This window comes from Acomys russatus, chromosome 5, assembly GCF_903995435.1.
Source record: "Acomys russatus chromosome 5, mAcoRus1.1, whole genome shotgun sequence".
Classification (NCBI taxonomy): Eukaryota; Metazoa; Chordata; class Mammalia; order Rodentia; family Muridae; genus Acomys; species Acomys russatus.
Window position 1 is genome coordinate 51,638,143 of NC_067141.1, and position 112,884 is coordinate 51,751,026.

The 112,884-nt window shown below is 40.0% G+C and overlaps 2 protein-coding genes across 5 annotated transcripts; both read left to right on the plus strand.

Moving 5' to 3' along the window:
- The first annotated feature begins 453 nt into the window (after positions 1 to 453).
- Positions 454 to 72,770, plus strand: A1cf (APOBEC1 complementation factor). 4 transcript variants are annotated; one of them, XM_051146335.1, is made up of 12 exons: positions 454 to 566; positions 26,431 to 26,574; positions 40,217 to 40,351; positions 42,336 to 42,466; positions 50,494 to 50,732; positions 53,838 to 54,002; positions 59,074 to 59,171; positions 63,125 to 63,398; positions 65,310 to 65,515; positions 68,805 to 68,941; positions 69,614 to 69,765; positions 72,368 to 72,770. In XM_051146335.1, exons 2-12 carry the CDS (start codon positions 26,476 to 26,478, stop codon positions 72,517 to 72,519), a joined length of 1,788 nt encoding a protein of 595 aa, XP_051002292.1. In that variant the 5' UTR covers positions 454 to 566; positions 26,431 to 26,475; the 3' UTR covers positions 72,520 to 72,770. The 4 variants fall into 4 exon arrangements, with proteins under 4 accessions (XP_051002292.1, XP_051002294.1, XP_051002295.1 ...); XM_051146337.1 differs by having other exon boundaries at positions 65,334 to 65,515; XM_051146336.1 differs by lacking the exon at positions 454 to 566 and adding an exon at positions 24,377 to 24,524.
- Positions 72,771 to 75,473: 2,703 nt separating this feature from the next.
- Positions 75,474 to 76,218, plus strand: LOC127190081 (60S ribosomal protein L23a-like). The gene has a single exon (XM_051147124.1). It carries the CDS (start codon positions 75,712 to 75,714, stop codon positions 76,180 to 76,182), a length of 471 nt encoding a protein of 156 aa, XP_051003081.1. The 5' UTR covers positions 75,474 to 75,711; the 3' UTR covers positions 76,183 to 76,218.
- The last annotated feature ends 36,666 nt before the right edge of the window (positions 76,219 to 112,884 follow it).

Genomic DNA, 112,884 nt, shown 5'->3' on the forward strand with positions numbered 1-112,884 from the left:
CCTGGTCTGGCCTGAATTCAGCTACTTGGTTATATAAATGCTTTTGTATTTTCCATTTGAAAGCCAGCATTTATCTGCATACTTGACCTAAAACTCGACACTTACATCCATGTAAAACAGTAATAGAAAGAATACGACACAATGAAATATCCCCCTAAATTACCTTGCCCGTTATATCACTTTGACATAGCTAAATAGATAAAGTAACCTTAGTTACCTAAAACAGAATGAATTCAACATTTAAATTTATATCCATAAACTAGGTTCAAAATAGCATTGACCCCAATGGTTGTAACGTGAAATACATTTTCATTTTGTAAACAAGACAGGAAAGTAGTTTTGTAGCTTCTGTTTAGGCCATAGTGACCCAGTTACCTGGTCAAAGGGCTGCATGGAAGCAAGAGACAGGGTGAGTTAAAGTTTAACTCCAGGGAATTGTAAACCAAACCTAAAGCCACTGAACCTTTGGAGTTTGATACGATGATTAGACTATAGCCAAAGTGGCATGCTGGATTCGCCATAATCAAGGAACCTTTCCCGGGTGGGGAACCTCAGAAATTGCCCAGGTATGGCCCATGCTTTTTGTATTTTCCTTCAATTCTGTGTTGTTGTATCTGTTAGAATGCATGAAAACAGCTTGTGCACTTTACTAGCCCTGAGCCTAACCCAGAGAATTGTCGTTTGTTTTCTATACTGATGAAACCAGCTGAAAAGCAAAATGGGATGAGCTTGTAATCGCAAGCTGAGATGAATGCCATGATGTGCCCCTTGATTCGGTGTGTTTCCAAAACCTGTGGAAAGTGGAGGCATGTCAGTCCGCAAGTGGGGCTCTGGGGCTCGTGTGCTGCTGCAAACCCTATCTCCAGCTAGGCAGCAGGAAAAACTGCATTTCCCTGTCTGTCCTGGGTCCTAGGACCTGGAAACAGAAACGTAATTAACAAAAGACACAGTTTAACATCTCCAGCACATGAGTTCTGTGTATCAGTTCTATAGTTAAATTATCCAGTGATAACTGTGGATCAGTTCTAATTCCTATACACTTTAAATAGCACTTACTCAGTTAGTTTCTGTGTGCTACCACCCTAAAAAAGACATCAGGACGAATTCTTGCTATTTCTTCTGCCATTTGCCTGCTAACCAAAATAATGCCCTAAGCTATTTGTTTTTGAATCTACCAAGAAAAGAAAACAATTTTTAAAGAAATGTGACTGGTTTTAAGTGTGTTAAATCCCAACCTTGAGTTGTTTATTCATTAGATTGCTGTCACAGACTGAGCAAACAGCACAGTGCACATATTTTCACATTACCATTTTTCTCACCCCTAAAAGATAGTTAAAAACCAAAACATGATGGTTCTAAAGGGGGAACTAGATCAGGGAATTTTCTGTTCTATCACAAACCTAAACTCTCTGGCTGAAGTGCTGTTGCTTCATTACCAGCAGAGCAATGGCCAGTGAGCGTCCCCGTTAAACATGGTTCTGTACTAGTGCAAGTTAGAGATGCGGGTCTCCAAGGAGATGAAAACTGAGAAATCATTTGTACATTCGAGGAGACTGTCTTTTTATAAGCCAAATATTAGTAAATTTTCAACCCGGTTGTAATTAGGAGAATCAACATGAGTTGGTCTAGCTTGAAACACTAAAGTGCTGGTCAGCATGCAGACAGAAGAAAAGGGATCTTGAAATAAAAGTGAAATCTCTTACTTCCTCCCAAACAATTAGGGGTCCTCCAGCTAAGGCAGGGAAGTTGACACTTCTCGTTTACTTTTAAGGCCATGTTTTCTGGAATAATATTAGCACTTGCCAGCTTAAGAAATGCATACATCTCACTGTTCCAATTTACTATGCATTAAATATAAGGGAAAGAGACATAACAGTTGGCTAGAAATAAGTTGTTTGAAGTGACATTCATAGAATGGAACAATGGACACAAAATCATGAGTAGCCATTTTTAACTAGACAAGTTAATCTGTGATGTTTCAAGTATCAATATTACCTGCTCCGCACTTAGGGAATGTGAGGGGTCAAAAACTCGTGTCTCCATAGTCAATCAAACGAACTGAGTAAGGGAATGAAAAGCAGGTCTTCTTACCATTTGGGTGCTCTTCAGTATAACAATAGCATTTGTTAAGTATTAGATTACCAAGTGCATTTCTAAGCACGCGCTATAAATTTAATCTCAAGTTATTCTTAGAGCATCCACACGAAGCCAAAACTATTATAATACTGTACTACTATATATCAGGATGTTATCAGATTGAGGTGCAGACCAACTGTTTAACAGGCTCAAGGTTAAAAGCAAGTGGCAGAGCCGGGTTGCCCAGCCAGATGGTCTAATTGCAGAGCGCATGTGTGCACTGTTCTCAGCCACTGAGATTTACTGTATGTACATGAGCATATATCGTTGTGACTGGCCACAGAAGGTAGCGCAGCTTCCTCATCTTACTTTATAAAAGGACTTCTTCTCCCAGGAGCATTTGTCTATCAACACCCCTCCAAATTTATACTCCTTAGGCTGTAGGCTAAGAGTAAATCACTTCCATAGCCCATGTCTGGTATCTCTGATGACCAGATCAACCGAAGTCATTGCACTTGGGTTGATCTCAGTCAAACCCTCTAAGAAATCACTTACTTTGATCATCTTTCACCAGACAAAGCCATGCCCAGGTTAGAGGCTTTCAAATGAATCATAGCAAGAGTGCCAGGCTCTGCTACAGACACAATCAGGCTGGAACACGGACTCTAAGCCTCCCTGGTTTATGAAACTGTACACATTATTTGACTTCCCGAGATCTCAGAGTCCTCAGCTGGGAAATGGGTAGGTGATCCACCAGAAGAACGTTATAAAGACGGCTAAGCAGAGCTCTGGGGTTTAGCAGTCAGTTGCCCGCCCCCCCCCCCCCACCATTTCCCCACTTACAACAATCTTTTCAGGAAAAAAAAAAATCATCCAAACTTAGCCACCTACGAGCGTTCTCAAAACAATTCCATCAAAATAGAAAATTATATAGATAAAGAAACCCATTATTTACAAAAACCATCGCACTTCTTCAGAACACACACACACACACACACACACACACACACACACACACACAACTACAAACAGCATCACTTTTATTTTAGAGACTATTTTTCAAAACTACTACTGAAAACTCAAGCTGTTTTTATTGACAACCCACAGTTTCAGGCTCTGACACTGTGTATGTTAGTTTCATTACACAGACAGCTGGTTTAAAACTTTTTTCAGTAACCATCTGAAAACACTGGCACCCATCACGATGCTGGGTAATACATTGGGTGCTATTGCCCAATGGCTTCCATTACCACATGTGCCTGTACACGACTCAGTAAGTTCAAACAAGAAAGTATTGATTGACAGAGGATCAACATCGCTTTATCTTATCCACAGACACAGTAACTAGGTTTCACTCAAGTGCAACTCTAACAGTCCAAACTCCCCCCAGGAAGGCCGTTGGGAAAGAATCCTCAGCCCGGCAGTGATAGTGCATACTCAACATCGAAATCCCATCTGCTCCTTAGCTTAAAACTGCAAATCTAGTCAGTTATCATTAACAAATATTTACTGCCAAGTGGATCAGGAAAGTTGATTTATCATTTTAAGCCATCAACCCTATTCCAACCAGTCTACGAGCTTTTGACATTATTTAGAATTGTATTTATCTTATTTTTTACTATGCTTCTTTTTTAACATATACATTTATATTATCACACATGAATAAAGTACACTACATACAGCAGGAAGAACCACGAGACAATCAGGAATTATATAAATGTTACATTCGTAGTGATTTGGCTATTTGTATTTGGCAATCTTGAAGTAAACATCTTGCCTATCTTGTTGGGTCTAATTTCTGAATGAAAATCAATATCTTCCATATCTCATCTCTATTGAGTTAAAACATCTATCTTGTTCTAAAAATATCTTAACCACTAACCAGCTAAGCTTAATTGTAAGATTAAACTCTCTGGTCTTCAACCCCATCAGACTTGAGAAGTAATAAAACTTAATTACCTGAGTGAACTGGAAGTGCAGCTTAGCAGCTTCCAAAATTTAAAAAATGTCAGAGACAATTTACTGACTGAAGAGTCACCCAACACTCTCTACAGCATTGGAGCTTCATCTTCGGCCTTCTGGCCCAATATATCTGACAGACATATTTGGGAGGCAGGAACAATTGAGGACTTGCTTACCCTGTCTTGGTAGAGTTTGGCCATCGACTCTGTCTGCATCTAAGTTTGCCCATTTTTAGACAGAATTCTGTCTGTGGCAGAAATGAGGACATTTTTCCCAGTGGCTTGTTTGCCATATTTGAAGCCAACTCCATAAAGAGGTTCTTTGATGCTCACCATCCTCTTTGAAGCAGGCTGGGTGTTGCCAGGAGTTAACTTGTCTTTTTGTCAAAGAATCTTAAGAATAATAAAAAAAAATCTTTAAATGGCATATTCTGTAGGTCTCTGGGGCTTTTGAAGACTTTAGTTAACTATTTTACCTTATATATCTATAGAATTATATCTGTCAGACCTAGGATATATATTCTTGTGATAAAATTAGAATAGTATTTGACATGGCCATGATTTGCATCAATATAAAAAATTCTATACCAATGAAATAAAAATAACCTTATTTGTGACTTTTTAAAAATCACACCATTTTCCCCTTCTCTTTCCTCCTCCCAGCCCTTTTCAAAAACCTCACACTGCTCTTTCTCAAATACATGGCCTCTAAATCTTTAGGTGGTGGTGGTGGTGGTGGTGGTGGTAGTGTGTGCGTTTGTGTGTGTGTGTGTGTGTGTGTGTGTGTGTGTGTGTGTGTGGAGAGAGAGAGAGAGAGAGAGAGAGAGAGAGAGAGAGAGAGAGAGAGAGAGAGAGAGGAGGCAGATGGAGATAAGACAATTGATAGCTTAGATGGACAGATGATAGATAGATAGATAGATAGATAGATAGATAGATAGATAGATAATAGATTGATGATAGATAAAAGATAAATATTCCTAAATATATAAATACAATCTACTCACACCATATGATATTTATATAAATAAATTCAGGACTGACCATTTTAAGTTAATACACCAAAGTTTTGTGTTGATGAATTCAAATAAAAGGCTAATATATAGTCACAACCTGATAAATAGTATGAGGGGATTGTCTCAGGACTTTTGTGGTACTCAAATCCTCATATACTCGAGTCCTCATTGTAAAAACAGTGCAGTGTGCATGTAATGTCCACACATCCTTTCACACACACTAAGCCATGTCTGGGCTACTTCCTGTCCCTTGCACATTGTAAACACTATTAACATAGTTTCATGCTGTGTTGTTTATATATTATTCAAGATAAATGTCTGTTTATGTTCAATACAGATAAGTTCCTGTCCAATATTTTTAATCTGTGGTTGGCTGATCTATGGATAGAGAAGCCACAAGATCAGAGGTCCACATATGTTTGCTTTTGTAAAAATCATTGTTTTCATTAAAGTATGCTTACATTCTCAGCCCTCTAATTTGACATTTTGAAAGACATCTAAGCTAAGCTTTTTCTCTGTGGACTTATGGATGAAATTTTATGTGTTTCAATACTCACAATCATGTGACATGTTCCAGGCTTGCTTGTTCCAATAGCAATATTGAGGGGAAAGAGTCATAAAGATATGATAACTCCCTGTACTTACAGAGTGTCCTGCCCGAGTAAATAATATGTCTAATGAAAATTAGCACATGGTACTCTAACAAGACTGAATGTCTAAATAAGAAAATACCATTAAAATTCTATATGATCCCATTTTCAATTTGGTAGTAATGATTCACTTCCTCCAACAATTAGGAAATAAGTATTGGTTGGGATGCTCAATTGATTTTAAGAATGCTAGGACTGAGTATGGGAATTGCATACCCTAGTGCCTCATGATCATAGCATATTCTAGTTTATAAGTGTATCTCAAGGCCACAAAGATACTTCAGCGGGTAAAAGTACTAACTGTGTAAGCTGAATCCCAAGTTCAGTTCCCAAAACACATGATGAAAAGCAAGTACTAACTCTCCAAATTTCTCCTCTGGCATGCACATACCCATGTATCACACACATGCATGCATACAACAATAAGAATAATAGCATTATTAATGATGATAATAAATAATTTTTATTGATTAAACTGTTCTTTGACAATTTAATATGTAAATATACATAAGGTTGCTTTCAATTCACCCTCTCTTTTGAAAAATATTTATGTTAATTCTTTGAAATTTTTATACACTATATTTTGATCAGATTTACCCCCAGCTTCCCCAAGATCCACTCCCACTTTTTCATGACCCTCACCTTCATGCCCTTCTCTTTAGTTTAATAAATAATAACCCATCAAATCAAATGTGTGCTGTCCATACATATCTGGGTATGTATGAGGCACAGGACCATGGTTGACCTATCAGAAGCCATACTCCTTTTCTATATTTTTATTTATGTGTTTATTCATATATATTTGAGAATTTCACAAAGACTGTATTTACAACATTTCTCTTCTCTATCCTTTTTTTTCCACTCATTCCCATATCCTTCTAACTTCCTGTCAAAGTCATGACTTCCTACTCCATAATTAATATGGTTACACACACACACACACACACAACACACACACAAACACACATACACACACACACACACACAAGCTGCTGAGCCCCTTTATTGTTGCTCATATATACATGTGTTTAATCACTTTGAATTGGATGACCTACCAGGAATTTGATCCATAGAGAAGATTGATTCTATCTCTCTCATTTTCCATTAATTGCCTGTAGCTCATCATCTAGAGATGAGGCCTTCTGAGACTTCCTATCCCACATAGGGATGTCAATTGGTGTTGTTATTTTCTGGTCTTGTTAGACACCCATATTGCTGTTATTTCATGGGTTCAGCTTTCCTGTCATACATAGAAGATACTATCTTTCAGGAGATGCCCTGCTTTCTAAGAAGCCACATTCTTTTTAAATTTTATTTATTTATTTATTTACTTTACATCCTGGTTGTAGCCCCCATTTCCTCCCAGCCCCACCCTCCGTTCTCCATCCCCTCTCCCCTATTCCTCAGAAAAGGGGAGCTCCCCTACCCACACACCTCAGCTCATCAACTCGCATCGGGACTGAGCTTGTCCTCTTTCCCTGTGGCCTGGGAAGGCAGTCCTGACAGGGAGAAAGTGATAAAAAATCAGGCAACAGTGTCCATGTCAGAGACAGTCTACATGAAGCCTGACCCATAGGCTACATCTATGTGGAGGACCATGTCCAGTCCATATATGGTGCTTGGTTGGTGCTTCAGACCCCACAGACCCTGGCTACTTGTCTTTGTTGGTCTTCTTGTGGAGCTTTTGTCACCTCTAAGTCCTTTTATTCTTCCTCCCCACTTTTCCACTAGACTCCCTATGCTTTGCTCAATGTTTGGCTGTGAATCTCGGCATCTGTTTCAAACCACTGCTGGGTGGAGCCTCTCAGAGGACAACTCTGATAGGCTCCTGTCTGCAAGTAGAGTAGAGTATCATTACTAGTGTCAGGGGTTGCCTCTTTCTCATGGGGTGGGTCTTGAGATGGGCCAGGCATTGGTTGGACATTCCCTCAATCTCTGCTCTATCTGTTCTATCTTTACCCCTGTACTTCTTGTAGGCAAGGTAAGTTTGGGATAGAAGTTTTTGCTGGTGGGTTGGTGTTCTCTTCCCTCTACTAGGAGTCTTGTCTACTTAGAGGGTATCCTCTTCAGTTTCCACAGCCACTGCTACTAGAAGACTTAGCTAGAAGCCCCCTCATATCCCCCACAAAAAGCCTATTCTGACTTAGGTCTCAGAGTTGTTTTGATTTGCATTTCTCTGATGACTAAGGATGTTGAGAATTTCTTTAAATGCTTTTCGGCCATTTGAGATTCCTCTGTTGAGAATTCTGTTTAGCTTTGGGCCCCATTTTTAAATTTGGTTATTTTGTTTGTTGCTGTTTAATTTTTGAGTTCTTTTTATATATTTGGATAGCCCTTTGTCAGATTGGTGAAGACCTTTTCCCAAACAATAGACTGCCACTTCATTCTATTAACAATGTCTTTTGCTTTGCAGAAGCTTTTCAGTTTCATGAGGTCCTATTTATTAATGGTTGATCTTAGGGTCTGAGATATTGGTGTCCTGTTCCAGAAGTTTTCTCCTGTGCCAACAAGTCCAAGGCTCTTCCCCTTTCTCTTCTAATAGGTTTAGTATATCTGGTTTTATGTTGAGGCCTTTGATCCACTTGGACTTGGGTTTTCTCTAGGGTAGATCTATTTGCATTGTTCTACATGTAGACATCCAATTAGACTAGCACCATTTGTTGAAGATGCTGTCTTTTTCCCATTGTTTTGGCTGCTTTGTCAAAAAGCAAGTGTCCATAAGTGTGTGGGTTTACTTCTGTGTCTTCATTTAGAATCCATTGATAGACCCGTCTACTTCTATACCAGTATCATGTAGTTTTTATTACTACTGCTTTGTAATATAGCTTGAATTTCTATTATTATATAGGATTGCTTTATCTATTCTGGGTTTTTTGTTTTTCCATATGAAGTTTAGAATTATTCTTTCAAGGTCTATAAAAACTTGTGTTGGTATTTTGATGGGCATTACATTGAATCTGTCGGTTGCTTTTGGTAAGATGGCCACTGTTAGACACTCATATTGCTGATCTTTCAGTTTACTTTTCTGTCATACATTGAAGATTCCATCTTTGAGGAGATACCCCACCCTCTGAAAAGCCACATTCTTTAAAAACAAAAACAAAAAACCTGATTCTCAAAAAAAGCCATCAACTGTCCATAGTTTCTTTATTAAGGGTGGGAGGCTCATGAACCCTTTCCCACTCCATATTAGAGCATTGCTTGGCTTGATCTTTTGCAGGTCTTCTGCATGTTTTATACAGGCAGCCTCAAGTGTTATGAGTTCAGGAGTTCAGCAGTCTATTATATCAGTGTTTCATTCCAGTCCATTTTAACTTTCTACTCTTAGAATTTTCTGTCCCCTCTTCTAGAATGGCCCCCAAATTACAAGGGATTATTGTGATATAAATGTCTCAGTTGTAGATGCAACTGTATGATTGCATATTCTCTGTATTTTGACCAGATGTGAGTTTCTATGTTAACTATTGTCCACTCACTACAAAACAATGAGGTTTTTCTGGTGAAGTTTGAGAACTGCACTAATCAATGGATAGAAAGATACAAATTTAGAGGTAAGTTTGATACTCTGTCAGTTTAGCAAAATAACAGTATCGGATTTAACTCTGAGGTCTATGAGTTTTCTAATCATGGGTTCTTGGCCAGCTATGTAGTACTAACCATGAGTTTCATTCTGTGGGACAAGCCTTAACTCCAATCAGAAAGTGACTGGTTACACCCATAACATTTGTGCCACTATTGCACCATGCCTTACCATGCCAGACATTAATGTAGTTCACAGGATTCCCAGCTTGCATGGATGATTTTTTCCTCTAGTATACTGTATAGCATCTTCTAGTACTATGAAAGCATTTTAGATGGGAGGGAGCATCCTGGTCAGTATTGGCGTGATTTCTCCATGATTTGTGAATAATGTGTGTGATGTCTTCAGCAGAAAAGCCTTCCTATCCATTTGTGATGGGTAACCAAGAGCAACGTTAATGGCCTATATTGTTTGTGAAGTCTCTGGGATACCTCTAACAACTCAGTGGAGGGTATATTACCAAGCACTAAACAGTTTTGCTTGTTTGTTTGTTTGTTTGTTTGTTTGTTTCTTTTTAAAGTCTGTGGCTTCTAGAAGAGCATCATCCTCTATGTAGAGTAACTCCAACTTGACTATTTTATATGAATATATGTATATGTTTGTATATATGAAGCTTGTAAAATAGGTTCTGCTATTTTTTCCCCAAATATCTCTTGCATTAACTATCATTTATCCAACACCCTCATGGTCCCTACCTGCCTCTTGTCTCTCTCACCATTGTCCTGATAATCTTTTTGTCACACTCAAGTCACTTTGTTTTATTTGTGACCCACTGAGCTTGACCCGGGCTGTTTTTATGACAGTGAGTTTGGAATTAACTATTGGAACCTAGTGGGCTCAGTAATGGGTACACAACTGAAAACAATGGTTCCCACTTTCCTAGAATATATCAGTTCAGAAGTAAGGAGTAGGGCCCTGTGTGAGCCTCTTCCCCATCTATTAGTGGTTATTTGTAGGGCCTGCCTTATGAAGGCCCAGTACAAGTGACTGTAGCTCCTGTGAATTCATGATTTCAATGGCCATGTCATTTCTAGAAAATGGCATTTTGCAGTTCTTCTCCCTATCTTCTGGCTCCTACATTCTTCCTGTGCTTTCTTCCACAATGGCCCCTGAGCCATAGAGGGAGGGATATAAACGTATTGTCTAGGGATGGGCCTTCAACCTGTTAGTCATGAGTCTCTTATTTCATTGCTACTCAAAGAGAGGCTTCTCCCTGTAGGACCAAGAATATTATTTGTCTATGTGTATAGACATACATGTACAGAACACAGTTTGGTACTGTGTCTATTTAGCTAAAGATCACTAGTAAGTTGGCCCCTAGAATCTACAACCTTTCTAGACATGACAGTGTTGGTTTTGTTTTTAACCAATTTTACAGTACCAAGCCTGAGTTCTGTCTGGTAGAGCAGGCCTCCAATACATCTTGGAAGTGCTTGGTTACCCCTACAAGAGTCATGTCACTATTATATATGTGAGCATATTTTTCTTTATAGATTGGTATAATAGTTCATTAAATAGACAGTTGAGTAAGACCATTGCTGTATTTTCTTCACTAGTAGTCTAAGTAGGGGCGTCTGGCACCTTCAAGCTAAATACCAGAAGTGAAGCATCTAGGTAGTTCCAGCTTGATCATTCTATAGCTTATGATCAAGGTGCATGGTGTCACCAGCAACAGTCTTATTGCCTAGTTCTGGTGGGCAACCAAGATGAAAGACAGGAGCCTGGTCTGTTTGAAGAGATTTAGGGGGCGGGGGGCTTCCTAACCAGCAATTCCTGTAAGAAAGTATCCCTGAAAGAGAGTATTCCTGAAAGAGAGTATCCCACATGGGACAGCACTGTTGTTGAATATCAGTGCAAGCACCAGTAACAAGTAAATATTTTAAAATATTTCAAATAGAAGAGTTTAATGGTAAATTTCTTCATGTTCACTTTAGTATGTTTGGGCTTAAGGCAAAGAAGTTATAATTTATCATTTCATGGGTTCAAGGTAGTTAAATGAAATTTCACTTCTCTATTTATGCAGAATAGTACTGATTCATAGGTCTTAAGCTATTCTAGTAGTTATCAACTAAAATATCAATCGGTTTAGAGGCTAAATAAAACAATAGAGCAAAGGCACGTTGAGGTGAATGAAAAGCCAGGACCACAGAGGCCCCAGAAGAAAGTGGTCCCAAAACAAACTGAACAGTTCAGTTACTGTAGAATAATGCAAAGGGGAAAACGAAGGCATAGACAATCATAAAAGCTTCTAGCAGACTGTTGGGCGACCGCAAAGCATCACAGGCAGATGAACTGTTTTCTGTGTCTAGTAGTGTTAGTAATCTTCCCTTTTGCTGTTTTATTGAGTTTCTGCATAGCACTATCTACTCAGCTGGGGCTGTTAGCATGAAGCAAACAGGCTTATTAGATGTACTAAAACCCTATTGCTTCTGATTATTTGTTCCGGAAGTTGAGAATTTAAATCTGATACCACAGGGAATGAACAGTGTTGGCAGAAGAATCTTCTAATCCTCTTATCTGGAGCCATTTACCAGCACCCACCATGTACACACTCCCCACAGGATGCAGACATTTAACTCCTAACTAACTAGAAGTGGCAAGCTGTAATTATGAGAATAGTGGTATTAATAATAACTTAACCTTAACATTCTCCCATGGCTCTCCCACATGCAAGCACTTCAGTGCACCAGATTAATCCTCTGTAAAATGGATATTATTACTCTATCAGTTTTCCAGTAGAGAGACTAAGGCTTAGGCACATGAAGAAACGAGAACACATCACATGCAGCAGCTTGCAAACCAAGAGCAGATGGACGGTTCTGAGAAGTATTGCAGCTTGGAATGGGAAAGAAATTGAGCTCTTTTGACAAGAGAAAAGCTAAGTGAATCTCTCAAGAATAGAAAATGTCTTTTTAAAAACAGTAAGGATCAAAATACAAAACACCAGCCTTCTAGAGGGCCGTTGCTTTGTGTTGCCTCCCTCTATACACATCTCTGATTCAGCCTGATTCTCTGCAAATTCTAGGAGGCAGGCTCACATGTCCTCCAGTGTTAACAGGGCTCATCTCATCACTGTCTCATCTTCCTCTCTAAGAACAGGTTGATAGACAGAAACGATTAAAGGAGACTCACCTGTAACGTAGGGGCTATGAGGTTCAGCTCACAGAAGAAAGGTGTGTGTGTGTGTGTGTGTGTGTGTGTGTGTGTGTGTGTGTGTGTGTGTGTGTGTGTGTCACTGTTATCACAGTGGCAGGACCAGCCACAGAGGCATCACTGAAAACATGAAGCAGTGTTCATAAAGGACTTGGCTCCCTCACATCCAAATGTTGGTAGTGTCTGGAAGAAGGACATAGTATCTACCTCCTAGGAAACACATCCTTCTCCCAGAAGGAAGAATAACTGGGTCATGTGTACCAGGGGGTCCTGGATGAGACCACCTTCCTCTGGGACTTTAAATGGAGACTGAAATGCTCCCAGGTAGGAGCTTCAAACAACCTGAATAGAAAATGACGCACTTAGCATAAGAATGAATTTTCTTCCTAATGTTTTCTAGAGAGACAAATTAGTTGGGAGGCAGAGTATATGTTCTCGCATTTAAAACCCAAACAGAAGCATGCCAGAAGAATGCTAATTAGGAAAAAGAAAGTTGGATAGGAGAGAAGAAAAGGTGGGGATAGTGAAACAACAAGCTTGAAGCATGTGTCTATGTGAAGAATTAACTTATTAAACAATTATGACTTAGTATCAGTCACATATGCTAGACAGTGACCCCAGTGTGTCCCTCACTCCTTCACTGTAACAAACACATGTTGCATGTGCAGTGGCCTCTTCTGGAGTCACCCTGAGAATGCTATTATGTAGTCCTTTAAGATAGCCTAGAGGGAAAACTCTATAATGGGGCTGGTAAGAGTATTTCTGGGCTGGACTGATCACCTGAATTTGATGTCCACACCCATCAAGGTAGCAGGACAAAACAGACTCCTGATAATCATCCTCTGACTCCACACATATGCCATAACATATGCCCACCTTGTACACACACTAATATGAACACATACACAATATATGTATATATATATATTAAAATTCAAAATGCTATAATGGGGCTAGAAAACTGGCTGTTCTTCCTAAGAACCCAGGTTCAATTTCCAACACCAGCACAGCTGCTCACAATAACCTGTAACATTGGTTCTAGGAGATCCAACACCCTCTTCTGGCCTATGTGGGTACCAAGCACTCACATGCAAATATACATGCAGGCAAGTACCTATAAACACATAGCTTAGCTTGAAATTTAAAAACCTATAATGTCTACAAACTCATTTTTATTTGCCTTTCAGAAATAATACATAAAATTAAACATGTTTTATAATATTAATAATTCATTATCTCAGAATTCTAAAGGATTAGTTATAGTCCAATAATACATGGTATTGACACGGCAGAGGGAAATATTATGGTAAAACAGAAAATTCTAGAGTGAGAATGCCTGGATTCATACCCTGGTCCAAACAACTGACTTTGGGCCAATTATTTAACTTCTACTACGATCAAGGTTGTTTTGTAAAGGAGAACAGAATTTATGTGTGAACTGCTTAAGACAATACTAGCAAGTGTGAGCCAATCTTACATAGTAGAGCTGTAATTCTTATCCCATTTCCATGCTGAGAACACAATGCTTTGGTGGAAGAAAATGGTTTAGAGAGAGACAAGCCATGAGATGAAAGATTGATAGTGGTTTTTAGGCTGAGAAATTTACAGAATCCTTATCCCCAGTTTACAAATGTGAGCTTGCCACCACCTCCCTCCAGTTCTGAGGCAGTTCTCTCAAGAGATAAATAGTCTCTACCGCTGACATGACTTCCTTATTTTTTGGCAGAGAATGACATGAAGGATTTTGGGTAACCATTAAAGCAAGACAAATCTTTACACCAGAGCACAATCTCTCAGGCTTTGCTGTTGACATAGTCACAACCAAGAAAAAAAAAAATGAAAAGTGCTCAGCAGTCAAAGCCACTTATAAAACTTTAGGTGATTGTTTAAGAAGACTATTGGTCATCTAATATAATGCTGATCAAAAAATATAGGCATTAAATACCTTACCCTGCCCCCATCAGCACGAGCATAGACACTCCATGAAGAGCATGGCCCAGAAGAGAAAATGAAATGTAGAAGATAGGGAGCAGGGATGAGGGTGTGTAAGTGGAGCATCAGGACTGCACAGAAAGAATTACAGGCCAGCATTCACTAAAGGACAGCAAGGAAATGCTTCCTTCTATGGGGGACAAAATGCTGCCATTCTGTTATGAGAATTCCAGCAGTTTGCCTTGTTCCAATAGTCCTAAACACTGTTTGAGAAATCTTCACTCCGTTCCTAGCTCTGAATGATATAGCAGCTGACCATTCTTGCAAACAAATACCCAAGGCTGATTCTCCTCTTGCACATGATATGTGGATGTCAACTTCCCTGTTGGATCTGGATGCTTCACTCACCCTTGAAGAAGCTGGGGTTATTTTAACAACTCACACATTGAGAATTTATCTGATGGCATGTGGCACCACCTCCTCATATAAAGCTCATGTTTTTCTAAGTGCAGTGTTGTATGCAAAGATGACTTTATTGCTAAAAATCAAAGAAGTTATGAACCTATCTCAAAGTTTTCAAACAGCGATTAAATAATCACTCCTTTCCCCAAAGTCTCTTATTTTCCTAAAAACTGTATCCCTATTAACTATGTATGGCAACCTGGTGGTTTCCTAAAGGCAGAAAAATTATTCTATTCTCTCTCTCTTTTTTTCTCACACCTAGTACATTGCTAAGTAAATTATACAGTTACAATATTACTGTTTTTTAGGGTGAAAGAGCCCCCTCACTAGAAAGATAAAGGGGGAAAGTCAAGTACACACTGAGTGTCCTTTGCCAAGCTCCATGCTGTATATTCTCCCTAGCCTGGTAAACTACTACTGTACCTCTATGAAGAAGGCATCTATGATCCAAACTCACAACTTGACCCAAGTATGCCAAGTGTCAAGTGGCAGAACTCTAGCCTGCAAGTATAAGTCAATCAAGAATGACGTCATGATAATAATGAATAATAAAGCAATGTTGGATGAGACACTCTGGATTCTAATATCATGTACCAGAAGTGTAAAATTACATAAAAACAGAAAAAGTGTGTCTGGGATATGCAAAACTGATTATTACTTCGCTGTGGAAATAATGAAATTGTGATCATTACAGGAAAATAGATAAGTAACATAAACACATAAAGAAAATGCATGTTTTTACTTAAGCGTGAATCATATGGTGCTGTGAATTCTAACCCGTAAGAACACCATTAATAACTCCCTGTTACCGCCTTACTGTCAGCAACAAGCAGTCAAGGATGATTAATTACTTCACCCCTCATCCATTTTCAAAAGGCTGAAATGGCGTGCTCCAGACCCAGGTTCTCCCAGCACTCCTCAGTCCCTATCTGCTGGAGGACGTGGCCGACATAGCCTGCCCTCTACCCTAAACTTTTCAGGACAGAGCTTTTCCTCGCCTTCACTATATAATCTGGCCATTTTATTGCTCTTGCTTCCCCCCCCCCCTTCTCTCTCTCTCTTCCCCCTTGCATGACAGCCAAAAGCTGCTTCCAATGAACCTACATTTCTATACCTTAACTTGCCTTACCTACAATAAACTCTAGGTTGACAGCTTCAGTGGTTCCCCCTCCCCCGATATAGCTATTTTTCTCTGTAGATATTTTATTACTGTGCAGTTTCTCAGTATCTTAGTTTTGCTAGCTCAAGTTACTGTAGGTAAGATACCAAATGATCCCAAATCAGATGGTGTATGTAATTTTAAGCATTAGCAAGCAATAATCAAAATATTAATGGTCAAAACATCTTTGCAAAACTAAGTCTCTTTAGAAACTTATGCCTATCAGCATTGCTCTCCAAAAACCTTGGATAACGTCAGCAACTTCTTAGCCCTGACAATCAGCAGAGGAGCTGGGTCAAGAATAAGAGCAACAGGCAGGGTAAGGAAGAGGAACTACAACTGACAGGAGAGGACAAGACCCCACTCCCCAAGCAGTCATGGTGGGTGTCATTCAAAGCTCCTGTGGTTTCAGTGACCCAACATCACACTACCACATCAAAGCATTTGGTCCATAGCTGACTCCCATCTGTCTGACTTTCTATAATCTAGCAGAGCTAAAGATCCATGGAAGGAAATTAATGCTTTAATTCAAATTAAATAATAAAAAATATACACAAACCATATTTCATCCTGTCAAATGTTATGCCCTGGGCCAAGTCGTGAAAGTGCTGCCCCCTGCTGGAGAGTTTGGATGAGAACTGACCAGGGTATAACAGAAGGCTGACAATGACCATGTGTTCACATTGGACCATAGGCAAAGGAAGTCAGGACCTGGTCCATGTGCACCATCACACAATCTACTAGGCCTACTCGACAGAATTAGTGCAATAGTATATCTCCAGCCCAGACCAGACACTGAACTGTATGATACTCTAGTTGAATGAGCCCACGTGTCCCTGGGGAGGAGGAGGCCGACTGACAGCATCACCCTTTCTGGCTTGCTACTGTATCCTGTGCTCTTCACCACAGTACTCTGAAGAAAGCCAGGTAGATCTACAGTCTCTTCAACCTTCACCCATGTGTTTTAGAACCAGGTTATTTGTCAGAAGTTATTTGGCATCTTGGGCATATCAACTAACTTCTCCCTTCCTGGGCTTTCTCCTTTCTACACCAATCAAAAATGCTAACAGCTGCTTGACAGAATTCTTATGAGGATAAAGTAAATCTTGTTTGAATGTGAAACTTAGCATGTAGTACATGTTGACCTTGTTTACTATTCTTACGAGTACCATGTGTAAGCCTTTTGCGGTGGTGCACATCTTAATCCCAGCGCTAGGGAGGCTGAGGCAGGCGAATCTCTGTAAGTTCCAGGTCAGCCTCGTCTGCAGAGTGAGTTCCAGGATAGCCTGAACTATACAGAGAAACCCTGTCTCAAAAGAACCAAAAAAAAAAAAAATCTTTATTTCTTTTGACCCATTTTGCCCTTTGTTCATCTGTCCACTGGTTTGTGAGTTTCTCTGTTAATGATTTAAAAGTAATCTTTGTATTTTACAGATACCATTCTCATCTATTATTTATATGTCAATCATTTTGTTTTAGTCTCTGCTAAGGTTACATTGCAATTACATGCACCTGTGATTTTTATGTAGTTGGATCTGCCAGTCTTTTTATTGTGGATTTTTACACTTACTTTGAAAGACCTTCCGCGCCACAAGAGTATGGGAATGTTCCCCTGTGCTCTAGTAGTTATGTAATGCTTTGAAAGGTTATCTCTTTAATCCTCTTAGAACTTGGACATAGGTTATTAGGTGATAGTCCAACCATATTACTTTCTCAAATTAGCCATGACCTCTCTGTGATCTAAAATAATATCTATTGGCAAATACTAATCTCAACCCAGCTATGAATATAGAATTTTGATTCTGTGACATCCGTTTCCTGTTCTTAGGATTGTTTAATTTCTTACTATTGGTTAGGCTGGCCCCAGATCACTCCATGTCTTCACTACATTATGTGCCCTTCATCACATTTGCTTTGGTTTTCTTTTATTCCCAGAAGAATTATGGGAAAGATTTCTCAAATTTCAAAATAATGGAATCTCAATTGGAATAACAATACACTTAAAATGTGGAAGGACAATTTCATTCAGTAATAAACTTTTTACTTAAACAGTCCTAATTTTCTGCTGAATTTTATCATTTTTTTTTCCATATGATCTCAGTCATTTCTTCTCATGTTTATTCTTATTATTTCCCTTTACTGGTCTGGTTTTTCTCCTTGCGTCTTGTTCATTCTCTTAGAGAACATTTATGCTTACTCATGCAGTATTCTTTGATTAGGTGTAAAATAGTTTCCTTGCACTGAATTACTTATTCTGAGTAGGAATGAACAGCGGCACAGCTCCAGTGTGACACATTCGCTGTGTCTTCGTCGGTACAAGGATATTGGGTTCTATTCCTAACTCGTGAACAGCTTCATTTTCTTTAAACTAATGTAGTTAAACAGGTGTCATTGTTTACTCACTATGAAAATCATGGATGTTTTCATTACTGAAGAGAGCTAAATTCACAGAATCCCTAATGCTTAGTAATCTTTGTATTTTATAATGATGCTGTCTTGTAATCTCAGTGCTGTGCTGTCAGTTCACACCTAAACTCATATACAATTTTTTCTATTAATTTTCTGTTTTATTATATATTTTATGGTTTATATCAGAGATGCAATATATCCACAGATAATTTTATAAATTTCCACACTTTTCCATTCTTTGGCTTTCTATAATAAAAAGTTATTTTTTTCTCTTTTTCTACATTCACATTTATATATTTATTTATTTATTTATTTATGTGTGTGTGTGTGTGTGTGTATACACTCACACCCACAGAAGGGCATTGGGTCTTGCTAGAGTTGTGAGCATTGTGACATGAATGACAGGGACTTACTATGATCTTTTCATGAGAGTGGCAAACATTCTTAACCACTGATCCATCTCTCCAGGGCCAATTTCTTTAATAGTGTATGGAATATGCCTAATTAAACTACCTGATTCTGGCTACTTGGAGGAAAAACATTGAATATTTTTCAGTGCAAGTAAACAATTATTAGGTTATATAAAACCTTAATTTACCCTTGGAACAATTTTTTCAAAAAAATCATACTTTTCTAAGTAAATGCCCATTGCATCTATATTTTTCAGATTAATTTCAGATAGATTCTCATTTGTGAGAAGTCTCTGGCTTGTGACTACGGATTCTCTCTCATTTTAAGAATTCATTTCTCTTACCTGGTGATGACGGCCAGCAGTCCTCAAGTAGACTCATCTTTCCTATCATCTCTTACCCTTAGTGTCTAACCTGTAGAATGTTGCTTTATTAATTCTACTTTTATCTTTTTCCCTGTTTGACCACCATGATTCTTCCTTAGCTTCTTCCATTGAGTGCTTATTTTCAGTGATTTCTGTTTTTCGTGCATTTTTTTTTCAAGTTAGGATTTTGACCTACTATTATAATGAAAATTCTCTTTCTCCAAGTATTTATATGGTAACATAGTTTGAATTTTTATATTTTAAGTTTTAGAATTCATATATCATAGAAATCAAAAAAGGCAAATAAGCAGAAGTGAATGAAATAAAAAGTAATCATTTATCTACCACCCAGTTTAACCAGTTAGCCTTTTATAAGCAAAAACCTATAAGTATAAAATTAACATAAATGATATTTGGCCACACACTGTTTTTTATAGGCTATCTTTCAATTATATTCTAAAATAAATCTACCTCAGTAGTGACTTCTTTTTCTAGACTATCAACCTGTATTTTACCACTGTTCATTTAAATATCTCCTGCCACCAGGCAATGCCTAAGCTTCCTCACAAGCTCCGTGAGAGTTGAAAAGCACATTCACATGACCTCACAGACATTCCTGGAACAAAGACAAATCATAGTGCACTAGTTGTTGAAGGAACTCAGCATTACGCATTCAGGGTTGCATCTCTCTGACACTGGACAACGGCTGGCATGGACACTATTCAATGAAAGTATCCCAAAATGTGGCTGAGTCAACCAAAGCAGAATTTAGAGAACATAAAAAGAACGTCAAATGAGCATCTCTCAAAATGCCAACCATTACCCTAACTGTTCAATCATTTTGTTGTTGCTGTTATTTTGCTTTTATGCTTTTCAATTAGGTACCAATAATCTTATACTATATTGTTAAAAAGAAAAACCAGTATTCAGAAAGTTAAAATTATGGTGGAAGATCAGGCATTGAAGTGCCATTGCGTTCTTCTCAAACAATCGTGAATTCACTACTGAGAAGGTTTTGTTAGTTACAAGTACAGTTAACACAGTCACTAAAAAACATCTTTAATGTCTTTATTTCAAAATTATCTAGGTCCAAATTAATGCATCATATTTTAACTGGCGCCTTAAAAACAGGAAGATGGTTCTGATTAATTTAATTATTGACATACTTTTAAATAAAAAGGTGACACATAAGGACTTTTTCAATGGCTTTTAGGGTTTTTAAATTAAAATACTAATAGCATCATTTTTCTCCTTCTCTTTCCTTCCCCAGCACCCCATTTACTCTCACTCTCTCTCTCTAAATGCATGGCCTTTATTTCTTTACTCCATATAATCACTACAGCAACCTTTTGCAATGTGCGATTATGTGTATTCTCTATTAATTGTCTTGTGTTTCATGATGAATGCTCAAATGAACTATTGCTTTCATTTGTAATTTTTTTTTTTTTGAGACAGGGTCTCTCTGTATAGCCTTGGCTATCCTGAATTCGCTTTATAGATCAGGCTGGCCTCGAACTCACAGCAATCCACTTGCCTCCGCCTCTCAAGTGCTGGGATTAAAGGCATGCGCCACCATGCCCAGCAGGTAAGCATTTTTCTAAGCTGAATTTTGGAACTAATTTATATTTCTTTTATGAGCAGTGCAAGATGATATTTACTTTGCATCACCGAGAGCATGCACAGACTTTTATCACAAACCCTTCATTTCTCCACACTCTGGAACTCTGAAATTCCCAGGAGATACCTTAAAGGGCAGAATTTCTTGTTAAAACCATCTGGATGTGTTGCCTAAGGGTAATGTACGCCTCACTTATATCGTGCAAGTTTGGGTCACAATACAACATTAGAGAAAGGCAGGTATGGCTTAGAGACATCCAAAGAGCAAGTGAAGCTTTCAACAACTTCAAATGCGCATGGGGTCTGGTGTCACCACTGCCCCGAGCTTCCTACTCAAAGAGAAGGACTCTTCTCCACCACTGACCAAGTCTAACAGTCTTTTCCCCCCATTCAGCTTTCTTGTCCAACCTCTTCCAAAGCATCAAATAAGTAGGTGACATGTAATTATAATGACAGAACTACTCTTTTCAAATTCTAAATTGCCAAAGATGGGAATGTATAGAAAAAAATCAGTATTTATTGAACTCTTCATTAATATTGAGGATACCTGTCTCATTTACCTCTTAATCAAGCTGCCCACTGACTTCTACTGTCTGCACCTCCTCTTCGTTCTCTGCCTGTAATTTCTGCTTTTACTTTCTAAGTTCTTGTTTCTTTGCTTTTAAACACGATTTCCTCTCATGTATTTTTCTAACTTTTGTTTCATATCTTGCCCAATTTACATTTTGAGAGACTTTAGCCACAAAAGTAAAGTTTGCTCCCGCATTTCTTCTGCCTCCCTGGCCTACACTGGTGAGTGTAGGTTCTACCAGGACAATAAAATGCAAGGAAAGATCCCCATTTTTAAGCCCATTCTGATTTTCCTTTATAACTTATAACTCTTTGTGGAACCAAATATTTATCATCAAGTAAATGTATTTTCTCTTTTTTGTGATAGGTAGAGGTACAACTACAAAGCATCGTGTGTCTCTATACCTGATGGGTTAGATTTGGAAAAGTCATAATTTTCTCCACTGTACCTTTGCTTCTCTTTCTCCTCTTCCCTTCCACCTTCCCTGACCCAAGGCCCACTGACACCAGAGACCTCAGGGTCAGCAAATAGACCTGACCCCTCCCAGCAGTGAACTCTGGCTGAACTGTATTAAGCATACCAGCTAGGTGATAAGAGGCATAGTCCAATACTCCCCCAATTTTGAGGAAAGCAGAAATCTTGAACCACAACTTCTAGGTCCTACCAGCTCAAATGAAAATGGATATTGCCAAAGTAAAATCATAAATGCATGGAAGAGAAAATATGCCCATACAAGCTCTAGTTTTAATAATGTTTCACTTGAGAAAGCTTTGTTTGTCTGTCTCATAAATATAACATGTGCAGAAAGCATCAAAGATCAATTTCTCGCATAAAACAAGTTTATTCTAGGGTAGGACTACAGAAAGCTACTGGAAATAATTAGAAATAATGAGTACTAGGACATTTGATTTATATGTTCATTTTACTTCTGATTGAGTACAAGTCACAGTAATCTATAAAATTGTTGACCTGGAATCTTCTGTTTATTCCGTATGCATCTGCTGAGAACTTGGCATAACATCAATTCTTTGGGGCCAACTACCAGTACAAGATAGGCTTTCCATTTAGCAAGCTTACAGTTCGGTGAGAATGAGAGTCAGGGGAACATTACAGCACTGTGTTTGGCTGTATAGAGCTGTACATGCTCTCCTGAGAACACTGAGGAGATGGCATCTAATGTTGCCCAGGGAGGTTGTCAAAGGAAGCATCATAGAGCAAACAGCTCTTGTCCAAATCTCGATGGAATCAATGAAGCCTAACAGTGAACTTAGAAGACACAGCTTGGGACTGTGTAAACACTGAGCTTGGAGACCTACGGAAGCATTCAGTGTTAAGTGAAGGGCATTTGAAGGATGGGGAAAGGGGACCCAGGATGTGGTACCAAACAGTATGTGTCATACTGATGACACAGGACAGTATCTACCACGTGGAGTTGTGTGGAGATATAATAACCAACACTGAGCAGGTATTAATGCCAGGGACCATTTTGAATACTTGATGTTTACTTTAATGTCTAATCCTCAGAACTATAAAATAAGATATACTATTACCCTAATTTTTATATAGAAAGACATTGAGGCACAAAGACCTTCTGTTGGTATGGAAGCAGAGGAATAAAAGGGGGCACTTTCTTTTTCTTTTAACATGGGCTCTCCTTACATAACCCAAGCTAGCCTTGGACTCACTATTCTCCTGCTGCACCTTCCCAGATAGTCTTGAGTCACAGATATGGCCACCACACTTGGCTCAAAGAGTCCATTGTTATATAGTTAAGTTCAGTGGACAGTATTCATTTGAGCTAAGAGTTTCATTATGAAGGACAAAATAGGGGACATAGAGACATTGATCAGAGACTGTTAAGTGGGAGCTAGGCAGTGCTAGTGAAAGTCTTTGACATTTTATATCATGATCTCTCTTCACCATATTTTTCAAATGGATATTGTCAAGGGAGTCTGTCTAGTTTAGTTTTTACTGTACCTTGACCCAACCTAGAACCCCGAGAAGAGGGAACCTCATTGGAAGACTTGCCTCCATCAGCTCAAATCGTTCTATGGGTGTGTATATGCAGTGCTTTCTTGTCTGCTCACTGATACAAGAGGGACCAGTCCACTATGGGCAGTACCATCCCTAAGCAAGTGGACAACAGCTACCTAAGCAGGACGCAGTGGGCAAGCCAGGAAACAACATTCTCCCATTGTTTCTACTTGAGTTCTTGCCCTGAATTCACTAAGCAATGGACCTGTAAGTTGAGTTTCTCTCCTAAATTGTTTTTCGTCATGGTGTTTATCACAGCAACTTTGAAAGTCAACTAAGATAAGGCCTTTCTGGAATTATTCTCTTGGCTCAGGATGTCGTAGCTGCCCTCCATTATGACTTATTAGCAGAAATATTAAATTACATAAGCTAGACCTAAACAAAACACATTAGAAGTGTTTTCTTATTCATCTCCACTATAGCAGCTTGTCCACAGGCTGTTTCTTAACTACAGTTCACAGATTAAAAAGCCTCATGTTCACAGTGAACACGTAAATGTATGATCCTTCCCTGTAGTGCTGTCTGTGACCCTCTTCCATCAACTTCTATTTCTTCCTCACTCTTCTCTTTGCCCACACAGGTTCCACATGAGTTTTCAAAGCAGAACCTGGGAATTGAAAATACAGGTGCCTGTTGATTCCATGGCCTCTTCTGCCTCCTCTGATGGATGCTATGAAGCTATGCCTAAAGATAGTCTAGTTGGCATGACAAGCCAGGAGCGTTTCCAAAGTCGTGTCAGTATGTTACTCTCATAACACCCAGAGAGTACCCAGAGAGAACACCATTGCTTCAGTTGAGATACAGTTAAAGAGATAAGCAGAGAAAGAAAAAAGGAAAAAACTATAAAGACTTTTCCCTGTCTGTGTTCTGGCTTGGGCCTCTGCCAGCTTAGTGGGATCTTGGGCAGCTGATCTCCCCCATTCCCAGAACTCTTAGTTTCTGAACAACCTCAGCTCCTGGTTCTTTTATCTCTCCGCTGTTCCATCCAGGCCTACTTTGCTGGATCTTCCTTATCTCTTGGCTCCTAGAAGTTGGGGTTACCTGGAGATCCACCTTAGATCCATACCCTACCCAGTCTTTACAGGAGCTCATGGAACCTCAAGACTGAACATCTGTCATACATTGGCTCCAGGTTGGTGTCTTCCAGTGGGAGCTCTCCCTTGGAGTTCAGACTTGGATATCTGTCTAACTGCCATTCAGTTTATCTCCTAGAATAGCTAAAGTCACTGTGAAAATCAGTACTGCATAACTGTGCCTCTGCGTCTTCTTCCACAAATTTCCTCAGCTCTATTCTTCTTTTGTCTTTCTTTTTTGTTTTGTTTTATTTTAGATTGGGTTGAGGGTTTTTTTTTGGGGGGGGGGGAGTTCTGGTGCTTAAATCTAGGACTTCATACATGTTAATCAAGTGCTATGCCACTGGAAAACACACCAAATCTCTGAAGTGCCTTTAGTTGCAAATTATAGGTTTCATTTTGATGTACTGATTGACAGTGATTTAAGATTCAGATATTGTAAAGGACTTTTCAAAACTTCACAGTGTATGTGAATAGAGCTGAAAGGCCTTTCCAATGTCAAAATTTCTTTAATAACCTTTACTAATTATTAACCTGAACTCAAAGTAGGTTTTGCAAAAGACGAACTCATCATGTAGCCATGAACTGTTACCTTTTTGATGGAAATGATGAAGTTCAGCAAAGAACAAACTACAGGTTGGCCAACAGACTGTAGACTTTGCCTTCAAAGATATTAAGGGACATAAAAATAACCTTATCAGATCCCTGATATCCTTGCTTGCCCTCCAGGAGAAGCTGGCCACATTGGGAGAACCTGAGAGCTTTCTGATTAAACAGCAACTTTAATGACTTTTAGTAAATTTAATAACATTTGCAAACAAACAAAAAACACTAGCATTAGACAAATGTAGCTCTTGCAATAGTTTCTTTGTAAGTCTTTAAAAATGGTTCTTACAGTTTTATCTATGTTTAAAATTACTTCATAGCAATTTCTACAGCTGTATCCACAAACTGATAAATATTGTAAACTGAGCATGGGCATCAATTTACCTGTGCTTTAGTATCCATAGAAACAGTAGTTCTTCAACTATGGCAGTAAAGCTACATTACCTAACCTGAGTTGCCATATTATTCAAACCATCACTATCATGTAAAAGACTCTTATTTTCTACCTAAGATAGAAAATAAAGATTAAAAACAAGAGCAAAACATTTGGATTGATGAGATGGCTCAATGGGTAAAGGCACTTGTTGCCAAGGCTAGCTTCCTCAGCTCAATCCCCAGGACCCACATGGTAGAAGGAGAGAACTGTCTTCTCCAACTGTCCTCTGACTTCTGTGAGCATCATGAATGTATGTGTACACACACACACACACACACACACACACACACACACACACATATACACCAAATTTAATTAGTTTAAGTATTTTTTTAAAATAACACTTTTGAAAACTGAAACATTTGCTCTAAATTTTTATATACATGACTCTATATATGTAAAGATGTGAGAAATGTGTGTGTGCACATATGAGTTTTAAAATCCTTTAACCAGTCTTGTTTGTGCGTAGAATAAATAGACAAGTCTGAGGAAACACAGAATAGATGAATGGAGGTCAATCTCAGACTTTTTCCTTCCTACCTCAGGTCTTCGTGCTTGAGCACCAAGCACTGCTACCTGCTAAGCCATCTCCTGCCACCTCCTTTTAATTGACATGAGCTAATTTGTTTGTATATTTAGTGACATCTTAAGGTAACTGAACTGAGAAGAGTGGGCTTTGTTCTAATTAGAGAATGGATACTATTCAATTTTCATTTCTAAAGCTTTAACATTGAAAAATTATATATAATTATTAAAACACGATTAAAAACAAGCAATTGGCCAGCCTTGTTTGAACGTGGCAGTTAGCAGCTATGACTTTCATGATTCCTTTACAGGCCTCTCCTATGGATGCTCTTCACATGAAGGGCAAATGTGGACTTGGCTATAGTAATTTACTTAATTTATCTTAAATTTGGTTTCAGTGAGCAACCCTAATTAACCTGATTTTTTGCTGATAATCACTCTCAATGGAATCAAATCAGAAATCCGGGGATGGATTGAGCGGCACCCAGAAGGAGGCGGCACTCCGCGCACTGGTCCAGCGCACAGGATATAGCTTGGTCCAGGTAGGAACTTCTTGTGATGTCTGCTGAGACTCAGTGAGGAATCCGGAGTCTTGAAATCACCGAGTCCTTTGAGGCAAAAAGCCAGCATCCCCTGTATAGCTCTTATAAAGATGGCTTTCACAGAAAAGAAGAGAATACTTCAGCTCTGAAGGTGACCTTGTAGGTACAGTTCTTTCTACCTAGAGTATCCACTCACCTTTACTTTATGTCTTGAAAATAGAACCATTATCCACAGTCATAGAGACTATTACAGTTTTGAAAGAACACTTTAGAATATGTAAAAGCAGCTAGGATCCCCAGTTCTTAGTGAAGGTGAACTTATCTAATGTTTTAGGATTTGGTAGAGGAAAAAACCTCAGGAATAACAACCTTGGTTTCTAGAGAGATCCCTGCAGATGAGGGAGACTTCAAGATGTTGCTTCCTAGAAGGTAACATTTTGTCAGCCTAGCTATTCCAGCTTGTCCAGTCTGAGGTATATAACAATACCTTCTATCCATGTTGGCTCTTTGGGGAAAAACAAACACAAGGGCCACAAAAAAAAAAAAAAAAAGCCTAATTATTAGGAATTATTTGCATATGATCACTGTCATTGGGATAACTTCTCTTAGTTAATATATGCTATATTAAGGAACAAGCTAGTGTTAGATACATAAAAATCCCATTTTGTAGTAGACAATGTATTTAGATCACCAACAATTGGTTTTCATGCACGCACATTTCCAGTGACCTCAAATCTACCTACCATTACAACTACAAATGTTACGTGTGAGTAATGACACAATTTGTCACATCTTGCTCTTATAAGCTGACCTACTGTTAGATTGTGGAAATGTCCTATGTTATGTTAATCCCAGCAGGAAAGAATAAGACAACTACAATTTTGAGCCAAAGCTGAAACAAGCTTTAATTAAATACTGGCCAAGATAATGGACTCATGGCAGGTCGACTCTTGGGTTCCCAGAAAATGGCCATTGGTCATGTTTTGCAGAGGCTTAAGAAGAGGCAAACCCATGAGGAGAGGCCAAATTTCCAATCAGGGGCAAGCATACATCCTGATGTATTTTCTGCTTATGTACCTCCCGCCTGCATCCAATCAAGCCCATCCAATGCAGTGAGTCAAATAAACTTGTGAAAAAAAAGCATGACTTGTTACCTGCCACAAACACCATCCTCCAGCATTCTAGGACTTATCTGTCCTTGGGCAAGGGGCTTACAGGTTAGAGGCCTTTTTGTTTCATGGATCTCTTAAGAACAGTAATTAAAACTTAAAACATAACTTTGGTTCTCATATACTAATTCTATAAATAATAAATGTATTATTATACATGATATGATGCCTCAAGTTTTGATACTTTTCATCCCAATGAAGAATGCTAGTCATTTTTAAAAATATTTCATAAGTTTCATAGTTGATTTTTTAAAGTTTCATTAAGTGAAGGGAGACACCTGAGATATCCGCTTCAGTACTTACTAAAAGCTGGGTTATTTTAGAATCATTAAACAGTAAATGTTTTTAACCTCTAAAATTAATGAATAATTTAAATATTTAAATATCTAAATTTTACTACACTAAAATAATCACAGAAAATTCTAAAGAATTTAGTCTACAAAACAAATATATTTAATGTAACTAGGTTTTTCACATGTCTTCAGACATAGTTAGCTGTAAAGATGGTCTTTATTAAGAAAAAATATTTTTCTTACTTTTTAAACAAATACTTCCATAGATATTATGAAATCAAAGGTGATTTTATATCAGTTCTTTTTATTTTTATCTCTCCTCAGGCCTGAAACATTTATTCAGGGGAAGTGGCAATGGAAAAGCATTTAACCCTTCTCAAATCTGTTAGTCAACCTTAAGGCACAAAAGGGACGTCCACCTCACTAATAGTATATACTAAAATAGAGGTGTGTAAAAGTCTATCTAAAACAGCATTGAGTGCCTTGTTATCACAAACCTAAGTAGAGGAAAGTAAGAAAATGATTAAATAAACTATGAGTTCATAGCCATTGCATTCAGCAAGCAAAACTAATTGTTGAAGACCTTAAATTCCCCTGAGGTCAGTAAAGTCCACCCGACACCATTAACCTGGACTTTGTGATTGGTATCAGCTCAGTGTACGTGTGGACACCTAATTGGACTGTTTAGGAGTAGACCTGTGCATTAAGACAAAGCCTCAGGTCCTATGATTCAGGGAAGTCTCCTAAGTCTTGCTAATACTTCTGCATTCCTATGCTGGAGTCAAGGAGTGACTGATACAGAAAAGACAAAAGACAGCATCAGTTAAAAAAGTAATCATCTCTGGACAAAAATTAAGATGTTAGTTAAGTTCTGATTTGAAGGATTTGCCTTTCTGTGTCTTTCCAGGGTGGAATCAAATTCAAACCATGGAGGTGACAGATCTGTGCTTTCTTATCACCAGCAGGACAAACACAGCTTTCAAAAATAGAATTTCCAAAGTTACTTAATAACATAAGCTAGGCTTTAATGTGGCAACTGATGCAACAGCATGTGCTTATGAGAATTAAAAGCATAAGTTGTTACATCTTTTTTATATAACTGAATATACTTGCATATTTGTGCCTGAACATTCTTATCAAAGTAATTTGGAGAAAGAGACTCAATGCAACATCCTTAGAACAGAAAGATTTAAATAAATATTACTTCTAAAAAATTATATAAAGCTAATGAGTTCAACTTTAAGCTGCATAGCAGTGCTATGTGATGTGGAAATATTTGGAAATTGTGCTACAGTATTAAGATGTAAACTGCCTTTGCCTCTGCGTGGTGAGGTTATTGAGTGGTTATCTTTTTCTTTTTTTCTTTTTTTTTTTTTTTTCTACTCCTAATTACTCTTCCTAGATTTCTAAAGCCAGCAAATATTGGTTTGAGAGTCAAAGGAAAAAAATCATATGACATGAAAAAAGTGTCTACACTGCACCACAGTTTTAAAACATGAATTTTTCAAATAACATGTTAAGAAACTATATATGATTTTAAAACTGGAAAATAAAATAGTCTCTCTAATTAAGTATACTTTTTCATGCCTTTTAAAAAATAATATTTCTACAGTAACTGTAGATTATTTGAGTGGAAAATATCATAAAGTAGGAAAAAAACCTACAATAATTGCTCAATTAGGAAAGTTGGGCAATTTTCATAGAGGAAATTTCACTAACTCATCTGGCTAATGGGCACATAGAGTCACTGGGCAAGTCTTTGTGTTTAATATTTGTCTTATATTGATAGAGTCCAACACTTCTCTTCCCAATTAGACAACTGCCCCAGATATATCTGCCAAGTATGGCTATAGCCTGTACAGAGAATCAATATTGGGTGCAAACAGGTTTTACACTTCAAAGGGTTAAAATTTTGTTACAACACCTAAACTGTCAGCTATCTGTCCTTTAACAGAAACTGATCTCAAATGCCAATCTTAATCTGGAAGCCTGTTCCAGAAGCTAATCCATACGTCTTAAGGAAGTTTCCAACATAGGAAGTTATGTTCCCAAAGATTGTAGTGAATGAAAAAGAAAGGAGGACATGAAGACTCCTAGAGTATGGAGAATTTTATTGTGGATATAAGGGAGAAAGCAGGCAGAGAGAAGAGTGCAGGCTGAACATGGCTGGCAGACTAAACCAGACCATAAGGGAGCTGGGGAGCAAGAGAAGAGCCAGGGACCTACCAAGAGAGGTGGTCCAGGGCCAAGAGGCTAAAACAGTAAAAGGGTAAAAGACTGGCATATCCAAAATGGCCAGACTACATAGGAAAGAGCCACTGGGGGAAAGGCATCCCAGTCACTGGGCTGGTGACAATTAAGGTGGGGGGCAGGGTAAGCCAGCCATACCTTGTAACTGGTAGGGACTGAGGGATGTTGGGAGAACCTGGTGGCCGGGTCTGCTTTGATATGTTAAATAGACACCCAGCAAGCCATTTGTCCTGGAAAGCAGATGTAATCTTTTTTATTTCCTCCATTCATACAAGGAGCCTTTATCCTTCCATTTAATAATGTGTTGATTGACAAAGAGAAGTGTAATTTCTACCTTTGTGAAGATTATTCTCCTTGGAAAGCAAAATCCAAAACAAGACAACAAACAAACAACAACAACAAAAAGCAGTGACAAAAGCTAATCCTAAGTGCCTTGGGTTTGGTTCATAAACCAGGCTGCATGACAGAATGGCAGGTGACCTTCTTCAGACAACATGCCACTGAAGCTGAGATTTAGAAGACGGGAGCAAGAGAGCCTCTCAAGAAGATACCAGCATCCCTGAAAAAGGAGCCACACCTTAAGCAAAACACTTGTCAAATGTCTAACACCACTTAGGAGGTAAAGACCTTTCTTCCAAAGATAGCCATGTTTAAAATGATGTGAGCCCAGTCTAACCTCCTGTAAACCAGGCCTGAGCCTGGTTACTATAACAATTGTCTTTAATTCTCACCCTTAAACTTTACATGCAGGCTGCCTGATTAAGAGGGTTTCAATGGAATTATTTGCTTTTATTCTAGTTTGCAAATAATATTAAGAATACACACACACACACACACACACACACACACACACACACACATGCTTGCACGCACTCGTATGAGCTGGCTCTCAGGCTCAGCTGCTTTTTTCTATACAGACAGTTCCCCATACCTAGGGTTAGTACCACTCACAGTGAGCTGGACCCTCCTGCAGTCAGTGAGCAGTCAAGAGAATGCCCCACAGACACGTCCACAGGCCCATTTGATAGAAGAAATTCTCCGTCAGTACTCCCCCTTCCCAACTCTGTCACATGACATAGAAGATTTGGGCATCACAGTAAATCCCTTATATCTTCAGTGTGAAGAATAAAAGATGAAATTATTTCAAAATATAACAACAGGAACACACAAGAAGCTCAGGATTCTACCCCAGCTCTACAAAATAATAATAGTCCTACTGATAGTAATTAGAGCCCTAATGTGATCAATGAGAGATGTGTTGCACAAAGGTGTGACTTGTAACATCAACAATTACTTTTAAAAAACATGATCATAGTTACTGGTTTAAAATAATCTGTTAAATCTATAAAATTATTGTTATGAGCCTCTTGCTAAACACAAAAAAACTCATTACAGGGAGCTGGAGAAGTGATGACTCAGTGGTTAAGAGTACTAGGGCTTGGTTCCTAGCACCCAAATGGTAGATAATAAGCATCTGTAACAATAGTTTAGGAGGATCCAGTGCCCATTTCTGGCCTTGGATACCAGGCACAAACATGATCCATAGACATGCATACAGTAGAAGACCCATATATAGACATAAGGTATTTGAGGAGCACACATAAAATTAAAATTAGTCTCTTTTTAAAGCCCTCATTACAGATATATTTAAAAACAGAGATGAAAATACACTACCAGAGAAAAATCACTTAACCAGGCAGAGGACAGTAAAAGAAGGAAGGAATAAGTAATTTACAGAGCAACTAAATGGAGGTAATAAGTCTTTAAAAACCAATAATTACTTGGATATAAGTGGACTGAAATCTTGAGTTAAAAGACAGACTGGATGGAACACCCCAAGACCCAGCACTATGCTCCTTACCAGCAATCTTGTCACCTGAGGGCTGTTTATGAGCTGAAAGCAATGCAGCAGGAAGATAGTCATGCAGATATGACAAAGAAGATGCAAGAAGTTGCATAGGCACTGGATTACACACATGAAGTCACAACTGTAAAAGAAGACAAAGGTCATCAAATAATGACAAAGAGTCCAATCTGACAAAAGGCTGCAAATAGTGCGGTAATAGCTGTGGACAGCGCGGGGACCACAGAGGTCACTAGCTGCCTTCACCTACCCTGGCTCAGAAAGAGGCAGGTGGCAAAATCAGACTTTTCCATCACTATACATAAATCCTAAAGGCAGAGAGAGAGAGTGGACTCCGTGGTGACAGAGAGCTTCTGGACCTTGTTCTGTTACTGCCTGTTCTTACCGGTTCCTCCTTTCCTGGGCTCTCTAAGAACTGAGATCATGTGTGTTAGTTATATTAGTGCAGAGCAGGATGAGTCAAAGTTTTAGAGACATGAGCTTCTGCATGCTTCTCCTTCCAGGCACTCAAAGGCTGATTTTAGTTTAAAGCGTAGACAGAGGCTTGCTTCTTCTAGATAGAGATGCCATGATGGGGTGTGGAACCCTCCAGATGAAGGAACAATTCTGTGAGCACCTCTGTGAGTGGGTCCAACATCTGAGGGAACTTCATCATACCTGGAAATGCACATGTTCCTGCAACTGTTTTCAAACAGCGATGAAATGTTCCTCAAACACTCTAATGGAAACTTAGCCCAAGAGATCACAAGCAGAAAGACCAACATCATCACAAGTTATGCACTGCAGTACCTTCCCTTAGACGGGACAGAACAGAGGTGTTGTGTTTCATCAGCTTATTAGTGTGAACTTCATGATCCAAATGTGCAGAGGTACAGACAGGGGTTTTAACTTTGGACTCTGCTTTCATGCAATTTCATTCATTTTCTAAAAGCTGTCTATTTGTTAGTTTTTGTTACAAATGGGTGACTCTTCATCTTTAGAATCTTTAGCCAGACAGAGATTTTAAAAACAACTGTGGGATACCTGCTAGTGGAGAAAATTAGTGACTTCAGCAGCTGTGTGAGGTTGGTGTTCCATGAAATACCGTCACAGTATGAGGTAAAATTATTCCATTTTCAACTCACTCAGCTTTTTGATAAGGAAGGTTGTGGTTGTGTCTTAATCCTTTGGCCCTGCTAATCTTTCAGAGAGATTTGAGCTTTCTTTAGGTAGATAGTGGTGTCAACCAATAAGGCGACCATGATTTTTGTTTTGTAAATGCCTTTATAATTATCTTGATTTACAGTGAATCTGTGTGTGTGTATCTACGTGCATAGTTTTCTTTAAGTATCAAAAATGGGACAATTCAAAGAAAGTCATTTTGTAATTAACACAATAGATATGTATGTGAAACTGGAAATGCACTGATTTCTGTTAGACCATAAGAATCGTGCACATAAGGTTTCCATTGACTAACTTACACTCATTCTGTGAGCATTTTTCACACATTCCAATATGGTGTTAAAACTCAGGATCCTTTTCAAAAGCATCCTGACACTCCCACAAGATCACTGCAATCACCTAGTAAAGGCCACTCCTTAGTAAATGAAGATATTAAAGTCAAGAAAGACAGAGCACAGCCTCCTCAAATCCCTCAGCTTTTCGAGAATTGAATTCACAAGGGTGTGATAAAAAGAATAAAGACTCTATGGAAGTCTTGAACAACTAATGCTAGCTGCGTTAAATGAGACAGCCCTTGGCATGGGTTGAACTAGGGACAGACAGAAGACCAATTATCTAATCCCAGTCTCCCTTACCATGCTTATCTGCACATGAGCAGTTCATGTCATCTAACTAGATCTTCAGCTGCTGTTACAGTAGTTGATTTTAAAAGTTATACCTACTTAAGAGTCTTTAAATATTTTTCTTTTCACAACCCCTTTTTGCCTAGTAAGTTTTTATGAATTCCTGGGTATGTGGGTTTATAAAAATAGGTATATGAACCAAATATGTATTGGCAATAAGTCAAAAACAAATTGATTTCAAAAAATATCCTTTGATATACACATAGCTTTAACACTGATCAAAAAACGAAAGCAAACTTGACACTCTGGGCTCATGTGCTTGCTTTGCATAAAGAATTAAGTTTTGACTGCACATTTGGTACTGAAATGCACAGAACATCATTAACAGTTTTCAAAACTGACTGATATTATGATGTTGTAATCACCAGTGTTGAGAATACCTCATCATATACACACATAGTACAAAAATAGCAGAGGTCAGCCCATTTCAAGAATTGTTGGAAATTGTGTCCCAAAAGCAAGCCAAAATTCATCTAATGAGTATTTTATGAAACTCAAGTCAGTAACTCAAACAAAAACTTTGGAAGTCAAACACTCTAACAATATAAAATCCAAAGATATACTAATTTAACACATATGTGTTAGCCAGATGTGGTGGCACACGACTGTAATCCCAACACTCAGGGAGGCAGAAGCAGGCAGATCTCTGCGAAACCCTGCTTGAAAAACAAACAAACAAACAAACAAAAAGCCTACATCCTAAGAGATGAGGGTAAGAAACCTAAAGAAAATATTGTTATTTCCCACAATTAAGCCATTATGTTTCTATCAAACCAGAAACTGTCCCATGTAAGTAAAAACCACTATAACTTGTGACATATGACAGTTCTGAATTTGAGCCCTGGTGCACTAGGCAGCACTCACTGGCTGGCAATGGGCAGTGTGATGGCGTGCACATGGGGACAATGCGCACGCTGTGTATTTACAACCAAGGCTGCAGCGAAATTTCGGGGTGCAGCACAAGTGCGCGCTCCCAGAAACACCTACAACTCATCATGCATTTGATTTTGGATTAATTTTCGATTGTTGAATGTTGAGACATTTTTCATTGATACAAAAATTTTCAGGACTCCTTGTCTATTGACACAATCCCACATGAAAATCACTACCTGCCGTTTAACAAGCTGAGGCTCCTGGCTAAATACCACAATGTAAAAGGCCAAAACACATTCCAACTGTATTGGCAAAGTCCTTCACCAATTCATATCTAAAATCCAAGAAGCGTTCAGATGTTGGAGCAATAGAGCAAGACACATGTCCAGACCACAGACAGCAAACCCCGGACTCAAGCGAGAAACACAAGATTCGCTGCCCATCATTATGCAAATTGCTTTACAAGACACAAGCAGCTCTCAGAAACCAGTTGGCATTTTACATGTTCTCTTAGGCAGAAACAAACATACACTGTCAGAAGATGTTTTCTGGTTTCTGAATTTATTCTTGAATTTAGTATCCTTGTAGATTGACAAAAATTTTATAAGGTACAGGTGTTTTGTTTTGTTTTTTAAAGAAAGATTGCTTTTGAATGCTTCAAATATTGAGATATTAATCACCTGAGAAATTGGCAACATATGCTCCTGAAAGGTAAAAAAGTATCAAGAGATTTTGTTAAAAGTGTCAATTTGATTTTTAAAAAACTGTCTTCCTCCTTATGATACTACCAATAACTTAAAATGAAGATGGGACTATTTACCAAGCAGTGGACCTCCAATAGTCCTCAGGCAGATAATATTTCACATAAGTATAGCATACACCTTGCATGGATTATAAGAAAATAACTAATAAGGGTAGCACCAACATTGAGAGTATATACAAAAAGTTTCTGAATGCTGTTTTTTCCCTATAAAATGAATTCATATGGGTTAATGATGTTTGAACCATGGAAAATAACGCTGTGATTAAAAGCATGGCCCTAGGATGCACTTGTGTCTCTGCCACTAATATTATGCACATGAGTACAGGTGCATTCTGTGCCTTGGATCCCCCATCTTCTCACGTGGGGAGGCTTACGTGAGCTAATCCTTCTGAAGCACTCACATAGTGCCCAACTCAATTACAGTGAACCAATGCTTTGTTGCCGTTGCTTTATGTACAAGGTAATTTGGGCTAGTTAAACAGAAAAAAAAAATCTTGTTTGAAAAGTAACTGTATCTTAAAATTTTTGGATTTTTAATTTAAAATTTTTCAGAATTTCATAAATGTTACTATATTGACATAATTTCTACCCTTTTCTCTCCTTGCTCCAATTTCTCTCATGTCCCTATCCCCAACTCTTTCTCTTAAACTCCTAATGTCTTTTTCATTATTATTATTATCAATGATATATAGAGAAAAAATAATAGATAGATAGATAGATAGATAGATAGATAGATAGATAGATAGATAAGATATTGAGTTCATTTAGTGTTGCTCAAATGCAAGTATATTTACATTTCACAAGGATCCACCCCTAGCTGCTGCTGAATGTTTGGATTTTGATAACCAGGTTGAGGAAAAACTCTTCTGGATAAAACCCAAAAGCACACCACAGACCTATGGTGATAAGCAAATTTACCCGCCATCACCAAGTGTTCAATACAGAAGTTTGAAATGTTATTAAAAGTCATACTATTAAAATTTTGTGCCAGACCTCAATCATTACTATTAAAAATCAGAGCTGTCCTACTTGCAAAGGAAGCTAGAAAAGCAAGTAGCTGACTTTTTTAAAAAACCTCCAGAAGTGTGGTTTTATTTTTTCAAATGTACCAATGATGAGTGGTGGACAAAATAAACAGTTTACTTTCAGCATTAATTCTAAGCCCAGGATGATCTATTACACAAAGTGATCTGGTTTTACCCAAGGTTAAGGGGATAGATGGTAAGCATAATTTCATCATGAAGATCTTGAAATATCTGTGGAGGAGGAAATTCCAAACACTCCTGACATAAACGGAGTTCCTAGGCAGCCTGAACATGCAACACACAAAACAAAAACAGCGTTCGAGCTAGAATTAAATCTTTAGTTTTTAATTAGAGAATTAAAACCTTTCTGCCTGTGTGTGTGTGTGTGTGTGTGTGTGTGTGTGTGTGTGTGTGTGTAGACAGAAAAGATTTCGCAAACCTGATTATAAAGAAAGGCTAAAACTCCCAGAGTTTAGTAAAACATCCTCTCACTTTTTAGTCTGTTTTTCTAAGCTATGAATATGTTTGGGTTGCTGAGGAGAGGGGCCCTGAGGATACCAGCTAGAAGAGAAAAGCTCAGTTCTAGTCTGCCTTTACCTATTTTAAACTCCTCAACTATAAAAATAGGGCCTGAAATATCAGCCCACTGTCCTTTTGGAGTAATGGACAGCTATTCTGACCCTGTGACTAATGCCCAGTGCCTGCTTCAAATTGCTGTGGACCTCTCCTGCTTGTGCATTCCAGGCCTGGTGGGTGGTTCCCAGGGCGTAAACTTCAGGACATCTCTAAACTGGTTGGACTCTGCAATCCCCAAGACTATTATTGGGCATTTTTTTTCATGTGTTTATAGAAACCACAAAAACACAATTAATAAACTTCGGAACCACATAAGCAAATGGAACTCTCATAGCCATAGCATATACATCGCTTATTTTTAGCAACTACAGCTACCAAAACAATAGAAATGAGACTTCAAAAGGTCAGTCTGCTCACTGCCTATTTATTTTTCAAATCAAAGGAAACTCACACACACACACACACACACACACACACACACACAAATCAAACATTCCAGAAGAGCCCCCTTTGTTATTATGGAATGTGGATTTGATTTTCTCAATCAGAGGGGTGATAATATTAGCTGAATTTATGCTGTGTATTCCAATAAGTAGTTGGGTGTTGTAAATGTCTGAAATGCAGAGGAAAGAATGTAAAAGGGAAAGCCATCACCCAAATGGCAGGGTTTGGCCCAGAGAGGGAATGATGACCAGCGTCAGTAATATGCCCTTCTGTATACAAGCAGGGTGAGATATGTTCTCCCCGAAACCTGTGTTATTGAATGACTAAGAGCTGGAAAGAGCTTTAAGTGAAGTGGGGCACCTTCTGCTTAATGGCGGGACATTTTTATATGTTGAGTTTAATGCCTGTGTTGGTTCTAAGTCCCTAGGCTTTCCAGCATCCATGCCATAACACACAGGGCTTAAGCTGACGAGCTCAGGCTGACTTCCTGGGTTCAGACCCTGAAGTCTCTACAAAATAATCTCACTGACCTTGTGTCTTCTGTAAAATTGGACATCGATGACTCCTGGGCCACGACACAGCCCTGAGGCCAGAATACTATGTGGCATGCAGGAGTTGATCTCCAACATGTTAGTTAGAAAAGCAGAAAATAAAACTTTGGCCATGTTCACCAGTGTCAAATTGATACATTTAGAAAACTCTTGGTTGAGATATAAAGATACAGCACTCAGGGCAGCCCTATGCTTTTCTGTTGCTTTACGAGAAAGATGAAATATGTCATTTGTCTAGTTTGTTAGTGATACCCAAGTTTTGCTGCTAGGGAAAGAATTTAGGGTGAGTAATTAGAAGCACTCTGTAGGCAAAGCTTTAAAGGTTTAATAAGATGAAACCTGCCCAATTGCTTGAAGCAAAAAAGTAACCAAGGCAATACATCCTTTTGTCCTATTATTTAAAGCAACATCACATAAATTGCTAAGAATAAAAAGGTGAGCCTGATCACAGGCATCTTTTAATACTGAGATTAGAGTGGTAGAGCAATCTCTGACAGAATAAAGGCTAGAGTTGGTATAGACAGAGACTAAAAGTGACATTACAAACTGCTTTTTTTTAAATAATATATGGCAGCCACCTCAAAAAACAATGTCCTTACCCTAAAACATACCTTTTAAAAGTATAAATAGGAAACACTAGAAAAGGCAGACTAAAGTGTCTGCTAGCAATTACTTTTGAGGATGGGAAGAGTGATACACTGGGGTGTTTTTCTTTCTACTCTGTATATTACGTTTGTTACATGCATCCTGGCACAAAATTGCCTAATGTGTTAATGGTGACATTTGGTCCCTTTAAGAGTCACAATAAAATGTGATGGTCTAGAGTTCTACCTGTGCTAGAGTGCATTGGGCCTTGTGTATCCTCCCCCAGCAAATGAACTGCAGCAGGCAAGTAGCACGGATTGTGTTCAAACATTGGTCTTAACCCCTGGAGGAACCCCTGGCACTGGAGGAAAATGCCAGTGTCACTCCTCTCCAAAAAGAACATCCATTACTTCAAGAGAGACATAGAGAAGTAAGTTCTATTTGGACTGAGGACACCATTGCTCCTCATGTAAGGAGGCACCACTAGCAGACATAGCCTACCATTCTGTCAACTTGGAAAACAGACTTAAGTCCTTCAGCAGCTATCTCCCAAATTAGCCAGTTCACATTTCCAAGTGTTAATCTTGATGTTTTTCTATTTAGAGGGTCTCTACATTGCTTGGCTTGGCTTAGGCAAGGAGGAAAGAAAGGAATTAATAACAGCTGAGCACCGATTATGGGCCAAGAGCCAAGACTTGCCTATTAAATGAAGGTTGCTCTCTGGCCAAAGACTGCTGTTGCCCTCACTTTGCATGTGAGAAAACTAAGGTGCTGAGAGGATGTCATTTACCTAAAGTCCTGCCCTAGTGGGGAATAAACGAAGCCAAAACACTGTACTTCTAAGAGTGTTGTTGCCACTGCACACAACCTTGATATTAAATCAGAGCCCAGACCTCGGTTATTGTCAGATCCTATTTCTACAACAGTAGGACAAACTAATTGCGTAGTTGCTATGAGACCGGGATGCAGTTAGGTGTTCTACTACAGGAAAATGAAATGACAAAAAAATAATAAATTATTAAAACAAAAGAAGAGATCCAGCACCACAGGTTTGGGCTCCCTCCTTAGCCTTGTGGTGGGTTCTGAGTCATTCCTCCGTCTCATGGTGCATGCTCTAACTCTGAGACATTGTAATTGATGAGAAGTCATGGAAGGACATCTTTGAGTAACTTCTTCAGCCCTTCACAAGGGTCAGCCATGTTTGTCTTGAACAAGCCTTTGAAGCAGAAGTGCTGTGACAGGTCTTTACCTTTTGTCTTCTGGGTGGTCAACTATTATTACTTATTATGTCAAATAGTTCCTAAAATAGTCCTTGGCTAAACTTATTTTTCAAAAATAAGAAAATAAACTAAAAGTTTTATAGTTTTCTTCTCTCCCTCATATACCATCCTTCCTGGACACACAGGAAAATGGACAAAGAAAATATGGTGGTCCTCCACCAGGCTGGGATGCTACACCTCCAGAAAGGGGCTGTGAGATTTTTATTGGAAAACTTCCCCGGGACCTTTTTGAGGATGAACTCATACCATTGTGTGAAAAAGTAAGTCGAAATTTAATTTCTTTCAGGGGAAAATTATCATGCTCTTTAGTTTTTTTTTTTTTTTTAATTATTTTTCACCTTTTATTAAACCTCTGCGTACAGTGCATGTGTACAATGTGGGCACATTTATGTTCATGCATGTGAGTGTGGATGAAGGCAACACAGCACCTGTGTGGAGGTAAGAGGACAACATCAGTGTCTGTCTTCACCTTCTATTTAGTTTGAGTCAGGGTCTCTTACTGTTCGCTAGGTACATGCAAGGCCAGCGGGCTCATGAGCTTCCATATCTCCTGTCTCAGTCTCCCAGCTCACCGTAGCGGCCCTGGGATTACAGATGTGTGCTCTGCATCTGGCTTGCACGACAAGTACTTTACTCATCGTGCCATCTCCCCAGTGCCCAGTTGATGATTCTCTTCCAAGTCCAACACATCAAATGTGGATAGTCTTAAGATCTGCTCATCCATTAATAACTGTCCCCTTATTACTATTGCCTTTGCCCAGCTCTTTGTCCTGTTGAACTGACAACTTGAATGACCATTGCTGTCAAATGTCAAATTCATATCTCTTCCTTCAAGCTCTCCACTGGTAACCGCATCACTGCAAATTCAATGTGTCTAACAATGCAGAACAGTGTAGCAATCTGCCAATGAGAGGAGATTGCTCCAATTTGACATCTTAATATTAATTTATATGGCACTTCATGTAAGACACAGTTACTTACCATGTACGGACATGGTTACTCAATGTCCTTATACAATTACTAAGAAACCCAGTTCCCTAGTTCCAAATGGCATGTTGATATTAACTCAAAGTTATAGAAAGGACACAATCTGAAAGTTAATTTGTAATACTTTTCCAGGCATATTTTTCCAGCTAGCACATTTAGTATAAGATTTTGGCTCTTCCCCTAAAAGACAAAATCAAGTGTTACCATGTGCAACCTCTAAATCAGAGCCACTGATTTTATGCATAGAAACCCAGCTGACACACCCAAAACCCTGAGAATGGGAGACACACGGAACAGGTGAAAAACTGTGCTCACTTTTTCACTGAGAAGAAATAGATGCTCCTCAAGGAGTTCTTTGGAGTTGGGTAGAGTATGGCTGAGCAGAAAGCAGCCAAGCACTAAAGTACTGCGCAGGCTCAATGGCCCTTTCTTCCCACCCATTGTACGTATTTGGACCACCCTGCTTACTAGCTTAAGCTAGGGGCAATAAACTGCTTAGTCTGTATGATTCAAGATAGTTGGAGTACAGAAGGAGACTAGGGTCAAACAGGATGGATGAAGACCAAGTGCTCTTTTGCTATGAGGTTCTGGCCCTCTGTGAGTTGTAGTGAGGCCAGCATTCATTTTCAACAGAGAGACTGCTAAAATGAGAGTGCTCCCCATGCCACCTACGAAACACACTCTATTCATTCTGACATAACAGCAGTGGGAAAAAGACAGCCAGGAAGTTAGTTTAGCAAGGTCCCAAATGAGCATCCTTGTTTCCTGTTTTAAATGTCAGTGACAGAGTATAACCAAGTAAAGGTCAAAGCACGGAGACATTAGAAGACAGCTCAGAAGGCATGGACAAATCTATCAGGAAATGCTACTTCTGATGACAAATGCATTTTTGGGTCCCCAAGACATTACATAAATCTCCAGATAGTTGTATGACAAAAGGTCATTTGCCTGGCCAAATGCACATTTTGTTAGCTGAGGCTGAAATGCCATTTGTCTGTATTTTCTGTATTTAACTTGGCTTTTCCCATGAGTTAGATAATTAATCTGAAGCCAGCATAAAAGTATGCAAACCATTCCTCATGGATACAAAGGCCAAACACAGCAGGAGGCAGTTCAGCAAGCATTGTGGTGTGTGTGTGTGTGTGTGTGTGTGTGTGTGTGTGTGTGTGTGCACGCGCGCACGCGCATGCGAGCGCATACGTACATTTTGGGAGTATAAATATGTGAATAGCAATGGTGTGTTTGTATTCATTACAGATTGGTAAAATTTATGAAATGAGGATGATGATGGATTTTAATGGCAACAACAGAGGCTATGCATTTGTAACATTCTCAAACAAGCAGGAAGCCAAGAATGCAATCAAGCAGCTTAATAATTATGAAATCCGGTAAGTTCCTCACCTGCTATATTCAAACGGGATCCACAATGCACCTCTTTTCTATCACAACAAATTATGTGCATAAGCCAAACTAGGAATAAGATGTTAGATCTTTGGTAAAAATGATCAGGTTATACGTTTTTTAAATCTCCTTACTGTATGAGGCACTAAAGTTTACAGAGATAAAAATTTATTTTATTTTTATGTTGTAGAGGAGTTTATTAAATGAGCATGGGGAGAGAAGGAAAGGGGGAGGGGTACCCCAGAGAGAAACAGAGACAGGAAGAAGAAGAAGAAGAAGAAGAAGAAGAAGAAGGAGGAGGAGGAGGAGGAGGAGGAGGAGGAGGAGGAGGAGAAGAAGAGAGTAGAAAGTGATAAAATTTATTAATTAACTAATGTCATTGATATTTCTGAATATTCTTCAAGATATATGAATTATATCAAGTTGTCCTCTGTTCCCACAGAGCACATATATAACAGGTTAGATAACTTGAAAACATAAAGCCAAGGACAGGTCAGGTTGTATGGAGAGAGTGCTACTTGACTGTGGTGGTTTTAAGAAAATACTTTATGAGAAAGTAAAATTTAATCTGACATTTTGGATGACAAATTCAGTCAAGAATGTCAGACCCAAACAATGTTATTCAAAGAAAAGAAAAGGCAACAAAGAGCAAGGACCAAGTTCCGAATGTTTTATGTGTTTGAAAGACAGGGGGAAATCCAGAAGGAAAAAAGAAAATGGACAATAGCATCCTGCCAAAGTTCCGAAACTTACTGTATAAAGACCTAGAATTGGAGGAGATTCTTAATTGGCCTGATGTGCTTTAAAGCATTGTTATGGCTGCTGCACATGGTGAACTATGTAGAGCAGGGGCTGAAAGAGAGAAGACATGTTGGAGGCTGAGGCACAATCTAAATCTACACAAGGAATGACGGTAACTAAATCAGAGATCTCAAGAAAAAGTAACAAAAGAGTTAAGAACTAGACATACATGGAAGGTGGAACAGGGGAAATGCAATGACTAGATATCATGTTTAACATGTGAGTACATCCAGAATTAGGAGAAATAACATGGGATTCGGGTCCAGGTGTCTGTGAGAGGGGCCGTGCCATTGGGCTAAAGAGACTAGGGGAGAGGAGGGAGCATATGAAGTCTTCTATTTGAGGTATTTATTTGGCCTTAGAGGTGAACATCAGACCCCTCAGGCAAGATATAGGGCAACTGTATGAGAGTGGAGGGAGGAGAAGGGTCATAGTTAGAGCATTTCTGTAGCATTTAAAACCATGAGACTCCGGGGGGGGGGGGGGGGCTCCTGGGCCTGAGGATGTATGATCATCAGTCTGTTTTCATAAGATAGCCTTTTTAAAACCATCACTTGGGACAAAATCTGCCATAAATCCTTTCACTAGTCACAACAGTGAAACAGCAACATCTTTAGGTCAACCAAGCTTCACTTGAGGGTCAGCAAGCAGTTGTTTCTTTTTGCCTCAATTTCATTTAAGGTTTACTTTGTTTCTAAATATGCGTGTGTTTGTGCATGCCTATGTATAGGTGTGTGTGTGTGTGTGTGTGTGTGTGTGTGCGCGCGCGCGTGCACGTGCACGCACCTGCATAGTCCAGAGGATGGTATCTGTTCTCCTGTGGCTGGACTTACAGGTAGTTGTGAGCTGACCTACAAGGATCATGGGAATCATATTGGGACATTTGAAAGAACAATACTTGCTTCAAATACTGACCCATCTCTCCAGCCCAGACTTTCAACTATAGACTGGAGATTATATCCATTTCCCAGGCTTAACCGTACAGATAATTCAGAGTCTTGAAAACTTAATGCAGTGTTTAGAACATAGTAGCCAACAGATGACAAAAGTTACCACATTTATCCCTTTTCTGTAATTGACAGAATCTTCACTTGTTGAACACTGACAGAGTTGCCTCCTCTCTAGTATTGTCCCTACTTCTATTTTTTTTTTTTTTTTTTTTAAAATTTTTACTAATTATTCATTTTACCTCCTGGTCATAGCCCCCTCCCTCCTCTCCTCCTAGTCCCTCTGTCCCTCCCTGCTTCCCCTAGCTCCCTTCCCCTACTACTCAGAGGAGAGGAATCCCCACTACCCACCCACCCCAGCATGTCACTTTGCATCAGGACTGAGAACATCCTCTTTTTCCATGGCCTGTCAGAGGTAACATCACTAGGGGAAAGTGATCTAAAAGTAGGCATCAGAGTTCAGGCCCCATACTCCTTAGTAAGGGACTGATATGAGGACCAAGCTACCCTTCATTTACATCTGTGTAGCAGGCCTAGGTCCAGCCCATGCATTGTCCTTTGTTGGAGCTTCAGTCTCCACAGGCTCCCCTGGGCCCTGGTTAGTTGGCTCTGTTGGTCTTCTTGTGGAGTTCCTGTCCACTCTGAGTCTTACTATTCCGCCAACTCTTCCACATGACTCTCTGCACTCCACCCCATGTTGGTGGTGGGTCTCTGCCTCTGTTTCCATTAGCTGCTGGGTGGAGCCACTCATCGGGGGTTGGCTGTCTCCCATGGGGCAGATCTCAGGTTGGGGCAGGCATTGATTGGACATTTCCTCAATCTCTGCTTTATTTTTAGTCCTGAAATATCTTGTAGGAAGGGTAAGTTTTGGGTCAAAGTTTTTGTGGGTGGGTTGGTGTTCCCCTCCTTCCACTAGGAGTCATGTCTAGTTCCATACTACAATTCACAGATCCAAAGAAGGTAACAGGGAGGACTCAAGGGAGGACATTTACATTTTACTCATAATTAAAAATAACCTTGTGAGTGACAATTGAGGCATTAAGTTGAGGAGTAGACTCACTAATCTACTTTTTGTTCTATCTTCCCTATGTATTTCTATATTCCCCCTTCTTTCTTTTCAACCCCTATCTCCAAACCTAAGAATGTAAGATAAGGGAAAAGAGAGACATCACTGAGTCTAATATTGTTTTCTTTCTAACTAGGACCAGTAATAACTTGTAACCGACTCCCATTGATAATAACCCTCTATAGCCCAAGAAAGCAAATAAAAACCTACCCAACCCCCCTTAAGGGAACTGAGGCATCGTTCTCTTAAGGTTTCTTCTGGCTGATTGAAGATGACTAATACTTAGCAGAGGCCCAAATAAAATTGGGGGAATGGTCAGGTAATCAAGTTTATTCCTTCTCAAGTTCCTAATGAAGCTTAAGACCAGGTAGCTTAGTTTTACAATGAAGCTTAGTTGCTTAGGGGTTAAGATGCTTTTAGGTCTAGATAGATGTTTTAAGTTGATAATGACAAAATGTCATGGAGTAATCTACACTCAGAATTTTAGATGCACCAAGATAGGAAGGATGTTTTCTGCAAGGCTGTCAAACACAAATAGCCAAAACACTAAGAATGTAACATTTATACAATTCCTGGTTGTATCATGGTTCTTGTTGCTATAGGTAGTTTATTGTGTATACATGTAATAATATAAATGTATGTGTAAAAAAGATGTTTAATTAATAAAAGAAAGAAAAGAAAAAAATTTCACTCAGAAGTGGAAATAGAACAGACAGTGGAACTGGTTAAAGAGAGTGAACAGGGTAAGAGAGGGAGCACAGAGAGAAATGAAGGTCAGTATCAGGCCTGGGGAGAGCAGGGGCAGGATGACAGAGGGCTTGCACAGAGAAGAGAAACCTTGAGCGGGACCTTCTCTGTGGCAAGCTGGAGACCAACAACAGGGTAGTCTCCAGGGAGGATAGGAGGGTGACTCTAGCTGAGACTCCTAGTAGCAGGGGTCATGGGCACTGAAGAGGTCCCTACTTCTTATAAAGAAGTACATTATGTCACAAAGCATCCTTATAATCCTGTGAAGCAATTAACAACTAGCTCATTTTTCTTAAACTCGTTAGCTACATGAAGAATGACTGGGTGTGGCAACTTTGCTGCCTAAGATGGTCAGTCCCAAGGTTGGGTTCTAGAACAGTCTTGGAGGAAGCACAAACAGGCCTTCTCCTACACACATGCTTCTGTAGACCTAAAAGTATCTGTGTGGTATGCGTAAGACTGGATTCACAATCAGAAAATCTAGGGGCATTTTCCTTTGGTAAAACTTTTGACTTCTTAGAACATAACTTTTATCCTTGCACTTGATCACATCATGCAGAGATGTTGGAAATATCATACAAAAATAATATACACTGGCAAATTTGGAAAGGGCATTGCAAAACTATAATTTACCTTGCTCTGTTAACATTACGGCTATTAAAAATCACTTTATAATAATGAAATCACAAATAAAAACATATACAGGGCTGAAGAGATAGTTCAGAGGTTAAGAACACCTGAAGCTCTTACAGAGGACCTAAATTCAGTTCCCAGCATCCACACTGAGAATAACAGCTGTCTGTCACTCCAGTTCCAAGAACTCTGACCTCATCTTATTACGTCTCAGGCACCAGGTACAGATATGGTACACATACACATGTGCAGGTATTCACACATACACATAAAATTAAATAAATAAATAAATGTTTTTTAAAAAAGAGTAAGTTTTAACAGATGCCGAGACTCACAGCCAAACATTGGACAAAGCATAAGGAATCAAATGGAAAAGTGGAGGGAAGAATAAAAAGGACCTAGAGGTGACAAGAGCTCCACAAGAAGACCAACAGAGACAGCTAACCAGGACCCAGAGGGGCCTGTGGAGTATGAAACATCAACAAAAGACAACGCATGGGCTGGATCTACGCCTTTACAAAGATGTAGCTTATAAGCAGCTCAGGCTTCATGTGGGCCCAGTAGTAAGGGGAGTGGGGGCTGTCTCTGACATAGCTTTTCAATCGCTTCCCCCTGGTGGGACTGCCTTGCTAGGCCACAGGGGAAGAGAATGAACTCAGTTCTGGTGCAACTTGATGAGCTGGGGTAGGTAGGTAGTGGGGGGGCAGGGGGGTATGAGGGGTGGGGGGGTCTCCTTTTCCTAAGGAGGGAGGGGGAGGCAGATAGGACTGGGAGGAGAGGAGGGAAGGGGGTATGACCTGGATGTAAAGTGAATATATTAATTTAAAAATACAATAAATTAAAAATATGTTTTAAAATTATACCATTTTAAAAAGCATTCTGCTAGATTAAGGCAGCAGAATTTATGTACTGTAACTATAGATCCTAGTTATGTGGTTTCAGGAATGGGAAGACTCCCCATCCCCCAGTCTATGAAACATAGACACAGTATCAGTAAGGGCTATCCCCAAGTACTTTTAACTTGAAATGTACATAGAGTAGGCTTTGTAGGAGATTGACAGCTAGCTGTACCTATTCAACCCATCATTAAATACTGGTCCTGCCAATGCGATTGAAAATATAGAAGATATGAAAAATATCATTATGCTACCAGGATGACTTCATTAACAGTCTCCTCAGTAAATCTCACTGTCTTTTCTATAAAACAGATAAAATTACTCCTATCTCATAGAGTGTCATCAAAGTAACAAAGATATGGTACTTAAATCTCTGTGCTTCGAAGGAGCAGGTGCTCTCTCTGAAAGTTGACTGGCACTTGAGGGAATGATGGGGGACAGGGAGGAAAGGAGAAAGTGCGATGCAGAATTTGAAAAGAAAAACTGGCCACGATCACAGGCCAATCTCCTATTGGAAGCCGGAAGCAAGGTAAAAGCACAGGGAACCGTTACAAATTATGGGGTAAGATAAGTTCAACGTGAACTAGTCAGGAAGAGACCGCAGAGCTACCTTCACGACCTCGACTCTGCTTTTGTCAGTCTGCCAGAGAGAAAGCCTTTCTTCCAGAAAGGAACAATAACCTTTACTTTGCTGTCAGCCACCATTTCTCAGGGGATGGATGAGGCTATTACCCAGAAAAGACCCACAGTTACCACATCATCTTCCTCCCCATCAAATATTCACGGAGCATCCTCTAAATGCTTGGCTTCTGGAGACATTAAAGTCATGTCCTTAGCTTGTGAGAAATGGTATTTTGTCTCCAGGCAATTCTGGGAAAGGATGTTGACCAGCCATATGCATTTAGAAACTCTAGACTCTCTCCTGATAGCAACTGATACCAGAGCAGCCCACTAACCATCAAAAATAAAACGATTTCTAAAGAAGTGAGAGAAGTATTTGTGCTTTCCTAAGTAAAATGTAAAATGCATGTAGCTAGGGGCTGGAGGTGGGACTCCTTTGGCAGAGTGCACAAAGCCTCGGTTTTGATCCAGGAATCATATAAGCCAGGATGGCGGTATACAATTGCACTTTCAGCCCTTGAGAAACGGAGGAGGAAGGTTAGGAGTTCAAGGCCATAGCTGGACAAATGGTGAGTTTGGAAGCAGCCTGGGATGCATGAGCTCCTGATGAATTAAAATAGGATGGAATAATCAAACAAACAAACAACAGGAAGATCACCTTCTTGGGGAACATTGCAAGAGTGAGATGAGCTTGCCAATGCCTAATATTTAACATATAGGTAATATTTTTTTAAATGGTACAACAGTTTAAACTATTCATCCATAAGCCTAGTGCCTAAAATACTATGTTGATATTTGATAGTCTTTCCAGATTTTCTACACATTTTAAAAAACACAATGAACTAACATACTGATTCTTATATTCTTAAAAAATGAATAAACCTGAGCAGCGTAATGCAAAGTGCTCCTAATGCTAACTGTTCTTTGCTACTATTGGTAGTGGCTGTAGAGCCTCCTTCAGTGGGAAAGCCCATCTTCCATTTACTAGGTTCTCGGGAAGAACACTGCCCACTCTTAAGCGACATTTAGAAAGGAGAACACATTTTGGATGACCTGACAATTGTTTATTGGCACTAAGTGGTCAAGAACCAGGGGTGTTGGCCTGGAGAGATGGCTCAGAAGTTAAGGGCACATGCCAGTCTTACAGATGACTTGGTTCCCAAACACATGCATACATGTGGGCAAAATACTCATAACCATAAAAATGGAAAAGCACCTTAAAAGAGCCAAGGATAATATACTATGGTTCATAATGAGGTCATGTCCAGGCACAGGCAAATGTCATCTCAGTGAAGATGGGAGACACTACTCATTTCCAGCTTGATGAGATTTTAACTGATACCTACGGTTAGTGCCTCACATCTGTCAGTTAGGCTCTATCTAAGAGGGGCACTGTTTAGTTAACAGTTATGTACACATCCCCATGAGGGCATCCTTCATCTTACTAATAGGCAACTCTGCAACGTACAGTAAACGGAGGTCCCAGGGCCAGTTGCACCCCTCAGAATCAATAAGACCTTAACCGAATCACTTAATTCTTTGGAATCTCAAGTTCATTGCCTATAAAATAGAAATAATATCTGTTTTGCTCATCTTGCAGGCTCTTTTGTATGGGATGAATAAGATAACGTAAGAAAATCTGTTACAGACAGATTTTGTGTGTATACATACCCACCATGAGTGTGGAGGTCAAAGGACAGCCTGTGGGAATTCATTCTAGCCTCCCACCTTGTGAGTCCAGAGACAGAACTCAGATGACCAGGCTTATTAATAAGGGACTTTACAGACTGAGCCATCTTGCTGGCTCTTTGTAATTTTGTTTTTAGGGAGGGGTGCATTTGTAATGGTAATCATATCAGAAGAGCTTCCTGGCTTAGTGATAATCTACACAAATCATGAAAAACAGCAAACTCCAGTGACACAGGGTAAGTAGGTGAAGTGAGGAGCAGGGCCCGGTATAGCTGCCTTGGTGCTGGGACATCCAGAAGTGCAAAGAACGGATGGCAAGGGGTGAACGCACATCTAGCCAAAAGAGCCCAGGTACTAGCCAGCTTTTAAATCTATTTTTCTTTCTTAAGAAGTTCAAAGGTCAGGACTGTGTATATAAGTCAGTAGTGGAATCTCCTCTGTAGCATATGGCAAGGCCCCTGTTACCACAAAAGAAAAAGCGGAGAGGTAGCAGTCTATATCGCAACATCTTCTGACCTCTCTAGAGAAACCACACTGTCTTTGAAAGTGTTACACATTTGCATCGTCTGCTACTGCCCTCCATTGCACATGAAAACTGCTTTTTCCTCTCTTAGGAATGGCCGTCTCTTAGGCGTCTGTGCCAGTGTGGACAACTGCCGGTTGTTTGTGGGAGGAATCCCCAAAACCAAAAAGAGAGAAGAAATCTTATCAGAGATGAAAAAGGTCACAGAAGGAGTTGTTGATGTCATCGTCTACCCAAGCGCTGCAGACAAAACCAAAAACCGGGGCTTTGCCTTTGTGGAATATGAGAGCCATCGCGCAGCCGCGATGGCTAGGAGGAGGCTCCTGCCAGGTAAGCCTAGCTCCTGAGCAGGACTCCACACAGACAGCAGCCCCTGCATACACTGATTGAGCCTCCCTGCTGGGCTGCCTTTAAGCTCTTCATCTTGCTTATTTTTCCTCACAATTGATTCAGTTCCCTAAAGTTTTTACAGATCTGCTTTGGAAAGTTACACATCTGCGCATTAGGAGAGCTTTGATCTACAGCAATCCTACAGAGAAATTAAACAAATCCATCACAGATATACAGTTGCATACAGATTAAGCTCACAAGCTAAACTGGGCTATGTTACCTTTCACAATGTAGACACCATCCCAAGGACATCGGACAGGCACGCTTTCAATGCATTTCTCAGTTTCAAATATTTCCTTCTAATCAGAGATAAGAAACAAACATTCTTCCTCAACAGCTCTGCTTAGGTGCTCCAATAACACATGTGAGCACCAAGCATCAGTACATTAATTTAAAAACCCAACAATGGCGCCTGGATCAGACCAATGTTAGCATCCCTCAAAGTAATTGTAATATACACATTCCTGGTCCTAGGGATGTCTAACTCTTTTAAAAACACTTATTGGCTAATTTTGGTTTTTTTGTTCTTTTGTCTTTTGAGAATTGTCCATTCATTAGCACGTTTGTTGAATGACAATTTGGAAGAGTGTTTAATTTTTGCAGCTTTCTTTACAAATTCAGAGTACTAGGCATCTTGCTGAAGTATAGCTGGTGAAGATTTTGACCATCCTGTGGACTGCTATGTTCACTCTACCAATGGTGTCTTTCACCATGCAGAAACCTCTCAATATCCTGGGGTCCTGTTTGCTGGTTCTTAGGCCAGTTCCCGAGCCACTGGAGCTCTGTTCAGAAAGCTCTTGCCTACACGTGCATTTTGAATGTATTCCCTATATTTTCCACTAGCACTTTCAGCTTTTAAATTAAGGTCTTTGATCCACTTTGAGTTGATTATTTTGGACAAGAAGAAAGACACTGATGTAATTTTATTCATTTAATATCCAGTTTTTCCATTGTCACTTGTTGAACAGGTTTTCTCTCTTTATCCCCTATCCCCCTGAGCCCCCCTGAGTCCCCCTGAGCCCCCAACCCTCAACTCCCCTAACCCCCTCTGCTGCCACCACATGTCTTTGTCACCTTTGTCAACAATTAGGTATCAGTCAGTTTGTCAGTTTATTTCTGGTCCCTGAATTCCTGCATACATTCTTAAGCACAAAACAAAGTGGCAGTAGAGTTAGTCCTCTTAAAAAAAAAAAACAAAACAAAAAAAACAAAAAAAAAACAAAACTTTCGGCATTTAGACAATAGCTTCCAAGCTTGAGAAAGACTGTGTAAGATTCGGAAACTGCTGAATCTATAAAAGTGATGGATGCTTCTCTATGTCGAAGCTTTCCCATATCGTACTAGCTAGTGGCCAAGTCTTCTGAGTCAAAGACAAGGACTATCCTTAGCCTCTCTGTGACCTAGACTTAATATTTTGTCATTGTACTCAGTTGTTTTTCCACTACTGTGCATCAAATGGGTGCCTGTTGCTGGATGAGGGTGCTGGATTTCCCAGAACTGGAGTTAACAGACAGTTGTGAGCCATTCTATAGGCTTTCAGAATTAAAAACAGGTCACTCAGGGGAGCAGCATTTGCTCGTAACTGTTGAGTTGTCTTTGCAGCTGCTGTTTTTATGTGGTTTATGATAAGGCTTTGATTTTTACATGTGGATGAGGAGAGTCACTTTACCCAGTACTTTTTAAAAAATCTTGTTATTTAGCACAACCTGACCTCAAACTTGAGCTCCTCCTGCCTCTGCCTCACAAGTACCGCTATGCCTGATGCCCATGCCCGCCCCACCCCCTGCCCAGTGCTATTTATTAAAGAAACGATGCTTTCTGTTTGTATGCTGTAGGCACCTCTATCAAAGACCATGATTGATTTTTAAGGAATAAAAGGATGGATATTTGTTTTCCCTGTGCAATAATTACCCAAATAATCCTTCCCAACACTAATAACTCCTGGTTTTGTTCCATCGAGGTCTGTGCTCCCTACAAGGTACAGCTTGCTTCCAAACAGTGAATGAAAAAAAAAAAAAAAAAAAAAACCAACCAGATTTTCCATACAGTTTGGAAATTGAGTTTATTTCTCATCTTTATCCCATCACTTCAGCACAGAACCTCCAGGGATGTGGCCGTGGAGTGGCGAAACTCAGAGGGGCAAGAAGTAGGAAAAGGAAATTACTGTTAAGTGATCCACTTTGAAACTGTAAAACTGGGTGTTGGGCCTCTTTCTACAAGGTCACAATAAGAAAGAACTGAGAGGCTCATGGGAAACACTCAGAATAGTGAGGAAAAAAACCAGTTGATTACCACTGTAGGGGTTCAGGAACATGTACTGACTCAGGCAACAACTATTCTTTTAAGACGAGTTAAATTTCTTACCATCAACTTTTCCCTGTCTTCTCTGAACTGGGATTTTTAAAAAGACACTCTCTCTGAGTTCCCACATTGCCTATATTCAGACAGAGGATGTGGAAAGGACACAGTTGGTCTAAACCCTGGATCAAGCATGAGGGACTGAGAACAGAAGAATGCATGGCCACACCCACCCCATTCATTTGAGTATGTCTGGGTGGTGGTGTCTGCCTAAGAGACAACACATTCCAGCTACAGCGGATGCCGTCCAAGCGACCTCTTAATGTTCATGGAGTCAGACTTTGTGTCTAAACCCTAAATCCACTTTTTGCCTTTCTCCCCCTTTCATTATCTCACCTTAAAATCTATCTCCCACCCCCCGCACCCCCCGCCCCCACCGCCCTTGTAAAAAGCTGTCCTGAGAGTCAGATGTGCCCACTGCTTCCTCACTTCTGCTCCATTTCAAACCACATCCTACCTCTCTTTACAGTCAATCATTATCATAAGCCATTGGTCACACACGGAAGTCTCTTCTGTCCAACTCTTGCATCATTTGAATGTCTTATAAATCAATAATAATCTTTTTCAGTGGTCTTAGTCATTTAAGCCCTTAAGGGCCAGTTCCGTTTAAAAGTCCATCAGCCTGAGCTGAGACGCTGTGATGACTTCTAAATAATTAATCATTCTTCTGATCCTCATCGTCAACAGGAAGAATTCAGTTGTGGGGACATCCTATCGCAGTAGACTGGGCAGAGCCTGAGGTCGAAGTTGATGAAGACACTATGTCTTCAGTGAAAATCCTGTATGTAAGGAACCTCATGCTGTCTACCTCAGAGGAGATGATTGAAAAGGAATTCAACAGTATTAAACCAGGTAGGACGCATGCCAGCTATAGCAACTTACCCTGGGGCAACCAAAAGCATTTGCAGTCATTTCCACTCGTATGTCTGAGAATGTACTCAGTCACACCAACTGTGTTTATCATGGAAACATCTTCCCACAAGTGAGAATTTCTGGCAAGTTCTATAGGATGCTGACAAGCATAGGCTACGGTGCTGTCATGTTAAGCCTCCTGATAATATTCACAGTCTTAGACTGTCTGCTTCCAACTGTAAGTGGATACGATGGTACATGAATAACGGGATGATAAGTGTATGGTTTACTCTACAGCTAATTGGTAGGGGTACCATTTTTTTTTCCCTCATGAAGATTACTCAAATATTTATCTTCCTTCAGCTTCAAGAATTCTGCCTTCCCTGACATTTAGTATCATGGTGTGGCTACATACCAACAGCTGTGAATCCATAGCTACTACAGAAACTGAAGAAAAAAAAAAAAAAACTCCGCTAGAATTAGAGTGGGCGTGTTTACATCACATGCCGTTTATTCATCACAATAACTCCATCACAGAGGTTCCTTCTTGGTGTCTATTATTTCCTATAACTCAAAAAACAGAGCGCAGAGCAGTAAGATAGTCACACAGCTAGCAGCTGGCAGACCCCAGATTTAACAGCTCCACGAACCCACGCGTCCATCCCCGTTCCATGCACTCATTCATTCATGCAGCTGCTGCTCCCTCAGCAGCTCCAACATGCCTCCCACTGTAGGAGGAATTAACAGATGTGAGCTGTGTGTGGAAGACGTTTACGGAGAAGTAATAGCTAAATCCTCCTGCTCTTGGAATGCAGAGAAAAGCCGTGTTTAAGAGGGGTCACACGTAGATGACTGCTGAAGATCGATGGGGTTGTGCGTGGATAGGAACTTGTCCGTATGTGTGTATGTTTCATGCGTTCTGGGGTGGGGTTTGTTTTTCCCAGAGTGAATAATACCTATTTTCCCACCCAATTAAAACAGTGCTTTTGTTTTGAAAGAGGTTAGAGTGAGACTGCCAAAAGACTGATTCTTTTTATAGTGAATGATGACCACTCCGGTCTGCATATTTAAGGTAGATATGCCTAGACTTTAGTACACCAGACACTGTAAGTAAATAATGAATGCCAACGTGTCCCTTCTGTCCCTTGCCCTTTCTTCCCCTCCCCCCACTTCCTCCCATGTCTCCAGTCACTACTATATGTTCCTTATTTTCAGCCTAAATCATTTACAGCAATTCCAGGGCACTTCTTGGGCCAGTGGCACAACACTCGGGGCTCTTTGATGAAATGAATGACACATAGATTATCCTGCTTCACCTTCGGCTAAAGAATATAAACAGCTAGCAGCTTATCTGTCCTATGGAGAGAACAAAATTAAAGCCCCAAATTTACTCCAGCACAATGGTCTAGTATATCGAGGCTATATTAGAAAATGTTATGGAAAGAGAAAAATAATATTAAATTTTTCTTTTCAAGGTATTGGGTTTTCTGAAGAAACCTTAGTATTCATTGAAAATCTGACTCTGTATATCATTTGAACCCTGACTGGGTCTTGTTTGGTCTCCAAGTAGGGTTGTACCTAGGTAGTACTTAGACAGGAGAAATTCATTTTGTATTACTCAAACCCCCATTTTCTAATTTACTCTCTATGTTCAGATGTTCACAAACAAAGCTTTCCATGAGCATGTGTGTCTGAATATTACTGCCCAGGAAAGAAAGCAGAACGATTTCAATATAGCAAAAATTTCAGAACACTCAAGTCAATATAAATGCTGCATAACTAATATGAGTGGCAGGGTATATGGGAATTGATAATACGTTGGTACTGTGTGTGTTTACTAGTTCTTGTATCCTTGCCACTAGGTAAGGGGTAAGTGAAGATGCTATTTTGTGCAGCTAAAACAAACATTTTCTCTCGGGAAACTATCGATCAGAAGAGCAGAGTGGAGTGGAGGTATGGAGGGCATCCCAGATGATTCTGTAGTTCTCATTTCCCAAGACAAGGTGTGGAAGGGGGCCATGGTCATCACTCCACCCAGCACTCAAGGAATGGGGACACTGGCCTAAAGGCTCGGCTAATTATATGCCCTCTGCTTCATAGGCTCACATGCCTTTACTTATTTATTTATTTAAGTCTAGCCAGATAATTTTGTTCTGTATAATTATTGTCATAAGAAGCTAAGAGCTAAATACTAAGGGGAGGGAGAAGAAAACTCCTGCAATTAAAATAAAAAATTATCCTTAGATTACATGTTTCCCATTGTTCCAAAGGAAGGTAATTCGCAGTCATTGAACCATGTGGTAGAGTATGAGCTCTAAATGATTTAGTGACCCTGAGTCTGAGAGAACAACCGAAGTCTGATAAGGAAAGGATTTTTTCCACTTCCTAGTCATCCTGAGAATTGTGTTATGTCACATTGACTCTGAGAACTAGGGATAAATGAAGAAAAACCAGCCTCTCAAAAAGATGCCAGGTTAATGAGAGCTGGAAGATAACCAGGGTACTCAGCAGTAGAGAAACAAGTTTCCACTTAACCATCAACTAAAGAAAAGGTTTGCTTAGAAGACTGAGTGAGCAACAGGATATTTAAAAGATAACATTAAGTATCTTTGTGCAACAACTTTTTTTTTTTTTTCCTGATACGATTCATATGTACAACAGTCTTTCTACATAAAAATAAGGTAGGTTGCTTTCTGGATGTTTTTACACAACAAACTAAACTAACTTGGCTAACGTTAGCTGGGCACAGCGGTGCCCACTATAATCCCAGCACTCAGGGAGGCAGAGGCAAGCCAATTACTGTGAGTTTGAGGCCAGCCTGGTCTACAAAGTGAGTCCAGGACAGTCAAAGCTATACAGAGAAACTCTGTCTTGAAAAAGCAAAAACAAAACAAAACAAAACAAAAAAGTTTTCATTCTTGGGGCTGGAGAGATGACTCAGTAGTAAAAGCTTGCACTGTTCTTGCAGAAGACCCCAATTCAGTTGCTGGCATCCATGTGAGCTGCTTCCCACCTGCCTGTAACTGGAGCTCCGTGGGCTCTAACACCATCTGCTGGCCACCACAGGTTTTGCACTCACATGCATACAACCACACCAACACGTACACACGTGACCATGTAATTAAAAATATAGTAAATATATAAAATATTTTTATTCCCCCCAAGATTTCTCTTCCGTCACAAAGTAGCTTTTTATCAGTTCGATATACACCTTTCCACAGTATCTCTGGATAGAGGTACTTGAGTTTGTGTGTACTTATATGTGGGTTGAGATATTTAAAAATAGATACTCATATTTTATGTTGTTATGAATTTTAGAAGCAGACAATAGGGTTTGGATACTTCCATGTGAATGCATAAGTATATTCTGAGCTCTTTAAAGACTCAATGAAGTTTCTATAAATATATCAAAGTTAATAATTTCTAAGAAAATGTGTCTTGTTTTATTTTGTTATTTCTACAGTAGCAAAATACTGATGTATTTATAGAAAATCCTTGTGCATGTGCATAAACTCATCTGTATAAAGAAACACGTTAGAATTAGTAGATATCTAACTTATTTTCAACCTTTCCATACTACAAGCCGAAATTACCTGGGATTTCAGATGGTCTTTCAGAAGCAACATTTTTTAAAATAAAGGAATTAATTAAGGGTATAGGACATGAGATTCTAGACCTTAGCTGTGTCCTGTGTGAAATATAAATCCCCCTCTGGTGGCACTCAGAGGAAGGACAGCAAGTAGCCAAGAAGAGACTTGATACCCTATGAGAATATATAGGGGAACGTAATCCCCCTCAGGAACAGTCATAGGGGAGGGGAATAATGGGAAAATGGGGGGGGGGAGGAATGGGAGGATACAAGGGATGGGATAAACATTGAGATGTAACAAGAATAAATTAATAAAATATATATATATATATATATATATATATATATATATATATATATATATATAAATCCCCCTCTGCCATAGCCTCCTCATATTTACACAAAAGTAAAATCAAATTAATCAAATAGACATTAGCAGACCACATTGCTAAAAATCTCCCCTAATTCCAATTTTCTTATATAGAAAGTGAAATAGAGTAGTTTCAGGGGACTGAGTGCGACATTTCTAATGGTCATGAGTTAGTGTTTACCTCAGGCTTCTACAGTGTGCAGGATCAGACTACACTGACATCATGATCACTTACCAGCAAATGACCTTGAAATGTTGTGCTTTGTGTGATCATAGAGCTAAGAAAAATAGCACTGAACTGTAAAGGATGGGTCTCAGACACTACAGCAGATGACTATGACATTGGCTATCTGTGTGACAAGAGTTTCCTTCCCTTTCCAGCAGACTTGGATGAATATTTCACCACAGGGCATGGGAACAGGCATCCCAAGTAGCTACACTAACCCAGACTGGGGTGGGGTGGGGGGAGGCAGGGGCGTAGCTAACACTCCTGGGATGAAATTTGACCAATGGGGATATGCTGGAAAACTGTGCCTTCTCTCACGCCCATGAATTATTGCACAGCATTGTTTCTTCTCCACAACAGTCCTGGGAAGACTTCAGCAGCCAGTTGATAGATGCTCCTCTCCTGGTTGTGTGTACTAGTCCCCTGTTCCTACCACCTTGCTCTAGCTCCACTTGCATTTTCTTACTCCCATACCTCACTTTGAAACTCCCAGACAGAACAGTATTTTGAAGTAAATGAGTTAAATATATGTTTATAAGGTGACCCTAATTGAGTTCAAGTCAATTTAATAACACTTTATCTTCTATAGAGTATTATTATCTTTTATAGTTCTTATCTTTTATATTTTTATATCTTCTTACTAAGATGCCATTCTTACTCTTAAATTTCTTATAATATAGGAAATAGAAAACATAGTTCATATGTTATGATAACTTATAATAAATTAGATTATAACTATTTTCATGGCAAAGCAAAAGCTTATGTTGACTATACAGAATTCTAAACCTGGACACACAAAAGAGCCTCACCCGATGCTTACACCGTGGAAGCTAGCCCCATCATTGTCTCAAGGTTGCTGATGGTGCTGCTGGCATTATATCTACAGGTGCTGTGGAACGTGTGAAGAAGATCCGAGACTATGCTTTTGTGCATTTCAGCAACAGAGAAGATGCAATTGAAGCCATGAAAGCTTTAAATGGCAAGGTAATATAGAAGAAAAGAAAATATGTACAGAATCCATCCAAGCATGCCACAGGCATGCTGTACCAAAGAGTAATCTCGGGAGTCGGTGTTACCCCCACCTTTCCCCATTGCTGGCACAGAAGCTGCAGTCCTTTGGGGCACACATGACAGAAATAACAGAAAAATATATGGAGAGCAAAGAGGTGGCTAGGTAACAAATCCTAATGCTTTTTTTTTTTTTTTCTGACTTCACCAAATCACTGACCTCAGTTTTCTTGCAAAGGGATTAAAGTTTTTCAAGGTATTTTCCCCATGCCCTTGCTAATATTCTCTAGCTGTGAAAAAGTACCATGACAAAGGCAGCTGTTATATAAGAAAACATTTAGTTGGGGTCTTGTTTACAGTTTTAGAGGCAAGTCCATTATAGCATGACAGAAAACATGCAGCAGGCAGGCAGAGTTCCTGAGAGCTTAACATCCTGATTTGTAGGCATCAGGCAAAGAGAGACACTAGGCCTGGTGAAGGCTTTTAGAACCCCAAAGCCCACCCCCAGTGACACGCCTACTCTAACAAAGCCACACCTTCAATCCTTCTAATCCTTCTAAACAGTTCATCAACTGGGGACTAAGCACAAAATCATGTGAGCCTATGGGGGACACTCTCATTCAAGCTACCACATCCCCCAAGTTCCAGTTACCTCTAATTATTGTAGCTTATAATGCAGTAATTTAAGGATCATTAGTGAGAAAAATGTCAAGATATCTGTCCTTCTGACATCAGTATTTGAGCTTCCCAACACAGACGCTTAGAATTCCTCTCCTTGCCAAGAGTAGAGTCTAAGGAAAAATTAACTTCTGTATTTCTACTGTTTATTTGTTTACAGAAACCCATGTGGTATTTGCACCAATCAAATAAGCACTGAACCTTGTCTATGGGCCACTGATCTGCTGGTAATGTCCATGATGCAAAATTAATCAAAGCAAAGATGCTTGTCAAAGAGCTGAGAGTCTAGAGAACTAAGTCAGTGCCACAAGCACCTTGCAAAGTAGTCAGTTGAGTGGTATTAGAAGACATTTAAAAGTAGAAAGGTCAAATGAAGAAGTGAGTCATCAACATTCAGAAAACATCACAGATAATAAAATTCTATGCAAAAGAACCTGTGAGAATTGGATATACTTTCAAAAGGTAAACTATGGCCTGGAGAGTCTGTCTTAATGGCAGAATGTGAGACTATCAAGAGAGACTCTGAGAACAGCAAGTTGCATTAGAGCACAAGGCACAGGAGACTGCTCTGCCCATTGAGTCTTCTATCAGTCCAGGTTCCAGTAGACAATGGGTAGCAAGGAATTTACTCCAGAAACATGAGTAAGGTAGATTCAAAAGCACAGTGTCGGAGGCTAGAGCTCATAGATTTCTGGCAGTAAATCACAAGAGAAGGAGCTCTGGAGAGCTGATTGAAAACTAAAATGAGACCGAGCTGTGGAGAGCAGGTTCCTTTAGAAGGAACATTGAGCTAGAATCATTCTATCCTAAAGCCTCTGGGTCTTATCTGAAAGGTCTCTGATCAACGAATACACTGGCCCAAGATGACTACTCAGGGAGGGAGCCAGGAAAACATACCCAAAATAACCCTTGTCTCATTCCCTATCCTCATATGCAGGGCTTCTCCTTGGCCAAATCCAATGGCAATGCAGAGGTCCCAGGAGCCCTGATGAGGAACTCTATATGAGTAACCCCCCAGAGTGCGGGCTGGACATTGGTGGGGCCTGGATCTGGAGAACAAGGGAAAGGTTTCCCAGAAGAGATTGCTTCAGACACAGGGAAACCTGGGATATAGGCAGCCTCAGGGACCTTCAGCATTCCTAAGTCCTGTAGGGAAGAAAGTGGTGACTCTGAAGTAGAAAAAGAAAACTAAAGTAAAGTCAATTCATGTTAAAATGGACCCTCTGACCAAAACTTTATTTCTTCATTGATTGTTATGTTAGTATCATACAAATGGTACTACTTCAAAAGCAGTTTTCAAGTTAACTTTCTCATAATAAGCACGCCTAGATGTACAAGTCTCTACTGAGAAAACCCAGCCATCAAACCCAATGCTAAATAACACACTGGAATAATTCTAGTGGAAAAGTGTTCACGTTATTACCAAAATTTATAAGGAAGGGAGACTTTATTTTGGCTCAAAGTTTAAGAAGACATGAGAAAGGCATGGGGATGAGGTAGTCAATTTTTTTTTTTTCTGACTTGCTGACAGAAAGAATGGCATTCCCTGTAACAGTCTCTATGCCAAGACTAACTGTAATTCAAGAGGTCACATTATGTTGGGATATTTTAATAAGCACACACTTAACTTTTGTAAATCTACAGAAAAAATATTAACAAACAAGTACTTAAAAATGCTTCTCCGTGACAAAATTTTAAATTGCTTTTGTGCTTGAATGAACTGCTTTCTTCTAACGTAGCTCAAGGCAGTGACAGAAGGGTGGGGCAGCTAGTCACATTGTATCCAGTCAGGAAGCTGTTATTATTTGTACCTAGACATTTTTATAACAATGTTTACAAATATGTAGCTGAATACGCATTTTATGTTACAAATATATACTATTAACTGCTATGTTTAAGCATAGTATAAAAAAATAAGTTTTCCTAGGCTACTTAGGATACCTATGGGTATTTTTATTTATTAGACAAAGTTAGACTTTGGAGATCTTTTGTAAGATAATGATCATGTTAAAATTTAAGGAGACCAGTGAAACGGCACAGGGTGTTCAGTAAGATGGCTTGACGGTACTTGTACTGAATCTGATGGGCCAATTTTAATCCGCAGGACTCACATGATAGACAGAGAATTATTCTCTAACCTCCACACCCAGGCTTTCCATCCTCATATTGTAATAACTCTTTACTTTTTCTTTCGTGCTTAAAGTTAATCAATTAACTAAGTTAATTACTTTGGATTTTTAAGATAAGGAGAGCATCTTTTTGTAGTCCTGGCTGTCTAGGAACTCACTTTATAGATCAGGCTGGCCTCAAACTCACAGAGATCCTTCTGGCTCCCTCCCTAGAGCTGGGATTAAATGTACATGCCACTTGCCTGGCTACTGCAATAATTTTTAAAGGCATGTTTTAAATGGTACCTGACTTGAGAGCTCTAGGTCTCCCTCACAGCTGTATCTGAATCCCTGCCATCCCTGTTTAGTAGCTCCCACCTTCTCAGCAGAGCAAACATTTGCTTTATGTGGACAGTGCAACTATCTACCAGATTCCTCTTCCTTGAGTAGGGTCTACATACGGTCCTCTCCCTACCCAGGAAATACCTATTGCGTAGCTGTTCTAAGGAGCCATTGGGAGAGGCCCGGCAGAACTTCCTTACCAAGATGTTGATAAATGATAAGGTTTCTCTATTCGTTTCCATCACTTTCATTTTATTGTGCTGGGTAATTCATATTTCACCCATAAAGCTCTCCAACTTTCTTTTTTTCTGTTTTTTTTTTTTTTTTGTTTGGTTTGGTTTGGTTTTTCCTGAGATAGGGTTTCTCTGTATAGCCTTGGCTGTCTTGGACTTGCTTGTAGACCAGGCTGGCCTCGAACTCACAGTTATCTACCTACCATGCTTCCCTGAGTGCTGGCATTACAAGCTGGCACCACCATGCCTGGCTCATCTCCAACTTCTTATACTCATATAATTTTTTAACACATGTACCACACTTAGTAGAAAACACTGCATAATTTCATGTCTCTGTGACTGTCTCTGTACTATAAATTCAGTGGCCAACATGACATTGTTGGCATCTTGTGCAGTTATCAATGAGACCACTCGGAGAACAGTCAGCTGACACAGAAGCATGAACCTGCTAAGAGACCAAAACATTAAGAATTGCAGGTCGGTAGCAAACATAAAGCAAACGGCAGACATGTTGTATGACATGTCAGAACACCTTCTCAGCTTGCCTTTTCCTTGCTCTCTACAACAGATGCTGGACGGCTCCCCAATTGAAGTGACCTTGGCCAAGCCAGTGGACAAGGACAGTTACGTTAGGTACACCCGGGGCACAGGTGGCAGAAACACCATGCTGCAAGGCGAATACGCCTACCCTTTGGGCCACATTTATGACCCTACCACAGCCTACCTTGGAGCTCCTGTCTTCTATACCCCCCAAGCCTATGCAGCCATTCCAAGTCTTTATTTCCCAGCTACCAAGGGACATCTGAGCAACAGGGCTCTCATCCGAGCCCCTTCTGTCAGAGGTAACACTAGTTAGTTCTCTCTCCATAATTCCTAAATTTCAAATCATTGATAAACTGTAGTTCAGTGGCCTTAGACAGATTGGATGGATTCAATGGGAGAAAAAAGACTAGAAAACTTTGTTTAAAATCAAATATATCAGTATCTCTTGTTTTATAGGAATCTATTTTTTTTCACATTACAACTGGTTATTGAAAAATACTTGTCATAACATGGTGTGAATAAGCCCAGTATACAAATTAGATCCATAAAATATGCACAGAATACAACCTAGCTCTATAACCACTGTTTCTTCCTCCTTATTAGACCAGCACATGATATTAATATGTGACTGGTTACACTGTTTATAGAACTTCCCAGGGAGAACAGCCTGACACAAAGGAAATCACCTCAAATGAGGCATTGTCATTTAAATTCTTTCCCAGAATTGTGTGCTATACCTCTGCTGTGCCCATTGTCTGTTTGTATGTTGGTGACAGGGGCTTATCACCAGCCTGATTCCATGCTGGTCAAGAACTCCCAATGTCTGCCTCTACCTCCTGAGTGCCCTAAGGCAGATGTGTATCACCTCTGGCTATGTGTGATTACTTTGAAAAAGCCAAACTACTAATAAAATTAATGGTTTTTTTAGTACACAGGAAACCAAATAAATTAAAGGTAGAAAAACAAATTTGATCTCACTGTCAGACTATATATTATGTTTAAATCCTACACAAATTCTCTGTTTGAGCAGATTTCTGAGCTCAGTAAATTCAATAACATATCTGAAGCTAGTTTGTCTCTGCCTTGTGGTATCTTTTACTGAAGCTTTTCTTGGTTGTCGTTAACATCATCTGGACCCCAATCCTGTTTTCCCCATATGACCACAATCTGGAAAACAATGAAAAATTATGTATTTGAATACACTCTTGAGTATCACTTAGAATAGGCCCACCCAGATTATTTTGGAAACAATTACCTTACTGTATTGCATTATTTTTCAGGGATTAAAGTGAATTGAGCATCTTAAGACCTCTTCAATGGCCTTAAAAGGTCTATGCTCACAATACACCCTCTCCCATGAAAATTGCAATGTAAAAGCAATAATCAAGATTTTATGTCTGTATGTTATAACAAATTATGTAATTGAGATATTATGCAGACATATAAAACACATCATTAATTAATCCATATATCTTACATGTTACCAACCAGTTGTGATGTAGAAAAAAGCAAACTCCATTCCAAGGGAAAATAATAAATAGCATTAACAAAAATGCAATCAATGAATAATATCTATGGGTGAAAAGTGATCAACTTAATGGTTTGTTCCTTTATGTCATCAATAGGAAATCAACACAGCAATACAGCAAAGAAAAAATCAAAAGGAATCTATCTATGAAACTCAACAGAAACTTAAGTCTCATGTCAACAGTGCATAAGAGAGAGTGGTAGACTTAAAAAAAAAAATGTTTTCTCAATGGTTTTCTGATGACTCACCAGGGATATGATAATCAAATTCATTTCTGGCTTACGGGCAGAGTGGCATTCACTGTAACAGTCTCTATCCCAGGCTAACAATAATTCAAATGGTCATATATATTATGTTGGGATGTTTTAATAAGTACAAAGTGAATGTACAAAACATTAACAAAAGGGTAACAAAAAATACTTTTCTCTCTGACAAATTTTTAAGTGCCTGTGCACTTATCCATCTCCATGAAGGCACTACTTCCTTCCAAAGGAGCTTTCAGAAAGAGAGAGTCTACAGTGAGCCTTAGCTGATGTTGAGTTTCATTACATTTGACTCTTAGGTTATCTGTCCTTCCTCAGGGCAGTAATCAATGTGACTTGGGCTAACTTTTCCATTACAGTAAGATTCAGGGTGATTTTCTGGTGGTTTGATTCAGTTTAATGCCTTCTTACATTCCTAGAAATTTACATGAATGTCCCTGTAGGGGCTGCTGGAGTGAGAGGACTGGGCGGCCGTGGGTATTTGGCATACACAGGCCTGGGGCGTGGATACCAAGTCAAAGGAGACAAGCGAGAAGACAAACTCTATGACCTTCTGCCTGGGATGGAGCTCACTCCCATGAATACTGTCTCTTTAAAACCGCAAGGAATTAAACTTGCTCCTCAGGTAGGTAAAATCACACCAGCGGTAATTAAGCTGGGCCAGGAACCATTGCTCGGATGGCTTCAGTTGATCCTTACTTGGGCTACTGTTCTGTGACATCAGCTTAACATATTCAAAGGGGCCGCCATTCTGGCACTATAAAAGGACCTTCATTGTGTTTCCTTACAATCCAGCAAAATGAAAAACAAACAACATCCTGAAAAAGAATGAAAACCAAAAATCGTAGATAAAAATAAAATGAGGCAAAAACCCCAGGTCAGAATAAACTCCTATTAAAATAGGAATAAAGCCTATTCAGTTGGCAACTGAAAAGAAGGAGACTTAGTAGCCAGGAACCTTAAGTAGACAGTTAGGATTTTTCTTAGAAATATGGCATTAAAAGAGCAACACCAATGGAAATGCCAAAATGGATGGACAAAAGTCCTCTAGACTGCAATCTCCACAAAGAACTATAAGCAACTGAATAAAGCTGAGAGCAGGAAAGGTAGCTTTCCCAGCAAAGAGGATGCCAATTAGTTATCCAGTGTCAAGTAGTCAGCACTGAAAACATGCATACATACAAGGAACATGATACAGACAAAAGAGGTTATTTAGAAATATATATTATGCATATTGCATGTACAATATAACAATTAATGAAAAGAGGTCATAAATTTAAAGATGAGTGGGGAGGGGCATGTAGGAGGTTTTGGCAGGAGGAAAAGGAAAGAGAAATATTGTAATTATATTATAGTCTCAAAAAAAAAAAAAGAAGAAGAAGAGAGACAGGGAGAGAAAGAAGGAGAGAGAGAGAGAGAGAGAGAGAGAGAGAGAGAGAGAGAGAGAGAGAGAAACATTCCACCTGGAATCTAGATAAATCCTTCAGTATAAAATGCCATCTGCCATATGAATGCTCTTCATTGGGCAGTGTTATGATGGTAACTGGGTCATGATGGTAACTGCTATTTGCTGCTATTCACTTATAGCCTGTGTTTCTGTGTGGCTTTGGGTTTTTTGTTTGTTTGTTTGTTTCTATTTTGTTTTATTTTTTAGTCAAAGTTGAAAGTTCTAGAGATTGTTCAAGTAGGGAAACTAAATACCATGTTAGAAATAAATTAAATTAAAACGAAACATACTGAGTTCCTGTTAAGCCTAAGTTATCCTATCCCATTAGTATGCGTCACGAGCTGCTCCCTCTGAAGTCATTTTGGCTGAATGGTGCAGGACAGTCTGTAAATTCTAAGGGAAATATCCCTGCCCTCAGGGGGGAGGTAGACCTCTGACTTGAGGGAAAAAAAGTTCCTCAGGATTTCAACCAAAGGGTAAATATGGGAGAATGGGAGCAGGGTATTGTCAGTGTTTTTCTTTTATATATTTTTAAGTAATTTTTCTTCAAATTCTATGCAGGCAATCAGAAAAAAAATTAACTAAAGACTGTCTATTGCAGTGGTAAATAGGAATCATTTGTTTAAAAAGTAACATTTATTGAGCTTCTCTAGGGTAGCCTGTTTGTTAGACACTAGAGATGTAAAATTGAATACAACAAAACTCCTTGCAATCATAAATCAGATGGCAGCCCAGTGGGATAATACTGACACATAAAGAGATAATTACAATGAAGTCAGGTAACTGCCATGGTGAAAGCAGTCATTCTGAGCAAAACTCCTGGTTTACTCATTAAACTCCAGTGAGAGGCTGGTTATAATAAGAAATAGTTAACTAATATGTCTCTGAATTCCTACAATTGTAGTTGAAAATTTGAAGGCCATGCCACTTTAGCCAATGTGGCTGGAAACTAACCCCCACAGTAGAGGTAGGAATCTCCAACCAGTAGACAGGGCTCAAGAAGTGCCCTGATCCAGCAGCGGCTGCAGAGGCCACTCTCCTCAGTGTGTTTGCATAAGTGGGCAGAGAGCCAGTCTTCTATCAAAAGCTAACTTATCTTGCTCAGGAACCTCAAAACTTGCTTTATAAGTGATAGAAGAGGCTACTAAGCACTTTTTTTTTTTAATAAAGTTTTTATTTTATTATGTATATAGTGTTCTGCTTGCATGCACACCTGCACTCCAGAAGAGGGCAGCAGATCTCATGGGTCTAAGCCACGATGTGGTTGCTGAGAATTAGACTCAGGACCTTTGGAAGAGAGCAGCTAGTGCTCTTAATCTCTGAGCCATCTCTTCTGTCCCTAAGCACATTTTAATAATGGAAAAAATAAGCTCAATATTCAAATTAATACATTGGAAAATATCATGAGAGACAGCAGCTGGGCTGACATGAGAGCAGTGAGCTAAGAGGCTCCAGCTGTCTGGAAGGTCTTGCTCTGTTGCATTGTTCTTCTCTTGGCATTAAGCCCTGTTTGACACAGATACTGAATTTGCTGTGTGAATGGAGGGTCAGGACGTCAGCACTAGTAAAGTAGGGCAAAGTAACCATGACTCTTTTCAGAAAAGATTCAGCTTATGGTAATTCAACAGTAAAAAGTAAACACACGGATGGATGATTAAAAACAGATTGTCATGAAAATAGCTAAGCAAAGCACATTGCCAATAAATAAATAAATAAATTAGATCACCACTGTAAATACCTATCAGTGTTTATTACCATATACGGCCCCAAGGGCTAGAAAGATGGCTCAGTGGTTAAGAACACTTGCTGCTCTCTAGGACGACACATGTCAGGTTCCAAACACCTATACCATGGCTCTGGTTCCAGACTGATGCCCTCTGTTAGCCTCTGAGGGCACCATGCACATATGATGCACATACATGCAGGCAAAACCCTCATATGCATAAACTAAAAACATATAAGATGAGGCCCATAAGGCCCCCTGATTTTTAAAAATTGTGTAGTTAAAAAAAAAAAGACCTACGTAAAATGGAAAGAAGCAAAGGTACCTCCTCAGGTTATCTGTGCCTTAAGCCACTATGAACAAGGGCTTGAGTGGAGGTAATAGGCAAATCCACCCACATAGGGCCACAATTTCCTAAAAACTGGAATAAGTACACATAAAAATTATGAAGTTAAGCTCTTAGTTTTATATACATATAATATATTTTATATAATATATATTAATGGACTAAAGTGGAACTACTAGAGTAAATGGTGTGAAACTGATTTCATGGACCATAATAAATGTTCACAGTTTAAATGGAGTTCAGATTGAGTTCAACTTAAATTTTATGAGCCATTAAACCATGTGACATTTTCTCTCTTCTAACCGTTGAAACTGAAGTTCAGAACCCAGAACCTAAAAGCTGAGAAGTAATGCAAATGTGACATTTGAGGGAGAAATCATTTTTTTTTTCTCTTGTAGATATTAGAAGAGATCTGCCAGAAAAATAACTGGGGACAACCAGTGTACCAGCTGCATTCGGCCATTGGACAAGACCAAAGACAGCTATTCCTATACAAAGTAACTATCCCAGCGCTGGCCAGCCAGAATCCTGCAATGTGGGTACCTACTCTGAGCTCCTGGTTACAGAGCTTTTAGATAAGATTAGCCTGTGTTAAGCATATCTGATCATCACTCAAATGACATCCTCAAGTCTGCCACCTGCTCCTCTGCAATTAGATGAAAAGGCAAGGTGCTCAGCTGGTAAACAGACTGGCATCTAAAAGCCCCAATGTTTCATACAGAATGAAGACTTTCTGGGTAACTGACTAATGAATAGGGGAGATGCTTAGAGATCAAAATGGAACAAAGGACTATAACTGGTTCCTTCCTGCAGTGGGACTCACGTGAAACCAACACTTTATTGTATAACCGTCTGTCCTACCTTTTAAATTTTGTACCTAAGAGCTGGTCTTTAGTAGATATCACCTTCCGGATTTTACCTCCACTGCATTTATATATTTTAGGAACCATGTTTACCTTAGAAGAGTCCTGTAGTAAAAATTATACATGTTCCCCAGGAATGTCATCAGCTGCCAAGGTACTAGACCAATTCACAAGTACTTTCGTGTATCCTTACATGCAAGAGCTTTTTACGGCAAATAGAAATAAATACCCCATACAAAATGCCATCGTCCGCTCATCTTTACCAGCTAAAAAATAGCTTTGGGTTTTCACCTGACTGGGTACAAATTTTCTGAATAATTAACATGAGTGACCATTCTTTCCAGTCACCCTTTCACACCTCCAAAGCTAAGTGCCTATGTGGACGAAGCGAAGACGTATGCCGCAGAGCACATTCTACAGACACTAGGCATTCCCACAGAAGGAGGTGACACTGGGACTACAGCGGCCACCACGGCATCTGCCACTGTGTTCCCAGGTACTCGGCCAGGGGGAATCAGCTGTGCCAGAAACTACAGGCTGTCTGGGGATACCCTTCTTTGTAGAACTCTCAAGTACAGTAATTCTGACTTGTGCCCCTGTGAAGAAGGAAAAGAGATGGGGAAACTGAGACAGAGCAGCCTAAGTTACTTGGCAACTGCCTCTGCTTTGAGAAGCTATGAGACCTTGAATAAGCCAACGCTCCTATGTCTATGTTGGTATGGCTTGGTTTCTGCTCTTATTAAGAGACTTTGGTACTATTGTGAGCTGGTATTTCACTGAGCTCTTGCTGTGAGCACTGAGGTGCTCAGCACGCTTTATATTACCCCCCCCCCATGACCCTTTCTGTCTTCCACCCTTTTCTGCCCCTTTACTTGATCCCTTTCAACACCTTAACGCTAGATAGGAGAGAAAATGGGATAGAAGGGAAAAGGAGCATCATTACAGACTACTTCAAACTGATTAGGGATGTCAAGCTCCCTGGGGAAAGTTTGATCTTCGCCATCAGAACACAATCACTTGACTGCAGCCAGCTGCAACCAATAGCATCCGACCACCAACCAGCCACATACGTATGTGTCAGGGCTCTAGCATTTATATATCCTCTGAAAACTTCCCATAATTCCAAATGTCTCACACACTCTATCTGCAGAAACTATCTGCAGTGCGTAAAACCATGGTCCTACTAGAGCAAATCATAGTCAGCTGCTGTGAGACAGCCTCATATCCCCACAACTGGGAGTAAAATGAAAACATATTCCCATAACATTTCTGTGGAGGGGGGGGGTTGTTTTTGTTTTCTGTTTGTTTGTTTGTTTGTTTGTTTTTTTTTTGGTTTTGTTTGGTTGGGGTGTTTTTGTTTGGTTGGTTGGTTGGTTTGGTTTTTTAAGACAAGGTTTCTCTGTATAGCCTTGACTATTCTGGACTTGCTTTGTAGACAGGCTAGCTTTGAACTCACAGCGATCCACCTGTCTCTGCCTCCCAAGTGCTGGGATTAAAGGCATGTGCCACAAATGCCTGTCTCATTTCTGTGCTTTTTAAGGAAACCAAAATTACAAAATTCTCACTACAGACAGACAGATGATAGGTGGATGATAGATAGATAGATAGATAGATAGATAGATAGATAGATAGATAGATAAGCAAGCTGTAAATCTCAACAGCTGCCAAAAGGGAAATGGTGAAGAGGAAGAAAAGTAAGGCAAAACAAGCTGTTTGCAGTGAAGGTCCACAGACAGCCACAGGGCAAAGAGAACTTCAGAGAAAGTGAGAAGGCCCAGAGTGCCATGAACAGAATGCTTAGCTTTTAATTAAAAAGCTATCTTTTTCACTGGCTAAATGGCCTTTGCGGGTCTTCATGTATCCATCAAAGCTATCCCCATTAGTCCCTGAACTTTTAAAACTGGTACTGTAACATTACAACAGGGTTTTTACTTTTACAGTATAATTTATATCTCTTCTTAAAAGCAAACCAAAAGTTTAATTTTCAGGGTCCTACTGCCTTCAGTAGCAGTGTTTGATGAGGAATCTTTCATTGATTTGTAACAGATAAAGAAAATAAACCAGACTGCAGGATTTAACAAAATATATCTTCTTTTTTTTTTTTTTTTTAAATCACTTGTTTTTATAGTGATACATTAAGACTCTCTAAAACAGTACAATCTCACCTCTATTAGAATATCTGTCTCTGTTTATTCTTTCTTATGTGAAAGAACATTTTAATCTTTAGTTATTTTTGAGACAGAATCTCTCTCTCTCTCTCTCTCTCTCTCTCTCTCTCTCTCTCTCTCTCTCTCTCTCTCTCTCTCTCTTTCTCTCTCTCTCTCTGTAGTCCTGGCTGTACTAGAACTCTTTGGCGACCAGACTGCCTCGAACTCAGAAGAACTCACAAAGGTCTTCCTGCTGCTGTCTCCACTTCCCTGCTATGCTGGGATTAAAGCCATGAACCACCCACCATGCCTTGAAACTTTTAATTTTTTTAAGTGTGAGGTTTTAGGCCAACATACTATTTTGTAGAACAATCTATAGACCCCAGCACTACCATGCCCCTCCTCAATAGCCTGCCTCACATCCGCAGTCATGCGTATGCACCTCTGGGGACGTTTTTGTTGCAAGCTGGCAGCAGAAGGTACCTCTCTGTTTGGACCATCTCTGGAGTGTCTCTGTTTGCTGGCATGAAGTAAGTGTGCCTGGTGCAGGGAAGTTGATTGCTTCTGGAGAATGTCATATTCATGCTTCCAGTGCTATTCCAACTCGGTGGTGTGGTGCTTTCCTTTAGTCCCTGCACTCTAGAGGCAGAGGCAGGAGGATCCCTATGAGGCCCAGGCCAGCCCCAGGATAGCTAGCAAGGACCAAAGAGCCCTGTCTCAAAAACCTAAAAAAGAAAAAACCAAAACAGACCAATAAAACAAAACCACCAATGTGACTCAACACAACCAAGTCCACATACTGTCTCCTCAGGGCACACTTTCATCATATATGCTCATTTGTTTTAAAAAATATGCTAATTCTTTGCATTGCTAAAAGAAAACTTTGTATGTGCCAGAAAGGGGAGGACACCTGAATTCCTTTCATGAAATTTTCTCTGCCTCCTCCTCCAGGATATGCTGTCCCCAGTGCCACCGCCCCTGTGTCTGCAGGCCAGCTCAAGCAAGCAGTAACACTTGGACAAGACCTAGCAGCATATACAACCTATGAAGTCTACCCTACTTTTGCAGTGAGCACCCGAGGGGATGCATATGGAGCCTTCTGAAGACCCCTTTCTTCTAAGAATAAGCCTTACAGAATGCTCTGTAGAAGATACAACCCTCTAACCAGATCTCCTATGATCATAAGTCATACCTTCCCCCAAAGCAATGCCTTTCCTGAGACTACATGACTTACTCTTTGTATTACTCATGAAATGTGAATATTATTCTTCAACCAAATCAAAGGTTAAGAAGCCTCTTGCTTAACCGAAATCTGAAGAGCAAAAGTTGTTCTTTCCAGGATCCTGAGTGCCCGTGGAAGAAGATTAAAACCCTGACAAATCAGTGTGAGCTCTCTTAGTGCCCTAAGCTGGGGTGAGGCACAACTGGGCAGGCAGTAGCAAGGCACAGCTGATAAAATTCCTGCCTCAGTAACTAGTTCACACCTACTCCGTCACTCACAGAATCAAGAGACCAGAGGAAGGCTGGGGGCTTTGTAAGAGGCTTATAGCATCACCTGAAGTGTGGAGTATGATCCCAGACTGAGCTAATGAAAATGGTCTGAAATGCTATAGATTCCATTATCACTTTCGGTCTGAAATTTCCATCCTATCCATCTGTCACAGATCAGCATCTTCCTGTCCCTGCAGCCTCTGGGGACTCCTAGAAATCAATACGTTGTGTTTCCAATATGCTTGAGACAAATCCAAGGAGGGCCCATATTTATTCAATCCTTTAAGCCACTGTTTTCCTTCAGAATTCCTACTCCACCTGGGCATCTCCAAATCACAGAAACTGTGCCAACACTGAGTACTAGAGTGAAAAAAAGATGTTTTCTTGTCTGAAAATTCAGGCTTGTCCATATTAATTTGCCACTGCCTCAGACTCAGTTTTGCTGATCTCAAACACTGTAAAGTTAATCAGATCTACATAAAATCACTATGATATTTTCATAATCAAAAATTTGGCCAAAAAAACATTTCATGGAGAAAAGTGAGCTTGTTTGGCTTGTGTCTCACTGTGTAGCCCAGGCTGGCCTCAAATTTGTGATCCACGTGCCTCTCCTACCCCTGGGCTGGAGTTGTTGATACACAACACCACACGTACCTCCAAGTAGTATTATTAATCTGAGGTTACCTTAGAATTTTCTACCCACTTCATATTAATCTACCAAGAACCACTGCCCTTCCCTTCTTTTGATTTTCTCTCAATATGTGTAGGTGGCTTTTCCATGGCTGAGTCCTTTTATAGTGAAACTACTCCGGGAAAGCCTTACACCATTGTGGTTGCTTAGAGACCATTGCTTCAGAGTTCAGTGATTGTTACTTGCCAAAATGTTCCTGGGTATTTAGAACATCTGATGGTGATTGGGCTGGGGGGTGGGGAGGACGGGGAGCACTACATCCAGAAATGGAGGTAAAAAGACATGGTGCTCTCATTCAAATTAGGCATGTTCAAAAGAGAGAGTCAAAAGTCCAGTATGGAATATGACCTGGCCTTATTAGTGATTTAGGAAAAACAGCACTGGGATTCCCATTTAAGGGAAAAACAAACAAACAAACAGAACCTTTGGTTCTTGTGAAAGTCTGTAGAATTCAATTAAAAACAAACCCAGGGGTGCAAAAAAATATTGTCACCTCGTTCGTGGAATTCTGGAATCTAAAATCTGGCCAGATTCCAATCAAAGTCAGGGAAACATCAATCATAGTTGATGCCCATAACCTTCAGGTTCTAGCAATTCCAGCAGGACATCTAAAGCTGAGAACCTCTAGCTGAAACTCTGGATGGCTCTGGGTTTTCTGGCCTTTTATCTCTGATTATTGTGCTCCTGAGCACAGGAACGCCCAAACCTGGCATCACATCTAGAACTTTCAATAAGTTAAGGGCAAGGTCACGTGCCAAGTACATTAGAGGATCTCGGAGTGGGGGCCTGATGTCAGTGCTCTGTGAACATTCCTGGTTATTTGAATATGTAGCTTGGTGTGGAGACTGTTAGGGTCTTTATAGATCCCAGTCTTACTTTTTCATTTTTTCCTTTATAATTCAACTTTCACCAAATGCAAAATGCATATACATTGTCTTAGTTAACACAAATATTCATATAGTTGTTGGTATAGCATATCACACACAATCTGAGTTTAAATGAAATTCATATTAGCTTCAAGCTAATTCTTAATCCAAACTCTAAAGAGAAAAAAAGCTAAATGTTCCTTAAAGTAATTCTTATATCCAAATTTACACTCACCACAGATCTGTTTTTTGCTCTGAGAAAGTAATTACATTGACATACAATTATCCTCTGGGCAGGCAAACTTCTCTTCAGCCTGAAAAAGCATTCAAAATTTTACCTGCAAAAGTTTTGCATTCCTTTAAAATCTTCAACTATAAATAGCAAGGGCACACTATATGTTTTCTCAAGATAGAAGAGAGGTGCAAATGCAGTAGAAGATTGAGATCCATTTAAAAGGAGAAGACAAGTTCTTAGTACAGATAATACCATCATCACTCATTAAAGAGATCAACAACATAAATCCAAACAACACACACATACACACACACACACACACACACACAGAGAGAAAAGAATGCAAGTGTCAAGAAAATTGTCAGTGGGACAACACATGCTCACTTTTGAGAGAAAACACAACTATTTGTGACATCTGCCTCCCTGGGGCTGATTTTTACACTACTGAGTAGATGGATGCAACTGCTTCTTCTTCTTCTTCTTCTTCTTCTTCTTCTTCTTCTTCTTCTTCTTCCTCTTCCTCTTCTCCTTCTCCTCCTCCTCCTCCTCTCTTCCTCTTCCTTCTGGAAGGGTGGCACTGAAATTTTACTTTGTTTTAGTAATATATAGATAAGACTTTGAATTCCATTATAACATGTCATAGACAGTATCAGTGTATTGCTACCATGGCAAGCCAAGTTTTGCTGTAATGAGTTTGAATCTAGGAAGAAAATGAGTTGCCATTTGAGGTTGAGGTGTTGTTATTGAGTTTTGGTTGGTTTTTTGTTTGTTTGTTTGTTTGTTTTTCTCTTTCTTTTTCTTTTTCTTCTTTCCTTTCTTTCTTTTTATGCTATTATTATATTTTAACATATATATTTATGTTATTGCACATAAATAAAATAAACTACATAAAGCAGGAAGAACCATGAAACAATCAGGAATTATATAACTGTTACATTCATCGTGATTTGGCTATTTGTATTTGGCAAAGTTGAAATAAACATCTTTCCAATGGGCAATCCTTTTCTCCAACATGGCGCCAAAAGCAAAGAAGGAAACTCCTGCCCCACCCAAAGCCGAAGCCAAAGCAAAGGCCTCGAAAGCTAAGAAGGCAGTGTTGAAAGGCGTCCACAGCCATAAGAAGAAGAAGATCCACATGTCACCCACCTTCCGGGGGCCCAAGACCCTGCGGCTACAGAGGCAGTGCAAAGACCCTCAAAAGAGTGTACCCAGGAGGAACAAGCTTGACCACTATGCCATCATCAAATTCCCCCTGACCACCAAGTCAGCCATGAAGAAGATAGAGGACAACAACACACTAGTGTTCACTGTGGGTGTCAAGGCTAACAAGCACCAGGTCAAACAGCCCATGAGGAAACTCTGTGACATCGATGTGGCCAATGTCAATGTCCTGATAAGGCCTGATGGAGAGAAAAAGGCGGGTGTTCGACCGCCTCCTGATTATGATGCTCTGGATGTTGCCAACAAGATTGGGATCATCTAAACTGAGTCCAGCTGGCTAATTCTAAATACACACTTTTTTCACCAAAAAAAAAAAAAAAAAAAAAAAAAAAAAAAAAAAAAAAAAAGAAAGAAAGAAAGAAAGAAAGAAAAAGAAATAAACATCTTTCCTATCTTGTTGAATCTAAAATTTTGAATGAAAATCCATATCTATCATATCTCATCTCTATTAACTTAAAACATCTATCTAGGTCTAAAAGCATCATAACCCCTCACCAGCTAAGTTTAATTATAAGACTAAACTGTCTGGTCTTCAACCCCATCAGAGACTTGAGAAGAAATAAAACGTAATTACCTAAGTGAACCAGAAATGCAGATTAGCAGCTTCCAAAATTAAAAAATGGCTGAGACAGTTTACTGCCTAAACAGTCACCCAAAACTCTCTATAACTTTGAAGCATCATCTTCAGCATTCTGGCCCAATATAACTGGCAGACATATTTTCGTGGTGGGAACTATTGAGGACTTGCTTACCCTGTCTTGGCAGAGTTTCATGTTCCAGGCCCAGGCACTTCAGTTGCTATTACCTGTCAGAACAGGACAGCTTTGTAGAAAGCTTCTGATATCAATTGGTTCAGCATTTCAGACTGTCCCACACAGGACTCCTATTAAGCCTGGAATTTCTCAACATTTAGAAATTAGACCACAAATGCTATTCCTGGCTTGTTTAACCATTTTACCCAGTTTTATTTGGGTCCCTTCAAAGATTTATTTGCCCTAAATTAGCCTGAAGAAACCTTAAGAAACAATGCCCCATTTTCCCTAAGGGGGTTTCTGTTTGCTCTCTTGGGATACTTATTTTGATTGGGAGTTGGTTATAAGTTATTATTGGCCTTATGCAGAAAGAAAACTAGGTTGGACTCAGGGATATCTCTCTTTTCCTTTAAATTTCTTTTGTAGGTAAGGAGATAGGAGCTGAAAAGAAAGAAAGGGGGATATAGAAATATAGAGGGAGGATAGAACAAAACACAGATTATTCAATCTACTCCTCCACTTAAGGCTGTAATTGTTACTCACAAGTAAGGTTATTTTTAATTCATTGGTACAGAATTTTGTATATTGATGCAAAATAAAGTTAGTTTTGATACATTGGATAGAAGTATTTTTTTAAAGACAGACTCTCCCTATGTCTCAAGCTAGCGTAAATTTCTTTAGCATCCTCCTCTCTCTTCCCCTCAAGTGCTGGGATCACAGGCTTAAATGACCGTATGTGCCTCAAAAATAATCTTTGAAAAGATCAATTGCCAAACAAAAGGTTAGCTTTGCATTACGGTTATTTTAGATTTAGCAAATTAGCACTAGCACCCTCTGGCCTTCTGAATCCTAATCCACTTCTCTGTTTCTCCCCTGAATGGGTCTTATTTCTTCATAGAAAAACTTAAAGTCAGCAGAGCAGCCAAATGGCAGTGACAAAATGTATCTGGAGTAAAATCTAGAACATTACACTGCCTCTCCCAATAGGCATTTCTCCATTTTGAGAGAGAAACCAAAAGGAAGAGCCTGGCTTGCTCTATTCTCTCTTATGCCTTGTTTAACAGAAAAGGGCATATCAAGAAGCAGCCCTTAGAAACTGGACAGGAGACAAGATTAAAGATGGCTCTTGGGATGTTTGCTTGCCCTAGCTAGAATCACAGAGCATCAGGAGAGCCTCAAAGCTCTTGCTGCTTCCCTCCTTCCTGCAGTTAAGATGGTGATACCTCAAACTAGAGAGAATGTCTTGTGTAAATGTTTCCACTCTGCCCTTTCCTTTCTGTTTTATGAATGCCACCAAACACAATTCCCTCTGTGTGTAACTTCCTGTTGTTCTTCACCTTCCTCACCCAAACTCTTCACAGTCTCCTCAGCAAGGCTTTCGTCACTTCCTAGTGGAAAATAGCATCAACAGATTATGATCCCTGTCATGAAATTCTTGCCTATCATTTATCGCCTTTATTGATGTTGAGAATTTTACTAGCTTTACTGATTAGCCCGCCTGTTCATTCATGACAGAGCATGTCTTTGCCTACTGTTCTTTGTTTACTATGTGCCCGCTGTTACTTCAGAAACAAGGAATACACACATGCATATTTCTCCTCCTCTCCGCAATGGACACATTCTGTCTGCACTCTTCAAAACTGAACATAAAATACACCAGTTCCATCCTAACCCTTACATTTACAGCACTACCACCCAACATGAGTGATGATTGTTTTTAAAGTCAAATGAATTCGCAAGTATTTCTACCCAGAAAAATACCAAGAACTATGCAAAAATAGAAAATGAAGGTTTAGTTACTCAGAAGCTTTAAACTATGGACATAAGGAGCGTGCACCGTGATTTAAGTTGATGAGTCCACACCAGGCTTATTTACTTGAAAACGTTTTGGTTGTTAAGTATTTCAATTTGTTAAATATGTTTGTGTTTGTAAAATTCAAAGCTCTATTTAATGAGCTTTAGCCATATCTCTGTGTTTTGGCAGTAAGTGATTTTGCGGCGCAGCCTTTGTATCTTTCACAAATACACAATTTTATTTTGTAACTTGTTATTTTCTATTATGGTTCCTAAGAGATATTTGGAAGTTCAAACTGTGAATATGTCCATTTAAATCAGTCATCATTATCTTGTTTTAACTATTTAACCACTGGTATTTTTAGTGCTATTCTTTCAAAGAAATTTCTTTTTTTAAGCAATTTTTGTGACCACTATATAGTCTGATATTATTATCTCTCATTTTATCTTTTAATGAAAAGAAAGTTTTAAGCAAACAACTTCCAGTTCCAATGTATTAACATTCTTCCTTCTTTTCTTTTCATTATTATTTATATGGATTTATCTAAAGTACCAAAAGAAAGATATATGTTAAAAACAGTATTAAAGAATGTGCAAAAAGCACTTATTTTTGTACTTTGAGTACAATGTTTTATAGAGCTATATGATCTAACTATATTAATTAAGATTATATCATTCTCTTATTGGGAAAAGGGTCACAGTTTTGGAAAATACAAATACACCAATCATAAATCAAATGAAATGAGAGATGGTGTAATTTTGTGGGATTTCAGTATAGTGATGTGGTTTTAATTCAGTTTTTCAGTTCCGTAATAAAGTTTTAGAAAATATCAACATGGGTTGCTAATGTTTTTCTTTCCTGAAAACTAAAACTTTGTTTGTTTGTTTCAATAAGCATCCCAAATATAAATGGCGCATAACTAATTGCAACATGCACTTGGTTAGTTCTCAACATTCTGTGTTTATGTCACTTCCTTATAGCACACACTCTGGGAGTCTATGTCATTTCCCAGCCAACAGGAAAGTGAAAGAAATACCCGGAAACTAGAAATAAAGACAGACTAGTGTAGGCTGAAGTCAGCATTTGCCTGGGGTATCTGCTGATCCTTGGTAAAAAGGAAAATTCACCAGTAAATTGTCCCCTGGGAATAAATCCTGTTCATTAATCCCTCAGCTACAAATGGTTCTTGCTTATAAAAGGCTTAATGAAAAATGTTTTGTTTTGTTGCGTTGTTTTGTTTGTTTGTTTTGGGGGGGCTGGGTTTTGGGTTGGTTGATTGGTTATTTGGCTGGTTGGTTGGTTGGTAGGTTGGTTAGGGTTTTCTTTTCTTTTCTAACAAGCCACACACACACACACACACACACACACACACACACACACACACACACACACAAAACTATCTAGGAAAAAGATAAAAAGCAAGAATTTGTGGCTGAGCAATCATATATGGACAACAAGGCCCAAAATGTTTCCTGTTATTACTGAGGAAATTGGAGACTTTTAGTCTCCTTAGTAAAATGGACTCAGAAAGGGGCTCAGTGACAAATGTGTTAGAGTTTGAGAGAAAACAACAGGGCAGGAAAGCTGTAAATCTTAACAGACACCAGAAGGTAGACGGAAGATGGAAAGCAGAAAGAGAGAATGTCCTATCTTTTGAGTTAGTCCAAGAAAACACACAAATCACCGGTGGAGGTCACCATGCAGAAGGAGATGGGGCTTTAGAGAAAGAGTGAGAAAACCCAGAGTGCCAGGGGCAGTGACTGAAAGGAAGGGAGATAGAAAAGAGAAAGGAAAAAGCTACTTTTACACTGTTCCAACTGAGGTCTCAGAAAACAAGAAGGGATCCCTGATGGAAGCTCTGACTCTGTCAATCCTGAGGGAGGCGCTTTGGGAGGAAGGATAAGCATTTTATCGCCTCCTGGGGTGACCAGTCCCCCCATCTACCTAGCAGTCTCCAGAGGAACCACTTTTCCTGGGGGAGGGGGGTGTGAAGTCTTGGTCATGTGATTAACAGCCCCAGATAGATTAACTCTTTAAAAGGAGAAGACAATTGTATGGGATGCTTTGAGTAGCTAAGAATGTCAGGTCTCCCGTGAGCTAGAGGTGGAACTTGAATTCTATCCTTTTAACCAGACAGAAGTAGTTTTGCCCGAATGGACACCAAGCAAGTTCAGATACCTTCACTTCCACCTTTTTATATCATACTTTAAGTCCTAAGGAAGGGCTTCCCTTTCTAATGTTTTTTTTTTTTTTTTTTTAAAGATTTATTTATTATTATGTATACAGTGCTCTACCTGCATGTACAGCTGCAGGCCAGAAGAGGGCATCATATCACATTATAGATGGTTGTGAGCCACCATGTGGTTGCTGGGAATTGAACTCAGGACATCTGGAAGAGCAGTCAGTGCTCTTAACCTCTGAGCCATCTCTCCAGCTCCCTTCCCTTTCTAATGTTATAGGGGAAACGGGAGGTATAAGCCAAAGTTGACCCCGCCCCCAAATGAGTCTTTTCTTAACGGCGGTCAAGTAGTATAATATAAAGCCTGTCTGGCTTCCTAACCCCCTCAAACACTGAGACCCTAAAATTGGGGCATATACTTAACTCATTTCAAGCACGGAAATTCAGAGGTGCAATTTGAAAGCTGATCACCAGCATGAATTAGCATGAGGACCGGGGTGCCAGTCATAGGCTCATGTTTCCAGACAAGGCTTACTGACCACTTAGGAAAAGAAAGGTAAGGAACCAGAGCACCCTCTGCACTCCAGGCAGAACCAAGGACATTTCCAGCTGCTAGCCAAGGGCAAGAATGGAACAATGCTTCTTGGGTTTCTGCTCCAAGCTGCTTGACCAGTGTCTACTTCGTGTTCTCAACCCCACCTGGCCTACAAGACCACATGGGTGTAAAAAGAGAGAACAAAAAAGGGAAGGCAGACCGGAGGGGAAGAGAGATGAGCCAGGGTTAGTGAAAACAATCACACTTCCTTTTTCTGAGCACTTCACAGCAGCGACCACTTGAGATCCAGAAAAGTTCCACCAAAGAGGAAAGAACCCTCTCATAAGAAAATGTATAAAAATCTATAAGTCTCAGTAGAAAATGGGTCATGGCTGAGCCAAGAGCCCAGGATTCCTTTGCAGATTGTGCCATTGACTGGATATTCTTAATACCTGACTGAGACTTGAGAAACTATGACTGAAAATAACTATCCAACCATGTGATGACAGTGGTGGCCAGGTCAATACTATCATCTGTTTGTTTGTTTGTTTGTTTGTTTATTAGTTTTTGAAACAAAGTTTCTCTGTGTCGCCTTGGCTGTCCAGGAACTCCCTCTGTAGACCAGGCTGGCCTCGAACTCAGAGATTTGCCTGCTTCTGTCTCCAGAGTGCTGGTATTAAAGATGTGCGCCTCCACCCCTCTGCTGGGTCAATACTGTTTTAAGGCCCCTAAAGTGAACGTGTTATTATCACAACGCCCACTACTTTGGTATGCTAAACTTCCTTCTCATTTGTATGTCCCTAACAGGAAGCAAAATGAATCAATACACCAGGCGTAGCAGCATGTTACAAACTGGTAGCCAGGCCCATTCCCTGCCCTTTGCCAAGCACTGAAATTGACTCAGTTGGTCTCTGCTGATCTTCGTAATAACCTCAAAATCCTTTACATCTCAGGCCTTCACATAGTCACTATGAATGGATCAGCATAACGCCTAACAGTGGTACAGCAAATTGTTATGTTCTAGGCTGTGGAGACAGCAGTCAGTAAAGTGCTTATTGTTTATGAAGGAAGATCTGAGTTTGATGCCCAAACCACAAAACACAGCCAGATGAGATTCTCATTTGTAATCCTGACACTGAGGAGACAAAAAATAGATGGATCCCTGGGGGTCACTGGCCAGCCAGCCTAGCTGACTTAGCCAGTCATAGGCCAGTGAGAGGCCCTGTCTCTACATACATACATACATACATACATACATACATACATACATGGTACATATGTACATACATACAATATGATGCTCAAGGAGTGCCTCCCCAGGCTTTCTGTAATCACATTCCTCTCCCTGTTTACCCACAATGCTTTTTCTTCACCATGAATTATGAATTACCGTCTCCTGTCCAAGCTTTCACACTTCAACATACCATTGTCATTTACAAATTTCCAGAAGACACACAATTGAGTCACATACAGAGAGAGAGAGAGACAGACAGAGAGAGAGACAGAGAGAGAGAGAGAGAGAGAGAGAGAGAGAGAGAGAGAGACAGAGAGAGAGAGAGAGACAGAGAGAGAGAGAGAGAGAGAGAGAGAGAGAGAGAGAGAGAGAGAGCGAGCTTTGGTTTTACTCCCAGAAAGCTGAAGTTATCATTGAAAAAACTACTTACAGACAGTTTATTTTAAAAAAGCAAAACCTTTCTGCAGCCAATAATCAAAGTGCTGCTCTCCGAAACTAAATACAGATGCTTTCAATTGTGTGACTAGCCAAATATTTTAGGTAATGATTTGCTTCTATTCTCACCATATTTCCCCATTTTCTCAGCAAGTTCATCCATCTATCTTTGCTTCTGTATAAGTATGGGCCAAAAATGAAACTTTCTGGCTGTGTTTTACCAAAAGTTTTAGTAGTTAATATAATATACAGTGTGCTGACAGGTGTGTCCTACCCAAGGCCCACAGGCTACATGCAGAATACCTAGGAATGAAGGCTAACCAAAACATAAACCTACTTATGTACTTATGGCATTATGGTTTGTTGTTGCTCTTGTTCTCTCTCTCTCTCTCTCTCTCTCTCTCTCTCTCTCTCTCTCTCTCTCTCTCTCTCTCTCTCACACACACACACACACACACACACAGAGAGAGAGAGAGAGAGAGAGAGAGAGAGAGAGAGAGAGAGAGAGACTCACTCAATTGTGTGGTTCTCCATCAGGAAGTTTGTAAACAAAGGCTTATCTACAATGTCAAAGGTTAGGAGTGGCTGCTAGAAGGAGTAAAAACAAAAACAAAAATAATTGAGACAAAGCGTCATAGAAGAGCAATGTGAGGGATGGATGGCCCCAGAGCCAGGATGCAGCTAGGGAAAGAAAGAAAAATAAACATAAGGAACCAAGAGCACAGGGAACTGAAAACCTGATCCAAGTAGAGCCAACAAGATTCAGAACAGTTGCAAAGTGAGTTGCATCACCCAAAATAGTCCATGCCACCCAAAACATTGATAGGAGGACTTTCATGCAGGGAATAGAGTGCTTATTGGGGACCGCAGATCTGGCCCTCTCAGAGGTTATGAAGACCACCTTTTAAATTTCAACCTCTCTAGAATGACAGACAGAATGACTCCAGGGTCAGCTGAAATTACATACTCACCATACTGCCTGGTATGGTGTGTACAAAATAAATTAATGTTGTGACTGTTACAAACCTCTACAAATCACACTTATAGGGGTCTTTTCTTATGAAAACATGTCGAGTTCAGTTTCATGGACTGAGTTAACTGACCGCAGCTTATCTCTCCCATTGATTGGAACAGAAAACTGCAATAGATGGTATAGAAGAATTTTAACCCAGCAACATGGTGTCTCTGATCACATCCAGAGGCCTTCTAGGTCTGTGTGATCTGGCTGGAATGATGACATGTGGTGAGTACACACCTTTAATCCCAAAACAATGAAGGGTAAAGTTACTTTGTAGAGAGAAGCACCCAGGTTGAAAGTGGTGTCTAATTGAGAGGTAGGGCAAAGTGACAAATCAGAGAAAGATTTGACAAAACAGGATATGCCCCACTCACCTGAGAAGAGAAAGAAAGAGAAAGCAGCACGTGCGCGCGCGCGCGCACACCAACACACACACACACACTGATTTAATTGTGTATGAGAGCATGCACACACATACATGTAGTCATATTACAACTGACTAGTTCTTAGACGGAACTCTTGGCTTCCTTTTTCTTACAAGAGCTGGGATAAATCATGACCCATGCTTTTGTCTTACTGATTTCCTCTAAGAGCTGGTAGACTTCCTCATTAGGCTCATGTGTCTCTGCTAAAGGGCCTTGGAAATCATTCCAGTGTCCAACCACACTCTAAATCCCCAAACAAGTCGATGCAACAAAATATCCAAGAGATGAAACTCCCAAGCTGGGGCTGGAGTGAAGAACAGTGGGGCTGTACCAGTTCACACTCACACAAGTAGTGAATAGGCATGCTTCTTTCGCCATATTTTTTGAAGGCATTCATTTATTTGGTTTTCCTGGTGATAGACATTCTGAGTGAGATGGGATCTCAAGACAGTTCTAATCTGTATTTCCCTGATGGCTAAGAATTTAGAACACTTTTTCCAAATATTACTCAGCATTTGTATTCTCCCTCTTGAGAACTGTCTGTTCACAGTATCAGTTCATCTATCAATCAGAGAAATCATCATGGGCGTGGTATTTAGTATCAGGAAGTTCTTTAATAATGCCCATCAAATGGATTCTTGGCAAAGATGGTCCCCTTTCTGTACAGTGTCTCTTTCCTCTGTTTGGGGCTTCCTTTGCTATGCAGAAATCTTTTAATTTCATATGTTCCTATTTGTTAATCCTTGGGATTATTTCCTGTGCTATTAGATACCTTTTGAGAAAGTCTATGCCTCTACCTGGATCTCTAAGGGTTTCTCTCTCTCCCCGCCCCCCTCTCTTTCTCGGGTTCATTTAGAATTGATCTCTGTGCAGGATGTGGATGTCCCCTTTATCCAGCACCAGTTGATAAAGGGGTTATCTTTTTCCAGTGTATGCTTTTGACACCTTTGCCAAACATTGTGTTATTATAGCTGTGTGAGTCATCTGTACCTCTGGGTCCTTTATTCTACTGCATTGGCCCATCTGTCTCTCTCATGCTCATGCCATGATGGCTTTGTTACTCTGCTTCTTTGAGATGGTTTGAGATCAGCTCTCATCATTCTCTCTAATTACTTTCTCTGCCTAGGATTGCTTTGGCCACTTGGAGCCTTTTGTGCTTCCATGTGAACTTTGAGCTTATTTTTCTAGTTTTGTAAGGAATGCTGTTGAAATTTTGATATAGGTTGTATTATTGCAATATAATTGTAGTATTACTTCTACAGATCCATGAGTGTGGCAGTTCTGTCTTCTAGTGCCTTCAGTATTATAAGAGTTCAGTGTAGCAGCCTTTCACCCCTCTGGTTAGGTTTATTTCTAGGGTTTTTTTTGGGAGGGGGTGTGCTGTTGAGAATTTGATGGCACTCTCCTATTTCTTTCTTGTCAGGTTCATTATCAGTATTTTTCTAAGTTCTGTTTTTATGTGTTTTTATATTTTGCTACTTTGCTGAAAGTGTTTATCAGATCTGAGAGACTGTGGGTGGTCTCTGGGCTTTTAGTGTACAATCATGTCCCTTGGCAACGGATAAATTTGATAGCTTCTTTTTCTATTTGTATTCTTGTGGTCTATTCTTCTTTTCATATTCATCCAGATAAGGAGTCAAACCCAATTTTCAACAACAGCAGAGGGAGTAGGCATACATGTCTCATCTGATTTTAGAGAAACTGTATTCTGTTTTTCCCCATTTAATATAATATTGGTTATCGATTTGTCACGCATAGCATTTCCTATGTTGAGATTATGTTCTTCCTACTACTATTTCCTTCAGGGCTTTTATTCTGAAGGAATGCTGAACTTTGTTAAATGTCATTTTGTGCATTAATTGAAATGGCTGTTTGATCCCTGCTTTTAAGTTTATTCTGTTTTATGCATTCATTAGTGTATATCAAACCATTCTTGCGCCACTGAAATGAAGCCAACAGGTTCATAGTTTCTGTGCTTTGTCTTTCAATTTGAGTTTTATTCTATGGTGAAAAAATATGATACAAAATTTTGTTTTAACTCTTGTATTAGATTGCACTTACTTTTGTGGCCAAGAATGTGAGTTTTGAGAAGGTGAGTGAACTATTAAGAATGATGCATGTTCTGTATCGATTGGATATAACATACGTGTCAAGTCCATTTGATCAATGGCTTATTTTACCTCTGTAATTTGTTCATGAATTTTTTATGCTAATATGAGTTATCTAAGGGTAAGAGTTGAGTGTTGAAATGCCCCACTTGTATCACATCTAGACTTATATGGCTGTTTATGCTCATTACTATATGTTATAAAATTGAGAGCCCGAACATTCACTGTACATGCATTTATAATTGTTTTATCTTGATGAATTGTTTTTTTGATTAGTCTACAGTGTCTTTGCCTTTTCTAACTTTGTTTGAAGCCTACTTTGTCTGATATTAGAGTACTGCCATCAGCTTCCTTCTCTACGGAATGTGGCCTTGCTCATTCGTGTTTCTTGGTTTTCCATGTTGCAATTGGTATATCTATTAGTTTGGGAGTGTCTCATCCATGTTAACGTGGATACCTTTTTAATGACTGGAATCCAATCCCTAGTACTACTCATTAAAGAAAAGGCCATACAAGATACAGAAATAGTCTGGAATTTTTTTAAAAAACAACTACAAGTAGCGCCAATGAATATAAATAAAAAATAGTGAAATAATGTAAAGTGTGCTATGAAGTTTATTATTTAGGCTAAGTGTAGAAATAATAAACAAGTAAGATAAAGGAAGGGAACTGGGAAAAGTGAAAAGTGGAGGAGAAGAAGCATTAAATAAAAAGAGAGAAAAGAATGTAAAAATATTAGAAACTGGCAGAGTATAGAGTCAGAAATGAAAGCAAAATGAAACAGTTTCCCTATAGTCAAAAAAACTCATAAACAAACTAGATAAATGCAAGAAGAGGAATAAAATGAAATAATAAAAATTTGCAAAAATAAAGTTAGAAAAAGACAAAATGTTACTTTTGGATAACTCCTTCCATCCCCCATGGAGTCCCAAGGCTGTGCTGCATTTACCTTGCCTTTCTTCTCTGCACTGTTTATGCTCCTCCTTTTTCTTTCTTTCTTTCTTTGTGTGCGTGTGCGTGTGTCTTTTTGGAAACAGGGTTTCTCTGTGTAGCCTTGGCTGTCCTGGGCTTGCTTTATAGACCAAGCTGGCCTTGAACTCACAGAGATTACCCTGCCTCTGCCTCTCAAGTGCTGGGATTACAGACATGCACCACCACGCCCAGCTTGTTTCTCCTCTTTCTTTGTAATAGCATCTGTTTCTTTATCTAGACACTTCTTCCTCGCCAAAGCATCTTAGAGATTTATTTTTAAAGATTTATTTATTAATGTTTTTTAATTATGTGGGGGAAGCTGGATACACGTAATTGCTGGTGTCCAAAGAGGTCAGAGGTGTTGGAAACTCCTGTGTCTGTAGCTCTAGGTGGTTGTGAGCTGTCTGACACAGGTGCTGGAAACCAGACTCCAGTTCCTCTGGAGGAGCAGTACAGGCTCATAAACTCTGAACAATTTCTCTCGCTCCTGCTAGAAAGTTCTTAATAGTGCATGATCTCAATGCTTCTCTGCAACGCTTTATTTCACACACTTGGACCGACTGTAAGGTCAAGTAGCCTGAGCCCTAGTCCCAGCCTCACTTCTGGCCTCACCTACTTCCTCATCAAAGTATGAAAGGTGTCGGGTGCTCAAGCACTCTCTGTGTAAAATGAGATGAAGGGCTCCCACACTGGAGCTTTAAGGTGGGGTCACACAAATGAAGGGGCATCGCATCAGGAATCTAGAGTACAGGATACAATGGGGTCAGCTCTGGTCTGACTGAAGACTATGTACATGGGCCTCTAACTGCCAAAGCCCTATTGTGTGCAGGAGAGTTTCTCTATGGAACTTAGACCAAGTGTGACATCCAGTGGCCTGTTTAGCTAATGACGCTTAGATGCTTTCAAATAGCCCCCGGGAAATTTTGTCTTTTCATCTCTTTGATAAGATTTCAGTCAATTGGAGAAAAGCAACCAATACTATCAAGGGTTTGTCCGCTGGATAGCAAGCAGGGAAAAGGAACTTTCCTCGTTAGTTTTACCCATAAATCGCAGTGCTGCAAGCCAATAGTATCGCACACCAGGACAAAGAAACAGGAAGTGGTGTGGAGGCTAACTAGCTTGCTAATCTATTTTACTAAGCCTGCACGTTAAAATTGTCAACAAAATCTGACTACTGATATCATGCAACATGTCCCACTCTGGGACTGCAATACCGCAGTTCCAAGTTTCTGTTTTGTCAATGTAGAAGTGAGTCCCAGGAAGATTAAAATGATGGCAAAAGGAAAGAGCTACTTAGGGCTGGAGCCCATGGTCAGAAGTCCACCCTCGAAATACTGCTCAATTCCAGGCAAGACCTTTCAGACTTCAACTGTGGTCAAACATCCTTTTCCTTACTTCCTAGAAGGTGTACAATTACCATTAGGACTCCATGCTTCAAATTGGGAAAGTACAAATGAACACATTGCTTCAAGAGCTGGCAACAGAAAGGGGAAAAAAACTCTAATATTTAAAGCACACACATGCGTGTGTGTGTGTGTGTGTGTGTGTGTGTGTGTGTGTGTGTGTGTGTAAACAATCTTGAATGGGTAAGTATTACCAATTAGCTAGGAGAGAAGACATCTGAAAGCTTTTAAATTCCAAAGGTTTTGTCCTATATATCCTGGAGTAATAATTAATGGCCACAGTGATAGCCCTGAGGTCATTAAGGAAGATTACATTATTCTTAAAGTCCTATGTTTAATTTGATAAAGAAATACTTAATGTAATTTAGGATGGTTTAAAATGGAAGATAATGAGAGAATATCTCATTCTAATTAAATAGTTTGTCTTGAAGCCTGGCTTGGGGTTCACCATATCTAAATCCTTGCACAAAATCAGTAGACTGGTCAAAAGCCATCTCCTGTCTGGCCAGGTCTACCATTATTCATGGATTTGGAGACAATTCTGGACCCAGAAAACTATCTTCAATGCACACTGCTTAGTTTTTTTTTCTACACTCATATTGGCAATTAATTCTTGAAAAATACATGCAGAGGGCAGAAGTGATCAGAGAAGGTGGACAACATAATAAGAAATGACTGGCTCTTCCTCCACCCACTTGCAAGGAGCACCCCAGCCCACATGGAATGAGAGGCACAGCTTGTCTAGCGCACAACTGGCAGCCTGGCTACTGAGTAGTTCATTGCCAACCTGGAAAGATGCGCCAAAGGAGGCAACAGCTGCAACAATTCAGTTTGTCAGAAGACATTTGGGGACACTTCCTACAAAGGTAGCAAGAGTTGAACAGCAGCTACCAAGTCGTATCAATGCCCAAAGAGGAATAATGTAAAACAAGGTTGGTTGAGGAGAAGCCGAAAAGCAAGTGGGAAAACTGGAGAGCCACTGGGATAGACAGCTTACCTCTGGCTGTGGAAAAGCAGACAGAGCTGAGGCAGCCTTGAAAATATATTTTACATCATGGGTCAGGCATCCAGGCATTCTTTCTGGGATTATCTGTTATTTTGTATCTGTTTCTTACTGACAAAATACATAATCCGTGCTCTCCTTAGAAGAGAAAGTTTGAAAATGGAATCTTGGTAAATTAAATCTCACTTTCATAACTAAGAAACCCGGAGCCTTGTATAGACCTGGGAAGGGATCGTAGGAAATACATCTTATACATTATTCAGAATCTCCCAGAAAGCCTAGGGGTGCACACAAGGGGTAGAGTGACTGCCCAGTGTGCACAAGGCCCCGGGTTCATCCCCAGCACTACAGGAATTTTTTTTTCTAAGAAGGAAAATGGAGAAAGAACAGTAAGAGAGAGAAAAGAGAGAGGGGGATGGAGAGAGGGATAGAGAACAGGAGAGAGGGGGCAAAGGGAGGGGGAAAGAGATAAGGAGAGGGAGGGAAAGAGGAGAAGAGAGAGGAAGAGGGAGGAAGAGACAGACAGACAGAGGATTGACTTTGACGGACTGCTGAGGGGTAAGGCATAAGCCACCTTATTTCATCCTTCACGGGTAGGACACACAATTTCCCACATCCATGATGAAGTTGCTTGTTTCTGCAACATGAGCTCTTGAGTTGTCCCTCCAGGGAAAGGCCAGCAGAGCATGGGTCTCACATGACTCCTGGTCAAGCAGATTTTGTCTTCAGCTAAGAAAAATTGAAATGACCCACTGAGCAGCTGCTCAGCATGATGGGACCATGACAGGAGCATCGTGGTCTTACAAACCAGACATGCCTTCTCTTTTATCCTAGCCTACATTTTCTTTTCTTTTTTCTTTCTTTTCTTTTTTCTTTTTCTTTTTCTTTTCTTTCTTTCTTCTTCTTCTTCTTTTGCTGTTAATCACCTTTTTAAATTTTTATTTGTTTGTTTTTTATTCACTTTATGTCCTTGTCATAGCCCCATCCCTCTTCTCTTCCCAGCCCCATCCTCCCTCTCTCTCCCCTCCCCTATTCCTCAGAAAAAGGGATCCCTCCTTCCCATCCACCCCAGCTCATCAAGTCACACCAGGACTGTCTACATCCTCTTCCCCTGTGGCCTGGCAAGGCCGTCCCACCAGGGGGAAGTGATCATAGCCTACATTTTCTAACTGCACTTTTCACACAGTGGCTTTCCACTCACTCAACTCAGTTCCCTCTCTTGTGAAGTGGAGATAAAATCAGGAGGCTGCCATGAGGTATAAACCAGGGAACCTACACAGAGCATATCACCTCCTACCTGTCGTGGGAGAGACAAGGGTTGGAAGTGCTCTTTAAAAAATCATTGTAATCCAGCTACATTTAAGAGACATTGAAGAGAAACAGCTGCTAAGATGTCTTGCCTTAAGTTTCTCAAAACCAGTATGCTCATAGCATGCGCTGTGACTCTCTGAGGAGACACTGAGTAGAATGCGATTCTTAGAGTTCTTGGACCATAGAGTTCTCCTTCCCTCCCTCCCTCCTTCCCTCCCTCCCTCCCTCCCTCCCTCTCTCCCTCTCTCCCTCTCTCTCTCTCTCTCTCTTGTTCTCTCTCTTTCTCTCATTCTCTCATTCTCTCTCTGTCTCTCTGTCTCTCTGTCTCTGTCTCTCTGTCTCTCTGTCTCTCTCTCTCTCTCTCTCTCTCTCTCTCTCTCTCTCTCTCTCTCTCTCTTTCTCTCTGTGTGTGTGTGTGTGTGTGTGTGTGTGTGTGTGTGTGTGTGATCAATATCAACAATGCAGGGAATGCTAACTTGGAATAAAACTTAACAAGTATTGCTTACCTCCTTCCTTTCATGCAGACTTTATCACCTCCTAAATGGAGTTCAAATGATGTGTTTTAATTCTGTAATTTGAAAAACATTAGAAGTGGGGCTTTTCAGTTTTTAACCTTCATTTTTTTTTTTTTATTTAGAACACTAATTCTAAGAAAAGAACAAAACAATTTAATTTACATTGACAGCATACTTTATACTGAATTAAAAATAGCAGTGAGACCTTCTCAGAATGGTTCAATCAAAACATTGCCTTGCAAGTAATCTAAATTATGGGATGGAAATACGTGCTTTTCAATAAAAAGCAAAGATTTCCTCCAGCATCCCGCACTGCCCTTTCCCCCCACCCCACCATCACACACACACACAAGTCAAAGCCTCTGTACACTTCTTTCTGGCTCAGTAGATGGCGCTGCAGATTCAACAAAAGGAAAACTAGATTGAGTGATGGCATGCATCCTAGGGTGAATGTTCTTTTCTCTGCCCTCTTCTCCAGAGCAGAGGTGTCTGCTGCCTACCTCCAGGAAAGCTGTTTGTTTTGTTGAAGTACAACAGGGATCAAGTTGTACAATGAATGATTTTCTGTCCCTCCTGGAAATTCTACTTGTTTATCTGACCCATTTGAAAACCAGCATTTGTAACTTAAATAATGTCCCAGGGAGGAAAAAAGCTTAGCAAAAATAATTTTTTTATTTTTAAAATGTTTAGATTTTAAATTATTAGATATAGTTTAATAAAATTTTATTAATAAGATTTTAAAATTGTTAGAAAAGTGTATCTTATACATGCACCGTTAAAATCATGTCTTAAAAAGGAGGTTATTTACACAATGCCATGGATAGAGAAGGACATAGCTCATGGCTTGGCCACTAACTCAGACCTTGCCCATGTGAAACAGTGTTCTTCAATCACAGCCATTTTCCCACAGACGCAAACACTATCTCTCAGGCCTTCTGATAATACTTCTTCAAGCAGCTACTGTATGTCAGTCAACAAAACATGGGAGATGAAACCTATTTGCAATCCCTGTCTTAGAGTTCACAGACTTGCAAGGTCACATCCTAGACAAAACTCAGAGCAGTTAAGAATCATCCAAAGCTTAGCAAGTGGCTTATGTCTTAGTTAGGACTTCTAGTGCTGTGATGAAGACCACAACCAAGAGCAAGTTGGAGGAGGAACGAGTTTATTTCATCTAAAGCATCTGCATCACAGTCCATCATCACAGGAAGCAAGATGAGCTTTTATGTAATTGATATTCTGTGTCCTGTAAAGAGGAACGGATGCCACCGTGTCTGCTCAAATGTGAGTTTTGCAAAAGAACAAATGGAAGATTAATTGTTAGAAGTGAATAATAACAACCCACCATAGCATAGAGGGGCAGACTCAAAAGACATAGAGCAACTAGAACCATCATCAGATTAGAAATGGTAATTTAATTTCAGCAATACAGACTCATGCATCCTTTTAAATAATTGTTATTATTTGATTCTTTCTGGCTTTTGGGTTTTTTTTTTTTTTTTGATGTATAAATATTTTATATTTACTCATACATACAGAAGATTATTAAATAAAACTAAATTTTGCCTAATTTCTTTCCATATACTTAACAATATTTAATGGGAAACATGCTTCTCACAAGGACTGTTTCTTCTCCATTTAATTCCCATCCCAGCCATCATTCGAGGCTAAGAAAGAGCAGGCTAAACTCGGGTCAGAGCTACATTAGAGGCCTTCCAGTTCTCTCGGGAGCTAGCCACAGACCCTGGGGGTTAGGGTCCAAAGACCTAGTCATCACTGGAGCCACCTGAGCCTTCTGTCTAGTTTTATCACACATGGCAAACCACTTGCTGAGAATCCATGTTCTCTAGGCTCCTGACTTATTTTCACATGTCTTGCACCTCTGGAGATATGCTGCCTAGCCTATTCATAGATCTAGTCTTCCAAGAGAGGTGACACCCTGGAATGACACCAATTCAACCACCAATTCAACCTCAAAGTGAGTAAGGCATAAGGTTTACCCGCCTTACATACCTAAACATAATAAAGGCTATATACAGCAAGCCAATAGCCAACATCAAATTAAATGGAGAGATACTCAAGGAAATCCCTCTAAAATTGGGGACCAGACAAGGCTGCCCACTTTCTCCATATCTCTTCAATATAGTTCTTGAATTTCTAGCCAGAGCAATAAGACATCAAAAGGAGATCAAGGGGATCCAAATGGGAAAGGAAGAAGTCAAATTATCCCTATTTGCAAGTGATATGATAATATATATACGTGACCCCCAAAATTCCACCACAGAACTCCTACAGCTGATAAACACCTTCAGAAAATTGGCTGGATACAAAATTAACTCAAAAAAGTCAGTAGCTTTCCTGTATACAAATGACAAACATGCAGTGGAAGAAATTAGGAAAACTACACCCTTCACGATAGCCACAAGCTATATAAAATATCTAGGAGTAACTCTAACCAACCCAGTGAAGGAGTTATTTGAAAAAGACTTTAAATCTCTGAAGAAAGAGATTGAAGATGACATCAGAAGATGGAGGGACCTACCTTGTTCGTGGATTGGGAGAATTAACATAATAAAAATGGCCATCTTACCAAAAAGCAATTTACAGATTCAATGCAATCCCTATCAAAATACCTACAAAATATTTTGAAGACATTGAAAGATCAATTCTCAACCTCATGTGGAGAAACAAAAAACCCAGAATAGCTAAAGCAATCTTGTACAATAAAAGATCCTCCAGAGGAATCTCCAAACCTGATCTCAAGCTGTACTATAGAGCAACAGTAATTAAAACAGCATGGCACTGACACAGCAATAGGCTGGTTGATCAGTGGAATCGAATCGAAGACCCAGAGATGAATCCACACACATGTGGTCACTTAATTTTTGACAAAGAAGCCAAATCTATTCAATGGAAAAAGGATAGTATCTTCAACAAATGGTGCTGGTCTACCTGGATGTCTACATGTAGAAAAATGCAATTAGACCCATATTTGTCACCATGTACAAAACTCAAGTTTAAGTGGATTAAAGACCTCAACATAAAACCAGAGACATTAAATCAGTTAGAGGAAAAAGTGGGGAAAAGCCTGGAACACATTGGCATTGGAGAAAACTTCCTGAACAGAATACCAAAAGTCCAGGCCTTAAAGTCAACAATTAATAAATGGAACCTCATGAGGCTGAGAAGCTTCTGTAAGGCAGGAGACACTGGCAACAGAACAAAGCAAACCCTACAGACTGGGAAAAAGATCTTCACCAACCCTACATCTGACAAAGGTCTACTATCGAAAATATATAAAGAACTCAAGAAATTAAACACCACCAAACCAAATAACCCAATTGAAAAATGGGGCTCAGAACTAAACAGAATTCTCAACAGAGGAATATTAAATGGCTGAGAAACACTTAAAGAAATGCTCAACCCCCTTAGTCATCAAAGAAATGCAAATCAAAACGACACTGAGATTCAATCTTACACCCATTAGAATGGCTAAGATCAAAAATTCAAGTGACACCACATGCTGGCAAGGATGTGGAGAAAGAGGAACACTCCTTCATTGCTGGTGGGAATGCAAACTAGTACAACCACTTTGGAAATCTATGGAAACATATCTGGTGCTTTCTCAGAAAAATGGGAATAGGGCTTCCACAAGACCCAACTATTCTACTCCTTGGAATATACCCAGAAAATGCTCTACCACACAACAGGGACATATGCTCAACCATGTTCATAGCTGCCTTATTCATAATAGACAGAACCTGGAAACAGCCTAAGTGTCCCTCAGTAGAAGACTAGATAAAGAAACTGTGGTACATTGACACTATGGAATACTACTCAGCTACTAAAAACAAGGAACTCCCAAAATTTGTGGTAATGGATTGAACCAGAAATTATCATAATGAGTGAGTTCACCCAGAAGCAAAAAGAGTTGAATGGTATATACTCACTTATATTGAGACACTAGCCCAAGGGGTTTGTCCCATGAAAGTCTTCACTTACCAGGAAAGTGGGTCAGAGGGGAGGACATTCTATTGGGACTCTAGGTGAGAGAAGCATGGGAGAATGAGGAAATAGAAGGATCCAGAGGGTCCAAGAAACCTACAAGAAGAACATTATGACAGGCGGATATGGGCCCAGGGGTCCTGCTCAAACTATAGCACCAGCCAAGGACAATATAGGCAGTAAACTTTGAACCCCTACCCAGATCTAGCCGATGGACAGGACATTCTCCAACATTGAGTAGAGAGTGGGGTGTGACTTTCATGTGAACTCTGGTGCCCCATTTTTGACCACGTCTCCTTGATGGGGAGGCCTGGTGGCACTCAGAGGAAGGATAGCAGGTTACCAAGAAGAGACTTGATACCCTATGAACATACACAGGGGGAGGAGGTTCCCTCAGTCACAGACATAGGGGAGGGGAGTAGGGGGAAAGCGGGAGGGAGGGAGGAATGGGAGGATACAAGGGATGGGATAACAATTTAGATGTAATGTGAATAAATTAATAAAATATTAATAAAATAAATTAATTCAATAAAATAAAGTTTATATAATGATTCTTAACACCTTTAAAAAAAAGGTTTATCTGCCTTTACATGGCAAACTATGGAGAAGCCATGGAGCGCCTACATAAAGGGTTCCTACAGAAAAAGTGCCAAAAATGGAACAGAACTGCAGCAGATTCTCCTTTCCAAAAACCTGCAACCTGGTTCTAAGTACATTTTAAAAAAAGACTTGGGTTTTTATTCATTTTAATAGTTATATGGCATAAATAGCTACCAGTTAGGTCATATTTAGGCAATAGGGTTGAACAATGCACACAGTAGAGGACTCAGGCTAGACAGATGGCTCAGCCCTTAAAGGCTAAGCTCATAACCAAAATACGAGAGGACTCCATGGGTGAACATCAGGAGAGAGAGTTGACAGGAAGAGAGTCAGCATAGACAAGAGACAAAAAGAAAAGAAAGCTACTTTAGCCTGAGTGGTAAAGCCATCCTCTGAGCAAGGAACACTAGGCTAAATGGTAAGGGGACAGCAGCATCAATACTGAAAAGATCAGGCAACCTAGAGGAGATGACAAATGTAAATAATTGACAAACTACAAAAAATCAAAAATACCTAAAATATATAGGTATCGTGTTCTGTATACCACCTATTGTTAAAATCTAACATCTAAATAAGATGACCTAGAAAAGCAATTTCTTCAGATTTAGTAAGGACAGCAAGAGTAAATAAATCAATATCTATAGGTAAACAGAGAAAAATCACAGAAGATCTTTGCCAGAAATGAAAAACGAAATGAAGTGGTAAAATTAATGAGAACTGCCACACCCAGATCGTTTCAGAATTGAACTTCATGAAGTCAGATCAGGCAATCCTGTGCACACCTGTGATCTAAGAAAGTACAGGAAAAGAAGCAGGGCTGTAGATTTAGTAAATACTGTCTATAAGATGAATACAATACTCTAACCAATAATTAGCAAATACTATAAACAAAGACAGACACACACACACACACATACACACACACACACACACACACACACACACACACACACACACCACAAAACAGAACAATGTCATTGTTCTAGGTTTATTTCTGACAAAGAGCAACTTCCAGGAGTGTTTATTTTAGCTAGCAATCCCAGGCTGATCTCCATCACTGTATTTCTGAAAGCAAACAGTGAAACAGTAGGCACTAGGAAGAAAGGGTTATTTAAAAAATATTTTAGAACTTTAAAGCAGATAAAATTTTCTTACTTTTATTCAAAACCCAAGTACAATGACAGAGAAGGTTATTGTCTAGTTAGTTTCTCTGCTGTGTTAAAATATCAACCAAAAGCAACTTGAGGGAGAAAAGAGTTTATCTGGCTTGGAGGAAGTTGGGGCAGGAAATGAAGCTGAGACCATTGGCTTTATTTCATGGTTTCCTTTCTCCTTCTGCTCAGCTTGCTTTCTTACAGCACTCAGGCCCCGGAGATGCCCCCACCAAGAGTGAGACTGGCCCTCCCACATCAATAGTCAATCAAGAATCCCACATCAATCATCAATCAAGACCTACCCAGACCTAGCCAAGAGACAGAACATTCTCCACAGTTAAGTGGAGACTGGGGACTGATTTTTACATGAACTCGTGTGCCCCATATTTGGCCATGTCCCCTTGATAGGGAGGCCCGATGGCACTCAGAGGAAGGATAGCAGACTACCAAGAAGAGACTTGATACCCTAGCACCATATTCAGGGGGAGGAGGTCCCCCTGGGTCACAGTCATAGGGAAGGGGAATGGGGTGAAAGCGGGAGGGAGGGAGGAATGGGAGGATGCATGGGATGGGATAGAAAATGAGATGTAATATGAATTATTTTATTTTTCAATAAAAAATGTGTTTAAAGAAAAAAGAAAAAAGAAAATGCCCTGCAGATACACACACAGGCCAGTCTGATGGGAGGCAATTCCTCAACTTTGGGTCTCTCTTCCCAGGTGACTCTAGTTTGCATTGAGTTGACAAAAACTAACCAACACAGTAGTTCATGATTAGTAAAAATTTGATTCTTTTCACCATGAGCAAAAATGTTAATACTTTAAGGAATTAAGGTTTCCAGTGTAAAATTAATACAAGTATAAAATTCAGAGACATTTTAGCTGCAGTTGAAACGTCAGAATGTTCTTCCTATTTCCTTCTTTGTAAAATATGCACAGGTCCAAGTTATCTCCACCGACAAGACCATGAAACAATATAAGCCAAGAGCACTAACTAGGCATCCTATCTCCAAATGTAACATGGCCCCAGACCTTAGCACAACTGACTCCATGATGGAGGCAGGCTGTAAAACTCAGTGGTAGACAGCACTAACCTGCCAAAACAAAGGACAACCCATCAAAGTCCACAGTTCTGGGAAAGTCTCAAGATGCAGTAACCTTGCTTTTTAGCTTCTGTAGTTCTGCTTCTAACTGTTCTTGTTAACTGGAATATGTCAACTTAAAAGATGGTGTGTGTGTGTGTGTGTGTGTGTGTGTGTGTGTGTGTGTGTGTGCGTGCTTAAAAGCTCACAATGAGAAAGGAAAATTTTCTGGAGGTCCCATCAAAGTCCCAAAGACTAGACCTTGAGATTTGGAGCAAGGAAGAGTGTGCTGGTTAGGGGACACTTAGAGGGCACAACTTGGGATGTTCCAGGTCCCCAGGGCTCCCTTTGATCAATCACTGCCTAACACTCAGAGGGGTCTGACACCTCCACTCCAAAAGGAAACAAATTAGAAAGGTCTGTCACCTCCGGATGTAAGTCTAATTAAGGCACCTTCTGTTTGGTCACAGGAGAGGCTGGAGAGGCTGGCCACAGATGCTAATCCGGTATCTGGGATCTACACGAGATGTTACTGGGTCCTTCTGTCTGTTCAGATGTATGAATGTGTGGTGGACACGACTGGTTGTCTTTACTGTGTTTCTGTCAACTCTGTTTCCCTGTGGCTTTCTCTAGTGTGAGAACCCCCTGGCTTACGATCTATGCCACATCCTGTTTGGGACCCGAATCCTTTTGGCTATGCCAGGTCACCCAGAGAAACCCACAAAACCTCCACCTGTCCTACTCCAGGGGCAGGAGTGCTTGTTCGTTTGTTGTTTGGCTCCTGCTCATGGGTCAGGGTTAGTTCCTGTGTGGAGGAGGGGAGAGGCCAGGCCTCTCATCCAGGGCCCATGACCATCTAAGCAGAATGCACACATAGAGGGAAAAATAGTTCCCTCAGGGAAGCATTTCCTCTGCTCTACCCTAGACAGCATCAGGGAAAGGGGAAATTCCCCTGGGCTGAGCCTGAGGGAAAAGAGAAAGTTCCAATCCTTACTCATTTATGATTTATGTCTTCCTTTTAGCCAAGGGTCAGTAAAGCTCACCATTTTCTTGGGGGGGTTGGGCAATCAAAACAAACAAAAGCAACAACAACCACCCTTGGACTGGGCAAGGGGATCACAACCAGACAACACAGCTGGGATAAACACTGACCAATGAAACTTTAAACAGCTTTCACTAGGTCCTTTTTAAGGGATGAAAGACAGCTATTAAAAAGATTTCCTTTGTCACTAGTTGGCCCCAGATATATTTTTTAAGTTAAAAATTAAAGGTATAAGTAGGTCCCAGTTGCTGGAGGGAGCTTAGAGAGTGTTTAACAACAGAGAACTGACTGGAACAAGACCATCACCTTCTCTAATGAGGAGAAACAGTTAGATTTAACAGATATCCAGCAAGATTTTAGTGTCTTACCCTCTGTCAGAAGAAAACAGCCCCTGCCCCCGAACTCTCCCAACATCAAGTTCTTATAATTATTCAACTAACTAGTTCAGTTACCTCCATCCAGAGGTAGCTTAATCAATAACCCAATGACCCTAGAAACAAAAGAAGAAATTGCAGTCCATATTGCCTGGCTTCAAGAGACAGGTATCCTGGTGGCCTGCCAGTCACCCTGGAATATTCTTTTCCTGCCTATGAAGAAACCTGGGGGCTCTGGTTCTCGTGAGTGTGATTTTTCCAGAGAAACAGGTAGACCCTGTCTTGGACCTGAAAGATGCATTCCCCAGTCTCCCACTGGCAGAGGTGAGTCAACCCCCAGTGGAAGGTGACAGCGGCAACTTACATGGGCTAGTTTGCCCATGATTTAAAGATACTAAATGCTGACTTCCTGCCCTTCCATCAGAGATTTCCTTGGAAGATGGTTTCTGAGCAACTGCTGCCAGAGTTGCAGAGTAGACTCCAGAATGTCAGCTAAGAAAGCCCAATTTTTTTTACCTCAGAATACCTGTCTCCAAGCAGGCTTGCTACCATCATCCTTCACATCCCAGTTCCAAAGACTAAGAGACAGGTTTGAGAGTTTGAGATCTGAGAGACAGGTGCAGCAAGATATTGCTGCCTCTGGGTAATACTGAGGTCTGGTTCTTTTGACAGAACTATAGCCATTTTTGTTTTAGACTTAATGGTCACATCTTCTCAGCTTGTTGCTGATATAGGGAAAAGCTCTCTGTGTAAGGTCAGGTTAACCAAAAGTTATGTTTATGTTCAGCATACCCTTTGGTCTTGCTGCCCCTGGAGATTCCCCAACCATAAGCTCAGCTGCTGTAAGCATAAGCTCCACTTGGGACCAATCAAACTAAAGGTCAGCTAGAACTGCTTTGTCTAGTTACCAAAACAGCTTAAGTCAAAGGTGACTACCCTGGTCTACTGTCTCCTTCCATCAGCTAACTGAAGTTTTTGCCTTTATAAGCTGGCCCTAAAGAATATTGGTTGTCATAATTTGATTCATGAGGCCACTCTACCCCTAAGCATGGTAAGTCTCGGGGTGCTAAATTCAAGAAACCATCCATATCTAACTGAGACTGGTGTCTGAATGATTTGTGAGGCTTCCTCTGGACCTTAACAGGTACTTGAATTTGTGGGAATAGGAAGGCCTGTACACATCAACTAAGGGTCAGAGGGCACTAAGCCCCTAATCTGAGACTAAACAAAAGACAAAAGGGGTTTTAACCTAAACTTTGGGGTCAAGAAAATGGGGCATACCTGTTGAAATGATGGCCCGGCCTGTCTAACAGCTATGGCAGCTACTGACAGTTTAATGAGGGAAAAAGCAAGTTAATCCTGGGTCATGATCTTATACCCACACACACCAGAGGCCCTCTGTGGAGCAGAAGAACTCTGGCTGTCTAGTGCCTGTGTGACTCAGTCCCAGGTCATACCCCTTATCCATCTTTGAGTCCAGTTTGAAAAAAAGCCACTACCATGAATCCTGCTATCCTCTTGCCTGGTTACGACCCACAGATGCTCACTCAGGACTGTCACAAAATGAAAGATGAAGCCAGCTACATGGAAGCTGAAGTAGTTGCTTTAAAACCGAAACAGTGTGGGCACAAGCCAGGCACCTCAGCCCAGAGAATAGAATTGGTTGAGCTGATCCAGTCTCAGATGGAGAAAAGGAAAGTCCAGCACCAAGCACAGGGATGCCAGTCAGTTTGCTTTTACTTTCAGGCATGAGGGAAGGTATCATTCTGCCCTTATAAATGACTTGACTTTTGTTTTTTGAGCTTTTTGTTTAAAAAGTGTTTGTTTGTTTGTTTGTTTGTTTGTTTGTTTTTCATCCCAATCATAACCCATTCTTTCCTCTCCTCCTGGTCCCATTCTCCTGCCTTCTTCCCCCCTCCCCCCTTCCCTACTCCTCAGAAAAGGGGAGCCCCATCCCCACCCCAGCACATCATGACTAAATACATCATCTTCCCCTGTTTACTCTGTGTTCTTAGTATTTTAACTATCATATTTATAAGATTTTACTTTCTGGTTCTGTTCATTTGGAGTTCTGTAGGCTTCTTCTACCTGGATGGTCATCTTTTTTCCTAGGATTTTGTGCTTAAAAGTTCACTCTGAAAAAGGATTGGAATTACACTGGGATTTGTAGTCACTGGCTAGCTGATAAAGACTTTCTATTAGCTTAAACCCATGTCTGAGCAGTCTTCTCTGGTGAGTACCCCACAAATAGTGATTTCTAAATTGCTTTTCCCAGGAGACAGAACCAAACCATTTTTGGAGACGTGTCTGACTCTATAGTTCACAGAGATCTTTAAGAGAGATGGATCAAACTGACAGCTCCTGAATATAGTGTCAATCATTGCTGAAGTGAGAAAAAAAGATGCTGTGTGTCTCTGGATTCATGAAATAGAAAATAAACAACACTTACCAAGAAAGTCTTGTTGGCAAAAAAAGAAATGAAATTAATTTTGTAGAAGAATATTAATTTTGTAGAAGAATATTAATTTTGAGTATGGCTGTTCTGGCAAGAAATCATATCCAAAGACCTTCTAGGTCTATGTGATCCAGCTGGCAAGAGATCACATCCAAAGATCTAGGTCTGTGTGATCCTTCTGGACTACAAACATGCCTTTAATCCAGGAGACAGAGGCAAACAGATCTGAGTTCAAGGCCAGCCTGGTATAGGGAAAGTATCAGGTAAAGAAAAGCTTAGAGCCAGGTGTAGTGATACACGCCTTTAATCCCAAACAAAGGTAAAGTTAGTTTGTAGAAGATGCTCCAGTGTTTAAGAGTGATGTCTGAGTTGCAGAAAAGGAGATGAATCAGAGAAGATTTGACAGAATAGGATGTGCCCAACTCTCATGAGAAGAGAGAGGAAAAGGGAAGCTACTTAAGAGGCAGTTTTTCAGAGAGAGGAGACTGCTTTACCAGAACAGTAATAGAGACATGGGATGCAGAGAGAGAACTTAGGTGAAGATGGAATGAGCCAAAAATAAGAAGCCAGAAGATCAGAGCAGATTGCTGAGTTAGGCTGAGGCCAAGCAGAGCAATACCAGGCCGAGAAAAAAAAAAAGCCAGATTAAATAAATCAGCTGAGAGAAAAGTTTGAGCCAGAACAGCTGAGTTGAACAAGCGAGCCCAGAGCTCAGAAAGAACAAGTAAAGGTGATCTTATTAAGCAGTAAGTCTCGGAGGTTAAAACATTCCAGGCCTGGGTTAGATTATACAGAGGCTAGAATATTCCAGGACTAGACCTAGGTTAGCAGAAGGAGGCAGTAAGCCTCCCAGACAACAATTGTGCAAGGAGAATAAAAGTTACTTTTATGTAACTTGATCTAATCAAAATGAAGCTACAACTACTATTTAAATCAGGTGTGCTGTCATGGCACCCATTTGTAACATCATGGGTGGTAACCATAGAAGCCTCACAGATTCAAGGTTATTCTTGGCTATGTAGTAAACTCAAGGTCAGGCTGAGATCCTGTAGGAAAGAAAGACTAAATACACAGCTAAGGGACTGGGGATGGCTCACATGATGAAGGCTTTGTCTGCCATGCCAGCATAAGGATCACATTTCAGATCAACAGAACCCATGTAAAAGTCAAGTAAGCGTGGCAGCCTGCCCATAGTCCCAGCTCCAGAGGATTTCTCAGGGCATCTGGTACCCAGGCTATCAGAATCCTCAAGGTCCAGCTCATCAAATGACCATATCTCAAGAAATAAAGTGAAGAGTAATAAAGGACACCTGAGGTCAACGTCTGGCTTTGAACTATGTGCATAAGCATGCACCCACATACATGAACATGCATACACACTGCATGTACATGACACACATGTATACACACACAAAAGAAGGAAGGAAGGAAACGTTTGTTTTCTACAAATAGTAAAGACAGAAGGACAATTAAACCATGAGGAAAGAATTGATCATAATATAATCAAAATCTACTGAGCAACACGATTTTTGTGACAGGTAAAGAAGTGAAAGACGATGTGAGAACTGTTTTATCATAAGGTCAACATAAGAGGCAAATAAAAATGCTGAACACAGAATTAGAATGGACTGATTAAACAGAGTTGGTGCAAAAAAGACATCCTTTAGACACTTGGGGACATTTAACCATAAACTATGCATTAGATGGAATTAAGGAGTTGTTGAATTTGTCAGAAATGAAAGTGACCTTGTTGTTAAGTGATGCAAAAAAAGTCTTTGTTAGGAAAAACCTATTAGCTATTTTCAAGAGAAATATTTAGGTCAACCTCTTCCCACCCTCTGAAAATGGGAAAGAAAGAAAGGGAACAAGATCAAAAAAAAAAAAAAAAAAAAGTATGAAATTTTTAAAGCTGCATGGTGAGGTAAGAAGGTTGCCATCCCATCAATTTTCTTTCTGATACAGCATGTTTAAAATTTTCTATAATAAGACAATTTCTAAGAAACACTGGGTGCTAGTAGTCTAACATTGAACTCCTGCCTGGGCTCTCATGCAGCTCTGCTGGTACCATGGTGAAGCAGAAAGAATGAGGGAGAACATTAGGGTCTTCTGATTAATGTTGTATCTCCCAACAAGGAGGACTACATTATTGCTTTCAGGACTCCACTAAATTCTATGCCAAAGATGGTCACTGAGATGTTACTTATTTAACCCCCCCCCCAAAAAAAAATTAAAGTGCCCCTGAAGATTGGAAGATTTCTCTTCAATGGGGCTTCTACCGCCTTCTCCATTCATGAAAGCTTTTCTTGAAACTGAAAATGCTCACTTTAAACATGACCTGAGTTACTGGAGGAGGAAAAGATATGTAGTGTCACACAATTTGTAGCATCTTCTAAATAAGGGCGTACCATCTCCACCTTCATTTAAAATCCGACCATTCCAAATGCATTAAGTTCATCAGGATTTGTTTCTGGCTTTTTTCCTAACTGCTTTAGAGGTGACTAACTTTTATAAGACAGAAGAAAGAGACCAGCTGACTTCAATAGCAACTAGGCATCTTATATTTGCCCTGATTTTGCCATCTTATTATTGTACATAACAGATATTCATAGTCTTATCCATTGCTCATATAAAACCAATTCCAAAAATATTTCAATTTTTTTTCTCTAAAAACTTTAGCTACTGCTACAGTCCAACAGGTTTGTTTGACTTCTCATGATACGTAAATTATATTTGGGTTTTACTAAAGCTCTCCACAGTGATAAACAACCCTTATAGATAACCAATATTATATAACATCAAGTGATATTAAATGTCCATCTTATGGAGGTAGGATAATGAACAAATTCTTAGACTCTCTAAATAGGAAGGCACCCAAGAATCTCTTTTGGCTGCTTCCCAAAGAGGAGAAAACCAACCCACTGGCCTGTGTCGTCATCTACTGCGATGGCTGTCATAGCAAAGTACTGTGGAGTACGTGGCTTGCACTATCTCACAGCTTCAGTGTCTGGAAGTCTAAGATCAGTGTTATCAGGGAGAATATATCTTGAGAAACTGGAAGAGAGTCTGCTTCATGCCTCTCTCCTGCTCTGTGCTGATTTGCCCGCATCTCTGCATCCTTTGCCTATGGATGCATCCTTGTGACCTCTGCCTTCAATGTCATACCTCCCTTTCCTCACATGCATTTGTTTGAAAGGCATTATTTTATGCACACACCAGGTTATTGTATTAGGAGCTCACCCTTCTCTACTATAACATCATTTAGACAAATTACATCCAGGATGACTTTGTTTCTAAATTAAACTACACTCAGAGAGGTGGTCAGATGCAAGACCTTACTTTCTTCTTTGGGAGGAACTCAATTAAGCTTATACTAGATACAGAGTTCAAAATGTATCACACTATCTGTCTTAGTTAGAGTTACTAGCACTATGGTGAAACACCATGACCAAAAGCAAGTTGAGGAGGAAAGGGTTTATTTGGCTTACACTTCCACATTGTCGTCCATCACTGAAGGATGTCAGGGCAGGAAATCAAACAGAACAGGAACCTGGAGGCAAAAACTGATGCAGAGGCTACGGAGGGGTGCTGCTTACTGCCTTGCCCTTCATGGCTTGCTCAGCCAGCTTTCTAATAGAAGCCAGGACCACCAACCAAGGGGTGGCCCCACCTACAACAGGCTGGACCCTCCCACACCAATCACTAATTAAGAAAATGCCCTACAGGTTGGCCTGCAGCCTTATCATACAGAGGCATTTTCTCATTTGAGGTTCCCTCCTCTCCAATGACTCTATCCTCTGACAATTTGATGTAAAGCTAGCCAGCACAGCCACCTGTCATCCTGACACACAAACACATGACTATTAAGCCATAACCTTTCCTTTCTTGTTCAACCCCTAGATCACACATTAAAAAGTCCCACAGTTTTATAAATTCAAACACTGTAAAAATTAAGTCTCTCAACCTCTTTCCTTTTGTGGCCATCACTGGATTGCAGGAAGCAAAGACCACCATTTCCATGCATCTTTGCACATTCAGAGGAAGATCATGTCTTCTCCTCTTTGCAAAGAGCCAAGAGAGAAGTATAATGTTCAGTCTATGCCCATTGGAAAGGATAATGAAGTTCAGATTGTCTGAGGACACTACAAAGGCCAGCAGATTGGCAAAGTGGTCCAGGTGTACAGGAAGAAATATGTCGTCTACCCTGAGCGAGTGCAGCGAGAGAAGGCTAATGGCACTACCATCCATGTGGACATCCACTCCAGTAAGGTGATCATCACCAGCTAAAGCTGGAGGAAGACTGCAAGAAGATCCTTGAAAGTCTCAACAAGTAGGAAAGGAGAAGGGCAAATACAAGGAGGAATGATTGAGGAGACGTAGGAGCATCTTTTAAAACCAAAGTCTCTCAACTATGGGTTCCTATAAAACCAAATATAAGTTAAATGTTTTCTTATTTCAAGAAGGAAGAACCAGGGAACAGTCACAATCAAACCAAAGCAAAATAGAGCCCCAACTGTGTAAATAACATAATGTCCAACGTCTGGAATCTACTCACGATCTTCTGAGCTCCTCCAAAGGGCTTTTTGTTCTGGCTCCACATGCTGTAGCTCACACAGATTGCTTCTTAAGCCCAAGCCATAGCACAGGCATCTCCAAAATACTGGCTTCTTTTGCTGCAACTGGCCTGTACTTTCGCCAATAGCCTCTTCTGGGCTCTCTTCAGGGACTCCATCCCTATCTCACAGTGCCAACCCTCAGCTGCCCTCCATGACCCCTTCATGTCTTAAAAACCAGTACCATTTGGGTGAGTTTTACACTCCCAAGCTGGGCTTCCAGCACAAGGTACAGCCATGGCCACTTCTGGAAGACAGCTTCTGGGCGTTAACTCAAGATTTGCAGGAAAATAGCACCGCAATGATGCTGCTCTCCCCTTAATCACAGCTGATTTCATCAGTCCCAGCTGACCAGCATTCATTGTCCCAGAAAAGTAAAAGTTCTACTTTAGTGGGTCTGGTCTCTTGTTAATCACAGCTGACTCATCAGCTCCAGCTGACCAGACACCACAAATTCTTTACACTAAAGGCCTGGAAGATTCTTTACTTCTCTCTGAAACTTCCCAAGCCAGGCCTCCACTATCTACACTGATCTCAAAATTCAAGCTCCCAGAGGACAGAGCCCTGAGCTCTCAACACTCAATGACTTTCTAGCCCAAAGTTCCAAGGTCTTCCCACAATCCTTCCCAAACCAACATGGTTGGGCCGGTCACATCGATGCTCCATGATTGTGGTACCAGCTTCTGTCCTAATAAGGATTACTAGTGCTAGGATGAAAAACACCAAAACCAAAAGCAACTTGGGGCCAGACAGGTTTATTTAGCTTACACTTTGTAGCCCACCGTTGAAGTATGTCAGGACAAGCACTCAAACGGACTTGGAGAAAGGAGCTGATACAGAGACCAGGGAGGGGTGCTGCCTTTCTGGTTTATTCTTCACAGCTTGCTCAGCCTGCATTCTTATAGAACCCAAGACCAATAGTGCAGGAGTGGCCCCACCCACAATAGGCTGGGCCCTCCCTCATTTTAACTAATTAAGAAAATGCCCTACAGGCTTCCCTACAGCCTGATCCTACAGACACATTTTCTCACTCCTCTCCGATGAGTCTAGATTGTGTCAACTTGGCATAAAACTAACCAGCGCCGTATCATTTCCCACAAATCAGCTAGTAAAATCTGCCCCTCTAAATTTATCCAGTTACAAAAAGAAGTTGATATTTGTCCTGGCCAGAGTAAATTACCTAAATGATGGCCTTGCTGGGACTCTACCGAGCACAATAGTTGAAATTCAGGTTCTGGCTGTTGTAATGGTAAGATGTTATTGTGGAAATATACTTTCCTATCAGTTGGAATTGAACAACCCAAAGATTGTTTGACAATCCCAAACTATTAGGGACCCATGTATTTTCTGTACCATTATTGTCTTTAATGCAAAGCTCCCATCTTTGGGCATGATGGCCGCCCAAGTTCTTGCTGTCATGTTCCTTCTACATCTGTGAGGAAGGGAATTTGGTCAGATGTCTGTACCTTCTGGGAGCACACATGAGGAACACATTGCTTAGCTCATCTCTTTAAACAGAATTTAACAGATCACTATCTCAACTGCCAGATGCCTTGTTCTCTCTCTCCCAATAACCAATTAAAGCTACCAGAATGAGAGAATGGTGAGCAGACGTGGTGCAGCCATCACAATATCTATGCCATATTCACTCACCCAGCATTTTACTTAATTTTCTGCAAACTCTTGTCACTCTTAGGAAATATCTGTCTCAAGTTTCAAAGGCTTACTCTGCTCTGGTCTCCTGAAACTCTCTGCAACATCCAATAACAGGACTTTCTTGAAATTCTTCCTTCCCATTCTCCTACTCTTTCCATTTCTTCTTCCTAGTAATAATATTGTCTGGACTATCTCCTCATACTTTCGTATTTTTTTTCTTAAATGTGACGTTTTCCCTAAGGCCTACCACCCAAATCTTTTGTTTCCTATTATACCTTTCTTTCAGCAAAGCCATTAACTTCTTTTATTCCTTCTGTGATCTCTTCTCATTTGTCATAGTTTCTCCCCAGGTGTCCTACTCCGTATTCCCCAGTGTGTTCTAGATTTTCCCCCTGGACATTTAGTCAAAAGCTTCCATGTCCTAAGCCATATTTCAGTCAGTGTCCTGGCTTCTCCCTTTTACCTCTTTCTGACTTGGACTGTTGTTATTTCCAGTATCCACATCAAGTAGCTCACAACTGCCTCTAAATCTAGATGCTGGGAATTCAGCTCCCTCTTCTTAACTACTTATGAACATGTGTACACACTACACACACACACACACACACACACACACACACACACACACACACACACACACACACACTTAAAACCGAAGTCTGGCACTGTTTAATGATAGAACTAAGATTCAAGCCAATTACTTCCCAGACATCCTCTCATCAGCATTAATATAAAAATAATCAAATGTCACTGATATTGTCACCATTTCACAAACCAAACAAAGAAGGAGCCTTCTCATGATCAGCAACACAGTTCAATCTCCAGTCGGCTAAAGCCCAAGTTTTTATTCTACATGACATGACTTCCTGTTTTCATCATATACCTGTAAGCTGCCCTCAGCCCCTATGAGATTCTGTTACATTTGTAAATGGCCAAGAGGAACCGAGCATCAAACAGCCCAAGATACACTGACAATTATGTGTATAGCACAGCTTTTTAGAATTTATAATTATGGACTGTTAGCTATAACTCGGACCTCCTCTAAAAAGTCAGAGGTATTCACAGGCTATGCCTGACACCCCAGTGTTAGGCTCAAAGAAGAAAGGGACCTTCAATGGAGGCATGGAATGAATCATCCTTTAGGTAGGAGCATTATCAACATCCCTGACAATCCAGGGCAGAGATTCAATAAAAGCTTCATCCCAGTCAGGAAAGTAAAGCATGTTCTTGTAAGGTTCCTTGTGAGTGAATAAGGAAGAGGGGGTTGTTGTATCACGAGAAACTGGGTGCAAGGTCAGCTGACATCATCAGATCAGGTTAAAAGACACTATGTTCTTATAGTTTGGGCTGAAGTGGGTAGATTGAAAAGTCTCATGTTCATTTCAGCATAAGGAATACCTGGGAAATGTTGCAGAACCATGGGTCTATTTAATATATGAGCTCATTAGGCAGGAAGGCTGAGGGTGTTGTTGTCCTACATTTAGTAAGGCATAGCTAACCTAGAAGGCATCTTTCCAGGAGGTACAGGTCCCATGTCTGTGTGATATGATGCTTAGTAGACTCAAAAAAATAGAAAAAGAAATCATAAAACTGGATAATAGTGGCTCCTGCCTTTAATCTCAGCACTCAAGAGGCAGAGGCAGGTAGACCTCTGAGTTTGAGGCCACCTTGGGCTACAGAGAAAGGTCCAGGACAGCCAGATCTACATCTGTTTCAGAGAAACCCTGTTTAAAAAAAAAAAAGCATCATAGCATCTGGAGCTACGAGGTGTGTGGAAAAAGGGAAAAGTCTTAATAAATTTAGTTCAAACAGAGAGACAGAATTATAACCCATAAAGACCTCACAGGATCAATACTATGGGAAAATAAAGTCAATGGTGTTGGTTGTAAAAGACGTGCTTTATTATTACAACATAGGGCAAATGCATTCAAGAACATTTACATCAGAAGAGAACAGTTTTGAGGAGAAAATGCAAATAGAAACCATTTGGTACTCATGAAGACAAATTCAGTGTTATAGCCCTGGCCAATGTCTTCTTTCACTTTAATTGTGCCTTGATAAAATACTTGATATTTCACTTACCTGGAACAGTTTCCTTGTCCATATATAATGTCTATATGCTCGACATAGTTCATTGATCTTTATGCTACATTCCATCACTCCTTGGTGACCATGCCAACAGATTCTACTCTCTCCTCATTCGAATGCAGACTATGCTAACATTGAGTATCAAGGCACAACTTTGAGGAAAGATTTAGGAAAGTTTAGTAACATCTCGGGCTATCATGATTCAGTTCTCAATGGAAGAGAATCATCCTATACAATGCCTGGCCTGTGGAGTAGCACCAACAAATATTGCCTTTCCTTTGGCTAATCACTTCCTATACTTTAGGTCTTAACTAAAGGGTTATCTCCCAAGGAACCTACTGGGATGTCTTCCCAAACTGTACTGAGTTGTCATCTCTGGTACTATGAATCCTATAGCAATGGGGGCCATGATGTTCATTTAGTACGTATTGACCTCCCTGCTTTATCCAATTCACTGATAAAAAGAGCTCTTCATGTTTTATCCTAAAGATTGAATGTCAGCCACAAAGTACACAGGCACCCAGGTATTACACAGCTATTACTAAAGAAATACATTTCCCAGTGGAAATTTCAGTTCTATTTCAGGATTGTGATTCTGATAGTTTTTCTAAAATATAATTCTTAGGGTAAAACTCACTGTCATTATTTCAAAGAGAAACTAGGTATGACCATTTCTTATTATGGTAAGCTATAGATGTGGTCACAAGTGAGATGTGAAAGGTCATATGGTAATGTTAAGAGCTGATGCATGATTTTCCATGTCCACTTCACCAGGTCACAGGTTCCTTTCCCTCAACGATGGAAGCATCATTTTTAAAAGGGCTAAGTACAGTTGAGTATCATGCACATATCATGGATCAAGAAGCAAATCTCTAAAGTTGCAAAATAATTTGTTTTCTTGATGTACTTTAAAAAGTTGTACCTTCCATCTCTTCATTTCTTGCAACTAGGACTTTCCTTTGTTTCTCAAAGCAGAAAACACTAAATATTCTCTTTCCAAGCCTCCCTTGCAGCTAAGAATAATCACATGACAGTTCTACAGAAGGGAAATATAAGGGGTATTCTGTTCATCTTCTTGTGCTGGTTCCCACCCTCCAAAGACAGATGCTAAACAGAATCTTTCTTCCCTTCCTTTACTTCTGCATGTAATTACTCAGAGAAATCCTTTGACTGAGAGGAATAAGCCAAAGAATTAATATCAATGTGGTAAGAAAAGTATCAGTGACGTCACTGGGTAGCCAGAACATACCTGAATTAGTTACCTCAAGAGTTATTACTATGTGAGATTGTTTACTGGCTGGACCCCTGTTGATCGGGAAGACCTTGCAAGTGAGAGTGAGTGCTCAGGAACCACTTGAAATCATTCTGGAACACTACGGTTATAAAGAAGCCATTGAATGGTGGTCATTTTTTATTTAAAATAAAAATCCACATTTTAATACCAGGGAAAGGTAATGGATTTCTTATGCTGGAACAGAAACATAAGACAGCTGGTTGGCAAATGATGTTTGTAGTATAGATAGACATGTTTTTGTTTTTGATCCCAAGTGTGGGATGGGGAACAGACTTGTGCAAGATCAGGTGATGTTTATCCACTAGAAGATGAACCACTTTGTGTGTGGGGGGGGGGGGCTTGGTTTTTGTCAGCTGAAACTCATCTTAGTACAGACTCTGAGGAGATATATAGATACATAGATATAGGTATAGGTATATAGATACAAGAGCCCAAAACAGGAGGTGGGGCTTTTTGTGTCTTGGTATTGTTTGGCTGTTCATCACTCCACTTTGAGACGCTCCTAGAGAGAACCACTCCAGAGAATGCTTCGGGGCTCTGGGTTCTTCTGGCTGCTGTTCCAGGTACCAGCAGCAATTTTGGCTGAATTGCTGGTCTGCTGAAATCCTACCAACTATGCCAGGGGAATAGCCTCCAGAAACTGAGTCCAAAATGTCTACTTCTCCTGTTCCTATTAACTTCTTTTCTCTCCTATCTAGGGTAGGTGGGTTGGAAGAGAGGTACAAGTATTAAAGAATCTCAAATAAAATAGGTTTGGAAAAGGTAGAAACATACAGATGTTCACCAGTAAATTCATTCTTGGTCTTGATATTCAGAATCAGCTCATAAGTTTTTAATTAGCTACCTGCTGAGAGGACCTCTCAGTTGTCCAAGAAGCTCACAAAGTGCGTGCTAAATACACTTTACCAGCATCAGACCTC

Coding starts and splice junctions, on each gene's coding strand:
- A1cf (XM_051146335.1), top strand. CDS start 26,476: ATGGAATCAAATCAGAAATCCGGGGATGGATTGAGCGGCACCCAGAAG. Junction 40,352..42,335: donor TCATACCATTGTGTGAAAAA/GTAAGTCGAAAT, acceptor TATTCATTACAG/ATTGGTAAAATTTATGAAAT. Junction 54,003..59,073: donor ATTCAACAGTATTAAACCAG/GTAGGACGCATG, acceptor TTATATCTACAG/GTGCTGTGGAACGTGTGAAG.
- LOC127190081 (XM_051147124.1), top strand. CDS start 75,712: ATGGCGCCAAAAGCAAAGAAGGAAACTCCTGCCCCACCCAAAGCCGAA.